The sequence below is a fragment of the Taudactylus pleione genome, unplaced genomic scaffold (assembly GCF_031769625.1).
Source record: "Taudactylus pleione unplaced genomic scaffold, aTauple2 ptg000115l, whole genome shotgun sequence".
Lineage (NCBI taxonomy): Eukaryota > Metazoa > Chordata > Amphibia > Anura > Myobatrachidae > Taudactylus > Taudactylus pleione.
In genome coordinates this window covers 129,893-256,605 of record NW_028284517.1, presented here as the reverse complement: position 1 = coordinate 256,605, position 126,713 = coordinate 129,893, and the positions used below count along the sequence as shown (strand labels likewise).

General features: G+C 46.8%; 1 protein-coding gene and 1 pseudogene across 1 annotated transcript in view; both read left to right on the top strand.

Annotated features, from left to right (window-relative positions):
* The first annotated feature begins 14,320 nt into the window (after positions 1–14,320).
* Positions 14,321–75,567, top strand: LOC148524854 (fatty-acid amide hydrolase 1-like; annotated as a pseudogene).
* A 15,623-nt stretch (positions 75,568–91,190) lies between these two features.
* The window catches only part of LOC148524853 (fatty-acid amide hydrolase 1-like), a 136,295-nt gene continuing 100,772 nt past the window's right edge, over positions 91,191–126,713 (top strand). The window contains exons 1-6 of the mRNA XM_088471588.1: positions 91,191–91,227; positions 91,493–91,545; positions 92,846–92,983; positions 119,540–119,683; positions 122,522–122,655; positions 123,992–124,198. Coding sequence (XP_088327714.1) covers positions 91,191–91,227; positions 91,493–91,545; positions 92,846–92,983; positions 119,540–119,683; positions 122,522–122,655; positions 123,992–124,198 — 713 coding nt within the window. The remainder of the gene's footprint in view (positions 91,228–91,492; positions 91,546–92,845; positions 92,984–119,539; positions 119,684–122,521; positions 122,656–123,991; positions 124,199–126,713) is intronic.

The following is a 126,713-nucleotide window of genomic DNA, read 5'->3' as shown; positions in this document are numbered from 1 at the left end:
TAATGAAAGCTTACAGAAATACACCATGTGGATACCATGTGACAAGTTTTGAAATCAGACAGAAATTTTGGGAATCACATATTTAATATAAGTGAAGATTGACAGCTGATTTGGGTTCATTGCTTAAGGGCTGTGACCAGCCACCAGAGGGGCAGAAGGAAAGAACAATAACTGCTTGGTCACCTCACCTGAGTGATCCTTCCGGCACAGTAAAAGGGACAGGGGCTGATATTAGTCACACAGGTAAGACTGATATCATACAGTCACTATACACAGGTAAGACTGATATCATACAGTCACTATACACAGGTAAGACTGATATCATACAGTCACTATACACAGGTAAGACTGATATCATACAGTCACTATACACAGGTAAGACTGATATCATGCAGTCACTATACACAGGTAATAGAAACAAGTGGAAAGCAGCATTGATAATGAAAATGTACACAATTTAATATACATACAAAATACACTAACGGCACCTAATATTTTGGACATTGACACCTACCCTGCATTGGAATACCAAATTGGATTTGGGACCTTATCCATTGTTTCCAGCACTGACTGTTAAGAGGCAGCATCCCTTGCGTTGGATTTTCGCTGACTGTGATGCCATCGCTAATTTCAGGATCCTCAATCATCTTGGTCTAAGCTGGTAAAACTATCGCTATATCATTGGATTGCTTTTACAAACTTCATCCTACCCTCTCCTTGAATGACGTTTCTTCGGTGTCCATTCCAATTTAATTGCAGCAGTATTTAGTGCGCACAGGGTTCATTTATTTGCATGAGATTCAATATCATGTGTTTTATTTCTCCATGTCACATGTGACCTTTTGATGCTCCATATGTTTCAATTTATCTATGGTTTTATATTGTATTTTATTGCATTCAGTGTATTTTGTATGTATATTAAATTGTGTACATTTTCATTATCAGCACTGCTTTCCACTTGTTTCTATTACTCTATAGGAGGCTGACTACCTCCCTCCAGCAGCTGCTAGGAAAACTGACACATGACAGCGCCCTCTATACTATAATATCTTTATAGACATTTCTCTACTATACACAGGTAAGGCTGATATCATACAGTCACTATATACAGGTAACTGATATCATACAGTCATTATACGCAGGTAACACTGATATCATACAGTCACTATACACAGGTAATACTGATATCATACAGTCACTCTACACAGGTAACACCGATATCATACAGTCACTATACACCGGTAACACTGTTATCATACAGTCACTATACACAGGTAAGACTGATATCAGACAGTCACTATACACAGGTAAGACTGATATCATACAGTCACTATACACAGGTAAGACTGATATCATGCAGTCACTATACACAGGTAAGACTGATATCATACAGTCATTATACACAGGTAAAACTGATATCATACAGTCATTATACACAGGTAACACTGATATCATACAGTCACTATACACAGGTAATACTGATATCATACAGTCACTCTACACAGGTAACACCGATATCATACAGTCACTATACACAGGTAACACTGATATACAGTCACTATACACCGGTAACACTGATATCTTACAGTCATTATACACAGGTGACACTGATATCATACAGTCACTATACACAAGGTAACTGACATCATACAGTTATTATACACAGGTAACCGATATCATACAGCACTATACACAGGTAACACCGATATCATACAGTCACTATACACAAGTAACACTGATATCATACAGTCGTTATACACAGGTAACACTGATATCATACAGTCACTATACACAGGTAACACCGATATCATACAGTCACTATACACTGGTAACACTGATATCATACAGTCACTATACACAGGTAAGACTGATATCAGTCACTATACAAAGGTAACACCGATATCATACAGTCACTATACACCGGTAACACCGATATCATACAGTCATTATACACAGGTGACACTGATATCATACAGTCACTATACACCGGTAAGATTGATATCATACAGTCACTATACACAGGTAACACTGATACCATACAGTCATTATACACAGGTAACCGATATCATCCAGCACTATACACAGGTAACACCGATATCATACAGTCACTATACACAGGTAACACTGATATCATACAGTCATTATACACAGGTAACACTGATATCAGTCACTATACACAGGTAATACTGATATCATACAGTCACACTACACAGGTAACACCGATATCATACAGTCACTATTCACTGGTAACACTGATATCATACAGTCACTATACACAGGTAAGATTGATATCATACAGTCACTATACACAGGTAACACTGATACCATACAGTCATTATACACAGATAACACTGATATCATACAGTCACTATACACAGGTAATATTGATATCATACAGTTACTATACACAGGTAACACCGATATCATACAGTTACTATACACCGGTAACAATGATATCATACAGTCATTATACACAGGTGACACTGATATCATACAGTCACTATACACAGGTAACTGACATCATACAGTTATTTTACACAGATAACCGCTATCATACAGCATTATACACAGGTAACACTGATATCATACAGTCATTATACAAAGGTAACTGATATACAGTCCTTATACACAGGTAACTGATATCATACAGTCATTATGCACAGGTAACTGATATCATAAAGTCATTATGCACAGGTAACACTGATATCATACAGTCACTATACACAGGTAACTGACATCATACAGTTATTATACACAGGTAACCAATATCATACAGCACTATACACAGGTAACACTGATATCATACAGTCACTATACACAGATAACTGATATCATACAGTCATTATACACAGGTAAGACTAATATCATAGTCATTATACACAGGTAACACTGATATCATACAGTAACTATACACAGGTAAGACTGATATAATACAATCATAACACACAGGTAAGACTGCTATCATACAGTCATTATACACAGGTAACACTGATATCATACAGTCACTATACAGAGGTAAGACTGATATCATACAGTCATTATACACAGGTAAGACTGATATCATACAATTGTAAGACTGATATCATACAGCCAATATACACTGATCACTATACACTGTTTATGCTGATTTCATACAACTGATATACACTGATCACTACTATGCACAATTAACACACAAGTCACACTGATATCGCACAATGAAATACCTTCAATATACAGCCTAACTATGTATTTGAGGGACAGAGATGATTTTATAACATTGTATATTCTGCCTGAGCAACTTACTGCAGGGCCCCATTGGTTCATAGTCTGAGAGTTTTCTAATCATAATATGAGTTTTCTAAATATTAACACAAGCTTTAGGGCTTATGTATAAAGTAATTATAAGATATCTTTCCTGCAAGAATGCCTCCATAGACACAAAGCATTATATACCATCTGAAGATTGTGTAAATCAGTGAGTTCAAACTTGGTACATAGGGGTCAGACTGTAATCCTCATTGATTATAAAGGGGACTGCGATCTCCACTGATCCTGCATTAGGCTATTCCAGGCCTCCCATTGAAAATAGTCACACAGGATACACTGACTGCAGTGCAGACAGGAAGAAAGTTTTTTTCCCTGTCACCACCGACAGCCAAGCTTACTGCCCAGCTCACTCATCTCCCGGGCCGCACAAAGCTGAGCACATCGTAACCCCCACACTCCCCCTCTCGGCTGGTCGACCCAAGCCCCGCCCACCACTGCCGGTCGAAGCTCCGCCCCTATGTGCCTTAAGCTCCGCCTCCTGGGCTGTCCTACTGCAAAGCTGTGACTCACCAGACCAATTGCCTAGTTCAGGATGGAAGGCACTGCAGCCCAGCATGTCACTTCAGGTTAACAGGTCAGTGTAAAGTTTGGCCTCTGTGTATTATTTATGTATGTTTTGTGTGGATGTATGTATCTAATCTATATATTTATTTACACATATATATATATATATATATATATATATATCTGTGTGTGTGTGTGTGTTAAATTAGGTGGATACAGGAGGATATATTATACATATATATATTTATAATATGTGTGTGTGTGTATATATATATATACATATACACACACACACACACATATAATATGTGTGTATAGAGAGAGAGAGATATCACACACACAGTGGTAAATAGGGAGGGTACAGGAGCTTGAGGCACACTTATGGCGACTGAAGTGGGTGTGGTATGATATGTCGACATTCATCATGTAGACTGTGATGGAATAGCGACATATCATCCCTGTTGGCCCACTTACATGCTCCTGATGGCTGTGGCAGCTCCAGCGCGGCTTCCGGGTACCAGCATTTATGACCTGACCTCTGCTGCTCCTGCCTTCCGGTGAGTATCCCACTTCTTCCCCTGCAGCCTAACCCTAACCTTCCCCTAGTGCCTAACCAGGGCCAGCTCTTGGGATGTTCGACCAGTGCAGTTGAAAAGTGGTGCTCTCCCCAACATCCCGATTTCAGTGGGACAGCACTGTCCCGCTGTTCCACCCATGGGCCGAAGTGGCCCATGGGTGGTCTGGTTGGGAGGTCGGGTACCCCCACCGATGCACCTGTGCGGCTGTGCTAGACCCCGGAGTCTGAATGGATGCTGTGTGCAAGCGCGCGGATCCATTCAGTGCTGGGAGAGGCCTGGGGGATACCCAGCTAGTGACAAAGTGCTGGGCGTTACACCTGACGTTACACGGGACGTTACACGGGAGGAGTGCCATGCGGGCATGCCCCAAATAATGTCATTTAGGGGGCATGGCCTATAGTAATTAGGGGGCGACTACCACCTGGGCGGCACAGGGGGTGCTAACCCTGGAGCTGGCCCTGTGCCTAACCTCCCTGCACAGCCTAACCCTAATCCCTACCTCTAACCCTCCCTGTAGTGCCTAACAGCCAGCCTCCGCAATCTAACTGTATACTCCCCTAGTGCCTAACCCTCCGTTCAGTGTCTAAAACCTATCCTCCTCCCCCACAGCCTAGCTTCCACTAGTGCAGGGGTGGAGAACCTCAGGCCTCGGGCCATATAAGGCCCGCAGAGTCATTTGGTCTGGCCCTCTGAGCTTTTCTCTGCTAGCCTCATCTGGCTAGCAGGGGGCCTAGAATGGCACCCTGCAGCCAGAATCTATGTAGCAGTGCCGCCTGGAGCTTAGGACACCTCAGACGGTCACACCGCTGCCCTTACAGCTCCCTAGAGAATCCTCAGGATGCTCCTGGAATTACTGTAATCACCGGCGACGTCACATCAAGGGAGCATAGCCTGCATCGGGCCCGTGAATAATGTTATATATATCATAAAGTTCCCCACACCTGCCCCAGGGCCTAACCCCCCCCATACACAAATACAGTCATTTTTTCATTAATTTGCATGACAACATGATGAATGTTAACATTTATGACTGTCGGTTTGTATAAAATACACTAAAATCCATTTAAGCAATCATCGTCTCAGAACTTGTATTCATTCTTTTGTCAAGATTACCAAAAGGACAAATACAAGTTCTGAAACATTGATTACGTAAATGGATCAGTGTGTTTTATACAGGCCGTCCAGAGTGACACACCCATACACACACACACACACACACACACACACACAATCAGCTGGCTCCAGAGCGCAACACACACACACAATCAGCTTACTCCAGACCGCCCTGTGCCGGCACAGCCCCCCAAGTGCATGACGTTATGCTGTCCCATAGAGGGGCCTGGAATTGTAACCCTGCCCGGAGCATCCTGAGGACGCTGCAAAGACTGCAGAGTGTCTGACTGGGCAGCACTGCAGGAGTGATACTGGCACCCTGCTAGCCAGTAACAAGAACCATGGGGTAGCGACAGTGCTGCAAACAGAGTCCTTCGCTCTGTGCAGCATCACCGGTCGCATACCTGTACTTATGGCACTGTATACAGTCAAACCAGGCCCACAACACAGGCCACACCCCCAGTGGCGGAACTCGTGACTGGTGGGCCTATGTGCAGAAATATGTTTTGGGCCCCCCTCTTCTGCCCCACCCCAAGTTCATAGTGCCGTGGGTGACAGAAAAAGGTAGAGGGTGACAGGGAGATGGTGACAGGCAGTGGCTGATAAGGAGAGGGTGACATGGAGAGGATGACAGGGACTGGGTGACAGGAAGAGGGTGATAGGGAGATGATGACAGGCAGTGGCTGATAAGGAGACGGTGACAGGGAGAGGGTGACATGGGCTGGGTGACAGGGAGAGGATGACAGGGACTGGGTGACAGGAAGAGGGTGATAGGGAAAGGGTGACAGGCAGTGTGTGACTGGAACTGGATGACAGGGAGAGGGTGATGGAGAGGATGATGAAGAGGGTGAGAGGCAGTGGGTGACAGGGAGAGGGTGACAGGGAGAGGTGACAGGGAGAGGGTGACAAATATATTACTTATATCATACCTCCCAACATGACCCTCTCCAGGAGGGACACAATGCTCTGGTCCTGGACTTCCCTGGTAATAGGCGGGGCTACAGCGCAGTTCAAATAGGGGAGCCACACCAACTGTCATTTCACACACTGCCATATATCACTGGCTGGGACTCACTGGCAGTTGGGGTGACTCCCTTATTTGAATTTTGGACTGTGCTGCAGCCCCACCTCTGGAGCCTCCACCAATCATAAATTACCAGGGAAGTCCAGGACCAGAGCATTGTGTCCCTCCTGGAGAGGGTCATGTTGGGAGGTATGCTTATATTACTATTTACTTACGTGATCCCAGAACTGGAGCTCATGGATCCTCCTCTCCTCCTTGGATTTTAACATCGGGGACAGTCATGAAATTGTGACATCAGATCCCAGGCACCAGTAGCAAGGACTACCTCAGAGAGGAAGAACCAGGCCAGTCGGGGAAAAGCAGGGTGGGACCGGGAGGAGCAGGTAGGAGAGAGGATATAAGGGGAGGAGAGGGGGGCCCAGCCAACTCCAGCCGGATCACATCCACGACCACAGGCAGCGCATCATTCCATAATGTTACCACTGGGACGGGTTGGCGTCACGTGGTGGTGTATAATCAGTCAATCTGACTCATTATAATGCAGCCAGCAGCAGGACCCTTTATTGCAGTGGGCCCCAGTGGAATGCGCCAGCTGCACCGCCGGTAGTTCCGCCACCTGCACACCCCTATGTAAATCACACCTACACCACACTGGTCATGCCCCCACATCACCAGTCACACTGCTGCAGCGCTGGTCACACCCCCTGCAGCGGCACACAATAGGTCCTTCATAAATGTCAGCTCCAGGCCCATGTGGACATTATTCTGGCACTGGATGTAACCTCCTATATATTGCATCACTTAGTACTCAGATATATCGATAATAAAATACACATATTGTGGCCAGTGCAGAGGTGGATGCAAAATCGGGCGCAATTGCTTCTGCATTTTGAGCACAATAAATGCGTATTTTTTATCTGTATAAAGAGCAGTTGGTGTATCAGCAATCCCGCTAGTGTCACTATTATCACCGCCAAATAGCGCACACATAACAACAATATCGTCCCTTTATCTGTCACCTAGACACAGGGCAAGCAGGTGCTCTCAGGGCTGAACCAATATTCCTCCTACCACCTCACTGAGAACTAGTGACATCAGAGGCACAAAGTGTACGTCAGTAGTTCCTAGTGTACTGAGAGGCAGCATTACCGGTCATTCTACCTGTATAACTACTGATACTTATACAGGTCACTTATTATTGAGGTGCAGTTTCCCTGTAAAGCAGACTACTATGACATCACAGTGTGTGATGTCATTACTGCCATATAACCTCCCCTCCCAGACACAGGCCCCTGATTTGCAATGAGGTGTACACAGAGCAAGATGCTTTGGATCCTATGCTGTGAGTATTCCAACATTTAGCTTGCATGCATGTAACATTATTTTATATTTATTTTATAAATGTAACCAAAGAGAGGCAGGCACATTTCTCGGGTTCCTTTACATAGACGCCACTTATCCCTGGGACATACATGCCACAGTTAGGCTTTTATATATCATATTTGCCAGGGCCGGACTGGGACCAAAAATAGGGCCTGGCATTTAAAGCACACAGGCCCACCTCGTATCAGCATCTGACTCCTGGCATAGACTCCTCCCCTTACTATTCCTGACTCCTCCCACTTCTTAGTCTATGCTCTTACAACTATATATAATATTAGGACATAGAAGTGTACATTATTCTTTGTATTAAAATACACACACTACAGAGCTCATCCTGCAGGGGATTCATACATGTGCTATAGTTAAACATTTGGTATTTGGTTGGTTCTGTTAGGTAACGCTGGCACTACATTGGCATAACTCCCAATTTTTGAAGATGGGGAAGAGGGACACTTGTGAGCACGCACCCAAAAATAGGGCTGTCATTCTCAAGGGCTGCTGCAGGCGACAGGGCGTGCGCCAACAAATCCAAAGACCGACATTGGCCGGGCCAGTCCAGCCCATCTGGGCATTGGTCCTTCTAGCATTTGCCAGAACTTCCAGATGGGCAGTCCAACCCTGATATCTGCCAAGATTGCCCAGCCAGAAAGTGGAGCAAGCTGTGCGTGTGGGGCTCACACTAAAAGGGGGGTGTGTGGTTTCCAATGTTTATTCATGTGTATTTATTAGAAAACGTACATAGCAGTACATGAACATAACACACTATTGCATAGTCATATATACACAGGTAAAGGCTGTAACATGTTGTCTTTGTACTTACAGTCCTTGCATTTCTCCCTGGCATACAGTGCCAATTGGAAGATTATGAATATGATGGAGATATTGTGAGTATCATTTTGTTTATTCATATTTAATAGTATTTAAATATTTTGTGACACGTGCATCAAAATGTCATTGAGTTATGAATCATACTTGCCAACTCTCCCTGATTGTCAGGGAGACTACCTGAAGTAATAGCAGATATCTCCCTGACTCCCTGAAGAGTCCAGCAATCTCCCTGATTGCACCTTACTCCATTAGGAAGCTGTTATATACTTGGGAAAATAAAATTCAGAGACATATACATTCAAATGGGCTCATCAGTGTCATTTCCCTGCATTGAGATGTGTGGCTCGGTCTTCCAGAAATACGAATCCATCCGAATTTCATGAATCCGGGTAAATCCAAGTCACGGTTCTGATCTCCTGAGACGCGGTTCTAATGTTTTCGTGGTTCAGAATTCAGATTTTAAATCCGAATTTTGGGTTTTGGATTGCATAAATTACATGATTTTAGCTGTTTTTATTTATTTTTTAATCTATTTTGTTTTTTAAATTCACATCCAAAACCAAAACCAACACACTTAAGGGTGGTTTTGCAAATCCAAAACCCCAAAAAATACAATGATGAATCCAGCTCCAAAACCAAAACACGGGGGCCAGCAAACATCGCTAATTTTCATATAAGGTTTCTTTCGGCCTCTTATATGGAACCCCTTGTAAAACACAATACAAGAGCAAGCCCTGAAAAGTATCAGTGTGATTTCATTAACAAGTAGATTTTGCGTAGAAACTACTTTAGTCATTAGGGCTCAAATACTATGAATAAATGTTATTATTAATAATAATATTATTATTATTATTATTATTGTATCTGATTTGTAAAGCATTACCCTGGGCAGCAATAGACAGAAAGGAAAACACATGATAACTAAAACAGGGACATAAATGGTAGACAAAAAAAATAAAATGGTTTGGGAGGGCCCTGCTCATGGGTTAGATTACAGTCTAAGGAGAAAATGTCACATTTTAGATGGGAAGAGTGAGACTAACTCAGAAAGAGGATTAAGACCGTTCCAAAATGGGATTACTGGTGGATTTATTATAGGTAGAAATAGAGTAGTATATGTGGGAGTAGGGTAGGTGTGAGGGCATACCAGTGTGAGTAGTATAGGAGGAGTAGGATAGGTGTGAGGGTGTACCAGTGTTAGTATAGGAGGAGTAGGATAGGAGTGAGGGGGTACCAGTGTGAGTAGTATATGTGGGAGTATTGTAGGTGTGAGGGTATACCAACGTGAGTAGTATAGGTGAAGTAGGCTCAGTGTGATCATATACCAGTGTGAATAGTATAAGTGGGAGTAGGGTAGGTGTGAAGGTATACCATGGTGAGTAGTATAGGACGAGTAGGGTAGGTGTGAGGGTGTACCAGTGTGAGTAATATATGTGGGAGTAGGGTAGGTGTGAGGCTGTACCAGTGTGAGTAGTATAGGTGGGAATAGATGTGATGGTGTACCTGTGTGAGTTATATAGTTGGGAGTAGGGTAGGTGTGAGGCTGTACCAGTGAGAGTAGGGTAGGTGTGAGGGCATACCAATGTGAGTAGTATAGGTTATAGTAGATGTGATGGTGTAACAGTAAGAGTAGTATATGTGGGAGTAGGGCAGGTGTGAGGCTGTACCAGTGGGAGTAGGGTAGGTGTGAGGGCATACCAATGTGAGTAGTATAGGTTGGAGTAGATGTGATGGTGTACTAGTGAGAGTAGTATAGCTGGGAGTAGGGTAGGTGTGAGGGCATGCCAATGTGAGTAGTATAGGTGGGAGTAGGGTAGGTGTGAGGGTATACCAGTGTAAGTAGTATAGGTTGGAGTGGGGTAGGTGTGAGGCTAAAATATACACAGTCTGGCTACTGATGACATTGCCACATACTCTTAGCAGTTACCTGTGGACCAATTTTCATAAATATCCCATTGTACATTATATATACAGCAGCAGTTTTTAACTTGACAAAACATTTATCTTTATAGTTGTATCACTGTTTTTTTTTTTTTATCTATATAGTCTCCCCTTACACACCCTGAAGGAGAGGTTAGTGCCCCCAAGGACACCATGGGAGAGGCCAGCAATTCCAAGACCACCACAGAAGAGGCCAGTGCCCCTGAGACTACCACCAATGAGGCCAGTGCCCCTGAGATTGCCTTTGTAGAGTCCAAAGACCCTGACATCACCATGGGTAAGGCCAGTGCCCCCAAGACCACCGGAGAGGACAGTGCCTCTGAGACCACCTCAGGAGAGGCCAGCACCTCTGAAGCTACTATGGATGAGGCCAGTGCCCCTGAAATTGCCACAGTAGAGGCCAGTATCCCTGAGGCTGCCATGGGTGAGGCCAGTGCCCCCATAAACATTAGAGAAGCTAGCACCCTCAAAATGATCACAATTGCTGCTAAAATAATTGAAAAAGCCAGGGTCATTGGAGTGGCCAGAACCCGCAAGACCAAAGGAGAGGCCAGTGCACCTGAGTCAGCCATTGAAGAGCCCAGTGCCCCTGAGATCACATCTGTCAAGTCCAGTGACCCCAACATCACCATGGATGAGGCAAGTGCCCCCAAGACTGCCACCAGAGAGGCCAGTGCCTCTGAGATCACCTCAGGAGAGGCCAGCACCCCTGAGGCCACTATGGGAGAGGCCAATGCCCCTGAGATTGCCACAGTGGAGGCCAGTGTCCCTGAGGCAGCCATGGGTGAGGCCGGTGCCCCCTTAAACATTAGACAAGCTAGCACCCTCAAAATGATCACCATTGCCGCTAAAATAACTGGAAAAGCCAGGGACATTGGAGTGGCCAGGTCCCACGTGACCAACAGAGAGGCCAGTGCCTCAATGCCCCCTGAACAATACCAACCTCCTTCAAGTTATCTGCAGTTTTGGGTGGTGACCTTGTGCATACTTATTCTTGTACAGGCGCTGATATTTTGTGTTGCAATTGTGTCACACTATCATTACAATAACAAGAACCCCAAACAAGACCACAGCCCTGACATTCAGGAGCCATGAAGAGAGACATGTGCCCCCACCACCACCCTGAATGGCATGTGCCCCCACCACCAACAAAGATGCACAACCCCCACACCCCCAGGGTGGCATGCCCCACCACCATCATTGGGCTCCCACTATCAACCAAAGAGCCATGAACCCTGAGGTCCACTTAAACATCGTACTCAGAAATTGGTATTTGGAATTTTCTTTCCCTAGCTGGAGTGGACTGAGATACATGCTTGAAACATTTATGATTCAAATACATGGCTTTAAACTCTCTTAACTGTATGTGTGTTAATTACCCCCTTTGGTTATAATGATTTGGTGTATAAAGATACTACACTTATGGTCCTGATTCATTACGGAACGCAATTGTTATTGCAATAGTGATTACGCACGCAGTCTCACTGTGATAGTATGCTAATCCATTGCGATCACTATGCCTGTGCAGCACTACATAAGGACGCCCACTTTACCTTACACACATCCGTAATCCATAGCAAGATAGTAAAACCATCGGTAACACAGAGTATCATCGCAGCCTCACGCACACTTGCACAAGCTCTGACCTTACTCAGGAATTGATAACCTCATCACACGCTATGAGTTCTCAAACTGCCTAAGGCTTTGCTGTGAATAAGTTATGCACGCCCATGCAACAGCGTTCAAACGCACTAGCACATCTATGTTTCTCTGACCCCCCCGTCACCTCCCCACAAATGGCGCTTCCTGTCAATCCCTCGATTGGTCTGCGCAGTCCCCATAGCAGTGGCTGGTTCACACACTGTGATGCATACGCATATGCAGAATGGAACAATGGGCCGATTGCGTGTGTATTTGCAGTTGCGAATGAATCAGGCCATATGATTGCTATTATGTCTCTGTTGTTTTCCCAATTGGAGTGTTTGCACCCTGATTGCACCTTGGGGAGCTACTACTTAGTTACATGGCTCAGATATTCATTACTTTCTGGCATAGGGACACACAACTTTCACCTCGGAAAGTAAGACACATTTCCTGTGTTTTCATGTTATTACACCTTTTTGTGTTTGTTTCTTATTGTTGAGGGCACCATGTCTCAGTAAGGTTCTACAAGTGGGCTGCCCTAGAATAAATTGGAGAACATTTTCGTGCACACTGAAGGTTAAAGATATTAAAGCTGAATATTGCTGCCCTGAACAAAAACAGTTTCCTATTATCTGCAAAAGAAAAACAGCCTAAACCTGCTTTGGGATATGAGAGCTGACAGCAATGGGCCTAATACAGAGATAGATGTAAATATCTCCGCCTCTGTCTCTTTCTTTCTCTGAGGCTCTGCTAAAGTATGCAAAAGCCACAGGAAGGTGCTTTCAGTTATAAGATTCCCACTGCCGGCTTCTGTATTCCGCTGCTGCGTCTGAGGACGCGGCATCGAATCAACTGCATGACCATTGGACATCTGAGTAACAATCAGGTTATCAGGATGTCAAGTTAAATAACACAGGGCCTGATTCAGTAAGGAATGCAACTGCTAATGAAATTGCTAATACGCACGCAGTTCCACTGCGATAGTATGCTAATTGTGATCGCCATGCCACTGCAGCACTACATAAGGACGCCCACTTTACCTTACACACATCTGAAATGATAGAAAGAGTGCGAAACCATCGGTATAATCAAGTACCATCGCAGCCTCACGCACACTTGCACATGGTCTGACCTTACTCAGAAATTGCTAACTTTATCGCACACTATGAGGCCTCAGGCTGCGTTGGGCGTCTCAGTGGATACTTAAAGCATGCCCCTGCAATGGCGTTCAAACGCCCTGGCGCGCCTGGGTTTCTCCCCCCCCAGTAACCACCCACGAACGGTACTTTCTGTCAATCACTATGCAATGGGTCTGCGTAGTCACTGCGATGGCAGTCCGGATTGCAGTGGCCGGTTCGCGCACGCACACTGTGATGTATTCGTATGCACAGAATGCAACAATTGGCCGATTGCGTGCATATTAGCAACTGCGATCCAAGCTGAATCAGACCCACAGTAGGGTCTTTACAAAGAAGCAAGATATCATGTTACTGGAATCCAGTTCTTACCAAGTAACGCCTATGTCAAGATACAAACTGTTAGCTCAGTCCCTTTGCTGCACATTTTGCCCTGGCCACCAAAAAACATTCTGCAGATGCCAAGTTCTGCACTTTCCTGACCAATTACTGACTTCATAGGGAGAGCGCAGTCCTGATCCACATTACCTAGACACCACAAATAGTGCCAGTGTTGGATTGGATTTCTGCATTATTCTTAAGCGTTCTGTTCCTGTGCACAACTGCTTTCAGGAACTCCTCTGGCTTCTTCAGAACCGGGCAGAACAGCAGGGATAAAATGTAGGGCCAGAATGTATTATTTCCTTACTGCACATCACTTATTTAATGGGCCCTGCTGGTCAGCACTGTTGAAAATGGAGTACACGCTACTGCTCAGACTCCATGATAGTTCCTATGGGGAGGCTTCATTCCCTAACCAAGATGGCTGCTGAACCTAGCACTGTGCATGCACTGTGCCATCTTGTCACTATGTAAGAGCGATGCAGTGGTACACGGCTCGAGTGAGATCTGTGATTTACCTACTCCAGAAGCATTTTCAGAGTGATCCTGCATCACTACCCACATCCTGCATATACTCACTGGCTGGTGAGCTGTGTGACTCCCGCTCAAGCTCCACTGCATCCAACTAGTGTGTATCTGAGTACTGCTGTACCCATCACTTCTTCAATAAACCACTATACTGGCCACAACAAATGTACAGTGCACACTGCCACAGAACACATAGTGAAGACAGCACAGAGGCCCTGATTCAGAGCCGGACGCTCTGACAGAGCGCTCGCTCTGAATCAGGGCCGCCCTTCCTGATTTTAGAGTGGCCTCCTGGCTGCTCGCATAGCTGTGGGTGACCACCCACAGCTATAGCAAGCGGCCAAAAAGATGGTCGCGATGGTCAAGACCATCGGGCTTGTGACGAGACCCTTGTGGTAGCGTCTCATCTGCCGCAAGCCCTGGAGTGCTTTTGGCTCTATCAGAGCCAAAAGCACTCCCACTGACATCACTTGTGATGTCAGTGGGGCCGGCCCCAGATGGTAGGCATTCCCATGGGAACGCCTCCATCTGGCCAGCCACGCCCCTGCATGCCCACCAAAGGGGGCGTGCTGTCACTCACCATCGACAGCATGCCCCCTTTGTAGCGAGACCCATAGCGACGGCTTGCCCGTCGCTATCCGGGTCTCGCGCATGCGCACGACGGAGCCGGGTCCGTTGTGCGCATGCGCACTGGCCCAACATCAACCTGCTTGCGAGCGCTCAGCGCTCGCGAGTGGGCCTGAATTTGACCCAGGGTCCCTGATTCAGAGCTGGACGCTCTGACAGAGAGCTCGCTCTGAATCAGGGCAGGGCTATTTTTTTTTTAGAACGGCCTGGCCGCTCGCATAGCTGTGGGTGACCACCCACAGCTATAGCAAGCGGCCAGGAAGATGGTCGCAATGGTCATGACCATCGCGACCATCGGGCTTGCAACGAGACCCTTGTGTAACAGAGCCGAAATCTCTCCCACTGACATCACTCTTGATGTCAGTGGGGCCGGCCCCAAATGGAGGCGTTCACATGGGAATGCCTCCGTTTGGGCAGCCACTCCCCCAGCCTGCCCACCAAAGGGGGCGTGCTGTCACTCAACATCGACAGCACGCCCCCTTTGGTACAAGACCCGGAGCAACAGATTGCCCGTCGCTATCCGGGTCTCGCACATGCGCACGATGGAGCCGGCTCCATCGTGCACATGCACACAGGCCCACCATCGACCCAGTTGCGAGCGCACACCACTTGCGACCGGATCAGAATCAGGCCCAGAGTGTTTCCAGTGCAGCGTAGTAGCAGCGAAGCATAGAGCTCACAAGCTGTATCATTATGCAATGATTATGCAACATGCATACAGCCATAAATGGGTTTATCAAGCTAAAAGGTGCAGAAAATTTTATGACCTGGAAATAAATGCAATTAAAGTGTGAAAGGTTGTAGACGGTCACAGTAGACAAACATAATTCCAGTGGTGTGCTACCAGAAGTTTTGACCCTCAAGTTTTTAGAGTCTCTAGAGTCCTGGCCCTCCTTCAAATGGGACTGGACTTTAGTCTCCGCCTGGCCTCGCTGAAAGTGCATGTTTCTGCTTTGTCCATTTGGTTCCAGCGCATAATTGCTCCACTGCTGGATGTTCACACCTTCCTTCAGGATGTCCTCCGAATTCAACCTCCCTTCGTTCCTCCGGTGTCAATGTGGGATTTGTAAGTGGTTCTCCAGGCCCTTCAGAGCCCTCCATTTGAACCCCTGGAATCTGTGAAACTCAAGTGGCTCACAGCGAAGACTTTCTTTCTCCTGGCTCTTGTGTCCTCCCATAGGGTGTCAGATTTAGTCGCACTTTCCTGTCACTCCCCATTTCTGATCTTTCATCTGGACAAGGCTGTTCTTCGAACTTGTCCTGACTTCCTTTCCAAGGTTGTTTCTCATTTCCATATGAATGAGGAAATCGTAGTACTGGGCTTCCAATCACCAGACCTCTCGGCAGGTGAGGCCTACTTGAATGTGGTCCGTGCTCTCAGGATCTACGTGGACCGTACAAGTTCTCTTCGGAAAACAGATTCCCTATTTGTCCTCTATGGATTCCACGAGAAGGGCTGGCCAGCTAACAAACAGACTCTGGCCAGATGGCTTCGCGTGACTATCTCACAGGTTTACACACATATGAGCCTTCCTGTGCCGGCTACCATCTCTGCTCCTTCTACTCGCTCCGTGGGACTCTCGTGGGCAGCTCGCTGTGGCGCCTCAGCTGAATAGCTTTGTAAGGTGGCCACGTGGTCTTCTGTCCACACCTTTCTTATGTTTTATGCCTTCGATACCTTTGCCTCTCAGGATGCTTCATTTGGACGCAGGATACTCCTCTCAGTTCAGGAGCATCCCCACCCTTGAATACTGCTATGGGATATCCACTGTGGATCCTTATGGACCCTGAAGAAGAAAATGAGAGTTATGGTAAAACTTACCTTTGTTAACTCTCTTTCTTTGAAGTCCATAGGGTCCACAAGGCACCTGCCCTGATGCCCCTGGCTTCTCTGGGTTGGGTTTCCTGGTCACCAGGTTTTCAGTCTCTTTGATGTGAGAGTGTGATTCTTCTGTGTACCAGTCTTCCTTCTCTCCTCTCCTCCTCCTGCCTTCAGCTTGTTAACAAACTGATTTGCCTCAGGCTCAGGGACGGGGTTTACGGGGGAGGGACCATTGCTTCCTGGCAGTTGAAATCTTAGCTGTTTGGTGTCCGGTCCATATCCACCACCTACACCCCACAGTAGACCCAGGTGCAGATCCAAGCTCAAACGATATACAGTATGTCAGTGGTTCCCAAACTTTTTTGAATCATGGTGCCCTAAAGCAGTTCTGGCCAACCTGTGGCTCTTCAGCTGTTGTAAAACTACAAGTCCTAGCATGCTTTATCAGCTGATCAGTGGGAGGGTATGCTGGGACTTATATTTTCACAATAGCTGGAGAGCCACAGGCCTGCCTAGAGTATCATCAGTTTTTATTATGATATCTTTGTCTTTTACAAAGGATTTTTCTATTATGGAAGATGCAAAAACTTGCACAACCTCCAAATACAGAACTAGCAAACCTGTGACTTCATTCGAATCCAATACAACAAAGGACAAGTATAAAATTGAAGATCAAATCACCTGTGATACCAGCGGAGTAATGTATCTGCTAACATGCCCATGTATGAAACAATCTGTAGGGAAAACAACAAGATCTTTAAAACAAAGGATACATGAGCATCAAAGAAATATACTGAAAGGATTCGATTAACATAGTGTCTCACATCATTTTAAAAAAGCGCACAATAACCCTACTGACCGAGACTATACATTTTTCTCTTCTCCCCACAACTCTTATTCTTGATTGGACAATTTTTTTTTGCCCCATAGGTTCTTACATCTCTTACCTCTATTGAACCATTGACTTGGTCAGACCATGCCCCGATCACTCTTACAATATCTACCAGTCTTCTTTCCCCTACACCTTGCACTTGGCGCTTAAATGAAAGTCTTCTTTCGGATGCTTATTGTAAACTTCAGTTGGACCAGACTCTCACTGACTATTTTGAACTAAATCACACTCCTGAGGTTTCCAGCCCCTGACAAACCCAGTGATCGCAAAATTTGAGCGGGTTATGTAGTGTATGGCTGTGCTACATGCAGAGCACCGCAACAGCCAATCACCGGTGCCATGTCAACCAGTCCCCACCGCGTTGTCTCCTCAGCCAGCAGTTAGCTCCATCCAGCCACACAGACACTGGCTGGCCCACGCCCTCCTCCCGGGATTGCCAGGCCCCTCCCACTGTTTGGGAGGCTCATAAATGCATTCAGTATGATATACCGCTGGCCGCAACGGCAGCCCGACAGAGGAGGAAATCCCGATCGTCCTAAAGGTAAGTATAAACTAATCTAATTCTACCCCCTAACCCTCCTTTATGGTGCCTAACCCTAACCCCCCCCGTGTGCCTAAACCTAACCCCCCCTTCCCCGCCACCTAAACCTAAGTCCCTCGGTGGGGTGCCTAACCCTAACCACCCCCCGGGGGTGCCTAACCCTAATGGTGCGTACACACTGGGCGATTAAAGTGGACGACTGAACGATAACGATATCGTTATCGTTCAGTCGTCCACTTTATCGTCCATTTTTAAGCCCAAAAAGATGAACGATGACGACGACGCGCGTTCCCGCGGGTCGTTCGTCATCATCATTCATCGGGCTGACATGCAGGCCAACCTGACGATCTCGTCAGGTTGCTGCATGTCAGGGAATGGGGGAGAGAGCCCGGCGCTGAACGATATCGTTAATGATATCATTCAGCGGCTGTGCTCAATGTCATAAACGACATTGAGCACAGCCTGCCGGGGACACACTAGACGATATTGCTCAGGGAGCATATCGTCTAGTGTGTATGCACCTTAACCCTCCCTCCCCCTAACCTAACCTCCCAGAGGGGTTGCCTAACCCTAAGTCCCCCCTGGGAGCCCCTAACCTAATCCCCCCCCTTAGCGGCTGTCCACGCCCAGCGCCCGGCATCACTTTGATCGAGATCCCGGGCGCCGGTCTCCCAGCGTCGGTAAAATGACAGGCGTCTAGATTTAGACACCTGTCATTTAATCCTCGCCGGGATTAAGTAGTTGGGAAGCCGGCTGTCGGCATTGCGAACGTATACCCTCTCAAAGGTAATTGAAGGGTAAATTGATTGGTCGTACGCCACAATTGCTCCAGCAAATTAGATTGTTTGAATTGAAACACAAAAAGGGGTATTCAATATGGGAGCGAAAAGTCCGTGCTGGACTTTTCGCTCCACATCGGAGATTTTCCTGTGATAAAGTATCGGGCGCGTGCCCGCTTTATCCCCGTATTCAATATAAAGCCTACGGAAACAGGAACCTGCGAAGTGGGATCTGCGAAAAAATACAACATTTCCTGTAATAAATTGTAGGACCCCCCTAAAGATGTAAAAACATGGGGGATCACTATGGGTACCCCCGTTTTAGCCTGCAAATGAAAGTCGGGGATTTAAATAGCCGCAGCAGGTGTTTTTTTCCCAACATTGAAGAAGTGTTGCAGAAGAGCACTTAGGTTATTTTTTTAATTTTTTTAAGTGGTCCCATCAAATTTGAGGTACATGAAAATGGGTACTAGCATATTTTTATGTCACTAAAGTAAGTTTTAAAAAATTCTGCAATTATGCACCTGCCGCTAATAGCCTATTCTAGAAAACACCTGCCGCATACTTGCAGAATAGCCCTGAACCTATTTCCCTATTGTTAAACACTTTTTTCCTTTTTTTTTCACCCCAATTTTAAATTAATTTTCTGGGGTGTCCCTATTTTTTTTTAAAACTTTTTTTGACACAGTTATTTTTAAAATATCATTCCCAGGGGTGCAGGCTATTTTTTTTAAGCCTGCACCCCTAAACCCCAATTCTGCACTTTTTTTCGCCACATATTCAGTGGTGAAAAGTTATCCCTGTTTTTTTTCAAAGACTTTTCGAACCTGCGAAAAGTCTTTGAAATTGAATACGGTGTAAAACCAAAACCAGCGAAAATGACGTCATTGGTGCGAAAACATCGCAAAAACTGAGTTTTCGCTCCATATTGAATACCCCTAAAAGCCTCTTTGTCAGCTGCAGATCAGAAAGCTTTATCCTTGGCCCGATCTGAATAAATATATATAAATATATAAATAACTGGTAATAATCTGAACTCAATAAACTATTGAATGAAGGAGTGAAAAGAGATTTTTGTTTATGTAAAAATCATTATTTTCAATGGGGCAATAAACCAGGTAAATTATTGGCACGGGCCTTGCGGGCTCAGAGAGCGGTATCTTTTATAGAGGTGGTCAAGGATGGGACTGGTAGAGATTGTAGATTGACCCCCGCTATTGCCTCAACATTTCAATCTTACTATTCGCAGCTGTATAACCTTTCGTCCTTGGGCTCTTCCGCAGAGGTTGGCGCTTTTCAGGAGACTGTATCTAATTATCTCCGGAAGGTTAGTTTCCCCTCTATCTCCGACGGGGATAGAGACTGGTTAGACAGCCCATTTACATTGGAGGAATTGGAAGAAGCTCTAAAAAACACCACTACTGGTAAAAGCCCAGGCCTTGATGGCTATACGGTTTCGTATTATAACATTTTTAAGACCACTCTTTTACCCAAGATGTTGTCAGCTTTTAACTCTGTGGGGCCTATTCATCATAACTAAAGTTTCCCAGGAGGTAATTAGGTTTAGAACTCGCATGGAGTTCTACCTAATAACCGGAGGAATTCATCATTCCTCCACCCTATAACTATCTATTCCGAAAAGCTGTCATTTTTGCGATAGCTTTTCAGGAAATAGACAGTTATCCCTGCCTGCTCTAACTTACCGCAGCTGGAATCAGTGCTGCACATGTGCTGTTACATCTGTAAAACCAGCGCATGCAAAGAACTGCCTACAGATGCGGTAATTTTGTGTCCCCCCCTCGGCTCACCTGCCCCCCCTCCCCCCGCTCACCTCCCCCCCGTTCAGCACTTACCTGCCCGCGCAGCAGCCTCCGGCTCCGTCTGCTATGCTGTCATGTGGTCTCCCAGCAGCACACAGTACTGTTTAGAAAAAAAAAAAAAGTTTTTTTTATTTTTAAACTTTATTGTGCTCTGCTGTGGAGAACACATGACAGCATAGCAGACGGAGCTAGAGGAGAGACCAAAGTGCCGGGAGGACTGAAGTGCGGCGGCATTAGCGCACGCAGGGGGGGTTTCTGTGTACCCAGAAACCCCCCCTGACGAACCCAGTGATCGCAAAATTTGAGCGGGTTATGTAGTGTATGGCTGTGCTACATGCAGAGCGCCGCAACAGCCAATCACCGGTGCCATCTCAACCAGTCCCCACCGCGCTGTCTCCTCAGCCAGCAGGTAGCTCTGTCCAGCCACACAGACACTGGCTGGCCCACGCCCTCCTCCTGGGATTGCCAGGCCCCACCCACTGCCAGGAGCAGTAGCAGCAAGGGACGCACACAGTCTTCCCCCGCTCCCAGACTGGACTCGGAGCGTCATCCTCACGCAGCCACGCAACTTGAGACCCGGAAGTGGAGCACAGCAAGGTGATCACAGGGAGTCTGGCTCACACAATACAATGGCAGTGTCACGGCCAGGGTTTCTTGGCATGATACCTGCCGGGTATTACCTGTGAGGTCGTTATGGCGGGGGGTCTCTGGAAGCGGTGCTGGTGTTTGTCGAGGGGCATTGGCTGCGCGTGGTTCTGTGTGGGCACATTGTCACTAGGCCTGGTGAGGTCTGGCGGTTTTTCCGTTCCGTGGGTATGGGCGCTGCCATCTTGCCTGCGGCCATGTGATTCCGGCTGTTCAATCTGGTAGGTCATGTGCTCATTCCAGCCAGTCACAGCACGGTACTGAGTATTTAGGAAGGTCCAGAGCCTTCCTTCCTTTGCCAGTGCAACGTGTTTCTCAGCTGCGGCTGAGAGAGAGTACCTGTGCCTTACCTGCCTTCCTGTCGGTTACGCGACTAGCCTGAACCTTGCCTGCTCCAAGCTGCTGGACTTACCCTGCACCCTCCATATACCTTCTTACCTGCCTGAGTACCTGAACCTGCTGTTTCCCTGCACCTTGCTTCATTTCACTCCCAGCTGGACTTCACTACCTCTGCCTGCATCAGTTACAGCTCACCATACCTGCATTTAGTTACAGCTCATCATACCTGCATTTAGTTACAGCTCACCATACCTGCATTTAGTTACAGCTCATCATACCTGCATTTAGTTACAGCTCACCATACCTGCATTCTGTTTTCATCTCACCATACTTGTATACTGGACTATTCCTGCCTGTCACTATCTGGACATTTTCTCATTAACCCCCACTACAGTTATCAAGTGCACTTTAGTGCTATACCTGGACTTTTTCATTTGCCATTCCCATGTCTTCTGTCACTTATTAAAAACTCCACTTTTTCATTTAAGTCTACATCTGTGTCTGCTCCTATCACCACCCCGGGTCCACAACAAATTCAGAACCTCACAGGCAGCAGTTGCACCACGCCACCCCCCCCGCGCTTAGAAGATGGTTGAACAGACATAAGGAAGGAAGGTCAGTACACCCGGCTGCACAGCGCTCTTTCACACAGTACTCCTCTCTCACATACACACAGTGTTATATATATATATATATATATATATATATATATTAGTGTGTGTGTGTATATATATATGTGTATACTTATATATTTAAAGTGTGTGTGTGTGTGTATGTGTGTATATATATATATATATATATATAGATATGTATATATAAACCCCCCTCCCCCAAAAAAATCCTGGGCGGTGGAAGCTGTGGCTGGAGCGTGGATTCAGGTAAGTGTATTTTTTTTTCTTTTTTTACGTGTGTATCTGCACTGCATCGGGGGGGGCACTTCTGGGTGCATCACTATTGGGGTTGGGGACTTCTACTGGGGACTACTATTGGAGGGGCTTCTGCATCGGAGGGACCTCTACTGGGGGGGTACTACTACTGGGGGGGGGGCTACTGCTGGGGGCACTGTATCAGGAGGGGGGACCTCTACTGGGGACTACTACTGGGGGGCACTTTATAGGGGGATCACCACTGGGGGCCTGCATAAGGGGGACCACTACTGGGGGTACTGCATAGGGGAGACCACACCTGGGGGCACTGTATAAGGGGCACTGGATAGGGGGGATCACTACTGGGGTCCTACATAAGGGGGACCACTATTGGGGGCACTGCATGGGGGGGACTACTACTGGGGGCACTATATAAAGGGCACTGCATAGGGGTACCACTACTGGGGGCACTGCATTGGGGGGGACTACTACTGTGGGCACTATATAAGGGGCACTGCATAAGGGGGGACCACTACTGGGGGCACTGTATAAGAGAAACTAATGGGGGCTGCACAAGGGGGACCACTACTGGGGTACTGTATAAGGGGCACTACTAGGGGCCTGCATAAGAAGGACCACAACTGGGGACATTGCATACTGGGGGTACTGTATAAGGGGCACTACTGGGGTTAAGTAGTGTTCCCGCTAGGCTGTTTTAGCAGGGCGTGATGCCCTGCCCTCCTTCTGGAGGGCAAAAAGCACCCTGCCCTCCAGAAGGAGGGCAAAAAGCACCCTGCCCTCACAGCTTGCGGATCCCGTCTTTACCCACGGGTTGCAGTGTCTTGCGGGTGGGGAAATGTGCGGTGACCCAGTCACCGCCGGAGAATAGACGCTTGGCGCATGTGGGGCACTATATAAGGGGGCTGCCTGGTGTGTCCGTAAGTGCCGGGCACGCCCCCAAGAGTTATGAAAAGGGGACGCGTCTTATAGACATGCCCCCTTTTCAATGGCCATGCCCCCTTTTCAGGAGCGCGCACCGAAGAGTGAACACTAGTTAAGGTGCATATGGAAAGGCATGTTCAGAGCAACGAGAAATGGGTGTGTGTCATGTTGACACATCCCATTTTTAAGTGACCACATCCATTTTTTTGACGCGCACATAGGGGGGGTCTCCATTTTTAAATTTGCCCTGGGCTCTAAATGCCCTTGTTACGCCACTGCTTGTATGTTGTTCTAATATTAATTATATTTGTGTGAGCATAGACTAAGAAGTGGGAGGGGTCATGAATAGTAAGGGGAGGAGGCTTTGCCTGGAGCCAGATGCTGACGTGAGGTGGGTCTGTGTGCTCTTGAAATTCCAGGGCCTCTCTTTAGTCCCAGTCCGGCCCTGGATCAAGGAAAGCCAAGCCTACCAGGTTGGTATCTACAAATCTAGGCTGAAAAATGGCATGAGTATTTTGCAAGTATACCTATTTGTGATTTTAGTTGAAATAAATACATTTTGAAAGTAAGAGTCAGAGCAGCAGTACAAACGCACAGTGCTTATATCATACCTCCCAACTGTCCCGCATTTAGCGTGACAGTCCCGTTTTTCTGGGACTGTCCCACTGTCCCGCCCGCGGGCCACAGTGTGCCGCGGTGGGGGGGAAGTTGGGGGAAGCATACACGTTGCTCTGCTATGCGTGTGTGCAGAGGCAGAATAGACGCTGTGCGCATGCGCACAGCATCTATTGAGAGTACAGGGGGGAAGCCCGGGGGCTGCCCAGCATCTCAGAGATGCTGGGCACGCCCCATTAGTGATGCAAATGGGGGCCACGCCCCCTTTACGACTAGGCTACACCCCCTTTTTGGGGGCGCGCAGGTCCCGACTCTCTCCCAGCAAATGTTGGGAGGTATGTTATATGGATCCACTGGGGTACGGAAACATTCACAGGTGTATGGCCTGCAGCGTCACAGTGCTTATATGGATACACTGGGGTACAGAAACATTCATTGGGGTACAGTCTGCAGCGTCACAGTGCTTATATAGATACACCGGGGTACGGTCTGCAGCGTCACAGTGCTTATATGGATACACTGGGGGATATGGCCTGCAGCATCACAGTGCTTATATGGATACACTGGGGGATATGGCCTGCAGCGTCACAGTGCTTATATAGATACACCGGGGTACGGTCTTCAGCGTCACTGTGCTTATATACACTGGGGTACGGTCTGCAGCGTCACAGTGCTTATATGGATACACTGGGGGATACGGCCTGCAGCATCACAGTGCTTATATGGATACATTGGGGTACGGCCTGCAGCGTCACAGTGCTTATATGGATACACTGGGGGATACGGCCTGCAGCATCACAGTGCTTATATGGATACATTGGGGAATACGGCCTGCAGCATCACAGTGCTTATATGGATACACTGGGGTACGGCCTGCAGCATCACAGTGCTTATATGGATACACTGGGGTACGGCCTGCAGCGTCACTGTGCTTATATAGATCAGGGTTGCCTACCCTCCCGATTCGGGCGGGAGCCTCCCGATAAACGGGTGCAGCTCCCGGCCCCCCGGAAAGGCAGGCAAGCCTCCCGCATGTCTCCCCCTGTCTCCCCCCCGCCAGTACCTGATAAACCCCCTTCAGCGGGGGGCCGCTGACGCGATTTGCGTCATTTTGGCCCCGCCGCCTGCTTTACAATGCCTGTATTTCGGCATTGTGTAGCGGGGGCGGGGCCAAAACGACGCGATCACGTGGCCACGCACCCTGTCACACCCGGAAACTGTCTTCAGCCCACCCGGCCACGCCCTTTTGCTGGCCACGCCCCCTGTTCTGCCGATCTGGCTGCTCCCTCCCGGAAGGAGCAGCCAGATAGTCGGCAAATATGATATAGATACACCGGGGTACGGTCTGCAGCGTCACAGTGCTTATACGGATACACTGGGGGATGCGGCCTGCAGCATCACAGTGCTTATATAGATACACTGGGAGGGATTTGGGCTGCAGCATAATAGTGCCTATATGTACAGCACAAAAAAATATACTTTTTAACACTTTTTGTTTTTACTTTTTATTTTATTTTTTACTTTTCTTGACTTTGTTTTACAGCCCCTGGATGGACTGCACACCCCCTGGATGGACTGCACAGCACACCTCTGAATGGACAGCGCAGCACATCCCTGGATGGACAGTACAGTGCCAGATTAATGTCCACATGGGCCTGGAGCTGAAATTTATGAAGGGCCTATTGTGTGCCGCTGCAGGGGGTGTGACCAGCGCTGCAGCAGTGTGACTGGTGATGTGGGGGCATGACCAGTGTGGTATAGGTGTGATTTACATAGGGGTATGCAGGTGGCGGAACTACCGGCGGTGCAGCTGGTGCATTCCACTGGGACCCACTGCATTAAAGGGTCCTGCAGCTAGCTGCATTATAATGAGTTAGATTGAATGATTATACACCACCGCGTGACTCCAACCCGTCCCAGTGGTAACATTATGGAATGATGCGCTGCCTGTGGTCTTGGATGTGATCTGGCTGGAGTTGGCTGGGCCCCCTCTCCTCCCCTTATATCCTCTCTCCTACTTGCTCCTCCCGATCCCGCCCTGCTTTTCCCCGACTGGCCTGGCTCTTCCTCTCTGAGGTAGTCCTTGCCACTGGTGCCTGGGATCTGATGTCACAATTTCGTGACTGTCCCCAATGTTAAAAAAACCCAAGGAGGAGAGGAGGATCCACGAGCTGCAGATCTGGGATCACGTAAGTAAATAGTAATATAAGTAATATATTTGTCATCCTCTCCCTGTCACCCAGTGCCTGTCATTTTCTCCGTCACCCACTGCCTGTCACACACTGCCTCTCTCCCTGTCACCCTCTCCCTGTTACACACTGCCTGTCACCCTCTCCTTGTCACCCTCTCCCTGTCACCCACTCCCTCTCCCTGTCACCCAGTCCTTGTCATCCTCTCCCTGTCACACAGTCCATGTCACCCTCTCCCTGTCACCCTCTCCTTATCAGCCACTGCCTGTCACCATCTCCCTGTCACCCTCTACCTTTCCCTGTCACCCACGGCACTAAGAACTTGTGGTGGGGCAGAGGAGGGGGAATTGGTATGAAATACCGCCGTGCCTAACCATAATCCCCCCTCTAAGTGCCCTTCCCCGCTGCCTACACCTAAGTCCCCTGGGGGGGTGCCTAACACTAACCCTCTCTCCCCCCAGCCTAACCCTAACCCTCCCGGGGGGGTGCCTAACCCTAAGTCCCCCCCGGGAGCCCTAAACCTAACCATCCCCCCCCACGGCTGTCCGCTCACGGCGCCCGGCATAACTACGATCGGGATGCCAGGCGCCGGTCTCCCGGCATCAGGGAAATGCTGGGCGTCTACATCTAGACGCCCGGCATTTCACCCTTGCCAGGATATGACATTCGGGAAGCCGGCTTCCGGTATTTCGGTATTTAGGCAGTCGGCTTCCCGATTGCATACCGAGGAGGGGGGCCCAATACATATTTCTGCACATGGGCCCACCAGTCACGAGTTCTGCCACTAGGGGTGTGGCCTGTGTTGTGGGTGTGTTTTGACTGTATACAGTGCCATAACTACAGGTAAGCGACCGGTGATGCTGCACTGCTCTGTTTGCAGCACTGTCGCTACCCCATGGTCCTTGTTACTGGCTAGCAGGGTGCTTGCACCGTGCAGCCAGTATCACTCCTGCAGTGCTGCCCAGTCAGACACTCTGCAGTCTTTGCAGTGTCTTCAGGATGCTCCGGGCGGTGTTGCAATTCCAGGCCCCTCTACAGGACAGCATGACGTCATGCACTTGGGGGGCAGTGCCAGACACAGGGCGGTCTGGAGTAAGCTGATTGCATGTGTGTGTGTGTGTGTGTGTGTGTGTGTGTGTGTATGGGTGTGACATGTATGGATGGCTTGTATAAAACACACTGACCCGTTTATGTAATCAATGTTTCAGAACTTGTATTTGTCCTTTTGGTAATCCTGACAAAGGAATGAATACAAGTTATGAGACGTTGATTACTTAAATGGCTTTTAGTGTGTTATACAAGGAGACAGTAAAGCTGAATGAGAGAATGCCAAGAGTGTGCAAAGCGGTCATCCAAGCAAAAGGGGGCTACTTTGAGGAATCTAAAATATAAAACATATTTTGATTTGTTTAACACTTTTTTTTGTTTACAACATAATTCCATATGTGTACTTTCATAGTTTTGATGTCTTCAGTAGTAATCTACTAAATAATTTAAATAAACAAAAACCATTGAATGAGAAGGTGTCTCCAAACTTTTGACTGGTACTGTATGTATATATATATATATATATATATATATATATATATATATATTATATATATATACTCCTGTATCCACCTAATTTAACACACACATATATATATATATATACACAAAACATACATAAATAATACACAGAGGGCCGGCTAGCGATGGGCGCTCCGTCGCTCCGGGTCTCGCACCAAAAGGGGGCGGCTGTCGAAGTTGATCGACAGCTCGCCCCGTTTTGGAGGCGGGCAGGGGGGGTGGCTGGCCAAACAGAGGCGTTCCCAAGGAACGCCTGCCGTTTGGAGGCGGCCCCACTGACATCACGAGTGATGTCAGTGGTGAGCTTCCGGCTCTATTAAGAGCCAGAAGCTCACTGGGGCTTGCGGGATCGAGACCCTACCGCAAGGGTCTCGTCGCAACACCCGATGGTTGAGACCATCGCGACCATCACCTGGCAGCTCGCAATAGCTGTGGATGATCACCCACAGCTATGCGAGCGGCCAGGAGGCCGCACAAAAATAATAAAAAAAACGCCCTGATTCAGAGCGAGCGCTCTTTCAGAGAGTCCAGCTCTGAATCAGGCCCAGAGGCCAAACCTTACACTGACCTGTTAAACTGAAGTGACATGCTGGGCTGCAGTGCCTTCCATCCTGAACTAGGCGATTGGTCTGGTGCACAGTCACAGGACACAGCTTTGCAGTAGGACAGCCCAGGAGGCGGAGCTTAAGGCACATAGGGGCAGAGCTTTGACTGCCAGTGGTGGGCGGGGCTTAGGTCGACCAGCCGAGAGGGGGTTGTGGGGGTTACGATGGGCTCAGCTTTGTGTGGTCGGGAGGTGAGTGAGCTGGACAGTAAGTTCGGCTGTCGGTGGTGACGGGAAAAAAAACTTTATTCCTGTCTGCACTGCAGTCAGTGTATCCTGTGGGCCTATTTTCAATGGGAGGCCTGGAGCTGTAGCTCCACCCGCCCAATTGTTAATCCGGCCCTGGGACAGTACAGCACACTCAACCAGCCAGCCTTCCCTGCATGGAGACTCGGAACCTGAGCCTGACTTGGATCCTACTTGGAATCATTATGTTTGGGTTGGTCCGGTTCTACACGTGACAGTATCCCACACACGGAATGACAGGGTGGGGCAATAGAACTGAGACTGGTGTACTGTGAGAAGACCAAAAATGAGACAATACAAAAATATCCGCTGTAAATCAACTCAACATAAGTCATGTAAGTCGGTGGGTTAAATATCATTGCGTCAACTGACCCACAACTTCTTGGAGTTAAAGAATTGATGCCCATGGGGCAGCTGGATCATGATGACATCACACTCTAGACCATTTGGGATTTGGTGGCTTTGGATGCTGTGTTTAGAAGAACTGTTTGGTGGAAGTGTCATGGGATCCAGTGAGATTTCAAGCTTTGCGAAGAGTACTTGGTCCCGTTCCACTGCTTTCAGACTGAGTATTGACTTGTCTTTAAGGGCATGAAAGGGGAAGTACCGAGGATACTAATAGCTGTGCTGGTGTTGATCCCTTGTGATCAGTTGGAACTCTCAGAGACACTCAGTTGATTAGGAGGATTTTGCTAGTTAAAGAATATGGACAAAGGTGGGAGGGTCAACACAGCAGAGAGTGAATTTCATCAAAGCACATATGGTTAGAAGGACAGATTCACATATTTGGAATAACAAGGAGAAAATGATTTTAGCCAATGCAACGCACAGAACAGGTCTTTGCAATGTGGTCTCTAAAACAACCACTAGGTGGTGCAACAGGACGGTAATGTAACACTTAGGGGCCTATTCATTAAACATTAAAATTATCTGGAGATAATTAGCTTTAGAACTCTCATGGAGTTCTAGCTAATTATAGGTGGAATTCATCATTCCACCTCTCCATAAGTATCTATTCCGAAAAGCTGTCATTTTTGCGATGACAGCTTTTCGGGAAATAGATACTTTTCCCTGCCTACACTACCTTATCGCATCTGGAAACAGTGCTGCGCATGCGCTGTTACATCTGTAAAACCAGCGCATGCGCAGCACTGCCTACAGATGCGTTAAGTTTCGTACCCCCCCGATCCCGCCCCACCCCTCTCCCCCCTCCGCTCACCTTCCCCCCCCCCCCCCGACTTACCTGTCCGCACAGCAGCCTCCGGCTCCGTCCTGCTGGTCTGTCATGTGGTTTCCCGGCAGACCACATGACAGATTAGAGAAATTTTTTTTTTTTTCTTTTTCTAAACTTTCTTGTGCTCTGCTGGGGAGCACACATGACAGACCAGCCTCCGGAGCCTGAGGACGGAGCAGAGCGTCGGGGGACCTGCACACGCTGATACAGGTAAGTGGATCCTGATATTCGCCACCTCACAGTGGCGAATAGTAACTGCATCAAATTCCGAAAATTGATAATTTTCGGAATTTGATGAATACCACAATTTCCACATCCCCATACTAATGTATGGGGAGTGTGGAAATTAACGCAGGGGAACTTAGCAAGGAGATATCTGTGATATCTCCTGTGTTAAGTCTGTTCATGAATACCAAAATAACGTTATTTAAGGAAAATTTCCTTAAAAACGTTATTTTAGTGTTGATGAATAGGCCCCTAAACCAGAAAAAAATCCTTATGTGGTTAAAAGGTTTAAGGCTTTAAATGTAATGTGATAGTTCTATAATATAAAAAAGGGGTTGGGGGTGGAGTCGAGTCCGCACTCTTAGAGAAAAGAAAAGCAAAACGTAACTTTTAAAGAATTTTTTTTTTTTTATAGAAGTTGATGTGCCTTACATTTTCTGTAATGGTTAAAAACACAAAAGGACAGTAGATGCAAGGAGTTTCTACATGCAACCCTGATCGCTTACATCTCTAAGAAAACATACAGTACATGCATGCAAATGTGACTGAAATCACATATGTAATGGGTAGAAGAGACATAGGACCTCATTCAGAGGCGGTCATAAGCGGCCGCTCAGTCGTACGCCTAACGACCGAGAAACTGAAAAAGGAAGCAATCGCACAGCCGGTCGGTCGCAACCAAAGTGACGCCCATACGTGAACAATACACCTCCTCTGATAGTAGCTAGCGATTGAGTCAGTCGTCGTCAGTCGCTGTATGTTAATTTTCTTCTGATGGTTGCGGCCGCTTGTGTTGTGTTGATGCCCACAAAAATTAACAAAAAACCATATAGAATAAACCATCCTCATGAAATTTATTTATTCTTATTATTTGCTAATGCAAACTCAGCTGAATCAATTACAAGCTAATTAACAGTGTTATTAGCTACAACAAACAATTATTAGTTGCTTGCATTGTGTGGCACAAAATAGAAACATCAATCCTAACATCAATAACATTCGATAGTATCGATTGTACTCTGGGGCTTGTGGGAGCTCCTACCCTACCTTAAGCTGTACGATCAGCCAGGCCTCTAACCTGCTCGCAGAGTGACGTTTTACTACTTCCGGCCTTCTATGTCGGTCGTAGCAGGTAATTTATGTACGCCCCTAAAATGCCCTGAAAACGGTGAGGAACGCCTGCGTTTTCAGACCACCACTCCCGTCAACACCCACAAACGGCCTTTCATGTCAATCAACTCTCGGAAGCCACTTCCTGCTCATAAGCCGTATGATCGACAGCATTTTGGATTGCAAGGTCTCGTACGTACATGCGCACAACTAACCGTACGCATGTGTGGTTTTGAAACATCATATGCGTACGACTGAGTGGCCGCTTACGACCGACTCTGAATGAGGTCCATAGGCCGGGATGTACTAAAGGCGAAAATGCTGAAAAACCCCTGAAAGTGCATTTTTCGCGGGTTTTACTGCATTCCCCAAATGTACTAAGCACCGGAATGCGCCCTAAGAGGTATATTTACTACAGTGCAGGTTTTTAGAAGTGGAGATGTTGCCCATAGAGTGTACTGTCATGGCCGCCCAATAAATGGCACCTCTTCCCGGCAGCTGAGAAGCTGCCATAACCATGTACTAATGGAGAGCTCAGTGTCAGACCATCAGCTGCCGCTTCCGTCTATCTATAGCCTGTCTCCGCTCATTGGTATCGCTGCCCCTCAGCAACTTCTTATGCCAGTGTGACACATACGGTGCCCCCCCCTCACCCACAACTGCCTGTCCCACTTTCCCCTGGCAGCAGCCCTAGCCACGGACCTGTGCAGCAGTCCCTGTGCCCCTCCCTCACCCACAACTCCTTGTCCCACTGCTCCCTGGTGGCAGCTCTAGCCACAGACCTGTGCGGAGGGCCTGAGCATAAACACGGCTGCAGATCTTCCTGACCTGGATGTCAAGAAGGATGCACCAGATAGAGCTGCGAGTAAGAGGGCATGGGAGGCGGGGGCCTGGGGCACCAGCGACTGAATATGGGGGCAGATCTTTGGTAAAGCAATCTTCCCGGCATGTGAAGTAGGCGGCAGTAGACTGGGAATTTTGCGATTTGTAGTCCCACCACAGTTGCAGTCTTACAATATCTTGACTCAAACTCAGTCCGTGGTTTTCCTCTCCAACATTGGTATCAGGAGGACTCTGAGCCTCATACTAATTGCACTATACAGGTCACTATCTTATCTGTCCAGCTGGTTTGGTGTTGTATTGCAGCGTCTTACGCCATGCATGGCGTGAGACGCCCTCACGCAATCGGAGACGTGCAATAGCGTCTCCATTCAATCCTATGGAGACGTACTCCCGCGGACGTGCAAGTGCGTCTCCATAGAACTTAATGGAGATGCGATCCCGGACGTCCCTGTGGTGCGTGGCTGTATATACTATATGATAGATAAATAGATAGATAGATACCATATTTATTTTCCCTTTTTTAGGAGGGGTGGCCAAATTATAACTTGCCTCCGGGCATCTGGGATGAACTTACGCCACTGCTTTAAACCCCTAAGCTGTAGGACAGTTGCACATCATAGCTGTATAGATAGTAGAGGGTTAATCTGTTTCAGTGTGTAGCCAATGATAGCTATTAAGGCGTGGTGTGGGAGGAGCTACAGTTTACTTAGGGCAGCTGCAGATATGAGACGGCCTCTTTTCAGCTTTTTCCCCTCTCTCCCAATTCTTTATTTTAGTTTTTCTTTGCCTATTTTTGATGTTGCTTTTTTTCTTTGACGTTGGGCGGGAAAGAACTGCAGCCGGGAGGTCAGTGGGCTGATTAATAGGTCACTCCCCTTTGATATACCTTTTGGCTGATTGTCGCTGCTGGGGTCAGCAGCCTTGGTTGGCTAACCGTGCGTTGGAAGGTATGGGGCAGTCTCGTGTGACCTATGGACTTTCTGAGTGGGCAATTGGCCCTGCAAGTTTTCCTAGTCATCTGATTTGGTAGTTGCTGACCTCTGATGGCTGCTGTTTCTTTCGGCCATCACCATAGTGAAGTTATTGATTGATTGATAATTAATAAAAAGGCTGACCAGTTTAATATATGCATTAAGTTAATGTACTAGTGTCAGTTGTCGATAGGGCGTTAATCTTTCTTTTTTTACTAAGGGGTCTATTCAGCAATGATTTTTTTTCAGAAAAAATTCAGAAACTATCATTTCCGCATTTTTTATCTAAATCCACTATTCAGCAATGGGATAATGGAGAAGATAACACAATTATCTTCTCCATTAATTCCCATCTCGCAGAGTACCGCACTGTACGGATCAGCCATTGATCTCTACAGTGCTTCAATGCTTTTTTCTATTCAGCAAAACAAAAAGCGTTAAATTGCTTGAAAAATATTTACTTTATATAACGTCATCTCAGAATGGCGTCATACACAGAAAATCCTTACATTTCCCGAAAACTGCAGGGACAGAGGGAAATTTTCCCATGTCCCTGCAGGATCTTTAAACTCCGCCCAGTCTCCATCCCTGCTTTGTGGTGACCGGCAAGGGTAAGAGTCTTCTACAGGGACGAACTGGGGTTGTAGATCAGCCCCGGCAGTTCCCCCTGTGCGCGCACTGTAGGCACGTGAGCACTCGCAAAAGGGGCGTGGTTATGTTTCACAGGGGTTTGAGGGATCATAGACCCGAAAGTCTCTCCATCACAAAGAGCCGCTCTTACCAAGAGAGCGGTCCTTTGTGGTGGTCATCATGCATACTGGGGTTATGAATGCCGGCATGCATGCGAAGGGCGGCAGGATGCATCCCGCCTGCGATGCTTCATGCATCCCACCCAGTGTGTAAATATTGCTCATCTGGTTTTACGCAGGTTTCCTAAAACATAGGAAAAGCTGACATGCCCATTTGTCATTTAGAATGGGAAATAGATATTAAGGAATGATATAACACTGATACCGTACATTTGGTTCTTATACTGTTCCTTTCAGTAAATAGGTTTAGCAAATCTTGTTGTCCTAGAGCAGGGGTTCCCAACCATGATCCTCAAGGCACACTAACAGTCCAGGTTTTAAGGATAGCCATAGTTGTTCACAGGTAACTTAATTAGTACCTTAGTTATTTTGATTTAACCATCTGTGCTTAAGAATGGACTGCAGGAGAAAAGGAAATAGTGGGAGAGACTGCAGGAGTAAAGGAAATAGTGGGAAAGACTGCAGGAGAAAAGGAAATAGTGGGAAAGACTGCAGGAGAAAAGGAAATAGTGGGAGAGATGGAAAGTGAGGGAGACTACAGTGTAGGGGATAAGGGGACCGTGGGAGAGACTGCAGGGGAAAGGGGACAGTGGGAGAGACTGCAGGGGAAAGGGGACAGTGGCAGAGACTGCAGGGCACAATGAACAGTGAGAGATACTACAGGGGTTAAGGGGACAGCCAGAGGGATTGCAGAGAAAGGGGTCCTTGGGAGAGACTCCAGGGGAGAAGGGGACAGTGGGAGAGACTGCAGGGGAGAAGGTGACAGTGGGAGAGACCTCTGTGATGTGCACTGCAGTTACAGTAGGGTCAGCCTTCTTTTGTGTGGTGCCAGTAGAAGCAGGGAGGAAAGAGAAGTGAGGAAGTGAAGAGAACTGGGGGTGGGGCTATTGCAGAGCCAAGGAAGGGAAGCTGTTCTGGTGGGGGAGCTTGAGGGGGGAAACTGTGTTAGTATGCCGGCCCCTTCTCATGCTAGCTGCACTGTGCCACAGCCTGACACTGACAGCCAGGGGGCAGGTCGAGGAACCTTTCCGGCTGTCACTGCTAACATCGGCCCCTCACGCACAATTATAGTAGGTCTGACCTTACTCAGATATTGCAAGTCTCGTCACATACAGTAAGTATTCAAGCTGTGTATGCTGTCGCAATGGCTCATTTATGCACGCCTATGTAAGTGTTCAAACGGGCAGGCACGCCTGCGTTTCTCCGACCACCTCCCCCGTCACCACCCCCAAATGCTGACCTGACATCACTCACTCTAGGATGGCTTTCTGTAGTCTGTGTGATCGCAATGCGAGTGCAATGCAGCTATCGTGTATGCGCAGTACGCAACAATCAGCCATCTGCATATGCTGTTGCAGTTGCGATCCATGCTGAATTAGGCCCTAAATTCAGCATTCTGCAAGTGGTGGTTTGTGTATGGGTGCCAGACAACTATAAAACACATGCTACTCTTCAAATGATGGCACTACCGAGACATGTCATCGAAACCATTTCCTCACAGACCAAGGAAACAATTCACTTAATGCAACACCAACCACCCTCTGTGCAGCCATGTAACATCACATACACCGAACACACTTCAGGGCAGTCTGGTAGAGTGCAGGAAGTCTATTTTCAAGAAGGATTAGAAATAAGACAAAGCTTCAGCTAACTAATTTCCCCTACTGCAGAAGAACTACAAGTCCCAGAAAGCCCTGCCAGTCACCAAATACATGCTTCTGGGGCTCTTTATGGTACCAAAATTTGCATAACCACTAGATGCTTGCTCATCTATATGCATTACAGTCACTCTGCTGCATGTTCAAGGTGAATGATTGACAGCTTTATTGCAAGATGTTATGCAGCAGGTCTCTTTGGAGTATGAGAGCTGAGGAGCCAGGGGTCACTGCATGCAGCCAGTTATTAACTGTACCTTGCGGTCCTGGAGGAGCTGCAGCGGGAGTCCAGGTCTCCAGGATCTCCACCTGGGCTGTTGTTTGTAGAAAAACAGCCTGGCCTCCATCTTCTCTGCTAATTGGCCGGAGTTTGCGGCTCTCACAGTGTCGGTGCAGTGCGGAGTTGGATCGCGTCTGCGTGAGACCTTCTCGGCTCACAGGGCATGTATTGGTTGCTGCTGGCTCCTGTCTCAGCGGAATGGGTATGAAATACTGCTGGCCGCATGGCCAGCGGTTCCATTCCCGTCAGCGGCAGCCCGACAGGTGCAGAGTGCGACGCAGCGGAAGCCCGACAGCGCTGGAAATCCTGATCGTGGATAGGTAAGTATCCACTAACCTAACCTAACCCCCCTAACCCTAACCCTCACCCTCCTTAGGGGTGCCTAACCCTAACTTCCCCCCCAAGTGCCTAACCCTAAGTCCCCCCCGGGAGCCCTAAACCTAAACCTCCCCCCCGCGGCTGTCCGCTCGCGGCGCCCGGCATCACGATCGTGATGCCGGTCTCCCGGCGTTCTGGGAAATGCGAGCGTCTACATCTAGACGCTCGGCATTTCACCCTTGCCGGGATAAGACAGTCGGGAAGCCGGCTGCCGGTATATAGGCAGTCGGCTTCCCGATTGCTTCCCGTCTCAGCTGCTTCCTCATCAAGTGGTGCGGTGACGGGGAGGGTGAGTGAGTAAAGCAGCTGACTCCGGGAAGGAGCTTACGGCCTGCGGCCCTAGTGCCACGCAATTGTACCGGCCCGGGGGGCATCTGGCACCCTGCCCCCCGGCCCAGCCCACCACTGTCCCTGTGTATCCAGAATCACAACTCCCTGCTCCTATTGTTGTCTTTCAGATAACTGAGATTAAAATTTGAGGGTGGCTTGTGGTTACTGTTTATGGCTTTTGTCAGCAAATTACTGTATGGGGTAAATTTTCTAATGGGCAATTTAGCATTTTTGTGCAATTTGGTAGCTAGTTTGAAAATCAGAGATTTATTGAAGTCAAAATCGATGCCAAATCGGCCAAAAATGTAACTATAGAGCAGTTTAGAACATCGGAATGACCATCAAAACTTTACATAGATGATGGAGATTTACTAACGGTCGGTTCTGAATTTGACCGAGAAGCATCCAAATATCGACCAGACAATAGACCTGCTTGAGGCAGGTGAGTTTGGGAGAATCACTGCACAGATCACTATGATCTTAAGCCTAAAAACAATTAAACAGCTTTATATAAACTACTTTTATATGTTATATGTTACATGTGCATCCTAGACTGTCTTTTATACCGGTATTAGAAAAGCTAGTATATACGTTTATCCAGAAAGGTTGGTGCAGCCTGGCACTGCCCATTGGGATGTGTCTGTCCCGGAAAGGACTCTGCTCTTTAGCATGATCCTGCATGCCATGCACACGTGTGCAGGAACACAGGGGTCTGATAAGAAAGTGATAAGGTGCCAGCCAATCAGCTCCCAACTGTCATCTCACAGGCTGTGTTTGAAAAATGACAGTTGGGAGCTGATTGGCTGGTACCTTATCCCTTTCTTATCACTTTTCACTCTGTCTCCTAACACTGCTTAGTAAATAGACATCTCAGTCTGGTGAGATCACCAAATGTGAGACTGAGTTCTGCAACCTGGCAACTGATCTAATTTGCTGCAAAGGCTGCCTGTTACAGACAAGTTACTGATGGGATGCGCCAACTAGTGACTGCCTGACAGGCCTACTCTTATTAATATAATCAGGGTAGATCTGAACAGAGGATGGCGGGCTTCGAGCGGTTGCCATAGGCCACAGGCTGTACGCTTTCCACGGTCTGCGGTTTGTGCACCATTGTTCTGCTTCTATAGTACCGAAATCCTTTTATGAATTATTCACCGAGCCTTTACACTGGTAGATGGTATGCAGTCAAACTTTTGCCTAAGCTATTAGCTTATGTTCTCTTACAAATAGTTGCTGAATACAGCTTGGTCACTATATAGCTCACTTAATCCAATGATTTTAATTATATACCATAGTGCATGTTCACATGCACATCACATGTGATATTTCAGTGGTTTAAAAATTGTTTACAGGGCCTGATGCAGACCCGCTCGCGAGCGCCATGCGCTCGCAAGTGGGTCGATGGTGGGGCACTGCGCACTGCACTCCGGAGCTCGCTACAAACGGGGCGGCTGTCGATGTTGATCGACGGCGTGCCCCGTTTTGTAGGCGGGGAGGGGGGGTGGCCGGACAAACGGAGGCGTTCCTGAGGGAACGCCTGCCATTTGTGGGCGGCCTTACTGACATCACTCGTGATGTCAGTAGTGAGATTCCTGCTCTATTAGAAACGCGCGTTTCGCTTGATGAACTTTTTTAAGTTGGAAACCCACAATAGCAATAGAAATAAATGCTAAACCAGACTATAGCTGTTTTAAATCAGTCAAAGGCGCCGATGACTGGCAGTTTTGACAACCCATTTCTTAGTAAATCAGGCCTAACATTAAGCAGACATACTGTATGCATAAGTAATAAATATTCCATAAGTATTATCAGGAGTTTGTGACAGGAGAGTGCATATATGGAGATTGCAGTTTAGCGCACAGTCTGTGCAGCTTAAGCAGGCAAAGTATTAATTCAACATGGTATAGCAGTTTGTGAGACTGGTCCACATTAATCGGCCCCAGCGACCCGTCTGTATAAACCTCGGCAGTGGGGGGAGGGGGGAAGTGACGAGATTTGCGCTGAATCGTGTCTTCGTGGCCCCGCCCCCTGCTTCACAATGCCATTAATCTCGGCATTGTGAAGAGGGGGCGGGGCCACAATGATGCATCATTTGCTGGGCCACGCCCCCTTTTGCCGCATTACGCCCTCCGTGTGGAAGCCTGACAGCTCCCTCCCGGAAGGTGGGAGCTAAATGTCGGCAACCTTGTGTTATAGTATTGATCAGCAACAATAATGAAATGATACTCACAGTAGATTGAATGGGAAGTTGCCTGCGTCACGGCAGTCAGCATGCTGGTGGTCAGAATCATGCGCCGGAATCCAGACAGCAGTAGGAATCCCGGTTCCAGAATCCTAACAGCTGACATCCCGATGCTGAGTATTAGGGTTAGGGAAAGGGCTAGGTTTAGGGTTAGGTACTAGGGGAGGGTTAAGGTTAGGCTGTGGGAGGGGAGGGTTAGGCTGCGGGAACGGTGGGTTAGGGTACTTAGCTGCACGCAGAGCCGGTCCTAGGCATAGACAAATTAAATAAATACCTAGGGGCATGCATTCCAAGCCTAGGGCCAATTCAGCTTCACAGCAGGAAATGAAGGGACTGGGACAGGTGGACGCACCTCTGCTCTTGCTGTCCTAACGCAATCGGAGGTCTCAGCTCAGCTCTGATTGGGCGGCAGCTCATACAGCTGGCAGCAGCGGGACTGGGGAGCAGAGACAGCGGGCAGTAAAAAAAATTGCCACTGGAGGAGGGCTGCTGGGCATGCCCAGCCACAGCAGCTCCTCCTACAATGGACCTTTGCGGAGTCCAGTAACCTGAGACAAACAGGGGAGTGGGGGCGCCAATGCTCTTGCTGGCACAGGGCACTAAAATGTCTGTGGATGAGGATTGCAATGGGTATGGGGTGATGGATGTTGCTGACTGCTGCTGTGATCTGTGCTGCTGGTTGATAGGTGCTGTGCTTGGAGAGGGGTGCTGGGTCAGAGGCGGAACTAGCGATGGTGCTAGGGGCATCACCCAAAATCTTGCCTAGGGCATCAAACTGGTTAGGGCCGGCTCTGGCTGTACGCGTCGGGAGTCTGTCGGGATGTCGCTGTCTGTATCCTTACCACTGGCATCCTGTACCCAACCCAACAGAACATAAATTGATTGCTTTCTATTGAGTGCTACAGAATACAACTATATTAAGCTAGCTGAGATTTTGTGTGTGTGTGTGTGTGTGTGTGTCCCGGAGCCTAACCCTATCCCCCCGTGGTGCCTAAACCTAACCCTCCCCCCACGGCTAACACGTAACCAGGCCCCTCTATACTTATGTTTGGGGCGCCGGCTGTCGATATTCCGCCGAGATTTAAACAGCAGGCAAGGTAACTACATCTCTGTTCATCCATTCCCCAAAACTCGCCTAATAGGAATGGAATAGTCTCTGAAGGACTGCCCCTCCCCCCCCCTCCCCACCACCTCCAAGTGACTATATGGACCAGACAGGAGGTCCCTTCAATTGCTTTTAGTCTCCATTTTTGGGATCCGTATGATACACTAATACAGTTATAGATACATTTGTTGCATTGGATTCAGCACTGATCTATTGCATGGACACAGCATAAGCCTGCCTAATACCTGTAACTATGCAGACAAGGGAAGCAATGATACATGAGCATTCTTTGCTTCATTAAGGGGCCCATTTATTAATTATTGGGCTTATGACCCAATAATTATAATTTCTTATCTCCGCTATTCGCGCCAATAACAATTAAGTATCATCCAGAAGTATCAATCTTCACAGACAGGGACAGGGGGCTCCGATAGGATCCCGTCCCTGCGATATGTATAAGTAAAGTGATCGCATTAGACTCTGATTAATGTCTTCTCACACAGGCGCTGGAAGTAAATGACAATCTGAACTGCGTGACCTTTTTTATGCCGGACATAGAGGCCCAGCTCAAAGGACTTCTAAAGAAAGAGGAAAAGGGTCCACTGTACGGAATCCCCATCTCTATAAAGGAACATGTCGGTTATCAGGTAACTATTATATTATATATTATGTCACAGGGCATCACTCCTCCCGCTGCTACATCTCCGACCCCATCTCAGAACACACTCCCTCTCACCTTCTCTGCTCTTCCTCTGACTGTCACCTGGGCTTGGTATAAAAGATAGTCAAGAATAAAATAGACAACAGATGTTAGACAGACAATAGGTTGACAGGGACAAAAGGTCAACACAGGTCGACAGGTACAAAATGTCAACAGGGTCAAATGGTTAACACAAAATTAGTAGACATTTATTTTCTAAACCCTATCTGTAACCCTCCTCTTGGTACCTAACTCTCCCTCATGGTGCCTAACCGTAACCGTCGAGGTAAGTGCGTAACCCAAATGGTCCCTTCAACTGCCTATCCCTAACCATCCGGAAAGTGTCTAACCTTAAAAAAAAAAAAAAGTGCCGACCATATTAGTGTCAACATCTTGACCTTGTCAACCTTTATCAATGTCAACCTTTTCTGTGTCGACCTTTTGTCCTTGTCAACCTATTGCCTGTTTAACATTGTCAACCTTTTTCATAGCTATTATTATTATCATTTATTTATATGGTGCCACAAATGTTCCGCAGCGCCTTACCAAGTACATAAACAAATTGTAGACAAGCGACTTACAGAACAATACAATACAGGACCAGGACATGGATAATATATATTGCTACATTAGCGACCATAACACCCAGATAAGCAACAGAGCAGGGCCATAGCTAGGGTAGTGAGGCCGGTGCCATCGCACAGGGCACCACAGGTCAGGGGGCGCTGTTTGGGCTGTCAAATTTCTGTTTATTATCATTCTTCCTCTTATTTCATCCCCAGCATCTCCTGGCCTCTCCTATCTCATCCCTGGCCCTTCCCCATGAAGCCATGGCCCTTTTTTGGGTGCATTATTTGAAAAATGAGGGGGGCGCCAATGCTCTTTTTGGCACAGGGCACCAAACAGTCTAGTTACAGCTCTGCAACAGAGCATAAGCAACCAAGTGTTAGGTGCCCTTGTGGTGAGTAAGAAGTAGATGAAACTAAAGTAGGGAGAAGCACAAGAGGGTAGAGGGCCCTGCTCGTAAGAGCTTACACTCTAAAAGGGAGGAGAAGACAAACAGGGGTGACACAGATGGGGTAGATGGGGAGGAAGGAGCATGTAGCAGGTTAGAATGATATCTATCTATTGACTGGAACCCTGCTTTTGTGCTCCTCCCACTTTGTCACCTCCTCCCCCTCCCATGCTACTGACTATTCTCATCTGCACTGGACTACCACTCATCTGAGTGTCCCGGGGGGAGGGGGGGGTGGGCTGGGGGCATGTAGGCTGTATTGTGGGCTATTCACAAATGAACGTGCAGGTATCGGGCTGGTGTTAATGCGTGCTGATAGTGATGACGACTGCTTTCACCAACAGACGGATAGGGGTGGTTCTGCCAAATTTGAATACAGAAGAAGATTTGCATTTATTTTAGACCACACAATGTGGCAGCAGCTTCGGCAGCCTTGAGGGAAATTCTGAATCAGGATCTTAGTGCCTAAATAATGTAAAAATTGTAAATTATAATTTGGTACACACTCACTACTATACCATCAGATAACCCAATATATAACAATCCAACTTGCAGCAAGTGCCGAAGCAAATCATCATTGCTCCGACGCGGAAACAGCTGATCCAAAAATCTCCTGTCTCTCCGAGTCTTTAGGAGCAGTGAAACTAGTGCGCCTACGTGAACTAGAGTTCACACTCGCGCAAAAAAGCCCCGGCGTCTGGCGGAAGCAGCCAAACAGGGGTTTCGGATCCCTCTTTGCAACCCGGAACTCCTTCCAATATGGAGGAGCGAGGTGTGCGCTGCGAGCGGGAGCAAATATCATCTGAAGATGGCGAATGCTCCCGCAGGCAATCTCCAAAAATATAGTATTTCCGGCGCTCAATGAATTTGTCTCCTCATACTAGTGTATGGGGACAGCGGGCCATTCCCTGAGAGGAGGATAAGCAGGAGATATCTGTGATACTAGTATATAGGGACAGCGGCCATTCCCTGAGAGGAGGATAAGCAGGAGATATCTGTGATACTAGTATATGGGGAAAGCGGTCCATTCCACGAGAGGAAGGAAGGAAGGTAAGTAGGAGATAGATGTGATACTAGTGTATGGGGACAGCGGACCATTCCCCGAGAGGATGGATACTAGTGTATGGGGACAGCGGGCCATTCCCTGAGAGGAGGATAAGCAGGAGACATCTGTGATACTAGTATATGGGGAAAGCGGCCCATTCCATGAGAGGAAGGAAGGAAGGTAAGTAGGAGATAGATGTGATACTAGTGTATGGGGACAGCGGACCATTCCCCGAGAGGATGTGATACTAGTGTATGGGGACAGCGGGCCATTCCCTGAGAGGAGGATAAGCAGGAGATATCTGTGATACTAGTATATGGGGAAAGCGGCCCATTCCACGAGAGGAAGGAAGGAAGGTAAGTAGGAGATAGATGTGATACTAGTGTATGGGGACAGCGGACCATTCCCCGAGAGGATGGATACTAGTGTATGGGGACAGCGGGCCATTCCCCGCGAGGAGGGTAAGCAGGAGATATCTATGATACTAGTATATGGGGACAGAGGGCCATTCTGCGAGAGAAAGGAAGGAAGGTAAGTAGGAGATAGATGTGATACTAGTGTATGGGGACAGCGGGCCATTCCCCAAGAGGAGGGTAAGCAGGAGATATCTGTGATACTAGTATATGGGGACAGTGGGCCATTCCGCGAGAGGAAGGAAGGAAGGTAAGTAGGAGATAGATGTGATACTAGTGTATGGGGACAGCGGGCCATTCCCCGAGAGGAGGGTAAGCAGGACATATCTGTGATGTCTCCTGCATTACCTTTTTGATGGATGGCCTGAAAACGTATTTTCTACAAAAGCAGGTGAAAATTTAAATTTTCACCTGCTTTTGTAAAAATAAGTGATAATGAATAGAACCTTTAATAAAAGGCTCAAACTGACTCACCTGTGAAGCACGGACGCCCTTTTAACAGCACCTTTGTTGGATTTTCAGGGCCATCCTTCCACTTGCGGCCTTGTGCAGTACCTCGATGAGGTGGAGGAAGAGGACAGCGTCCCGGTAAAGGTTTTTAAGAAACAAGGAGCCATTGTGTTTGCCAAGACAAATGTTCCTCAGACTCTTTTATGGTAAATTCAAGAAGTCTCTGCTGTTTTTGCTGGTAGTTCCTATCCACAGGTCTATGTGATGTGGGTGCTCGATGGCAGTGTACCTAGCTGCCTATTCAGTGTTCCACGTGGCTCAGACTCATCCCATGCAAACTGCACAAAATGTGTCCAAATCTACATCAGCCCCAGTATCTCTATAGTTCAAGTTTCCCAACTTCAGTCCTCGGGGACCATCAACAGTGCATGTTTTCCAGATCTTCTAGTCTGTACAACGTACTGTTAGGGAACTCTGAGGACTGAGGATGGGAAACACTGCTGTAGTTCCACATGTGTCTAGCTCAGCTCATCTCCCACTTGAAACTCTGCTTATTGTATCTCGTATCTGCTGCTCTCTCTCTGTAAGCCTGATTCTCGTGATATGTAGCTGACTGCCCATACACAGTCAATATTCTGAATGTGGTCGCATTTGGACCTGAGTGTGACTTATATTCGGGTCCTGTATCTGTACTATTAGTCCTCATCTCCTCGTCCATCCAGTCAGACAAGGTCAGAACTATCCTGTTGGGCTTGAACTCCATTGAGGCACTGATCATACTGATATAGACTTCTTAGTAGTTTGGTTGGGGTTGGATTTTAAACTACTTAAACTCAGTTCATTGCACTTCTATTATCTCACACTCTTCACACATAGATCCCATGGGATTGGAAAGATCATTTATTGTTCCTTGCCCTGGAGTGCAGCTAACAGTCACCCTTACTATGGGGCTCAGTCCACTAAGCAGTGCACAGTCTTATACTGGCTACACACTTAACGATGAGTACCAAGCCGATGTCAAGTAAGGCGGATCCAGGTGGCAGTTCTGACATCGGCAAGTGAGTATGCCGGGAGTGACTTCGGGGGCCATTCGGCAGCATGGCCCCCAGTTGACGATATTGCCTGTCGGACCTGCATGCAGGTCCGATGGGTGACTACGCTGCCGATGCCCAGGAGCCAGCATCGTCAGTGACATAGTGGTTGCACACTGCCCGATATATAGTCCGATCCACAATATCATCTAGTGTGTACCCGGTTAAAGGGGATTTAAACAGGATTTACACATGTCCATCCACTACTGGCAGAGGATCATGGGTAAGGTAATGCATACACAACTCTTTACCAACAGTCTGCATGGAGAACACTGGACTGTAAAATCTACTCTTGTTATATGAAACTCTTATATGCACATAATATATAATTTCCACCCTTTGCTGAATATTCTAATCAGACATCGATTATATACATTTTCTGTATTAGGAATTTATTCCAATGCTATGTACTATTACATAATACTCTCTACCGCTTTCTCCTACTGTAGCTGTGAAACCAGTAACCCAATATATGGACACACACTAAACCCCCATAACAGAGCCAAGGGGGTATAAGGATCTTTCGGTGGGGAGGGGGCATTGATTGGTGGTGGAGGTTCAATTCTTGGTATTGGAAGTGACCTTGCTGGCAGCATTCGCCTCCCGTCCAGTGTTTGTGGAATTGCTGGATTTAAGCCAACTTCAAGCAGACAGAGGTGAGCCCTATTCCTCCTGTATATATTGCTATAATAATTTCCTACTGTCTGTCCCGTCTCCTCAATGCACACGGAGTGTATGCCGATGCTCTGCTGTCAGTACTCTTGGATGCAGAAACAAGAAGACGCAGCTCAGCTGCTATGACTCTCCTGTTCAGGAGCATCAGCCATAATACAGCCTAGACAAGCTCCCAATTAAGGGAACCCTGGAGATCACTCCACAGCTCAGTGGGGAAGAAGGGGTGTGTAGTGTGCTGCTGGGGGGCTATTCAAATTTCCATACCCCCACCTCAAAATTCCCACTTCGAGCACTGATTTTAGTATAACTTAAATGTATTAAAGAGCTTTTGGAGCAGTTTTCATAAAAACTACTCCACGGCCCTTAAATTTGCACTGTTTTAGTAAGCAGATTGCCTTTCCCATACTTGGAAGGGAAAATGTGATCTGTTTCAGATTACTAAAAGAAATTGTGAAAAGATGCAGGGGATGGAGTCCTGCTATAAGAACGCTATTTAGAGATGGTGTTATGCAGGCTTTCCCCCATTTTCCCATCTCCAGCTCAGCCTTCTCTGCCTACTGACAGGAAAAGCAGGGCCCGGAGCAGGCTTCTGTAATCAGCCATGTGTGTCTGATAGACCACAGGCTGATTACATAGAAAAATAATCAGAATAAAATAAATAAATAACACTCACCTGCACCAGGGGCTGGTGATCAGTGAGCACCTTCGGGACTCCTGTCAGCTGATCGCTGGGCTCATGCTCTGTGACCCCAGTCAGCTGCTCCTGTGTGCTGTAAACTGAGATACCGGTACACAGCACAGAGTATTATATGTCTGTTACTTCAGTGAGGGTAATGGGGTACAAGAGAGGTACACTTTTAATGGGAGTCAATGGTGACATTAAAAACGTGTAAGAGAGGGTGCATATTTGTACAATGTGTGTGTTATATCTATGACAGTAATAGGATGTAACAGGTACTGTGTACATGTGTTGCATGTGTGTTATTTCTATGATAGTAATAGGATATAAGAGGTACGCATTTGTTGCATGTCTGTTGCACAGATAGTAATACATTATATTGGGGTTGGACGTTTTTTTTGGTATCTCCTATTGCCCAGACTGCGATGGAGTGTAAGAAGGGTGAACCTTTATTATGTATCTGTTATTTCAGTGTCACTATGCACAGGACCTATGGCGAGAGATGTGGACACTCTGGTACTTTCCATGAGGGCTCTATGGTGTGATGAGTTTTTTCGCCTGGACCCAAATTTGCCACCCCTTCATTTCAATGAGGAGGTAATGAGACACACACACATATATAATAGGTGAGGAGTGTATGGGGATAGGGGAATGGCTCCCTAACTCTGATGTTCCCTTGGGAGGAGTGAGATTTATACCGATTTCCACAGAAAACCATAATAATATCATGTTTACAGCAGAAAACGGGGTATATCTTTTGGGAGCTTAGTACAGAACTTATAATTCACTTAGTGACCAGCACTACGACACACCCTCATCTCGCTGATCTTTGTTCTATAGATTTACTCCTCTACCAAACCTCTCCGAATTGGATATTATGAAGAGGACGGATATTTCCAGGCGAACCCCGGTATGAGACGAGTTCTTCTAGAAACCAAACATCTTCTAGAGGATGCTGGACACAAGGTGAGCGGAGCACGCAGATGGGGCCCTGTCTGGTACATGTCAAGGTTCAGACTGGCCCACAGAGGTACAGAGCAAACCCCTGGTGGGCCCTACTGCCTGGGGGCCAATCTCTCCTCTAGGGATCAGGTTCCAAGCTGTGCACTTGAATTATACATATATTATAATTCACAGGACTATGATGTATTTTCTATAATGCATAGCTGTTCTTAATCTGGTACATTATCATGCATGCACTAGCAGTATTTACTATATATATATATATATATATATATTTATTTTTTTGGGGGGGGGGCAGTTCGACATGGCGCCTCTGCGAAGCAACTTTGTAAAGCTGTCAAGTGGTCCTCTGCCCATACCTTTGTGAAGTTCTATTCCTTTGATACCTTCGCCTCTTCTGTTGGGACTTTTGTGAGAAGAGTTCTCAGCGCAGCTCAGGAGCGTTCCCTCCCTTAGGAGATTAGCTTTGGGACATTCCAGGGTAAAGCCTGTGTCCCCTATGGAGAAAGCAGAAAAGGAGATTTGTGTGGGACTTTGCTCTGCTTCAGGTTCTCCTGTCCGCATCTGCTTTGTTTTTGGACCTGTATGTGACTCGTTCTTCCTTCTCCTCCTTCTTTCTTTAGGCATGTTAACTTAACTGAGTTGCCTGTGGCTGGGAGAGGGTCATGGGGGTGAGGGAGCAGGGGCTCATGGGTAAAGAGTTTTAACTATTTGGTGCCTAGACTCCTACTCACCAACCTATACCAAGCGTAAAGCCTGTGTCCTATGGATTTAAGGGGTGAGCGGATTCGGTTCTACTCGGTTCCGTTCGGATTTAAAAACCGAATCTTATTGGCTATCAGCTGTCACGAGTATTGGATAGCTAATAAGATTCGGTTTTTAAAACCGAACGGAACCGAGTAGAACCGAACCCGCTCACCCCTAGTTTTAACAGGTAAGCACATAAATGTCCTTACTAGAATATTCCGTATTTTGGAATGATTGCATACCATAATGAAATATCTTGGGAATGGGACCCAAATCTAAACAGACTGCATTTATGTTTAATATACACCTTATACACACAGCCTGCATGTAATTTTATATAATATTTTCAATAATTTTGTGGCTCAAACAAAGTTTGTGTACAAATGTAAAATTAATTTATGTTTTATATATACCTTATACACAAAGCCTGAAGGTAATTTTATACAATATTTTTAATAATTTTGTGCCTTAAACATACTTTGTGTACATTGAACCATCAAAAAGTATAGGTTTCAATATCTCAGTCATGCGAAACAAATTCCATATTTCGTAATATTCCGTATTTCAGAATATTTGGATATGGGAAACTCAACCTGTACTACATTATTGCACTTTCTATCCTCACCTATAGACTGTCTCCTGTATTGCATTTACATGCTTCTGAGTGTCCTTTGCTTTGCCAAGTCTCATTTGGTAAAGTTTTCTTAGGAATAATTTTCTGTTTAAACTGGATCATTCATGCAGCTTCTGTAGTGCATCCCACATGCCCTTTGCAGTATTCTCGTGCCAGGTATGGTGACTGGGATGCATGGTGCCTGGTCCTATAACCTTGCTTCTTTGATCAGTCATCAAACAAACATAGAAGGTTTATGAAGCAAAACTGTAGTATGAACAGTGCCGGTTTCTCACCGTACAGACACAGCATAACTAGTAACTAACATTTAGTAGATCTGCACTAGACTGAAAGACCATCTAGTAACATGTTGGTAACAGCACCACCTGCAGTACCTCCAGTGTAACTACTTAAGCAATGTTAAGACTAGAATTGTTGTAGTATTCCAACAACAATTTCCTCTTCACTTCTACATTTACTGCTTACATTACTTATATTTCACCAATTTTAGATTATATAACATTATTAAAATTACATTTTTCTTTTCAGCTCATCTTGTTCAGGCCTCCACGAGTGGGTTATGCATATGAGCTGCTCTGGAAGGCGTTTCTTGGAGACAAAGGGAAAACCGTAGCAGATAAGTTGTAAGTGGCATGTGCTGAGTACAAGTAGTGAAAGATGGATATTAGGGTGAGGAGTAAATACATTTAAACATAGCACCCTGGAAGAATAATCATTTATTTATATAACACCACCAATTTACTCAGCACTGTACAGAGAATATTTGGGTTTCATATCAGTCCCTGCCCTGTTGTAGCTTACAGTCTAAAGGGGGATGTACCAAGCCTTGGAGATACAGTGGTGTTTGAAAGTTTGTGAACCCTTCAGAATTTTCTATATTTCTGCTGAAATTTGGCCTAAAACTACCTCAGATTTTCACACGAGTCCTAAAAGTAGAGAAAGAGAAGCAAATCAAACAAATGAGACAAAAAATAGACGTGCTCATTTGTTTATTGAGGAACATTATCCAATATTACATATCTGTGAGTGCCAACAGTATGTGAACCTTTGCTTTCAGTATCTGGTGTGACCCCCCTTGTGCAGCAATAACTGCTTCTAAATGTTTCCGATACTTGTTGATTAGTCCTGAACATCGGCTTGGAGGAATTTTACCCCATTTATCCGTACAAAACAGCTTCAACTCTGTTATGTTGGTGGGTTTCCTCCCATGAACTGTTCGCTTCAGGTCTTTCCACAACATTTCGATTGGATTAAGGTCAGGATTTTGACTTGATCATTCCAAAACTTAAAATGTATTCTTCTTTAACCATTGTTTGGTGAAATGACGTGTTCTTTGGGTCGTTGTCTTGCTGCATGACCCACGTTCTATTGAGACGCAGCTCATGGACAGATGTCCTGACATTTTCCTTAGAATATTCTGGTATAATTCAGAATACATTGTCTCATCAATGATGACAAGTCATCCTGGGCCAGATGCAGCAAAACAGGCCCAAACCATGATACCACCACCACCACCACCGTTTTTCACAGATGGTATGAGGTTTTTATGCTGGAATGCAGTGTTCTTCTTTCTCCAAACATAATGCTTCTCATTTAAACCAAAAAGCTCTATTTTGGACTCATCTGTCCACAAAACATTGTTCCTATAGTTTTCAGGCTTGTCCAGGTGATCTTTAGCAAATTGCAGATGGGCAGCAATGTTCATTTTGGAGAGCAACGGCTTTTCCAGCCATGCATACCATTGTTGTTCAGTGTCCTCCTGATGGTGGACTCATGAACATTGACATTAGCCCATAGTGAGAAAGGCCTTCAGTTGTTTAGAGGTTACAATGGGTTCCTTTGTGACCTTGCAAACTATTTGAGGCTTTGCTCTTGGCGTGATCTTTTTTGGCCGACCACTCCTGTGGAGGGTAATAATGATCTGGAATTTTCTCTATTTGTACACAATCTGTCTGACTGTTGATTGATGGAGTCCAAAATCTTTAGAGATAGTTTTGTAACATTTTCCAGCATGATGAGCATCAACAACTCTTCTTCTGAGGTCCTCAGAAATCTCCTATGTTCATGGCCTGATACACTTCCACAAACGTGTTGTGATCATCAGATTTTGATAGATCCCTGTTCTTTTAAAAAGACAAGTCCACTCACACCTGATTGCCATCCAATAGATTGAAAATAGCTGACTCTAATTTCACCTTCAAAATACAGTATCTGCTAACAGGGTCGCCATCAAGGGGGACGGCCGGGCCTCGAGTCCCGGTCCCGGACAGTCTGGGTTCCCGCCCGCTCCTCCTACCGCCTGTCCACTACTTCCACCCTGCTAAACTTACGTTCACTGACAGGCTCGGCCGGTGGTCCGCGCCTGCCCGCGCCCAGTACTACAGTATACCCTCTCACTATCTCTCCAAACGCCCGTCGCTGCTGCTATGTATGTGGCTGGCTGTTGGAGGCAGGCAGAGTGGATGCTCCCAGCCTGCTCTGTGCTGCTAACCAATAACACAATCAAGCAGACGGGAGCTTCCTCTCTGCCTGCCTCCCACAGGCAGCCATAAACACCACAGCAGCGGCGGTTGGAGAGGTAGGGAGAGGATATAGTACTGGGCGCAGGTGGCGCCTGTCAGTAAATGTAGATTTAACAGGGAAAAAGTAGTGGGTGGGAAGGCCCCGGGGCCCTCGTTGTGCGGAGGGAGGGAGATTACTCGGGGAAGGGTGAGGCTCTGTATAATGGGGGCTGGGGGGCCCTGCCTATTTGGCCCGTCCCAGGCCCCACGATATCTGAAGGCGGCCCTGTCTGCTAAGCCTAAAGTTTCACATACTTTTGCAACTGTGATATTGGATCATTATCCTCAAAAAAATTTAAAAATTAGCATGTCTAATTTATTTGCCTCATTTGCTTTAGTCGTTATCTAGTTTTAGGACTTGTGTGAAAATCTGAGGTAGCTTTAGGCCAAATTTCAGTAGAAATATAGAAAATTCTGAAGGGTTCACAAACTTCCAAGCACCACTGTAGATAAAGTGGTGTAATTGCCCAATGCAACCAATCAGCATCTAACATTTCAAATGCTGCACTAGATAAATGACAGGAGCTGACCGGTTGCGTTGCATAACTTTATCCCACTCTGCGGCTTGAAACATCTCCCCCTAAATTCCCTAACATACAGACATGGAGACTAGTGTTAATTTTGAAGGAATCCAATTAACCTTTCAGTATGTTTGTGGCGTGTGGGAGAAAACCATGCAAACATGAAGAGAACATGCACACTATACACAGTTAAGCCATGTCCAGGTATTTAAGTATTGTAGTCAGCAATTATCTGAAAAAGTGAAATGCGAACATTAATTCTGGGACCATGTGTTAGGCTGTGTATAAAGTACATTTATGTGGTGTCTGCACTGATTGGCTGGTAACAATCACTGTCAGGGTATGGTACATGAAAATGCTGCTCTGTGTTATATAGGGGTCTATTTACTAAGCCTTGTTAGGAGATAAAGGGCCGTATTCAATTTGAGGCGTTAAGTCCGGATCTGCGGTAATTTACCGCTGATGACGTCATTATCGCCTGTTTTGGTTTTAACCCGTATTCGACTTCAAAGACTTTCCGCCTAGGCAGAAAGTCAATGCAATGTAATAGGCGGTAAAGTATCGCCTATGAATGACAGGCGGTAAAAAGTGCAGAATTAGGGTTTTGGGGTGCAACGTTTCGGGAAACCCCCGTGCAGCCTTCAGTCAGTCCCCCAAAGGTAATCTGTGTAAAAAAAAAACACCAAAAAAACTTAAGGACACCCCAAACATTTACTTTGAAAAAGGGGGCGAAAAAAAAAAAGTTGGGGTCCCCAAGTATGCCCCAAGTGTTTTTTTGATTGCAGGTGTTTGCACCAGGTGGATTTTTCATGATTTAAGTCACTTTAGCATGTTTAAAATATGCTAAACCCCATTTTCAAGTACCCCAAATTTGATGGGCATAGTTGTTTTGCCCTAAAAAAACTTCTAAATGCTCTTCTGCATCACCTTATTCAAAGCCGCATTTATGCACCTGCCGCGGCTATTAGAAACCCCGACTTCCTTCAGGAGTTAAAAATGGGGGTACCCATAGTGATCCCCCATATCTGCACATCTTTAGGGGGTTCCCTAGAATATTTCCCGAAAATTCCCCTTTTGTTTAGCCTGTAAAAAAAACGGGGTAAAAATTTACAAAAAAAATTACATAAGGTCCCCCCCCAAAAGCCAAACCAGCCCCAGGCTTGCCAGCCACTGGTGGTCTCTAAAAATATGGGGAACAAATTGTGTATGGTTCCACCGTATTTTAGAAACCAACCCAAGGCTGCAGGGACCAGTTCTGGTTTAAATATAGGTGGAAAAAATACGTGGGGATCCCCCTATATTTAAGACCAGCACCAGACCCAACCGACTGGGGTGTAATGCCACAGCCAGGAGACCCAATCACCGGGGCTCCAGGTCCAAAGCATTAGCATCCCAAATCGGTCAGAGCAAGCCGGTGATCTCTGGGGAGTCGGGGGCCCCCCAAAGAAGGGTCCCCCCTTCCCGAGCACCACAGGCTTACGCTGAAACCTGGGGCTCTTCCCCATACCCCTGGTTTGGTGGGTATGGAGGTAATGGGGGGCCAAATAATGTAAAACTATTGTGTTCTACAGTGGAACTACAAGTGACAGCATGCCTGCCATTTTGCACTTGTGGAACAACAAGTGCCAGCAGACATGCGGCACCTGTAACTTCACTGTAAAATAAATAGTTAAAAAAAGACAAAACACACACACCGTGACAGTATAACTTTATTACACACACCTACCCATTCACACATACTTACTTATACCAGATGTGTCTGTCCCCTTGTCCAGTAGATTGTCCTCAATGAATGCGTCTGCAAAGAAAAATTCATACTCACCTATATCCTGGCGCCTGTCTCCGCAGTAATCCAGGAATTTAGCAAAACAAAAAAACGAGTTTACACGACCCACGCAACAGCTATCAGTATGTGTGTTGCCACACATACTGATAACTCCCGAATGCCAGCTGACGGATGCCAGCTGACGGAACATGCATGGAGCTGGCACTTCCCGAGAGCCAATCAGCGGCCGCACTGACTGTAGAACGGCCGCTGATTGGCTCCGGCTACTGACAGTTCCCACGTGGCGTAAATCGCCCAAACATGTGTAGAGATGGGGGATCACTATGGGTACCCCGATTTTTAACTCCTGAAGGAAGTCGGGGTTTCAAATAGCCGTGGCAGGTGCATTTTTGCAGAATTTAAAAAAATGCGTTTTGGGACTTAAAAATATGCTAGTACCCATTTTCATGTACCCCAAATTTGATGGGACCATTTTTAAAAACGAAAAGAATTAGCTGTGCTCTTCTGCATCACTTCTTCAACGTCAAAAGAAAAACACCTGCAGCGGCTATTTAAAACCCGATTTTTCTTTTGCAGCCAAAAATGGGGGTACCCATAGTGATCCCCCATGTCTGGACATCTTTTGGGGGGGTCCTAGGATTATTTCCCAAAAATTCCAGTTTTTTTAACGCCGATCCAAGTATCGCCGGGTCCCGTTTTCGCCTACTTTCAAATTGAATACGGGGATACGCGGGCACGCGCACGATACTTTAACGCCTACAAAACAGGCGAAGGCAGCGTTAAGTCCGGGCCGCAGCTCGGATCAAATTGAATACGGGCCAAAGTGAATGGTGATAAGGTACCGTTCACTTTATCTCCTTACAAAGCTTAGTAAATAGAACCCCTTTTCATATTGAAGTGAAAAAGAACAAAAAAAATAAAAAGGGTTTTGTCATATTTATAATTATAATATGACAAAAGTATGGAAAAACCAAGAGAAAACATAAAAATATGAGAGGAAAGTCATAAACACAGCCATGACCAATGATCACATCTTCCTACAATCACTGTGAGGAGCACTGCTACACAAGGGAATAATGGGAAGTTATACACCTTGACAGGATTAATTATCACAGCTTCCTACAGTCACTGTGAGGAGCACTGCTCTACAAGGGAATAAGGGGAAGTCATACACCTTGACAGGATCAATTATCACATCCTCCTACAGTCACTGTGAGGAGCACTGCTCTACAAGGGAATGAGGGGAAGTTGTACACCCAGACAGGACTAATGATCACATCTTCCTACAGTCACTGCGAGGAGCACTGCTATACAAGGGAATAAGGGAAGTTATACACCTTGACAGGATTAATTATCACATCTTCCTACAGTCACTGTGAGGAGCACTGCTACACAAGGGAATAAGGGGAAGTTGTACACCCAGACATGACTAATGATCACATCCACCTACAGTCACTGTGAGGAGCACTGCTACACAAGGGAATAAGGGAAGTTATACACCCAGACATGACTAATGATCATATCCTCCTACAGTCACTGTGAGGAGCACTGCTACACAAGGGAATAAGGGGAAGTTATACACCTTGACAGGATCAATTATCACATCTTCCTACAGTCACTGTGAAGAGCACTGCTATACAAAGGAATGTTGTACACCCAGACAGGACTAATGATCACATCCTCCTACAGTCACTGTGAGGAGCACTGCTATACAAGGGAATGTTGTACACCCAGATATGACTAATGATCACATCCTCTTACAGTCACTGTGAGGAGCACTGCTATACAAGGGAATGTTGTACACCCAGACATGACTAATGATCACATCCTCTTACAGTCACTGTGAGGAGCACTGTTATACAAGGGAATGTTGTACACCCAGACAGGACTAATGATCACATCCTCCTACAGTCACTGTGAGGAGCACTGTGACACAACGGAATAAAGGGAGCCAGAGGCCCATGTGCCCTGCATAGCCTGCACCCATTATAGATACGCCCACCAGTGACCCTCCTACAGTCACTGAGAGGAGCACTGCTACACAAGTGCAAGAAGGGAAAGTCACAAAAAACAGCCATGACAAACAATCTCTAAGGGGAGCATTAGGAGAATGAAGAGAGAGACATACATGGAGACATGGCCATTGGCCTCCACCATCTGTAATCACTGAGAGGAGCTATGTGACCCAAGTGAATGAGGGAAAAGTTATTCAGTACATATAATTATCGGAATCGGTATGAAATACCGCCCCCGCATGGCCGGTGGTTCGATTCCTGGCAGCGGCAGGCCGACACTGGAACAGATCCCGGCAGCGTGAGCCCGACAGCGCTGGAAATCCCGATCGTTGTAAGGTAAGTATAGACTAACCTAACCCCCCTAACCCTAACCCTCCTTAGGGGTGCCTAACCCTAACCTCCCCCCAAGTGCCTAACTCTAATCCCCCCCGTAAGTGCCTAACCATAACCCCCCCTTCCCCGCTGCCTAAACTTAAGTCCCCCGGGGGGGTGCCTAACCCTAAGTCCTCCCCAAGGGTGCCTAACCCTCCCTCCCCCTAGCCTGACCCTAACCCTCCCGGGGGGTGCCTAACCCTAAGTCCCCCCTGGGTGCACTAAACCTAACCCTTCCCCCCCACGGCTGTCCGCTCGTGGCGCCCAGCATCCCTTCGATCGGGATGCCGGTCTCTCGGCATCGGGGAAATGAGCGGCGTATACATCTAGACGCCGCCCATTTCACCCTCGCCGGGATATAACAGTCGGGGAGCCGGCTTAATGTCAGCCGGCTTCCGATTGCATTCCTAATTATCACATAATTTGTCCTGCGTCACAGGAACTTTTTCTGGATTTCCCTAATGTTCTGGATACCAGATTCCATGCTGGACACCTCTAACAATATACAGTATATATAGAAATTAAGTATTTTTTATTTATTTGATGTTTTTTTTTTACCTCAGAGAGAGCCAATAATATTAGAATGTTGCCAGCTGTGGAATGGAATCTCCAATGGATCAGAGCACAGGGATGAGGATAATTCTCTAGTTATATATAGATAACATTGCAGTAAACAGACTGGAGGGCACGTAGGAGAGCGGGAGAGAAACCCTTTATGTTACGATGAGTTGATGTGCATAAGGATCCTTGCTCAGCATCTCTCCCCTAGCAGAGCTCTTAAAGAATATCTTATGACAATCGGCGTAACTATCAACGGGGGGCCTCAACAGTCTGCAGGCACCACGTGGCCACCTGTGATGCTTTCTGGCCTTGCTCCCCTATGCGGCCTATAGTCAGCAGGGACCTAAATGTTCAGCTGTGGGACTGCTGAAGCTCTAGAGTGCTGTGCACATGAGGCAGCACTCTAACGGATCCATAATAATATCCTGGCCAGCGTTTGTGGGGCAGTCTCTGATGCCATGACCTCTGTGATCAGGAAATTCAGGGGGGCTAATAAAGATGGCGGTGGCTGATAACCTGGCATAGTATGTATAGGCAGGGGAAACTAAAAACCTTTGCGTCTGATTCAGAGCCGGACGCTATTTGCGCTCGCTCAGAAAAAGGGGTGGCTATTCAAATGAACCGTTCGCTCTTTGCAGTCTGTTCACGCCTCTATGTCTGAACGAGCGAACAAAACTTGCTGTCGTAATTTTGAAAAAAACGCCCCCTGGCAGCTCGCATTCTACGTCATGTCCGCTATTTAATAGATTAATCGAGTACATCGAACAGCGTCTGAACTGCTCGCTATTCTTGTGGTTGGTTTTTCCTACCACAATCTTGCGAGCAGTTCTGACTATAAAATAACCAAGTGACGTGGTCAATGACGCTGCTGTATTAATTATGCACACCCTTAAAACGCCCGTTTTGACCTTTAAGCACGCCTGCGTTCTGATCTCCACTCCCCGTTTGCAAGCACCTTCCCCTGTTACCACCCACATACGCCTCCTCCTGTCACTCAAAATAGCAGGCATTCGCTATTTAGCGAGCACACGATTTTCGGCCGCACTGACTGGTTCGTGCATGCGTATTGCAATCCGTACGCATGCGCAGATGTGTGAACATCGATCATAACGAACGAGCGGCCGCTTACGAGCGGCTCTGAATGAAGCCCTTTGTCCATACGTTGCCAACTCTCCTGGAATATTCGGAATACTCATGCATTTCAGGGGTAGTGAATAAATGGGGCCACTTTATATAACCACCTTGTATTTTATTCCTATTAGTAAGAACACCTTCATAGACCCCAACCTGGGGGAATGCGCACAACTCTGTAAAATGCCCGATGTGGTGAAGAGGATCCTGGGCTTCATTTTCCGGCCAATAGTAAGTAGATACGAAAAACAAAACAAAAAAATTCTTACTGTAAGTAAATTTGTGAACTTAATTCAATTTAACACGGACAATTTCATTATAAACAAAAATGAAAAAAAACAACATAATTATAAACACTAATTGGTCTATTCAATATGTTAATTATCATTGTCCGAACGGACTTCAATAGTTAACGTTTCTTCTCGACGAGCGCGCCGGAGGAATTCATCAAATCAGCTGTCTTCCCGAACACTTTCATTGCTCCTCTCGGAGCAGGTCACGCATGCACACAAGAGCTCCGACGTCCGAAAGGATCCCTTTTCACGACCCAGGACTCCTTCCCATACGGAAGGAGTGGGTAGCGGCAGCAGTCACCATCTGAAGATGGCGAATGCTCCAGCAATCAAGCTCTGAAAATATTGTATTTATGGTGCTTGATGAATTCTATCCCCATACTAGTATATGGGGACAGCGGGCAATTCCGCCAGAGGAAGGTAAGTAGGAGATATCTGTGATACTAGTATATGGGAACAGTGGGCCATTCCGCCAGAGGAAGGTAAGTAGGAGATATCTGTGATATCTCCTGCTTTACCTCCTTAATAAATGGCCCAATAACTTAATTTTTACAACTTTTGTAAAAATTAAGTGATGATGAATAGGTTCCTTAGAACTCTATTCATCAATCAAATTTCTCCTTAAATAATGCGGAAACGAGCAATTCATTCCAGAGCTTGGCCCTGGTAGCTAACGTCCCGAAAACTGAAAGCAAAGTGGTCACATTAGCGAGTGCATTTAAATACATGCATGCGGTACATCATTCCTTATTGGCAATAATCATTTTCTAATTATTGGGTCTAAAACCTGATAATCAATAAACAGGCCCCATATTGTAGCTATACTTTTATCCCACTAATTAATAAATTATTTTTCTATATGAGAATATATAACATATCTAGCAAAAGCCCATAACCTGAATACTACTGTAAAGAAACAGACTGCTCCTGTCCCCCAACCCCTGTCCCTGTGTTTGGTAAGTGCGCCCAGGTGCCCTAACACTGATTAGTAACTTTCTCACTCTACAGCATAATTCCGAAAATCTATCATTGCTCCGGCAGACACAATGGTTTACACAATGGTTACATAAGTGAATATGTTATGTTTTATTGCTTCACTTAATACTCGCTAAAATCCTAAGTGACACTTTGATAATGCCCTGACATGGGTTTCCTAGCCCCAATAGTAATCCTTAGACCTTGAGTCCATGAGAAGAAATTAGCGGTGTGTAAGCAGTAGGTACATTAAGTTGTGACCAATGGGCATATTAACTTTTTAACCCAAAGTAATGCCCCGTATACACAATACCCACAGTAGTAGTGCCCCTAATACACATAATGCCGACAGTAGTAGTGCCCCTTATGCAGTGCCCGCAGTAGTGGTGGCCCTTATGCAGTGCCCCCAGTAGTGGCAGTGGCCCTTATGCAGTGTCCATAGTGGTAGTGCCCCCAGTAGTAGTGCCCCCATATGCAGTGCCCCATGTAGTAGTGCCCCACGTAGTAGTGCCCGCAGTAGTATTGCCCCCAGTAGAAATGCCTCCCAGTAGTAATGTTCTCTGTAGTAGTACCCCTAATAGTAGTGCCCAAATAATAATGCCCCTAGCTGTAATGCCCCCTGTAGTAGTGCCCCCAATATTAATGCCTACAATAGTTATTCCCCCAATAATAATGCCATCAATAATAATGCCCCCTGTAGTAGTGCCCACAATAGCAATGCTCCCTGTAGTAGTGATACCAATAGTAATGCCCCCAGTAGTAATGCCGCTTACACACAAAAAAACCCCAACACAATACTTACCACAAGAACCGTACCTGAATCCCCGGCCGTCCAACAGGCTGCTCCTCGGAACTATGGGAGAGACCTCATGACATCTCTCCCATAGTGCACACTTCAGGAGCTGGAAGCCGGAGCTCTGGAGTGAGCTCCACCCTCCACCTGCCAGTGTCGTTGTGGGGAAGGAGCTGGGCGCCCGCTGGTAACAGAATATCAGTGGGCGCCCAGCAAATGGAGCCTCCCTGTGGCGCTGGGCTGAGGTGGGCCGGAGGAGGCGTAACTGGTTCCGTCTCCAGATATTTGGCCGCTGTTGGTTAGCTACATAGCCACTGATTATAAGACTTCAGCATTCAGAGCAGATCCTGAACCATCTGTATAGTACATAGAACTCAGTGTTGCAATGCGGCATCTAATAATAGCTTGAAGATAAAATATTTTAAAATTTATAGTGATGCTGATATTTTTTCCCTGTACGTAAATCTTATTTTAAATATTTCCAGTATCCGAGGATTTCCAGGTTTCTAAATTCCAGTGTTGGTGCAAGGTAAGACCCTGTGTGCTCTTCCAGATTATCTCTCATATACAATGTACACTATGTAGACAAAAGTGATTGGACACCTCTGCATTGCAGCTGGTTTAGCATGGGTCCGTGCATGGTCACATTAACTCTGAGAAGTATAAAGATGTTCATTGTGGCAGTTCTACAGAAGCAATGAATGTTTTTATCAGGATGACAATGCCACCTGCCATGTTTCCAGGGTGACGCTGGACTAGTATACAGAAAATGTGGTAACCTGGATGTACTGGCCACCTCTGACTCCAGATCTTAACCCCAGTGAGAACCTCTGGGACGAATTGGAACGATGGGTGCGTTCTAGGCTGACTCGACCTTCTTCAGTGTCACAGTTGGTCAGTGTACGTAAGGCGGAATGGCAAAACATACCCCCTGCTGTTATCCAGTAACTTGTGGACAGACAGTTTGCCAAGAAGGGTGTCTGCAGTAATCACTGCACGTGGTGGACCTGCAAAGTACTGACGTCAATAAAATATTGTTTATCTATGTCCTGTCAGTGTCCAATCACTTTTCTCTACATAGATATATTACCCTGGTGGATTATTCCACATAAATTCCCACCCGCTCACACTCTGTGTCCTGAGGTGGAAGACTGTTATAGGTAACTGACAAGATGGAGGGCTGTGACCATGATGAAAGGAGCTGTCCAGCTCCAAGTAGAGACATAACATAGGGGATATGATAGATAAGTAATAATAGGTGATCAGGACGGCAGCATTCACATAAATAAGAGGGTTTCTAGAACAAGGTGACACTGTGACAGCAACTGTGGAATAGAAGGAGGGAAACCTGAGAGGAAATAGGAAGAACTTTTATACAGAGCATACTTGCCGCCTTTTGCTTTCCCTCCCCAGTAGAAGCCCGGGGAGAAGAAGCCGGTGGGTGGCTGATTGTCAGCATCATTAAGCCCCTCCCCGTGCGGTAAATTGCCACGATTGGTGCAAATTTAAATAGGGGCGGGACCAAATGACTTGATTATTGCAGAATAGCGTCATTAAGCCTCGCCCCCTACACGGGAATCCACGTTTGCTCTAGAAATTCTCCACCATTCTGCCTACTTCACTAGGAATTGGGCAGGAATGCAGGAGAAGTGCCTACTCTACGGGGTGTGCGGGGAGTTACCCGAAAAATCGTGAGCCTCCCACGACTTCCGGGAGAGTAGGCATGTATGATACAGAGGGAGTGATAAATCTACGGATACAGCTATGGAAGAAATAGCAGAGCAGCGGTGGAAGGAGGCCCCCAGCATGATTAAGATTGGGGGCGTGACGTATGACAAGGCCCCCAAATTTACGTGCGACCCTCCCAAATGTTGGGAGGTATGAGGAATTGTCTACTGACCATTGTGGTTGGGGCTCACACAGTAAAAGAATTGGGGAATACATGGTGTAAACATGCGGATATTTTTAAGACCAGTCTAAAATGCATGTAGTCAGGAAGCCGGCAGGCAAAATGCCGACCGCCGGCTTCCCGACTGTCATATCCCGCCGAGGGACTAATGATAGACGTCAAAATTCTGCCGCCTATCATTATCCCTACGTCGGGATCCTGACGCCCGGCACACCGAATGAAGGTAAGCCGGGCGGCGGTTGCGGACAGCCGCAGGGAGGGGGTTATGTTAGGGGCTCCTGGGGGGGATTTAGGATTAGACACCCCCCTGGGAGGGTTAGGGTCAGGCTAGGGGAAGGGTGGTTTAGGGTTAGGCAACCCCGGGGGTAGGTTAGGGTTAGTCACCCCACTGGGAGGGTTAGGTTTAGGGAGCGGGGAGGGGGGGTAGGTTTAGGCACTTACAGGGGGAGAATTAAAAAGCAATGGGAAAAAAGATCTAAGGCGATACAGATAAAATTATATTTAAATCGTGGAGTTCGTTGATATGGAGGTTTTTCCTTTTCTAGAGATGATCCACTCCGTGGAATACAGTATGAAATTTAAACACAAACATAAAAGATCATATGTGAAGTAATGTCAAAACGTAAAACCACAACAAAATGAAATAGTCCTTTTGTGTTTCTGAAGAGGAAAAGGGTGATATCCGTTTTTTTCCAAAAGTTAATGTCAATCAAACAAATCAGGATAGATCCTCACCACCACAAATCATAGAGATGGGCGTACCATAAACTCACTTAATACGTGAATGGAAAATATACATAAAGGTATCTTTCAAAATACTTCACCGTGTGTCAAACGAAAGATTGAAGGATAAGCGTACCCCAACTCACGTAATAAGAAGTTGGGATCAGCATAGAAAGGTATCTTTTCCACAAAAAATGAAAAAACCATAGGTAAAGAAGACTTTTGATGAAAAATATAAAGATCCAAGGAGGATCGAAACGGCGTTGGTGGAGATCCAAGGAGGATCGAAACGGCGTTGGTGGAGAGATTTGTGGGCATTCTATGGATTACAAGAGAGACTTGGACTTATATTTTTGAGGTATATAGTAGATCCATTACGGGTTCAGTCCGGACCTTTTACCTGTAAGAGGAGATACTACTGTTAATACTTCTAATTTTCATCTTTACTTGTTCAAGGATTTTTTATTTTATTTTACATGTTTTTAATATTTGTATTTTTAATAAACCTTTTTTGAAGTGATACCTCATCCTCTATTTTAAATCAAAAGTCTTCTTTACCTATGGTTTTTTAATTTTTTGTGGAAAAGATACCTTTATATGCTGATCCCAACTTCTTATTACGTGAGTTGGGGTACGCTTATCCTTCAATCTTTCATTTGACACACGGTGAAGTATTTTGAAAGATACCTTTATGTATATTTCCCATTCACGTATTAAGTGAGTTTATGGTACGCCCATCTCTAAGATTTGTGGTGGTGAGGATCTATCCTGATCTGTTTGATTGACATTTACTTTTGGAAAAAAACGGATATTACCCTTTTTTTCTTCAGAAACACAAAAGGACTATTTCATTTTGTTGTGGTTTTACGTTTTGATATTACTTCACATATGGTCTTTTATGTTTGTGTTTAAATTTCATATTGTATTCCACGGAGTGGATCATCTCTAGAAAAGGAAAAACCTCCATATCAACGACCTCCACGATTTAAGTATAATTTTATCTGTATCGCCTTAGATCTTTTTTTCCCATTGCTTTTTAATTCTGTATGTTTTACTTGTCTGGGCAGGTATAGGATTGAGATTGAGCTGACAGTTACCGGGCGCCGGAGTTATACCTTTTTTTCAATTTTGTGATAATTATACAGGGGGAGGTTAGGCATTAGGGGGGGTTAGGCACCCATAAAGAAGGCTTAGGGGGGGGAGAGGGTTAGAAATAGTACAAATACTTACTCTTCTAGTGCCCTTTCTATAGTACAAATACTTACCCTCCTAGGGATCTTCTAGTGCCGGTCTTCAGGTATCGGGATTTGAACTCATACCGATTCTGTCTAAAATATACAATAAAAACATAGAGCCTGATTCATTAAGGATCGCTATTGCGATTCCAGCCTCATAATCGCGCGCAGGTCTGCTGTGAAAATATGCTAATGATTGCAGTCACAATGCCTTCACGCTGCCTGCATAGAGACGTCCACTGCCTCCTATTACTGCTAACTCACATCCGTAATACCTTGCAAACCTCCATAAAAATCGGTAATATCGAGTACCATCGGCCACTCATGCAGAATTACAGCAGCCCTGACTCTACTTAGATATTGCTAACCTCATTGCACGCAGTAAGTACTCAAGCTGCTTATGCCATCACACTGGCTAATTTATGCACGCCCATGCAACGGCGTTCAAATGGTCAGGCACGCCAGCATTTTTTTGCTGACCACCTCTCATCACCACCCCCAAACGCTCACTGCCTGTCAGTCACTCCGTGATCGCTCTCCGTGCTCTGGGTGATCGCATTGCGATCACAGTGGTGTCTTTGCACACTGCGATTCATGCGCAGTACGCAACAATCGGCCGTCTATGTACGCTTTAGCAGTTGCGATCCTTAATGAATCGGGCTCACAGAGAGAGCAGACTCGGTGGATCTGTAGGTTTTCTTCCATCAAAGTTTCTGTGATTTTGTGTTTTCTCTGTTATGTTTTGCTGTTATTGTCTGTATTGATCTCTCTCATTCCTCCATCTAGATCTGTGAAGCATCTCTGGGAGGAGCAGATAGCCTTGCAGGTAGTATACATTGCGTATATATTAATAATAATGTCTTCTTCAGGGTCCATAGGGATCCACAGGGATACCATGGGGGGGGTGTGGTTGGAGAGATCCACGCACCAAACAGTTAAAGCTTTAGCTCCCAGGATGCCCCGGTCTTCCTCCACTTATACCTCGCCCCCAGCCACAGGCAGACAGTTTTTCATTTGGTGCCAGCAGGACCGGTCACACCTTTAGACAGGAGGACTGCTTAGGCAGCCCCAAGATTTTTTATGAGGTTTTTTTGTTGTTTATCTGAGCAAGCAGCAAGGCGTCCTAATGGGTGCCTGTACTGCTGCTCCAGCTACCTCCGCCAGCACTGCAACACCGGTGAGTGGTCCGGTGATCACGGTGGGCGCCAGCGGGGCTCTGATTGCAGCTCCACTGGGGACCCAGGACTGCAGCCAGACAGATGAGGAAGAACAGGTAAGGCATGTTGTGCAGTCCTTACCTCCGGCGGTGGAGATCTGCCAGAGGACGCTGCAGTGGGGTGACTGCTTCATCCGCTCCCCCACTAGACCAAAGGGGCAGTTAAAAGCTGGCATCGGGGACCATGAAGAGGTCAGCGGCACCCGGCGGTTGGTGTAGCAGCGGGGAGGTAGGCTCTCCCCCGGCATCCTCTCCCCCAGCCCAGAGCACAATCCCTCACTTTGAGATTTCCCGCTTCTGAGCTGTTCCTCCTCCTCACCCTCTTCCCTATAGGCAGGGCCGGATTAAGGTCTGTGGGGGCCCCAGGGCAACAAACATGTGGGGGCCCCTATTACGTGCCCTTTATGCAGTGCACCCAGTAGTAGTGCCCCCAGGAGTGTTGCCCCTTATGCAGTGCCCCCTATGCAATGCCCCCTGTAGTTATACCCCCAGTAGTAGTGTTCCCAATAGTAATGCCCCCTGTATAAATACCCCCAGTAGTAATACCCCTGTAGTTGTGCCCCCAGTAGTCATGCCCCCTGTGTGTGCCCAATAGTAATGCCCTCAGTAGTAATACCCCTGTAGTTGTGCCCCCTGTGGTAGTAGCACCAGTAGTAATGCCCCCCCCAAGTACTGTCCCATGTAGTAATGTCCCCCCCGAGTAATGTCCCCTGTAGTAATGTCCCCCTCGAGTAATGCCCCCAGTAGAAATGCCCCCCGAGTAATGCACTCAGTAGCAATGTCCCCCCCGAGTAATGTCCCCTGTAGTAATGCCCCCAGTAGTCCCCCCCGAGTAATGTCCCCCACAGCAGTGGAAAAGCCGCTTGCGCTAAAAAGAGAAAAAAATAAAATCTTACTTACCTTAAGCCCCGCTCCCGCTGCCTTCTGATCCGCTCGGCTGGCGCTGCTCCTCTGCACTATGGGAGAGACGCATGACGTCTCTCCCATAGTTCACTGCCTGAGCCGGAAGCCGGAGCTCACGAGTGAGCTCTAGTCACCGGCTCTGGCTGCCGCTGCGGGGAGGGAGCCGGGCGCCCGCTGGTTACAATCTAAGCGGGCGTCTGGTGTCTCCGTGCGGCACTGTGGTTAGGTGTCCAGAGGAGGCGGAACTGGTTCCGTCTCCTCTGGTTCACTTTAACCCCGATGGCTGGGTGTGGGGGCCCAGGGATGATCGCCCCTGTCGCCCCCCCTTTAATCCGGCCCTGCCTATAGGAGACACTCAGCAGCCATTAATTCTGAAGCTACAGGTCTCAGGAGATTTGGGTCCAGTCTTCCTGTATAACTCTGCCAGCCCTTTGAGGCTTGAGTAGTTGATTTAGTGCCCATTATAAGTAGATTTATTTATGTGCATTATACTGTCTTAAAATGTTCCGTCAGTTATATCTATCCCTGCTGCTCTTATTTAAACCCTCAACTACCAGGCGTGTAGGGGTTCATTATTACTTCACATTTACTTGTATTTGTGAAAGGTGTCACTCTGCATTACTAGTCATACACTGATTATGTGCTGCTAGCTGGTTATTACTATGTCTTCTAAGGGTAAAAGGGAGCCTGAGGCCCCTGTGCTGGTTACTTGCAGATCCTATTCAGCGGGCTTGTCCCCTTAGGATTTCATGCAGAATGGTCTGTGTGTTATTTGTTATGTACCACCTCCTCAGTCCACCGTACCAGCCCCTGTCCAGGAGCCACCTTTGGTGTCCTCCTTATCATAGGTTATGACGCAGCTAGTGGACCTCTTATCAGCCCTCATGCTGCCTTCCACCATGGGGTACCCACAGCTATCACAGCCTACTATGTCAGTAACCCCTATGCATCCTCCTTGGATGGATGTTTATGTCCACTCAGTGCAGAATATGGCTCAATCGTCTGCCGCCTATCAGCAAAAGGCGGACAGACAGCCACTAAAACACTTAGGCGGACTGTATCATCCTCTCAGTCCACCCCGCTTTCGGATTCTAATGCATCATCTGTGGAGGCAAATGATGCACAGGGTTCTCTCTCCAGGTCTCCCTCGGGCAAGGAGAACCGTCATTCAACAGTGGATGTCCCTCCTTTAGTGAGGGCGGTTATATCGATCCTGAATGTAGAGGATGATGAGCCGGCCCCTAAGCCAAAAACCCAGATGTTTAAACGTCAAAAGGTGGTTAAGGCTGAATTCCCTCTATCAGAACAGCAAACTGAGCTCATGGGGGAAGCTTGGGGTACTCCTGGCAACGGTTCCAGGTCCCAAAAAGACTAGTGTCTTTTTACCCTCTCCCTAATAGTGAGTGTGCTAAGTCAGAAATCCCTCCTACTGTTGATTCGCATGTGGCACGCTTTGTCAGAAGTTCTACTCTGCTTTTACTTGTCTCAAGTCAGTCTGCTTGCTTTCTGGCGCTATCAGCAGGCCAGCTACAGTATGGCCGTGGCCTGTGTGGCTAAGGCTATCGAAGGATGGGCAGAGGCACTGGAAGAGAGCCTGCCATAAGACCCTACCAGGGTAAAACTGACCTACATCTCCCATATTTAGGAAGAAGCTGTCCCTAAGCCTAGGCTGTCCTCTTCTCTGTTCTTTAGCCCTCATGGTAAGGCAAGTGAGCAGTCCTTTCCCAGGCAGTCTAGTTCTCACAAGACTACTAAGCCGCGATCCAAGCAGTCTTGGTTGGCCAGACGTCCAGGTTCCAAGTTTGACGACAAACTCTCCGTCTGATCTTGGCATTAAGCAACAACAGATGCTTGGGTCCGAGAAGTGATCTCTCAGGAGTACGCCCTCACCTTCCTCAGGTGTCCTCCCCAGCTATTTTTTTTGCACATGTCCCCCATCAGACCCTATCAAGGCCCTGGCCCTCCAGGAAGCTATTCACTCCCTGCTGCGTTCATGTGTGAAAATACCGGTTCCTTTGGCTCAACGATGAACTAGGTTTTTATTCCACTCTCTTTTTGATTCAGAAGCCGAATGCGTCTCACCAGCCTATTCTAAATCTCCATCCCCTCAACAGATTTATCCGAGTACCCAAGTTCCACATGGAAAATGTGTGATAAATTGTCCTGGCATTGGAGCCTGGGGATTTCATGGTTTCTCTGGACATTCAGGATGCATATCTGCATGTACCTATTACTCCAACCCACCAGCAGTTCCTACAGTTTGATGTTCTGCAGCAACATTACCAGTTTCGGGTGCTGCCCTTTGGTCTGACAACAGCCCCTCAGTTATTTACCATAATAATGGAAGTTATGGTGGCCCACCTCAGGTGCCATGGAATCAGAATCCTGCCATACCTAGATGACCACTTAATCTTGGCACATTCACCAGTTGTGTTACAACGACATCTCCAGCTGACCGTTGACTGCCTGCAAACACACGGCTGGCTCATCAATTGGATAAAGTCCTACCTATCTCCGACATAGCGGATTATACATCTTTGGGCACTCCTGGATTCTCGAATACAGAGGATTGTTCTGCCAGCGGACAAACTTTTTATACTACACTTGCGCAACTTGCTCTACAATCAGGGGGTATCCATTTACTTAGCAATGCAGGTCCTGGGGTCTATGGTATCTCCTTTGATATGGTAGAATACGCCCAGTTCCAGGCCCCTTCAACAACTGATTCTCTCCCGGTGGAACGGGCAGTATCATCTGATCTGCTCCCAGATGATCCTCATCTCTCCGGAGGTTCGGTTTTCCCTCTCATGGTGGCTACAGACGTCCAATCCGGACAAGAGTCGCCCCTTCTAGATTCCAAATTGGGGACTTCTCACTACAGATGCCAGCCTTCGCGGATGGGATGTGGTAATCGGATATCATACCTTTCAGGGATGGTGGACAACCGAGGAAAGTCGCCTGCCCATAAACATTCTGGAGGGGCAAACAGTGTACAGAGGGCTCTCTCTGGCACAAGATCTGCTTCGGGACAGGCCGGTCTAAATTCAGCATAAAACCTGACTGTGGTAGCCTACCTCAACCATCAGGAAAGCACGCGAAGTCGGGCAGCCATGCGGGAAGAAGCACACATTCTGGTCTGGGCCGAATGTCATCTCCCGGCAATCTCAACAGTGTTCATCCCCAGAGTGCTCAACTGGGAAGCGGACTGCCATCAGGACATACACGCCAGAGAGTGGGCTCTAAATCTGGATGGCTTTCAACTCCTGGTGGACAATGGGGCCTGCCAGACATAGACCTGATGGCTTCACGTCACAACCACAAGGTCCTCAGGTATGGGTCCAGGACCAGAGATCCCTCAGCTGCCTTCGTGGACGCTCTGGCAGTGAGGTGGGACTTAAATCTTGCATACCTCTTTCCTCCAATCTCTCTCCTCCTGAGAGTTCTCCGAAAGTTCAAGCAAGAAGTCGGGATGGTGATACTAATAGCCCCAGCCTTGCCCAGGCGACATTGGTTCATCGACCTACGAAGTCTCTCCATAGACAATCCATTCCCACTGCCTCTATGGCAGGATCTACTAGCAGAGTCCTTGCCTGTACCCATACCTACCTCATCTGTCTTTCACGGCATGACTCTTGAGAGACCCCTTTAAGAGCCCAGGGGGACCATATACTTTTTAGGGTCTCCCGGGGGCTTGCCTTTCTCCAGGCTGGGTTAGACCTCGACCTCCATCTGGCCTTCCTTAGAGTTCAAGTTTTTGCTCTGTCAATCTGGTTCCAGTGAAGGATCACTCCCCTGTCTAATGTTAGAACATTCTTTCAAGGTGCTCTCCGCCTTCAACCTCCTTTTTGTCCATCCGGTGGCTCCGTGGGATTTGTCCTTGGTTCTCCGGGCTGTACAGGCTCCTCCGTTTGAACCTCTGGACTCAGTAGACCTCAAATGGCTGACAGTGAAGACGCTCTTTCTCTTTGCTATCTCCTCTGTGAGCAGGGTATATAATTTGACAACGCTCTCCTGTCACTCCCCATTCTTGATCTTTCATCCAGACAGAGCTGTCTTCTGTACCAGGGCTGGTAACCTCCCTAAAGTGGTATCCCGATTCCATTTGAATTAATAGATTGTGGTTCAGGCCTTCCAGTCCTCGGATATTTCTGCAGGTGAAGCCTCCTTGGATGTGGTTCGTGCTTTTCGGATCTATGTGGATCGTACTATTTCCTTTAGGAAATCAGATTCTGTATTGTATGGCAAATTTGTATTGTATGGCCTTCATAAGCGAGGCTGGCCAGCTAACAAACAGACTCTGGCTCGATGGCTCCGAATGACACTCTCTAAGGCCTACATGCAAGCTAATCTTCCTGTTCCAAACAGGGTTACAGCACATTCTACTCGGTATGTGGGACCCTCGTGGGCGGTTCGATGTGGCGCTTCTGCTGAACAATTGTGCAAGGCAGCCACGTGGTCTTCCGTCCACACCTTTCTCAGGTTCTACACCTTCTCCTTTCTGCTCAAGAGCGTCCCTGGCCTTAGGGGAAACTGCTATGGGACATCCCCATGATATCCCTGTGGATCACCTATGGACCCTGAAGAAGAAATTGAGTTATGGTAGACTTATCTTTGTTAACTCTATTTCTTCAAATATACAAATAGTTGATACCAGCGCTATATATAGTTGTTGTATATAAAAACTCAGATACGGATGTGTAGTCAATTAATATCACATTTAATACATTACAATATAATAAAATTTGTTATATGGAAAATAATAAAATGCACAAAATAAGTGCTGTATTAAAAATAGTTGTAGTCATATGTAATCGCTATTAGGGGAGGCTGGTTAATCCATATTCGATAAAGACACTAGCTGTGGGACAATTGTTGGTTCTGTGTAATTAGGTACAGCAAATATTTACCAGGTGGCGTATCCTTAATCTCAGTCCAAAGAAATTATCATGTGTCCAAATCCTTTTGGTATTATCACAGAGTATAGACTGGATGGGATCCACTTGTAGCTGTTATCCTGTGGAGTTGATGCAAATGTCCCAAAAGCAGGAAAATGTGTCAAAGTGTCCAAGATGAATGGATATAGATGGTGGAGAGGCTTAACGCGTTTCGTTGGTAAATCGATATCCAGCTTCTTCAGAAGTATACCTATTTCTTCAAAGTCCTTAGGATCCACAGGACGCCCACAAGGGTTCATTAGGGCCTTACAGAGTACGCAAACAGAAACAGTATGAACAAAACAAGAAAAAAATAATTACAGTACAGAACATTTGGTGCCATTGTTGGGCATGGGGAAGAGATGATTGTATAAGTGAGAAAAGGAGAAGCACATGAGGGAAGAGGGTCCTGCTCGTTAGAGCTTACAATCTAAAGGGGAGTGGGAGACAGATGGGGGTGACACAGAGGGGAGAGACAGTGAGTAAGGAGCATGGAAGGTAGGTTAGGATAAGAGCTGGAAAGCTTTGATAAAGGAGTGGGTCTTGAGAGCCTGTTTTAAACTTTGTAGAGATGTGGAGTCTGATAGGGAAAGGGAGAGCAAGAGAGTTCCAGTGGTAGGGAGCAGCACGGGCAAAATCTTGCAGGAGGGAGTGGGATGAAGTAATTAGTTGGTGAGCATTAATTTGTGGAGCGAAGTGGATGGGCGGGAGGGGATACAGTCAATATCCCGGCAATTAGAATACCGGCGCCGTAATCCAGACACCTGTCAGAATCCTGTTAGGAGGAGAGTTAGGGGTTAGGGATAGACACTAGGGGGAGGTTTAGGGTGCAGGGAGAGAGAGGTTAGGTTTAGGCACTAGGAGGGATGTTAAGTTTAGGCATAGGGGAGGGAGGGTTAGGGGAAGCGTTAGGATACCGACTGACAGGTGTCGGTATCCTAACCCTGTCGGGAGGACCACCGGCATCCCGTACCCAACCCGGGCAGGAGTGTGCACGGAGATAAGGTCAGAGATGTAAATAGGAGAGGATTGGATATATATCTGGTAAACATGGTATATGTGGCAAGTGTGTTCATATTTAATTAATATATGTAATTCTAATTTCAAATAATTTCTCAGTAATGTCTCTTTAATGACACTGTTAAATTTTATTCACATATTAAATACCTATAATTCATGTACCCCAGTCTGTTCTCGGAGGTCTGTCTGTGATTGTCAGCTCTTATGATAAGTCTTTTCTTTTAGGAATACCAGACAGAATTCCTCACTGAGTGGAGAAAGCTGAATCTAGATGTGGTCCTATGTCCCATGTTGGGCCCGGCCTTCAACATCGGTTATCCGGGGAGACTTTACAGTATTTCTATAAGTCACAGTGTTTCGTCACTAATTTATATATATTATTATACAGGGTGTAACTGGAGATTTATGGGCCCCACAGCAACATTTATTACGAGCCCTTTTGTACATTTTGTCCGCTGGAAATGGTGTGGCTTAGGTTTAATAGAAAACCATTCTCAGCTGTCGGGTCCTTGTAGCTGCACCCCCTCTCACTACAGTAGGACCACCTTAGGTCCTCCGATGGGGTCCTGCAGTGTATAATGACAGTGGCACATGCAACACTCACTAATTATTAGCAGCCAATACAGCAACATGAGATATAGAATGTGCATAATGTAATGATAATGATATAACTGGTGTACTTCATGTAAGATATAAGAAGTTCTTATTGCAGAATAAAAGGGAGATCTCAGCATGTGCGCTATGGTACATAAGGATATATTTATTTCAGTACAGAGAAAAAATATATATTCAATGTTCATGACAAAAGAATTATCAGACTCAATTGTCTAACTTACTTCCATATGGCCAGTATACCCATAGAGCTTTGTATGCCACCAATCTAATGTGCCCCATATGGCCAGTATACCCATAGAGCTTTGTATGCCACCAATCTAATGTGCCCCATATGGCCAGTATACCCATAGAGCTTTGTATGTCACCAACCTAATGTGCCTCTTATGGCCAGTATACCCATAGAGCTTTGTATGCCACCAACCTAATGTGCCCCATATGGCCAGTATACCCATAGAGCTTTGTATGCCAACAACCTAATGTGCCCCTTATGGCCAGTATACCCATAGAGCTTTGTATGCCAACAACCTAATGTGCCCCTTATGGCCAGTATACCCATAGAGCTTTGTATTCCATCAACCTAATGTGCCCTGTGTGGCCACTATACCGATATAGATCTTTGTATGCCACCAACCTAATGTGCCCCGTATGGCCAGTATACCCATTGAGCTTTGTATACCACCAACCTAATGTGCCCCTTATGGCCAGTATACCCATAGAGCTTTGTATTCACCAACATAATGTGCCCTGTATAGCCACTATACCGATATAGATCTTTGTATGTTACCAACCTAATGTGCCTCTAATGGCCAGTATACCCATAGAGCTTTGTATTCCAGCAACCTAATGTGCCCTGTATGGCCACTATACCGATATATATCTTTGTATGCCACCAACCTAATGTGTCCCGTATAGCCAGTATACCCATAGAGCTTTGTATGCCACCAACCTAATGTGCCTCTAATGGCCAGTATACCCATAGAGCATTGTATTCCATCAATCTAATGTGCCCCGTATGGTCAGTATACCCATAGGCAACCAGCCAAATATGCCCCATATAGTCATACTCACAGAGCTTCATATACCAGAAGTATATGGCAGTGGTTCCCAAACTCTGCCATTACAGTCCAGGTTTTAAAGAATATCCATACTTGAGCACAGATGACTTAATTAGTACCTCAGTCAATTCGATTTAACCATCTGGATTTCGGTATGGCTATCCATAAAACCTGGACTGTAAATGTCGGAGTTTGTGAAACTTTGGTATATGGAATAGTTTTAAGCACCATAATTATGGGGATCAAATCCAAGACACAAATACAGTATACCACAAGCCACAGACACTGATCAAAGATCCATTCTCATTTATGATTTATACTACAAAACGTTACGTATAGAAGCACACATCAAAATACACTGAGCAGGGCTGTAACTAAGGTAGTGTGGCTTGTGCCATGGCACAGGGCACCACAGGTCAGAGGGCACTGTTTGGGCCTGTCAAATTTCTGTTTATTATCATTCTTGCTTGTAGCTTCCTCTTATTTCATCCCCAGCATCTCCTGGCCTCTTCTATCACTTCCCTGGCCCTTCCCCATGAAGCCATGGCCCTTTATTGGGTTCATTATGTCCCTATTTGAAAAATGTGGGGGCGCCAATGCTCTTTCTGGTACAGGGCACCAAAAAGTCTAGTTACGGCTCTTGCACTGAGTGATTGGTCTGTAATGAGCAGGTGTTTGGGGACAGTACATATACAGAGCATTGGTCTTATACAAAGAAGTGCTCAGTAATACTGTAACCTCATTTTGTACACAATGGCAATTAGTGTGCAACAGTGACAAAATAAGACGTATGATGTGAAGCTCACAGGGGATACAGTTAATATCCTAGCAAAGGGGATGCCGGTGCTTAAAATACCAGTGCCGGCATGCCGACACCGGTCAAGGTCCTGGCGCTGGAATCCCGACCACCGGCATTCTGAAGGTGAGTAGCGGGGTTAGGGGGAGGGTTAGGGGTTAAGGTTAGGCACTTGCGGGAGGATTAGGGTTAGGCACATGATGTCACAAAAGTCTTCCTAAATGATTTATTATTAGTATTAACATGTATGTAAATAGCACCAGCATAGTCCACAGCGCTGTTCAATTATGAAGCAATACAGCTATAAGTTTGGGTTTGGGTATTAGACAAAGCGATAAGAGGGCGCCACTTAGAAGCTTACATAAGTCACCAATCTCTCTTATGTCTCTCAGCTCACATTGCCTGCACAATGCTGTACAATGTATTAAATTATCCGGCTGGAGTCGTTCCTGTTGGTTCCGTCACTGCGGAGGACGAGAAAGAGCTAAAAAATTACAAAGGTTACTGTAATGATCCCTGGGACAAACTGTATAAGAAGGTAATTATTATAGTGGTTTTTAAGATATAGGTGAGGTTTATTTGTGCTATCTCTCATAGGTCTCTATTTATTATCATTATTTTCACACCCTTTTCACATTATTTTAGTTTCACCCAAAGTTACTAAAGGGCAATTGGAGTAGAATTAGTAAAATTCCCTGTGATATTTCCTGAATTCGCAATACGAATTCAGTCGGTAATATCACACTACAATCTGCATTCAAAATGCGGATTGTATTAAATAAAGCCCATAATATTATTGTTATAAAGTGTCAAATCTCCAGGATTGTGTTTATTTATATATATGAGTACAAAGGGCCTGATTCAGAGCCGCTCGTAAGCGGCAGTACGCTCGTTCCGAGCGATGTTCGCCCATCTGCGCATGCGTACGGTTTTTAATACGCATGCGCGAACCAGTCAGTGCGGCCGAAAATCGTTTGTTCGCTATATAGCGAAGGCCTGCTATTTTGATTGACAGAATGAGGCGTATGTGGGTGGTAACAGGGGAAGGTGCTTGAAAACGGGGAGTGGAGATCAGAACGCAGGCGTGCTTAAAGGTCAAAGCGGGCGTTTTATGGGTGTGCATAATTTAAACTGCAGCGTCATTGACCACGTCACTGGGTTATTTTATAGCCAGAACTGCTCGCAAAATTGTGGTAGGAAAAACCAACCACAAGAATAGCGAGCAGTTCATACGCTGTTCGATGTACTCGATTAATCTAATAAATAGCGGACATGACGTATGATGCGAGCGGCCAGGGGGCGTATTTTTCAAATAAACGTACGCATGTTTTGTTCGCTCGTTCAGACATGGAGGCGTCAACAGACAGCAAGGAGCGAACGGTTCATTTGAATAGCCATCCCCTTTTTCTGAATGAGCGAGCGCTAATTGCGTCCGGCTCTGAATCAGGCCCAAAGCCTGGACAGGTGTCTAAACATTGCTGGGGCTCAGTGGTTATGTGCCATGTCTCTCTTCCTCCCCCTACTGTTTACTCTGTGTAACTGCTTCTCTATCACTATCTCTGCAGGCTGTGGAAGGAGGGGTGGGTCTACCGCTGTCTGTTCAGTGTGTGGCGCTTACCCACCAGGATGAGCTCTGCCTGCGTCTCATGAAAGAAGTCGAGACCCTTAGCGGCCATCACCAAAAGAGGCGATAAGCCCCTGCCTGGCTCTTGGGCAACTCATTAGAGATGACTATAATAAACTAGGGATGTGCAGGCTCGGATAGGTTCGAGTTTGCACGTGGAGTTCGGATTTTTCCCTCCAAAAAAACGGAACTCAGAAAGAGGCAAAACATCATCTTACATGGACGAACATCATCATTCCTGGACTTTTGTCCAAACTCGAACCTATCCGAGCCTGCACATCCCTACTATAAACATATATTATTAGTTGTTATTTCATTAGAGAAACCTATATCGCTACTCTTTATTACTCTGTTATCTGTAGAGGGTTACTAGTCGTTGACTGATCCTCTTCAGGGACAGCAGCAAGTGACAGCCATAGGTAGACTGAGCAATGAGGATTCTTATAGCAAAGCAGTTATTTTCATCTGTATCGTGTGTAATATAACTATGAATGTTCAGCTATAATAAACATATTTACGTTTGTTAAACACATATTCACTCCATTGTATTTGAAATCTTTCTGACATTGCAACGTTCTTTGTGTGGAAATATTCCAGCACAGAGTCTGTATTTGGATCCTGGATGCTGGAAACAATCAGATTCTTGTTTACTCTCTGTAGAATATACTAACATAATAATACTAATAATACTAATAATAATAATAATAATAAATAATAACGGAAGCTTACAGAAATACACCATGTGGATACCATGTGACAAGTTTTGAAATCAGACAGAAATTTTGGGAATCACATATTTAATATAAGTGAAGATTGACAGCTGATTTGGGTTCATTGCTTAAGGGCTGTGACCAGCCACCAGAGGGGCAGAAGGAAAGAACAATAACTGCTTGGTCACCTCACCTGAGTGATCCTTCCGGCACAGTAAAAGGGACAGGGGCTGATATTAGTCACACAGGTAAGACTGATATCATACAGTCACTATACACAGGTAAGACTGATATCATACAGTCACTATACACAGGTAAGACTGATATCATACAGTCACTATACACAGGTAAGACTGATATCATACAGTCACTATACACAGGTAAGACTGATATCATACAGTCACTATACACAGGTAAGACTGATATCATGCAGTCACTATACACAGGTAATAGAAACAAGTGGAAAGCAGCATTGATAATGAAAATGTACACAATTTAATATACATACAAAATACACTAACGGCACCTAATATTTTGGACATTGACACCTACCCTGCATTGGAATACCAAATTGGATTTGGGACCTTATCCATTGTTTCCAGCACTGACTGTTAAGAGGCAGCATCCCTTGCGTTGGATTTTCGCTGACTGTGATGCCATCGCTAATTTCAGGTTCCTCAATCATCTTGGTCTAAGCTGGTAAAACTATCGCTATATCATTGGATTGCTTTTACAAACTTCATCCTACCCTCTCCTTGAATGACGTTTCATCGGTGTCCATTCCAATTTAATTGCAGCAGTATTTAGTGCCCACAGGGTTCATTTATTTGCATGAGATTCAATATCATGTGTTTTATTTCTCCATGTCACATGTGACCTTTTGATGCTCCATATGTTTCAATTTATCTGTGGTTTTTATATTGTATTTTATTGCATTCAGTGTATTTTGTATGTATATTAAATTGTGTACATTTTCATTATCAGCACTGCTTTCCACTTGTTTCTATTACTCTATAGGAGGCTGACTACCTCCCTCCAGCAGCTGCTAGGAAAACTGACACATGACAGCGCCCTCTATACTATAATATCTTTATAGACATTTCTCTACTATACACAGGTAAGGCTGATATCATACAGTCACTATATACAGGTAACACTGATATCATACAGTCATTATACGCAGGTAATACTGATATCATACAGTCACTCTACACAGGTAACACCGATATCATACAGTCACTATACACCGGTAACACTGATATCATACAGTCACTATACACAGGTAAGACTGATATCATACAGTCACTATACACCGGTAACACTGATATCATACAGTCATTATACACAGGTGACACTGATATCATACAGTCACTATACACAGGTAACTGACATCATACAGTTATTATACACAGGTAACCGATATCATACAGCACTATACACAGGTAACACCGATATCATACAGTCACTATACACAGGTAACACTGATATCATACAGTCATTATACACAGGTAACACTGATATCATACAGTCACTATACACAGGTAACACCGATATCATACAGTCACTATACACTGGTAACACTGATATCATACAGTCACTATACACAGGTAAGACTGATATCATACAGTCACTATACACAGGTAACACTGATACCATACAGTCATTATACACAGATAACACTGATATCATACAGTCACTATACACAGGTAATATTGATATCATACAGTCACTATACAAAGGGAACACCGATATCATACAGTCACTATACACCGGTAACACCGATATCATACAGTCATTATACACAGGTGACACTGATATCATACAGTCACTATACACAGGTAACTGACATCATACAGTTATTATACGCAGGTAACCGATATCATACAGCACTATACACAGGTAACACCGATATCATACAGTCACTATACACAGGTAACACCGATATCATACAGTCACTATACACAGGTAACACTGATATCATACAGTCATTATACACAGGTAACACTGATATCAGTCACTATACACAGGTAATACTGATATCATACAGTCATTATACAAAGGTAACTGATATACAGTCCTTATACACAGGTAACTGATATCATACAGTCATTATGCACAGGTAACTGATATCATAAAGTCATTATGCACAGGTAACACTGATATCATACAGTCACTATACACAGGTAACTGACATCATACAGTTATTATACACAGGTAACCGATATCATACAGCACTATACACAGGTAACACTGATATCATACAGTCACTATACACAGATAACTGATATCATACAGTCATTATACACAGGTAAGACTAATATCATAGTCATTATACACAGGTAACACTGATATCATACAGTAACTATACACAGGTAAGACTGATATAATACAATCATAACACACAGGTAAGACTGCTATCATACAGTCATTATACACAGGTAACACTGATATCATACAGTCACTATACAGAGGTAAGACTGATATCATACAGTCATTATACACAGGTAAGACTGATATCATACAATTGTAAGACTGATATCATACAGCCAATATACACTGATCACTATACACTGTTTATGCTGATTTCATACAACTGATATACACTGATCACTACTATGCACAATTAACACACAAGTCACACTGATATCGCACAATGAAATACCTTCAATGTAGAGCCTAACTATGTATTTGAGGGACAGAGATGATTTTATAACATTGTATATTCTGTCTGAGCAACTTACTGTAGGGCCCCATTGGTTCATAGTCTGACAGTTTTCTAATCATAATATGAGTTTTCTAAATATTAACACAAGCTTTAGGGCTTATGTATAAAGTAATTATAAGATATCTTAACTGCAAGAATGCCTCCATAGACACAAAGCATTATATACCATCTGAAGATTGTGTAAATCGGTGAGTTCAAACTTGGTACATAGGGGTCAGACTGTAATCCTCATTGATTATAAAGGGGACTGCGATCTCCACTGATCCTGCATTAGGCTATTCCAGGCCTCCCATTGAAAATAGTCACACAGGATACACTGACTGCAGTGCAGACAGGAAGAAAGTTTTTTTCCCTGTCACCACCGACAGCCTTACTGCCCAGCTCACTCATCTCCCGGGCCGCACAATGCTGAGCACATCGTAACCCCCACACCCCCCCTCTCGGCTGGTCGACCCAAGCCCCGCCCACCACTGCCGGTCGAAGCTCCGCCCCTATGTGCCTTAAGCTCCGCCTCCTGGGCTGTCCTACTGCAAAGCTGTGACTCACCAGACCAATTGCCTAGTTCAGGATGGAAGGCACTGCAGCCCAGCATGTCACTTCAGGTTAACAGGTCAGTGTAAAGTTTGGCCTCTGTGTATTATTTATGTATGTTTTGTGTGGATGTATGTATCTAATCTATATATTTATTTACACATATATATATATATATATATATCTGTGTGTGTGTGTTAAATTAGGTGGATACAGGAGGATATATTATACATATATATATTTATAATGTGTGTGTGTGTATATATATATATATATATATATATATATATATATATATATATACACACACACACACATATAATATGTGTGTGTGTGTGTGTGTGTGTATAGAGAGAGAGAGAGATATATCACACATACAGTGGTAAATAGGGAGGGTACAGGAGCTTGAGGCACACTTATGGCGACTGAAGTGGGTGTGGTATGATATATCGACATTCATCATGTAGACTGTGATGGAATAGCGACATATCATCCCTGTTGGCCCACTTACATGGTGGCAGCTCCAGCCCGGCTTCAGGGTACCAGCATTTATGACCTGACCTCTGCTGCTCCTGCCTTCCGGTGAGTATTCCCACTTCTTCCCCTGCAGCCTAACCCTAACCTTCCCCTAGTGCCTAACCAGGGCCAGCTCTTGGGATGTTCGACCAGTGCAGTCGAAAAGTGGTGCTCTCCCCAACATCCCGATTTCAGCGGGACAGCACTGTCCCGCTGTTCCACCCATGGGCCGAAGTGGCCCATGGGTGGTCTGGTTGGGAGGTCGGGTACCCCCACCGATGCACCTGTGCGGCTGTGCTGGACCCCGGAGTCTGAATGGATGCTGTGTGCAAACGCGCGGATCCATTCAGTGCTGGGAGAGGCCTGGGGGATACCCAGCTAGTGACAAAGTGCTGGGCGTTACACCTGACGTTACACAGGACGTTACACGGGAGGAGTGCCATGCGGGCATGCCCCAAATGTCATTTAGGGGGCATGGCCTATAGTAATTAGGGGGCGACTACCACCTGGGCGGCACAGGGGGTGCTAACCCTGGAGCTGGCCCTGTGCCTAACCTCCCTGCACAGCCTAACCCTAATCCCTACCTCTAACCCTCCCTGTAGTGCCTAGCAGCCACCCTCCGCAATCTAACTGTATACTCCCCTAGTGCCTAACTCTCCGTGCAGTGTCTAAAACCTATCCTCCTCCCCCACAGCCTAGCTTCCACTAGTGCAGGGCTGGAGAACCTCAGGCCTCGGGCCATATAAGGCCCGCAGAGTCATTTGGTCTGGCGCTCTGAGCTTTTCTCTGCTAGCCTCATCTGGCTAGCAGGGGGCCTAGAATGGCACCCTGCAGCCAGAATCTATGTAGCAGTGCCACCAGGAGCTTAGGACGCCTCAGACGGTCACTCCGCTGCCCTTACAGCTCCCTAGAGAATCCTCAGGATGCTCCTGGAATTACTGTAATCACCGGCGGCGTCACATCAAGGGAGCGTAGCCTGCACCGGGCCCGTGAATAATGTTATATATATCATAAAGTTCCCCACACCTGCCCTAGGGCCTAACCCCCCCCCCCCCATACACAAATACACAGTCATTTTTTCATTAATTTGCATGACAACATGATGAATGTTAACATTATGACTGTCGGTTTGTATAAAATACACTAAAATCCATTTAAGTAATCATCGTCTCAGAACTTGTATTCATTCTTTTGTCAAGATTACCAAAAGGACAAATACAAGTTCTGAAAAATTGATTACGTAAATGGATCAGTGTGTTTTATACAGGCCGTCCAGAGTGTCACACCCATACACACACACACACACACACACACACACACACACAATCAGCTGGCTCCAGAGCGCAACACACACACACAATCAGCTTACTCCAGGCCGCCCTGTGCCGGCACTGCCCCCCAAGTGCATGACGTTATGCTGTCCCGTAGAGGGGCCTGGAATTGTAACCCTGCCCGGAGCATCCTGAGGACGCTGCAAAGACTGCAGAGTGTCTGACTGGGCAGCACTGCAGGAGTGATACTGGCTGCATGGTGCAAGCACCCTACTAGCCAGTAACAAGGACCATGGGGTAGCGACAGTGCTGCAAACAGAGTCCTTCGCTCTGTGCAGCATCACCGGTCGCATACCTGTACTTATGGCACTGTATACAGTCAAACCAGGCCCACAACACAGGCCACACCCCTAGTGGCGGAACTCGTGACTGGTGGGCCTATGTGCAGAAATATGTTTTGGGCCCCCCTCCTCTGCCCCACCCCAAGTTCATAGTGCCGTGGGTGACAGAGAAAGGTAGAGGGTGACAGGGAGATGATGACAGGCAGTGGCTGATAAGGAGAGGGTGACAGGGAGAGGGTGACATGGACTGGGTGACAGGGAGAGGATGACAGGGACTGGGTGATAGGGACTGGGTGACAGGAAGAGGGTGATAGGGAAAGGGTGACAGGCAGTGTGTGACTGGAACTGGATGACAGGGAGAGGGTGACGGAGAGGATGATGAAGAGGGTGAGAGGCAGTGGGTGACAGGGAGAGGTGACAGGGAGAGGGTGACAAATATATTACTTATATCATACCTCCCAACATGACCCTCTCCAGGAGGGACACAATGCTCTGGTCCTGGACTTCCCTGGTAATAGGCGGGGCTACAGCGCAGTTCAAATAGGGGAGCCACACCAACTGTCATTTCACACACTGCCATATATCACTGGCTGGGACTCACTGGCAGTTGGGGTGACTCCCTTATTTGAATTTTGGACTGTGCTGCAGCCCCACCTCTGGAGCCTCCACCAATCATAAATTACCAGGGAAGTCCAGGACCAGAGCATTGTGTCCCTCCTGGAGAGGGTCATGTTGGGAGGTATGCTTATATTACTATTTACTTACGTGATCCCAGAACTGGAGCTCGTGGATCCTCCTCTCCTCCTTGGATTTTAACAATGGGGACAGTCATGAAATTGTGACCAGATCCCAGGCACCAGTGGCAAGGACTACCTCAGAGAGGAAGAGCCAGGCCAGTCGGGGAAAAGCAGGGCGGGACCGGGAGGAGCAGGTAGGAGAGAGGATATAAGGGGAGGAGAGGGGGGCCCAGCCGACTCCAGCCGGATCACATCCACGACCACAGGCAGCGCATCATTCCATAATGTTACCACTGGGACGGGTTGGCATCACGTGGTGGTGTATAATCAGTCAATCTGACTCATTATAATGCAGCCAGCAGCAGGACCCTTTATTGCAGTGGGCCCCAGTGGAATGCACCAGCTGCACCGCCGGTAGTTCCGCCACCTGCACACCCCTATGTAAATCACACCTACACCACACTGGTCATGACCCCACATCACCAGTCACACTGCTGCAGCGCTGGTCACACCCCCTGCAGCGGCACACAATAGGTCCTTCATAAATTTCAGCTCCAGGCCCATGTGGACATTATTCTGGCACTGGATGTAACCTCCTATATATTGCATCACTTAGTACTCAGATATATCGATAATAAAATACACATATTGTGGCCAGTGCAGAGGTGGATGCAAAATCGGGCGCAATTGCTTCTGCATTTTGAGCACAATAAATGCGTATTTTTTATCTGTATAAAGAGCAGTTGGTGTATCAGCAATCCCGCTAGTGTCACTATTATCACCGCCAAATAGCGCACACATAACAACAATATCTTCCCTTTATCTGTCACCTAGACACAGGGCAAGCAGGTGCTCTGAGGGCTGAACCAATATTCCTCCTACCACCTGAGAACTAGTGACATCAGAGGCACAAAGTGTACGTCAGTAGTTCCTAGTGTACTGAGAGGCAGCATTACCGGTCATTCTACCTGTATAACTACTGATACTTATACAGGTCACTTATTATTGAGGTGCAGTTTCCCTGTAAAGCAGACTACTATGACATCACAGTGTGTGATGTCATTACTGCCATATAACCTCCCCTCCCAGACACAGGCCCCTGATTTGCAATGAGGTGTACACAGAGCAAGATGCTTTGGATCCTATGCTGTGAGTATTCCAACATTTAGCTTGCATGCATGTAACATTATTTTATATTTATTTTATAAATGTAACCAAAGAGAGGCAGGCACATTTCTCGGGTTCCTTTACATAGACGCCACTTATCCCTGGGACATACATGCCACAGTTAGGCTTTTATATATCATATTTGCCAGGGCCGGACTGGGACCAAAAATAGGCCCTGGCATTTAAAGCACACAGGCCCACCTCGTATCAGCATCTGACTCCTGGCATAGACTCCTCCCCTTACTATTCCTGACTCCTCCCACTTCTTAGTCTATGCTCTTACAACTATATATAATATTAGGACATAGAAGTGTACATTATTCTCTGTATTAAAATACACACACTACAGAGCTCATCCTGCAGGGGATTCATAAATGTGCTATAGTTAAACATTTGGTATTTGGTTGGTTCTGTTAGGTAACGCTGGCACTACATTGGCATAACTCCCAATTTTTGAAGATGGGGAAGAGGGACACTTGTGAGCACGCACCCAAAAATAGGGCTGTCATTCTCAAGGGCTGCTGCAGGCGGCAGGGCGTGCGCAAACAAATCCAAAGACCGACATTGGCCAGGCCGGTCCAGCCCATCTGGGCATTGGTCCTTCTAGCATTTGCCAGAACTTCCAGATGGGCAGTCCAACCCTGATATTTGCCAAGATTGCCCAGCCAGAAAGTGGAGCAAGCTGTGCGTGTGGGGCTCACACTAAAGGGGGGGGGGGGGTTTCCAATGTTTATTCATGTGTATTTATTAGAATACGTACATAGCAGCACATGAACATAACACACTATTGCATAGTCATATATACACAGGTAAAGGCTGTAACATGTTGTCTTTGTACTTACAGTCCTTGCATTTCTCCCTGGCATACAGTGCCAATTGGAAGATTATGAATATGATGGAGATATTGTGAGTATCATTTTGTTTATTCATATTTAATAGTATTTAAATGTTTTGTGACACGTGCATCAAAATGCCATTGAGTTATGAATCATACTTGCCAACTCTCCCTGATTGTCAGGGAGACTCCCTGAAGTAATAGCAGATATCTCCCTGACTCCCTGAAGAGTCCAGCAATCTCCCTGATTGCACCTTACCCCATTAGGAAGCTGTTATATACTTGGGAAAATAAAATTCAGAGACATATACATTCAAATGGGCTCATCAGTGTCATTTCCCTGCATTGAGATGTGTGGCTCGGTCTTCCAGAAATTCGAATCCATCCGAATTTCATGAATCTGGGTAAATCCAAGTCACGGTTCTGATGTTTTCGTGGTTCAGAATTCAGATTTTAAATCCGAATTTTGGGTTTTGGATTGCATAAATTACATGATTTTAGCTGTTTTTATTTATTTTTTAATCTATTTTGTTTTTTAAATTCACATCCAAAACCAAAACCAACACACTTAAGGGTGGTTTTGCAAATCCAAAACCCCCAAAAATACAATGATGAATCCAGCTCCAAAACCAAAACACGGGGGCCAGCAAACATCGCTAATTTTCATATAAGGTTTCTTTCGGCCTCTTATATGGAACCCCTTGTAAAACACAATACAAGAGCAAGCCCTGAAAAGTATCAGTGTGATTTCATTAACAAGTAGATTTTGCGTAGAAACTACTTTAGTCATTAGGGCTCAAATACTATGAATAAATGTTATTATTAATAATAATATTATTATTATTATTATTGTATCTGATTTGTAAAGCATTACCCTGGGCAGCAATAGACAGAAAGGAAAACACATGATAACTAAAACAGGGACATAAATGGTAGACAAAAAAAATAAAATGGTTTGGGAGGGCCCTGCTCATGGGTTAGATTACAGTCTAAGGAGAAAATGTCACATTTTAGATGGGAAGAGTGAGACTGACTCAGAAAGAGGATTAAGACAGTTCCAAAAATGGGATTACTGGTGGATTTATTATAGGTAGAAATAGAGTAGATTATGTGGGAGTAGGGTAGGTGTGAGGGCATACCAGTGTGAGTAGTATAGGAGGAGTAGGGTAGGAGTGAGGGGGTACCAGTGTGACTAGTATATGTGGGAGTAGGGTAGGTGTGAGGGTATACCAGCGTGAGTAGTATAGGTGAAGTAGGCTCGGTGTGATCATATACCAGTGTGAATAGTATAGGTGGGAGTAGGGTAGGTGTGAAGGTATACCATGGTGAGTAGTATAGGACGAGTAGGGTAGGTGTGAGGGTGTACCAGTGTGAGTAATATATGTAGGAGTAGGGTAGGTGTGAGGCTGTACCAGTGTGAGTAGTATAGGTGGGAATAGATGTGATGGTGTACCTGTGTGAGTTATATAGTTGGGAGTAGGGTAGGTGTGAGGCTGTACCAGTGAGAGTAGGGTAGGTGTGAGGGCATACCAATGTGAGTAGTATAGGTTGTAGTAGATGTGATGGTGTACCAGTAAGAGTAGTATATGTGGGAGTAGGGCAGGTGTGAGGCTGTACCAGTGGGAGTAGGGTAGGTGTGAGGGCATACCAATGTGAGTAGTATAGGTTGGAGTAGATGTGATGGTGTACTAGTGAGAGTAGTATAGCTGGGAGTAGGGTAGGTGTGAGGGCATGCCAATGTGAGTAGTATAGGTGGGAGTAGGGTAGGTGTGAGGGTATACCAGTGTAAGTAGTATAGGTTGGAGTGGGGTAGGTGTGAGGCTAAAATATACACAGTCTGGCTACTGATGACATTGCCACATACTCTTAGCAGTTACCTGTGGACCAATTTTCATAAATATCCCATTGTACGTTATATATACAGCAGCAGTTTTTAACTTGACAAAACATTTATCTTTATAGTTGTATCACTGTTTTATATTTTTATCTTTTATCTATATAGTCTCCCCTTACACACCCTGAAGGAGAGGTTAGTGCCCCCAAGGACACCATGGGAGAGGCCAGCAATTCCAAGACCACCACAGAAGAGGCCAGTGCCCCTGAGACTACCACCAATGAGGCCAGTGCCCCTGAGATTGCCTTTGTAGAGTCCAAAGACCCTGACATCACCATGGGTAAGGCCAGTGCCCCCAAGACCACCGGAGAGGACAGTGCCTCTGAGACCACCTCAGGAGAGGCCAGCGCCTCTGAGGCTACTATGGATGAGGCCAGTGCCCCTGAAATTGCCACAGTACAGGCCAGTATCCCTGAGGCTGCCATGGGTGAGGCCAGTGCCCCCATAAACATTAGAGAAGCTAGCACCCTCAAAATGATCACAATTGCTGCTAAAATAATTGAAAAAGCCAGGGTCATTGGAGTGGCCAGAACCCGCAAGACCATAGGAGAGGCCAGTGCACCTGAGTCAGCCATTGAAGAGCCCAGTGCCCCTGACATCACATCTGTCAAGTCCAGTGACCCCGACATCATCATGGATGAGGCAAGTGCCCCCAAGACTGCCACCAGAGAGGCCAGTGCCTCTGAGATCACCTCAGGAGAGGCCAGCACCCCTGAGGCCACTATGGGAGAGGCCAGTGCCCCTGAGATTGCCACAGTGGAGGCCAGTGTCCCTGAGGCAGCCATGGGTGAGGCCAGTGCCCCCTTAAACATTAGACAAGCTAGCACCCTCAAAATGATCACCATTGCCGCTAAAATAACTGGAAAAGCCAGGGACATTGGAGTGGCCAGGTCCCACGTGACCAACGGAGAGGCCAGTGCCTCAATGCCCCCTGAACAATACCAACCTCCTTCAAGTTATCTGCAGTTTTGGGTGGTGATCTTGTGCATACTTATTCTTGTACAGGCGCTGATATTTTGTGTTGCAATTGTGTCACACTATCTTTACAATAACAAGAACCCCAAACAAGACCACAGCCCTGACATTCAGGAGCCATGAAGAGAGACATGTGCCCCCACCATCACCCTGAATGGCATGTGCCCCCACCACCAACAAAGATGCACAATCCCCACACCCCCAGGGTGGCATGCCCCACCACCATCATTGGGCTCCCACTATCAACCAAAGAGCCATGAACCCTGAGGTCCACTTAAACATGTACTCAGAAATTGGTGTTTGGAATTTTCTTTCCCTAGCTGGAGTGGACTGAGATAAATGCTTGAAACATTTATGATTCAAATACATGGCTTTAAACTCTCTTAATTATATGTGTGTTAATTACCCCCTTTGGTTATAATGATTTGGTGTATAAAGATACTACACTTATGGTCCTGATTCATTACGGAACGCAATTGTTATTGCAATAGTGATTACGCACGCAGTCTCACTGCGATAGTATGCTAATCCATTGCGATCACTATGCCGTTGCAGCGCTACATAAGGACGCCCACTTTACCTTACACACATCTGTAATCCATAGCAAGATAGTAAAACCATCGGTAACACAGAGTATCATCGCAGCCTCACGCACACTTGCACAAGCTCTGACCTTACTCAGGAATTGATAACCTCATCACACGCTATGAGTTCTCAAACTGCCTAAGGCTTTGCTGTGAATAAGTTATGCACGCCCATGCAATAGCGTTCAAACGCACTAGCACATCTGTGTTTCTCTGACCCCCCCCATCACCTCCCCACAAATGGCGCTTCCTGTCAATCCCTCGATTGGTCTGCGCAGTCCCCATAGCAGTGGCTGGTTCACACACTGTGATGCATATGCATATGCAGAATGGAACAATGGGCCGATTGCATGTGTATTTGCAGTTGCGAATGAATCAGGCCATATGATTGCTATTATGTCTCTGTTGTTTTCCCAATTGGAGTGTTTGCACCCTGATTGCACCTTGGGGAGCTACTACTTAGTTACATGGCTCAGATATTCATTACTTTCTGGCATAGGGACACACAACTTTCACCTCGGAAAGTAGGACACATTTCCTGTATTTTCATGTTATTACACCTTTTTGTGTTTGTTTGTTATTGCGGACGTCACCATGTCTCAGTAAGGTTCTACAAGTGGGCCGCCCTAGAATAAATTGGAGAACATTTTCGTGCACACTGAAGGTTAAAGATATTAAAGCTGAAAGCAGCTGCCCTGAACAAAAACAGTTTCCTATTATCTGCAAAAAGAAAAACAGCCTAAACCTGCTTTGGGATATGAGAGCTGACAGCAATGGGCCTAATACAGAGATAGATGTAAATATCTCCGCCTCTGTCTCTTTCTTTCTCCGAGGCTCTGCTAAAGTATGCAAAAGCCACAGGAAGGTGCTTTCAGTTATAAGATTCCCACTGCCGGCTTCTGTACTCCGCTGCTGCGTCTGAGGACGCGGCATCGAATCAACTGCATGACCATTGGACATCTGAGTAACAATAAGGTTATCAGGATGTCAAGTTAAATAACACAGGGCCTGATTCAGTAAGGAATGCAACTGCTAATGAAATTGCTAATACGCACGCAGTTCCACTGCGATAGTATGCTAATTGTGATCGCCATGCCACTGCAGCACTACATAAGGACGCCCACTTTACCTTACACACATCTGAAATGATAGAAAGAGTGCGAAACCATCGGTATAATCAAGTACCATCGCAGCCTCACGCACACTTGCACATGGTCTGACCTTACTCAGAAATTGCTAACTTTATCGCACACTATGAGGCCTCAGGCTGCGTAGGGCGTCTCAGTGGATACTTAAAACATGCCCCTGCAATGGCATTCAAACGCCCTGGCGCGCCTGGGTTTCTCCCCCCCCCGTAACCACCCACAAACGGTACTTTCTGTCAATTACTATGCAATGGGTCTGCGTAGTCACTGCGATGGCAGTCCGGATTGCAGTGGCCGGTTCGCGCACGCACACTGTGATGCATTCGTATGCACAGAATGCAACAATTGGCCGATTGCGTGCATATTAGCAACTGCGATCCAAGCTGAATCAGGCCCACAGTAGGGTCTTTACAAAGAAGCAAGATATCATGTTACTGGAATCCAGTTCATACCAAGTAATGCCTATGTCAAGATACAAACTGTTAGCTCAGTCCCTTTGCTGCACATTTTGCCCATGCCACCAAAAAACATCCTGCAGATGCCAAGTTCTGCACTTTCCTGACCAATTACTGACTCCATAGGGAGAGCGCAGTCCTGATCCACATTACCTAGACACCACAAATAGTGCCAGTGTTGGATTAGATTTCTGCATTATGCTTAAGCATTCTGTTCCTGTGCACAACTGCTTTCAGGAACTCCTCTGGCTTCTTCAGAAACGGGCAGAACAGCAGGGATAAAATGTAGGGCCAGAATGTATTATTTCCTTACTGCACATCACTTATTTAATGGGCCCTGCTGGTCAGCACTGTTGAAAATGGAGTACACGCTACTGCTCAGACTCCATGATAGTTCCTATGGGGAGGCTTCATTCCCTAACCAAGATGGCTGCTGAACCTAGCACTGTGCATGCACTGTGCCATCTTGTCACTATGTAAGAGCGACGCAGTGGTACACGGCTCCAGTGAGATCTGTGATTTACCTACTCCAGAAGCATTTCCAGAGTGATCCTGCATCACTATCCACATCCTGCATATACTCACTGGCTGGTGAGCTGTGTGACTCCCGCTCAAGATCCACTGCATCCAACCAGTGTGTATCTGAGTACTGGTGTATCCATCACTTCTTCAATAAACCACTATACTAGCCACAGCAAATGTACAGTGCACACTGCCATAGAACACATAGTGAAGACAGCACAGAGACCCTGATTCAGAGCCGGACACTCTGACAGAGCGCTCGCTCTGAATCAGGGCCGTCCTTCCTGATTTTAGAGTGGCCTCCTGGCTGCTCGCATAGCTGTGGGTGACCCTTATGGTAGGGTCTCGTCTTCCGCAAGCCCTGGAGTGCTTTTGGCTCTATCAGAGCCGAAAGCACTCCCACTGACATCACTTGTGATGTCAGTGGGGCCGGCCCCAGACAGTAGGCATTCCCATGGCAACGCCTCCGTCTGCCCAGCATGCCCCCGGCAAGGGGGCGTGCTGTCACTCACCATCGACAGCACACCCCCTTTGTAGCGAGACCCATAGCGACGGCTTGCCTGTTGCTATCCGGGTCTCGCGCATGCGCACGACGGAGCCGGGTCCGACGTGCGCATGCGCACTAGCCCAACATCAACCCGCTTGCGAGCGCTCAGTGCTCACGAGTGGGTCTGAATTAGGCCCAGAGGCCCTGATTCAGAGCCGGACGCTCTGACAGAGCGCTCGCTCTGAATCAGGGCAGGGCTATTTTTTTTTTAGCTGTGGGTGACCACCCACAGCTGTAGCAAGCGGCCACAAAGATGGTCGCGATAGTCACGACCATCGCGACCATCGCGCTTGCGATGAGACCCTTGTGGTAGGGTCTCGTTGCCGCAAGCCCCAGAGAGATTTCGGCTCTAACAGAGCCGAAATCTCTCCCACTGACATCACTCTTGATGTCAGTGGGGCCGGCCCCAAACGGAGGTGTTCACATGGGAACGCCGCCGTTTGGGCAGCCACTCCCCCGGCCCGCCCACCAAAGGGGGCGTGCTGTCACTCAACATCGACAGCATGCCCCCTTTGGTAAAAGACCCGGAGTGACGGATTGCCCATCGCTATCCGTGTCTCGCGCATGCGCACGACGGAGCCGGCTCCATCGTGCACATGCACACTGGCCTACCATCGACCCAGTTGCGAGCGCACAGCACTTGCGACCGGGTCAGAATCAGGCCCAGAGTGTTTCCAGTGCAGCATAGTAGCAGCGAAGCATAGAGCACACAAGCTGTATCATTATGTCTGTAAGAACATGCATACAGCCATAAATGGGTTTATCAAGCTAAAAGGTGCAGAAAATTTTATGACCTGGAAATAAATGCAATTAAAGTGTGAAAGGTTGTAGAAGGTCACAGTAGACAAACATACTTCCAGTGGTGTGCTACCAGAAGTTTTGACCCTCAAGTTTTTAGAGTCTCTAGAGTCCTGGCCCTCCTTCAAGCAGGACTGGACCTTGGTCTCCGCCTGGCCTCGCTGAAAGTACATGTTTCTGCTCTGTCCATTTGGTTCCAGCGCATAATTGCTCCACTGCTGGATGTTCACACCTTCCTTCAGGATGTCCTCCGAATTCAACCTCCTTTCGTTCCTCCGGTGTCAATGTGGGATTTGTAAGTGGTTCTCCAGGCCCTTCAGAGCCCTCCATTTGAACCCCTGGAATCTGTGAAACTCAAGTGGCTCACAGCGAAGACTTTCTCCTGGCTCTTGCGTCCTCCCATAGGGTGTCAGATTTAGGGGCACTTTCCTGTCACTCCCCATTTCTGATCTTTCATCAGGACAAGGCTGTTCTTCGAACTTGTCCTGACTTCCTTTCCAAGGTTGTTTCTCATTTCCATATGAATGAGGAAATCGTAGTCCTGGGCTTCCAATCACCAGACCTCTCGGCAGGTGAGGCCTCGTTGAATGTGGTCCGTGCTCTCAGGATCTACGTGGACTGTACAAGTTCTCTTCGGAAAACAGATTCCCTATTTGTCCTCTATGGATTCCACAAGAAGGGCTAGCCAGCTAACAAACAGACTCTGGCCAGATGGCTTCGCATGACTATCTCACAGGCTTACACACAGATGAGCCTTCCTGTGCCGGCTACCATCTCTGCTCATTCCACTCGCTCCGTGGGCAGCTCGCTGTGGCACCTCAGCTGAATAGCTTTGTAAGGTGGCCACGTGTTCTTCTGTCCACACCTTTCTTATGTTTTATGCCTTCGATACCTTTGCCTCTCAGGATGCTTCATTTGGACGCAGGATACTCCTCTCAGTTCAGGAGCATCCCCACCCTTGAATACTGCTATGGGACATCCACTGTGGATCCTTATGGACCCTGAAGAAGAAAATGAGAGTTATGGTAAAACTTACCTTTGTTAACTCTCTTTCTTTGAAGTCCATAGGGTCCACAGGGCACCCGCACTGATGCCCCTGGCTTCTCTGGGTTGGGTTTCCTGGTCACCAGGTTTCCAGTCTCTTTGATGTAAGAGTGTGATTCTTCTGTGTACCAGTCTTCCTTCTCTCCTCTCCTCCTCCTGCCTTCGGCTTGTTAACAAACTGATTTGCCTCAGACTCAGGGACGGGGTTTACGGGGGAGGAACCATTGCTTCCTGGCAGTTGAAGTCTTAGCTGTTTGGTGTCCGGTCCATATCCACCACCTACACCCCACAGTAGACCCAGGTGCAGATCCAAGCCCAAACGATATACAGTTTGTCAGTGGTTCCCAAACTTTTTTGAATCATGGTGCCCTAAAGCAGTTCTGGCCAACCTGTGGCTCTTCAGCTGTTGTGAAACTACAAGTCCTAGCATGCTTTATCAGCTGATCAGTGGTAGGGTATGCTGGCACTTATATTTTCACAATAGCTGGAGAGTCACAGGCCTGCCTAGAGTATCATCAGTTTTTATTATGATATCTTTGTCTTTTACAAAGGATTTTTCTATTGTGGAAGATGCAAAAACTTGCACAACCTCCAAATACAGAACTAGCAAACCTGTGACTTCATTCGAATCCAATACAACAAAGGACAAGTATAAAATTGAAGATCAAATCACCTGTGATACCAGCGGAGTAATGTATCTGCTAACATGCCCATGTATGAAACAATTTGTAGGTAAAACAACAAGATCTTAAAACAAAGGATACATGAGCATCAAAAAAATATACTGCAAGAATTCGATGAACATAGTGTCTCACATCATTTTAAAAAAGCGCACAATAACCCTACTGACCGAGACTATACATTTTTCATTTTTGGACAATTTTTTTTTTCCCCATAGGTTCTTACATCTCTTACAACATACCTCTATTGAACCATTGACTTGGTCTGACCATGCCCCGGTCACTCTTACAATCTCTACCAGTCTTCTTTCCCCTAAACCTTGCACTTGGCGCTTAAATGAAAGTCTTCTTTCGGATGCTTATTGTAGACTTCAGTTGGACCAGACTCTCACTGACTATTTTGAACTAAATCACACTCCTGAGGTTTCCAGCCTCACTGTTTGGGAGGCTCACAAGTGCATTCAGTATGATATACCGTTGGCCGCAACGGCAGCCCGACAGAGGAGGAAATCCCGATCGTCATAAAGGTAAGTATAAACTAATCTAATTCTACCCCCTAACCCTCCTTTAGGGTGCCTAACCCTAACCCCCCTCTGCCTAACCCTAATCCCCTAAGTGCCTAAACCTAACTCCCCCTTCCCCGCCACCTAAACCTAAGTCCCACGGGGGGTGCCTAACCCTAACCACCCCCCGGGGGTGCAGAACCCTAACCCTCCCCCTAGCCCAACCCTAACCTCCCGGAGGGGGTGCCTAACCCTAAGTACCCCCTGGGAGCCCCTAACTTACCCCCCCTCCCCCCGAGCGGCTGTCCACACCCAGCGCCCGGCATCACTTTGATCAGGATCCCGGGCGCCGGTCTCCCAGCGTCGGTAAAATGACAGGCGTCTAGATTTGGACACCTGTCATTTAATCCTCGCCGGGATTAAGTAGTTGGGAAGCCGGCTGTCGGCATTGCAAAGGCTGGCTTCCTGAACGTATACCCTCTCAAATGTGTATTGAAGGGTAAATTGATTGGTCGTAAGCCACAATTGCTCCAGCAAATTAGATTGTTTGAATTGAAACACAAAAAGGGGTATTCAATATGGGAGCGAAAAGTCGGTGCTGGACTTTTCGCTCCACATCGGAGATTTTCCTGGGATAAAGTATCGGGCACGCGCCCGCTTTATCCCCGTATTCAATATAAAACCTACGAAAACGGGAACCTGCGAAGTGGGATCTGCGAAAAAATATGAAATTTACCTGGAATAAATTGTAGGACCCCCCTAAAGCTGTAAAAACATGGGGGATCACTATGGGTACCCCCGTTTTAGCCTGCAAATGAAAGTCGGCGATTTAAATAGCCGCAGCAGGTGTTTTTTTCCCGACATTGAAGAAGTGTTGCAGAAGAGCACTTAGGTTATTTTTTTCATTTGTTTAAGTGGTCTCATCAAATTTGGGGTACATGAAAATGGGTACTAGCATATTTTTATGTCCCTAAAGTAAGTTTTAAAAAATTCTGCAATTATGCACCTGCCGCTAATAGCCTATTGTAGAAAACACCTGCCGCATACTTGCAGAATAGCCCTGAACCTATTTCCCTATTGTTATACAATTTTTTCCTTTTTTTTTTTTCACCCCAATTTTTAAATTAATTTTTTGGGGTATCCCTATTTTTTTAAAAAAACTTTTTTTTACAGTTATTTTTAAAATGTCAATCCCAGGGGTCCAGGCTAATTTTTTTAAGCCTGCACCCCTAAACCCCAATTCTGCACTTTTTTTCGCCACCTATTCAATGGTGAAAAGTTATCCCCGTTTTTATTCAAAGACTTTTCGAACCTGCGAAAAGTCTTTGAAATTGAATACGGTGTAAAACCAAAACCAGCAAAAATGACATCATCGGTGCGAAAACATCGCAAAAACTGAGTTTTCGCTCCATATTGAATACCCCTAAAAGCCTTTTTGACAGCTGCAGATCAGAAAGCTTTATCCTTGGCCCGATCTGAATAAATATATATAAATATATAAATACCTGGTAATAATCTGAACTCAATAAACTAAAATCATTATTTTCAATGGGGCAATAAACCAGGTAAATTGTTGGCACGGGCCTTGCGGGCTCAGAGAGCGGTATCTTTTATAGAGGTGGTCAAGGATGGGACTGGTAGAGATTGTAGATTGACCCCCACTATTGCCTCAGCATTTCAATCTTACTATTCGCAGCTGTATAACCTTTCGTCCTTGGGCTCTTCCGCAGAGGTTGGCGCTTTTCAGGAGACTGTATCTAATTATCTCCGGAAGGTTAGTTTCCCCTCTGTCTCCGACGGGGATAGAGACTGGTTAGACAGCCCATTCACATTGGAGGAATTGGAAGAAGCTCTAAAAAACACCACTACTGGTAAAAGCCCAGGCCTTGATGGCTATACGGTTTCGTATTATAACATTTTTAAGACCACTCTTTTACCCAAGATGTTGTCGGCTTTTAACTCTGTGGGGCCTATTCATCATAACTAAAGTTTCCCAGGAGGTAATTAGGTTTAGAACTCGCATGGAGTTCTACCTAATTACCGGAGGAATTCATAATTCCTCCTCCCTATAACTATCTATTCCGAAAAGCTGTCATTTTTGCGATGACAGCTTTTCGGGAAATAGACAGTTATCCCTGCCTGCTCTAACTTACCGCAGCTGGAAGCAGTGCTGCACATGCGCTGTTACATCTGTAAAACCAGCGCATGCGCAGCACTGCCTACAGATGCGGTTAGTTTGTGTCCCCCCCTCCGCTCACCTCCCCCCCGTTCAGCACTTACCTGCCCGCGCAGCAGCCTCCGGCTCCATCTGCTATGCTGTCATGTGGTCTCCCAGCAGCACACAGTACTGTTTAGAAAAAAAAAAAAAAGATTTTTTTATTTGTAAACTTTATTGTGCTCTGCTGTGGAGAACACATGACAGCATAGCAGACGGAGCTAGAGGAGAGACCAGAGCGCCGTAGGGAGATGCCGGGGGACCTGCACACGCTGACACAGGTAAGTGTTACCTGCTTTTCGCCACCTCACAGTGGCGAATAGTAACTCCATCAAATTCCGAAAATACATAATTTATCTCCTGTGCTAAGTATCTTCATGAATACTAAAATAACGTTATTTAAGGAAAATGTCTTTTAAAAACTTTATTTTAGTGTTGATGAATAGGCCCCTGTATCTGATAAGATAGTTTTTTTATCCCAGTCTCTTGAAGCCCATGTTGCGGTTATCCATAAGGACGGTAAGGACCCAGCCCTGTGCTCCAGCCAGGGCCGTAACTAGGGGGGGGCTGAGGGGTCATGTGCACCGGGCGCCATCCTCCAGCGGCACCGGCCACATACTTCTCTGTGCCGGAGGTCTGCAGATAGAGACCTCCGGCAGTGGTGCGCGCAGGACAGTGGTCACTGAAAATCGGCGGAAGATCCCGCCCTCCCTCCTCCTCACGGAAGTTAGGGTAAGAGCTCAGGGGGGGGGAGGAGGGAGCGGAGAGGGACGGCAGTGCTGCACAGGGCGCACTGCCGTCTAGCTACGACGCTGGCTCCAGCTATAGGCCTATCTCCCTACTGAATACAGATATTAAACTATTTGCCAAGCTTATTGCGAACAGACTGAAGATTCTTCTTCCTGCTTTAGTTCTTTCAGACCAGGTTGGTTTTGTCCCGGGCCGGGAGGCACGAGACAACACTACCAAGGTAACTGACTTGATGCATCTTGCTGTAACGGAAAAGTCCCCAGCTCTTCTGTTATCCACTGATGCAGAGAAGGCCTTCGACAGAATACATTGGCATTTCATGAGGGGTTTATTGGCACACATGGAGTTTGGTCCTGCCTCCTTGCATAGGATCCTGGCTTTATATTCCACACCTATGGCACGTATTAAGATAAATGGTGCCCTTTCTAACCCACTGTGGATTTTTAATGGCACTAGACAGGGATACCCCCTATCCCCCATTATTTTTGTTTTGTGTATGGAGGCATCGGCTAGGACTATTAGATTAAACCTTGGCATGTCTGGGTTGTTTGTAGATGGGCGTGAATATAAGCTGGCCTTGTTTGACAACGACCTTCTGGCCGTCTTTACCAACCCCTCTGTTTCTGTACCTAACTTAGTTTACTAAGCACCGGGACTTTGGTGCTCTCTCTAATTTCAAAATAAACTACTCTAAATCTATAGCAGTTAACCTTTCACTCCCCCCACAGTGGCGGAAGGTTTAAAGGCCTCTTTTCCCTTCTCCTGGCATCCCCCAAAGCTTAAATACTTGGGGATTTGGTTGAACCGTGACCTGTCCAGGTTGTATTCAGCTGCGTCCAGATCATTGCATGATGATGTCATGACGCGGCGGCCGGGTTTGAGGATGGCTGCTGCACACACTCATGAGCTCCGCCTTCTGGCTCTTGCAGTGGGTAATGGGAAAGATGACGTCTCTCCCACAATGCAGAGCACGCCAGCCCGGGAGGACTGATGTGCGGCGGCATTAGCGCATGCAGGGGGGTTTCTGTGTACCCAGAAACCCCTCCTGACGAACCCAGTGATCGCAAAATTTGAGCGGGTTATGTAGTGTATGGCTGTGCTACATGCAGAGCACCGCAACAGCCAATCACCGGTGAGATCTCAACCAGTCCCCACCGCTGTCTCCTCAGCCAGCAGGTAGCACCATCCAGCCACACAGACACTGGCTGGCCCACTCCCTCCTCCCGTGATTGCCAGGCCACACCCACTGCCAGGAGCAGCAGCAGCGAGGGACGCACACAGTCTTCCCCCGTTCCTAGACTGGACTCGGAGCGACATCCTCACGCAGCCACGCAACTTGAGACCCGGAAGTGGAGCACAACAAGGTGATCACAGGGAGTCTGGCTCACACAATACAATGGCAGTGTCACGGCCAGGGTTTCTTGGCATGGTACCCGCCGGGTATTACCTGTGAGGTTGTTATGGCGGGGGGTCTCTGGAAGCGGTGCTGGTGTTTGGCGAGGGGCATTGGCTGCGCGTGGTTCTGTGCAGGCACATTGTTACTAGGCCTGGTGAGGTCTGGCGGTGTTTCCGTTCCGTGGGCATGGGCGCCGCCATCTTGCCTGCGGCCATGTGATTCCAGCTGTCCAATCTGGTAGGTCTTGTGCTCATTCCAGCCAGTCACAGCACGGCACTGAATATTTAGGAAGGTCCAGAGCCTTCCTTCCTTTGCCAGTGCAACATGTTTCTCAGCTGCGGCTGAGAGAGAGTACCTGTGCCTTATCTGCCTGCCTGTCGGTTACGCTACTAGCCTGAACCTTGCCTGCTCCAACCTGCTGGACTTACCTTGCACCCTCCATATACCTTCTTACCTGCCTGAGTACCTGAACCTACTGTTTCCCTGCACCTTGCTTCATTTCACTCCCAGCTGGACTTCACTACCTCTGCCTGCATCAGTTACAGCTCACCATACCTGCATTTAGTTACAGCTCATCATACCTGCATTTAGTTACAGCTCATCACCATGTCAGCTGATAGTTATTTTCAGCCTGTTGCACTATGGGGTAATGAATTCCTTTGTACATCCATGGAGGGAAGTTATAGTTTGACATGGGATTTATTACTATCTTTAATACCTTTGGTATATCCTCTTTTTAAGAAATTTATTCATTTTGGGTTTATATGAATGATTCACAATAGGAATATTCTACAGCTTGTTTAGGTCAGAATCTTCATATGTATTCAACTAGAATTAGTATATAGTTAGAGGTACTAATGGAATTGATTATATTTCACTTCCATTAGATCCACTCTGTTTGATGTTTTTTTTATCTAACAAGTGTATTACTGAGCTGTAAAAAAATTTTCCAGGTTGGAAGGTTCTAAATATAGCTAGGATTACAAGGGTCCATATGTAAATAAAGCGGTTACCAATGAGACCCGGGATCTAGAATGGGTACAAGTGTTATTTCCCACCTATAAGATATGATACCTCATTGTCACTGATGGAGGGACGTACTGTGGACCGCGGCGTTAATCACGCTGGGCTCCACGGGTTATACACTTCCTAGTGCGGAATAACATATTATTGGATCGTATACCGCTGTGGAGGAGGAGTCCCAGTGGAACGCAACGTTGTACGGCGTTGCGTTCCACAGGCCGCTCGCTTCCCAGCGGGCTGATCCTTATGATCTACATCTTTTAGCTCTGTCATCTGTTAGCTGTCAGAGGATCAAAACGAGGTTTGGGACGCAGGGATACTTAATGCCGCGCCCCTCCCCATGGCTATTTCTCCCTGCCAAAAAACATGTGGTTTATATACACCAATGGGAGATAAGCATATAATCCTCTATAGGACGGAAGATATGTCCATACAATTAGAATATAAGTAAGTGGGTTAATATCCTTATTATATTATATAAGAGATCGGTTTGCCTCCATTTGTGTTTTATATAAAACTTAATTTTGTATTAAGGATAAAATATGTCAATGTTTTGTAGATTTTAAGGGTATGAGTGATGCAATTACACTCAGCGGAAATTAATCAATTCTAATGGGAGGCACTATTTAAGAGGCACATTTGAGAGACCACAGACACCTTGAAAAAGCTGCCAGAGCGGCAGTGAAACGCGTTGGTGTTACACCAGGATTCAGGCATCATCTGCACCTGCATTTGCACTTCATTTGGAAACCTATTATCGTTGGGACTCAGTCCTTATTTGAAGAATTCATGATCTTCAGCCTGGTACCAGGAACTGTGGACATTGAACTGTGACTTTGAGCATTTTTCTTCTCAGACCACCGCTACTACGAATTATTGGACCACCCTTCAGAGACTTACAGAGGTAATATTTGTCCATGTAGGAGGGTCCATGCGGTGAGGACAAATTATGTGCTCAGTCACTTATTGGATTTCCTTTTTCAGCTGATTGTTCCACCCAGATCCAAATACGGAACCCATTCCAGTGCTAAACATTTGGTGCGGTATATTTTGTATTACCTGATATAGGTGTATATTGAGGATATCAAGTCTACATTCATTTTTTGACATGCATGTCTATTTTTTATCTTAAATAGTGCCTTTTTATATTATTTTTATTTTTAATTTTCTCTATATATTTTTTACTACTTGCAAGTAATATTTATAGGTTGAATGCTATTTAGTGTTATTTTATGTGATTTAATGTGCTTTTGGTATTAACCAATAAATGATTCAAAGATTTAGCGCTGCTTTTTATATTTAATTTTCTGCATTTAGTTACAGCTCATTATACCTGCATTCTGTTTTCATCTCACCATACTTGTATACTGGACTATTCCTGCCTGTCACTATCTGGACATTTTCTCATTAACCCCCACTACAGTAACCAAGTGCACTTTAGTGCTATACCTGGACTTTTTCATTTGCCATTCCCATGTCTTCTAAGTCACTTATTAAAAACTTCACTTTTTCATTTAAGTCTGCTTCTGTGTCTGCTCCTATCACCACCCCGGGTCCACAACAAATTCAGAACCTCACAGCCATGTTTATACATATATATTTAATGTGTGTGTGTGTATGTATGTGTGTAAATCCTGCATTTGATCCCTGGGCGGCGGAAGCTGTGGCTGGAGCGTGGATTCAGGTAAGTGTATTTTTTTATTTTTTTTTACGTTTGTATCTGCACTGCATCGGGGGGGGGGGGGGGTGGGCACTTCTGGGGGCATCACTATTGGGGTTGGGGATTCTACTGGGGACTACTATTGGAGGGGCTACTGCTGGGGGCACTGAATCGGGGGACCTCTACTGGGGGGGTACTACTACTGGGGGGGAACTACTGCTGGGGGCACTGCATCAGGCGGGGGGACCTCTACTGGGGACTACTACTGGGGGGCACTGAATAGGGGGATCACCACTGGGGGCCTGCATACGGGGGACCACTACTGGAGGTACTGCATAGGGGAGACCACACCTGGGGGCACTGTATAAGGGGCACTGAATAGGGGGGATCACTACTGGGGGCCTGCATAAGGGGGACCACTATTGGGGGCACTGCATGGGGGGGACTACTACTGGGGGCACTATATAAAGGGCACTGCATAGGGGGTACCACTACTGGGGGCACTACATTGGGGGGGACTACTACTGGGGGCACTATATAAGGGGCACTGCATAAGGGGGACCACTACTGGAGGCACTGTATAAGGGAAACTAATGAGGGGCTGCATTTGTGGGACCACTCCTGGGGGCATTGCATGCTGGGGGTACAGTATAAGGGGAACTAATGGGGGCTGCATAAGGGGGACCACTACTGGTGGTACTGTATAAGGGGCACTACTAGGGGCCTGCATAAGAAGGACCACAACTGGGGACATTGCATACTGGGGGTACTGTATAAGGGGCACTACTGGGGTTAAGTAGTGTTCCCACTAGGCTGTTTTAGCAGGGCGTGATGCCCTGCCCTCGTTCTGGAGGGCAAAAAGCACCCTGCCCTCACAGCCTGTGGATCCCGTCTTCACCCGCGAGTCGCAGTGTCTCGCGGGTGGGGAAATGTGCGGTGACCCAGTCACCGCCGGAGAATAGACGCTTGGTGCTTGTGGGGCACTATATAAGGGGGCTGTCTGGCGTGTCCGTAAGTGCCGGGCACGCCCCCAAGAGTGATGAAAAGGGGACGCGTCTTATAAACATGCCCCCTTTTCAATGGCCACGCCCCCTTTTCGGGCGCGCACACCCAAGGTGCGCGCAGAGAAGTGCCCTCTCTAGCTCCAGCGCCCTGCCTGCCACTGGAGCTAGAGTGAACACTAGTTAAGGTGCATATGGAAAGGAATGTTCAGAGCGACAAGAAAGGGGTGTGTGTCATGTTGACACGCCCTATTTTTAAGTGACCACATCCATTTTTTTGACGCGCACATAGGGGGGTCTCCATTTTTAAATTTGCCCTGGGCTCTAAATACCCTTGTTACGCCACTGCTTGTATATTGTTCTAAGATTAATTATATTTGTTTGAGCATATACTAAGAAGTGAGAGGGGTCATGAATAGTAAGGGGAGGAGGCTTTGCCTGGAGCCAGATGCTGACGCGAGGTGGGTCTGTCTGCTCTTGAAATGCCAGGGCCTCTCTTTAGTCCCAGTCCGGCCCTGGATCAAGGAAAGCCAAGCCTACCAGGTTGGTATCTACAAATCTAGGCTGAAAAATGGCATAAGAGTATTTTGCAAGTATACCTATTTGTGATTTTAATTGAAATAAATACATTTTGAAAGTAAGAGTCAGAGCAGCAGTACAAACGCACAGTGCTTATATCATACCTACCAACTGTCCCGCATTTAGCGGGACAGTCCCGTTTTTCTGGAACTGTCCCACTGTCCCGCCCGCGGGCCGCAGGGTGCCGCGGTGGGGGGGAAGTTGGGGGAAGCATACACGCTGCTCTGCTATGCGTGTATGCAATAGACCTCTGAATGGACAGCGCAGCACATCCCTAGATGGACAGTACAGTGCCAGATTAATGTCCACATGGGCCTGGAGCTGAAATTTATGAAGGGCCTATTGTGTGCCGCTGCAGGGGGTGTGACCAGCGCTGCAGCAGTGTTACTGGTGATGTGGGGTCATGACCAGTGTGGTATAGGTGTGATTTACATAGGGGTGTGCAGGTGGCGGAACTACCGGCAGTGTAGCTGGTGCATTCCACTGGGGCCCACTGCAATAAAGGGTCCTGCAGCTGGCTGCATTATAATGAGTCAGATTGACTGATTATACACCACCACGTGACTCCAACCCGTCCCAGTGGTAACATTATGGAATGATGCGCTACCTATGGTCGTGGATATGATCCGGCCGGAGTTGGCTGGGCCCCCCTCTCCTCCCCTTATATCCTCTCTCCTACTTGCTCCTCCCGGTCCCGCCCTGCTTTTCCCCAACTGGCCTGGCTCTTCCTCTCTGAGGTAGTCCTTGCTACTGGTGCCTGGGATCTGATGTCACAATTTCGTGACTGTCCCTGTTGTTAAAAAAATCCAAGGAGGAGAGGAGGATCCACGAGCTGCAGATCTGGGATCACGTAAGTAAATAGTAATATAAGTAATATATTTGTCATCCACTGCCTGTCACCCTCTCCCTGTCACCCAGTGCCTGTCACACACTGCCTGTCACCTCTGCCTGTCACACACTGCCTCTCTCCCTGTCACCCTCTTCCTGTTACACACTGCCTGTCACCCTCTCCTTGTCACCCTCACCCTGTCACCCACTCCCTCTCCCTGTCACCCAGTCCATGTCACCCTCTCCTTATCAGCCACTGCCTGTCACTATCTCCCTGTCACCCTCTACCTTTCCCTGTCACCCACGGCACTATGAACTTGGGGTGGGGCAAGGAGGGGGGAATTGGTATGAAAAAATACCGCCGTGCCTAACCCTAATCCCCCCTCTAAGTGCCTATCCCTAACCACCCCCTTCCCCGCTGCCTACACCTAAGTCCCCCGGGGGGTGCCTAACCCTAACCCTCCCTCCCCCTAGCCTAACCCTAACCCTCCCGGGGGGTGCCTAACCCTAACTCCCCGGGAGCCCTAAATCTAAGTCCCCTCTCCCCCCCCCCGCGGCTGTCCGCTCGCAGCGCCCGGCATCTCTACGATCGGGATGCCGGGCGCCGGTCTCCCGGCGTCGGGGAAATGCCGGGCGTCTACATCTAGACGCCCGGCATTTCACCCTTGCCAGGATATGACAGTCGGGAAGCCGGCTGCCGGTATTTAGGCAGTCGGCTTCCCGATTGCATACCGAGGAGGGGGGCCCAAAACATATTTCTGCACATGGGCCCACCAGTCACGAGTTCCGCCACTAGGGGTGAAGCCTGTGTTGTGGGTGTGTTTTGACTGTATACAGTGCCATAACTACAGGTATGCGACTGGTGATGCTGCACTGCTCTGTTTGCAGCACTGTCGCTACCCCATGGCCCTTGTTACTGGCTAGCAGGGTGCTTGCACCATGCAGCCAGTATCACTCCTGCAGTGCTGCCCAGTCAGACACTCTGCAGTCTTTGCAGCGTCCTCAGGATGCTCCGGGCAGTGTTGCAATTCCAGGCCCCTCTACGGGACAGCATGACGTCATGCACTTGGGGGGCAGTGCCAGACACAGGGCGGTCTGGAGTAAGCTGATTGCGTGTGTGTGTGTGTGTATGGGTGTGTGTGTATGGGTGTGTGTGTATGGGTGTGACACTCTGGATGGCCTGTATAAAACACACTGACCCGTTTATGTAATCAATGTTTCAGAACTTGTATTTGTCCTTTTGGTAATCCTAACAAAGGAATGAATACAAGTTCTGAGACGTTGATTACTTAACTGGATTTTAGTGTGTTTTATACAAGCAGACAGTAAAGCTGACTGAGAGAATGCCACGAGTGTGCAAAGCGGTCATCCAAGCAAAAGGGGGCTACTTTGAGGAATCTAAAATATAAAACATATTTTGATTTGTTGAACACTTTTTTTTGTTTACAACATAATTCCATATGTGTACTTTCATAGTTTTGATGTCTTTAGTAGTAATCTACTAAATAATTTAAATAAACAAAAACCATTGAATGAGAAGGTGTCTCCAAACTTTTGACTGGTACTGTATGTGTATATGTATATATATATATATATATATATATATATATATATATATGTGTATATACAGTCAGGTCCATAAATATTGGGACATTGACAGAATTTTCATATTTTGGCCTCTATTCACCACCACAATGGCTTTGAAATGAAACACACAAGATGTGCTTTAACTGCAGACTTTCAGATTTAATTTGAGGGTAATTACATCCAAATCAGGTGAACGGTGTAGGAATTGCAACGGTTTCTATATGTGCCTCCCACTTTTTAAGGGGCCAAAAGTAATGGGACAAACTAAACAATCCTAAATATAACTTTCACTTTTTAATACTTTGTTGCAAATCCTTTGCAGGCAATTACAGCCTGAAGTCTGGAACGCATAGACATCACCAGATGCTGGGTTTCATCCCTGGTGATGCTCTGCCAGGCCTCTACTGCAAATGTCTTCAGTTCCTGCTTGTTCTTGGGGCATTTTCCCTTCAGTTATGTCTTCATCAAGTGAAATGCATGCTCAATCGGATTCAGGTCATGGGATTGACTTGGCCATTGCATAACATTTCACTTTTTAGCCTTAAAAAACTCTTTGGTTGCTTTTGCAGTATGCTTTGGGTCATTGTCCATCTGCACTGTGAAGCGCCGTCCAATGAGTTCTGAAGCATTTGACTGAATATGAGCATATAATATTGCCCGAAACACTTCAGAATTCATTCTGCTGCTTTTGTCAGCAGTCACATCATCAATAAATACAAGGGAACCAGTTCCACTGGCAGTCATACATGCCCATGCCATGACACTACCACCACCATGCTTCACTGATGAGGTGGTATGTTTTGGATTATGAGCAGTTCCTTTCCTTCTCTTCTCTTCGCATCACTCTGGTACAAGTTGATCTTTGTCTCATCTGTCAATAGGATGTTGTTCCAGAACTGTAATGGCTTTTTTAGATGTTGTTGGCATACTCTAATCTTGTCTTCCTATTTTTGTGGCTCACCAATGGTTTGCATCTTGTGGTGAACCCTCTATATTCACTCTTGTGAAGTCTTCTCTTGATTGCTGACTTTGACACATATACATCTACCTCCTGGAGAGTGTTCTTGATTTGGCCAACTGTTGTGAAGGGTTTTTTCTTCACAAGGGAAATAATTCTTTTGTCATCCACCACAGTTGTTTTTCGTGGTCTTCAGGGTCTTTTGGTGTTGCTGAGCTCTCCGGTGCGTTCTTTCTTTTTAAGAATGTTCCAGACAGTTGATTTGGCCACACCTAATGTTTTTGCAATCTCTCTGATGGGTTTGTTTTCATTTTTCAGCCTAATGATGGCTTGCTTCACTGATAGTGACAGCTCTTTGGATCTCATATTGAGAGTTGACAGCAACTGATTCCAAATGCAAATGTCACACCTAGAATCAACTCCAGACCTTTTACCTGCTTAATTGATAATGAAATAACAAGGGAATAGCCCACACCTGTCCATGAAATAGCTTTTGAGTTGATAGTCCCATTACCTTTGGCCCCTTAAAAAGTGGGAGGCACATATAGAAACTGTTGTAATTCCTACAACGTTCACCCGATTTGGATGTAATTACCCTCAAATTAAATCTGAAAGTCTGCAGTTAAAGCACATCTTGTTTGTTTCATTTCAAAACCATTGTAGTGGTGAATAGAGGCCAAAATCTAAAAATTCTGTCAATGTCCCAATATTTATGCACCTTACTGTATATATATATATATATATATATATATATATAGTGTTCAGTCTAGCTCCGGCGGCAGGCAGGGCGCCGGAGCAAGAGAGGGCAACCCCGAAAAGGGGGCGTGGTCATGAAAAGGGGGCGTGTCTATAAAATGCGTCCCCTTTTCGTCATACTTGGAGGCGTGCCCGGCGCTTTCCGGACATGCCGGGCAGCCCCCAAGCGCTGCAGAAAGGGAGAATATATGTCGGGCGCATGCGCCCGGCGTCTATTCTCCGGCGGTGACCGGGACACCACATGTTTCTCCACCCGTGGGACACTGCGTCCCGCGGGTGAGAACGGCACCCGCAGGCTGTGAGGGCAGGGCGCTTTTTGCCCTCCAGAAGGAGGGCAGGGCGCCACGCCCCGCTAAAAGAGCCTAGCGGGAACGCTATATATATATATATATATATATATATATATGCTCCTGTACCCACCTAATTTAACACACACACACATATATATGTATGTATATATATATATATATATATTATATATATATATATATATATATATATACACACACACAAAACATACATAAATAATACACAGAGGGCCTGATTCAGACCCGCTCGCAAGCGCTATGCGCTCACAAGCGGGGTTGATGTTTGGCCACTGCGCATGTGTGAGACCCGGCTAGCGACGGGCGCTCCGTCGCGACGGGTCTCGCACCAAAAGGGGGCAGCTGTCTATGTTGATCGACAGCTCGCCCCATTTTGGAGACGGGCAGGGGGGCGGTTGGCCAAATGGAGGCGTTCCCAAGGAACGCCTGCCATTTGGAGGCGGCCCCACTGACATCACGAGTGATGTCAGTGGTGAGCTTCCGGCTCTATTAAAAGCCAGAAGCTCACTGGGGCTTGCGGGATCGAGCCCCTACCACAAGGGTCTCGTCGCAACCCCCGATGGTTGAGACCATCGTGACCATCACCTGACCACTCGCAATAGCTGTGGATGGTCACCCACAGCCATGCGAGCGGCCAGGAGGCCGCACAAAAATTATTAAAAAACGCCCTGATTCAGAGCGAGCGCTCTTTCAGAGAGTCCGGCTCTGAATCAGGCCCAGAGGCCAAACCTTACACTGACCTTAAGCTTGAGCTTAAGGCACATAGAGGCAGAGCTTCGACTGCCAGTGGTGGGTGGGGCTTAGGTCGACCAGCCGAGAGGGGGTTGTGGAGGTTACGATGGGCTCAGCTTTGTGTGGCCGGGAGGTGAGTGAGCTGGGCAGTAAGTTCGGCTGTCGGTGGTGACAGGAAAAAAATCTTTTTTCCTGTCTGCACTGCAGTCAGTGTATCCTGTGGGCCTATTTTCAATGGGAGGTCTGGAGCTGTAGCTCCACCCGCCCAATTGTTAATCCGGCCCTGGGACAGTACAGCACACTCAACCAGCCAGCCCTCTCTGCATGGAGACTCGGAACCTGAGCCTGACTTGGATCCTACTTGGAATCATTATGTTTGGGTTGGTCCGGTTCTACACGTGACAGTATCCCACACACAGAATGACAGGGTGGGGCAATGGAACTGGGACTGGTGTACTGTGAGAAGACCAAAAATGAGACAATACAAAAATATCCTCTGTAAATCAACTCAACATAAGTCATGACAGTCGGTGGGTTAAATATCATTGCATCAACTGACCCACGATTTCTTGGAGTTAAAGAATTGATGCCCATGGGGCAGCTGGATCATGATGACATCACACTCTAGACCATTTGGGATTTGGTGGCTTTGGATGCTGTGTTTAGAAGAACTGTTTGGTGGAAGTGTCATGGGATCCAGTGAGATTTCAAGCTTTGCGAAGAGTACTTGGTCCCGTTCCACTGCTTTCAGACTGAGTATTGACTTGTCTTTAAGGGCATGAAAGGGGAAGTACCGAGGATACTAATAGCTGTGCTGGTGTTGATCCCTTGTGATCAGTTGGAACTCTCAGAGACACTCAGTTGATTAGGAGGATTTTGCTAGTTAAAGAATATGGACAAAGGTGGAAGGGTCAACACAGCAGAGAGTGAATTTCATCAAAGCACATATGGTTAGAAGGACAGATTCACATATTTGGAATAACAAGAGAAAATGATTTTAGCCAATGCAACGCACAGAACAGGTCTTTGCAATGTGGTCTCTAAAACGACCACTAGGTGGTGCAACAGGACGGTAATGTAACACTTAACCAGAAAAAAAAGCCTTATGTGGTTAAAAGGTTTAAGGCTTTAAATGTAATGTGATAGTTCTATAATATTAAAAAAAGGGGTTGGGTGTGGAGTCGAGTCCGCATTCTTAGAGAAAAGAAAAGCAAAACGTAACTTTTAAAGAATTTTTTTTTATAGAAGTTGATGTGCCTTACATTTTCTGTAATGGTTAAAAACACAAAAGGACAGTAGATGCAAGGAGTTTCTACATGCAACCCTGATCGCTTACATCTCTAAGAAAACATACAGTACATGCATGCAAATGTGACTGAAATCACATATGTCATGGGTAGAAGAGACATAGGACCTCATTCAGAGGCGGTCATAAGCGGCCGCTCAGTCGTACGCCTAACGACCGAGAAACTGAAAAAGGAAGCAATCGCACAGCCGGTCGGTCGCAACCAAAGTGACGCCCATACGTGAACAATACACCTCCTCTGATAGTAGCTAGCGATCGAGTCAGTCGTTGTGACGCCCACAAAAATTAACAAAAACCATATAGAATAAACCATCCCCATGAAATGTATTTATTCTTATTATTTGCTAATGCAAACTCAGCTGAATCAATTACGAGCCAATTAACAGTGTTATTAGCTACAACAAACGATTATTAGCTGCTTGCATTGTGTGGCACAAAATAGATACATCAATCCTAACAGGTTATTGGGCAATTTCACTGTTGCTAGGACTCTGCATACAAATACTTTCTTTCTCAACATGAACTGTGTCTGTCTCCGCCTACCAGGTCTGCCAGATCTCAGAAGAGAACTGTCCCACAACATCCTGTGCTGAGGCCACTCCCCCTACTGTGCTAAATGGTTGACAGGCATGCCTGTTTTTAATCTCTGCTGCTGATTGGACTAAAACACACAAGCAGCAATGTATACAGCCTATTATTTTACCTCCGCTGCGCTTCTGACACAGTGTCCAGGACACATGCTGTGCAGCATCACCCGGCCTCCCCCTCCTTCCCCGCTGCCGCGATCGAGGCCCGCTAAGCCCCGCCTCCTCGCTGAAAGGGACGTGGCCTCGGAGCAGTCGGGCCCACCGGGGAATTACCTGGCTCCCCGCTGGGCCAGTCCAAGCCTGGGCATGGGAGGCGGGGGCCTGGGGCACCAGCGACTGAATATGGGGGCAGATCTTTGGTAAAGCAATCTTCCCGGAATGTGAAGTAGGCGGCAGTAGACTGGGAATTTTGTGATTTGTAGTCCCACCACAGTGGCGGTCTTACAATATCTTGACTCAAACTCAGTCCGTGGTTTTCCCCTCCATCAGTGGTATCAGGTGGCTTTCACCTCCATCAGGAGGACTCTGAGCCTCATACTAATTGCACTATACAGGTCACTATCTTATCTGTCCAGCTGGTTTGGTGTTCGTATTGCAGCATCTTACGCCATGCATGGCGGGAGACACCCTCACGCAATCCGGGACGTGCAATAGCATCCCCATTCAATCCTATGGAGACGTACTCCCGCGGACGTGCAAGTGCGTCTCCATAGAACTTAATGGACACGCGATCCCGGATGTGCCATAGCGTACTGTGGTGCGTGGCTGTATATACTATATGATAGATAGATAGATAAATAGATAGATACCATATTTATTTTCCCTTTTTTAGGAGGGGTGGCCAAATTGTAACTTGGCTCCGGGCGTCTGGGATGAACTTACGCCACTGTTTGAAACCCCTAAGCTGTAGGACAGTGGTACATCATAGCTGTATAGATAGTAGAGAGTTAATCTTTCTCAGTGTGTAGCCAATGGTAGAGTTATTAAGGCGTGGTGTGGGAGGAGCTACAGTTTACTTAGGGCAGCTGCAGATATGAGACGACCTCTTTTCAGCTTTTTCCCCTCTCTCCCAATTCTTTATTTTAATTTTTCTTTGCCTATTTTTGATGTCGCTTTTTTTCTTTGGCGTTGGGCGGGAAAGAACTGCAGCCGGGAGGTCAGTGGGCTGATTAATAGGTCACTCCCCTTTGATATACCTTTTGGCTGATTGTCGCTGTTGGGGTCAGCAGCCTTGGTTGGCTAACCGTGCGTTGGAAGGTATAGGGGAGTCTCATGTGACCTATGGACTTTCTGAGTGGGCAAGTGGCCCTGCAAGTTTTTCTAGTCATCTGATTTGGTAGTTGCTGACCTCTGATGGCTGCTGTTTCTTTCGGCCATCACCATAGTTAAGTTATTGATTGATTGATAATTAATAAAAAGGCTGACCAGTTTAATATATGCATTTAAGTTAATGTACTAGTGTCAATTGTCAATAGGGCATTAATCTTTCTTTTTTTACTAAGGGGTCTATTCAGCAATGATTTTTTTTCAGAAAAAATTCAGAAACTATCATTTCCGCATTTTTTATCTAAATCCACTATTCAGCAATGGGATAATGGAGAAGATAACACAATTATCTTCTCCATTAATTCCCATCTCGCAGAGTACCGCACTGTAGGGATCAGCCAATGATCTCTACAGTGCTTCAATGCTTTTTGCTATTCAGCAAAACAAAAAGCGTTAAATTGCTTGAAAAATATTTACTTTATATAACGTCATCTCAGAATGGCGTCATACAAAGAAAATCCTTACATTTCCCGAAAACTGCAGGGACAGAGGGAAATTTTCCCATAAGTCCCTGCAGGATCTTTAAACTCCGCCCAGTCTCCATGCCTGCTTTGTGGTGACCGGCGAGGGTAAGAGTCTTCTACAGGGACGAACTGGGGTTGTAGATCAGCCCCGGCAGTTCCCCCTGTGCGCACACTGTAGGCACGTGAGCGCTCGCAAAAGGGGCGTGGTTATGTTTCACAGGGGTGTGAGGGATCATAGACCCGAAAGTCTCTCCATCACAAAGAGCCGCTCTTACCAAGAGAGCGGTCCTTTGTGGTGGTCATCATGCATACCGGGGTTATGAATGCCGGCATGCATGCGAAGGGCGGCAGGATGCATTCCGCCTGCGATGCTTCATTCATCCCGCCCAGTGTGTGAATATTGCTCATCTGGTTTTACGCAGGTTTCCTAAAACATAGGAAAAGCTGACATGCCCATTTGTCATTTAGAATGGGAAATAGATATTAAGGAATGATATAACACTGATACCGTACATTTGGTTCTTATACTGTTCCTTTCAGTAAATAGGTTTAGCAAATCTTGTTGTCCTAGAGCAGGGGTTCCCAACCATGATACTCAAGGCACACTAACAGTCCAGGTTTTAAGGATAGCCATAGTTGTTCACAGGTAACTTAATTAGTACCTTAGTTATTTTGATTTAACCATCTGTGCTTAAGAATGGATATCAGTAAAACCATGACTGTAATACCCCTTTTCCACCTAAATTCCGGGTCTGACCCGGAGTTGGAACAAAGTTCCTATCCGGATCAGACCCGGAATTTTGCCGGCGCCGACTCGGGATATTCCCGAGTCTGCGCCGCTCACACTGCAGACGTCATCTCCAAGCGCCACTGAAGCCGGACCAATCGGCCGGCTAGCAGCGCACGCCAGATCAACGTGACCCGGAGTGCGCTGTTCTCATAGCAGGGTTTCACGGGCTAGGCCCGTGTTAAACCCTGCTAGTAACCTGAGTTGGATTGCCGGGTCACTCGACCCGGCGATCCAACTCTCTCCCCTTTTACACCAGGGAGCTGCCCGGGTTAACCCTTCAAAAACCCGTGTTTTAGCTCCGGTGTAAAAGGGGTATTAGTGTGCCTTGATGACCAAAGTTAGGAATCACTGTCCTAGAGTGTATAAGGAAAATTATTTTGTGTGATGAGGGAATGAGACCATACACTGCTGGTAACTTCCTGAGCCTTGTGCCTTATTCTACAGTGTGAGGTTCTCTCAAGAATTCCAATGCAATTTCAGTGCCTTGAGTGTGTAATGTGGAATAGCTGCAGCTGATTGGCTGGAATAGTAACCTGCAGCCTGGAGAGCCACCTCATATGCACCATCACTCAGCTTCCTGGTCTCATCCTCCTCCTCTGTGACATCATAATTGGGGGGGTCAAAGGGTGCAATAGTGCCTTGCTATGATACTGAGGGCCCGATTGAGACCCGTTCACTAGGCTGTGTTCGCACATAGCCTGCCGATGTTTGCAATGTGCGCATGTGTATGCATTGCAATGTGTGAACCAGTCCATGCGATCGCAAAGCAATCGCCCCTTGTATACAGATGCCTCGCTAGCTTGAGTGACAGGACGAGCCGTTTGTGGGTGGTGACAGGGGTTGGTCGATGGAAATGGGGGAGTGGTGGTGTGAACGCAGGCGTGTCTGAGCGTCTTAACGCCATTTCAGAGGCGTGCATAATTAAGACGCAGTGTCATAGTACATGTCACATGGCTGAATTACACACGGAAGCACTCGCAGTGTTGGCGGTTGGGTATGGTCTGCCACAAGTGCTGCGTATGGGTCCGATGTTACTCGATGTTACCAATTGTTGCATACACTTCCTGGAGAGTCAGGCTGGTGGGCATCTAAATACACACCGCGATCGCACACCAAGACATAGTGGGCGTGCTAATGCCTTGGTGTGTGATCGCGGGATTTGCATACTTTGGCTTAGAGATGAGCGGTTTGGATTCTGTGGAATCCGAACCACTCCGAACATTGGGGATCCGAGTCCACCCGAACGATGTTCGGGTGTTCCCCGCCTGACTCGGATCCCCGTTCGAGGCCGAGCCGCAGCTCCCTGATGTCAGATTCTCGCGAGAGAATCTGACGTTAGGGCTCCTCTAGTGCAAGGGCTGGCTGGCAACTTTTAGCCTGGGGGGCAAACACAAGTAAGTGGCCCTGGCTTTTCTACCAGCACATTGTGGAGCTTGGCCCCAACAGGGTTACGCCATCTCCAGATGGCGTTACCCAATAGTAGCCTATGGGCTAGTATTTTGAAAATTCTTCCGGAGAGGGGTGCTCCGAATTCTTCTCTGTTGGCCCCTGAGAGCAGTGTACACCGAGGACCCGAACCAGAAAGCAGTGTGACAGCTGTGATAGCGTAGCTCTTCCCCAGGGCAGGCTCTTATCGGAGCCCGTCTCCTGGCAAGAGGATTTTAGTAAATTTGCATCAAATTATTAATTTACACATTGCAAATTTGGGCGTAAAATATTTATCACATCCACATTTAAATTGCAGATTGTGATAAATAAGCCCGTTAGTAACAGACAGTTGTGATTACCTGTCATCCTTAGGTTCAGTTTTATGGCGCAAATGCAATTGGTCCTCTGTCCAGCCACCTGATTGCAGCCACCAGCCATGCGGTAATAGGGCAGAGGCAAACATGCTGGGAGGGGACATAGGCACAGATGGGGAGGGGGAAGAGGTGCAGATGGAAAGGGGGAAGAGGTGCAGATGGGGAGGGAGTATGGGCATACCTTATATGGAGAGGGGGATGAAGCTCAAACTTTTCAGACAGTAAAAAAGACTGCCGTGGAAAAGTGACAGTGGAGGAGACTGCAGGAGAAAAGGAAATAGTGGGAGAGACTGCAGGAGAAAAGGAAATAGTGGGAGAGACTGCAGGAGAAAAGGAAATAGTGGGAGAGACTGCAGCAGAAAAGGAAATAGTGGGAGAGACTGCAGGAGAAAAGGAAATAGTGGGAGAGATGGAAAGTGAATGAGACTACAGTGTAGGGGATAAGGGGACCGTGGGAGAGACTGCAGGGGAAAGGGGACAGTGGGAGAGACTGCAGGGGAAAGGGGTCAGTGGGAGAGACTGCAGGGCACAATGGATAGTGAGAGATACTACAGGGGTTAAGGGGACAGCCAGAGGGATTGCAGAGAAAGGGGTCCTTGGGAGAGACTCCAGGGGAGAAGGGGACAGTGGGAGAGACTGCAGGGGAGAAGGTGACAGTGGGAGAGACCTCTGTGGTGTGCACTGCAGTTACAGTAGGGTCAGCCTTCTTTTGTGTGGTGCCAGTAGAAGCAGGGAGGAAAGAGAAGTGAGGAAGTGAAGAGAACTGGGGGTGGGGCTATTGCAGAGCCAAGGAAGGGAAGCTGTTCTGGTGGGGGAGCTTGAGGGGGGAAACTGTGTTAGTATGCCGGGACCCTTCTCATGCTAGCTGCACTGTGCCACAGCCTGACACTGACAGCCAGGAGGCAGGTCGAGGAACCTTCCCGGCTGTCACTGCTAACATCGGCCCCTCACGCACAATTATAGTAGGTCTGACCTTACTCAGGTATTGCAAGTCTTGTCACATACAGTAAGTATTCAAGCTGCGTATGCTGTCGCAATGGCTCATTTATGCACGCCTATGTAAGTGTTCAAACGGGCAGGCACGCCTGCGTTTTTCTGACCACCTCCCCCGTCACCACCCCCAAATGCTGACCTGACATCACTCACTCTAGGATGGCTTTCTGTAGTCTGTGTGATCGCAATGCGAGTGCAATGCTGCTATCGTGTATGCGCAGTACGCAACAATCAGCCATCTGCATATGCTGTTGCAGTTGCGATCCATGCTGAATTAGGCCCTAAATTCAGCATTCTGCCAGAGGTGGTTTGTGTATGGGTGCCAGACAACTATAAAACACATGCTACTCTTCAAATGATGGCACTACCGAGACATGTCATCGAAACCATTTCCTCACAGACCAAGGAAACAATTCACTTAATGCAACACCAATCACTCTCTGTGCAGCCATTTAACATCAGATACACCAAACACACTTCAGGGCAGTCTGGTAGAGTGCAGGAAGTCTATTTTCAAGAAGGATTAGAAATAAGACAAAGCTTCAGCTAACTACATTTCCCATACTGCGGGAGAACTACAAGTCCCAGAAAGCCCTGCCAGTCACCAAATACATGCTTCTGGGGCTCTTTATGGTACCAAAATTTGCATAACCACTAGATGCTTGCTCATCTGTATGCATTACAGTCAATCTGCTGCATGTTCAAGGTGAATGATTGACAGCTTTATTGCAAGATCTTATGCAGCAGGTCTCTTTGGAGTATGAGAGCTGAGGAGCCAGGGGTCACTGCATGCAGCCAGTTATTAACTGTACCTTGCGGTCCAGGAGGAGATGCAGCGGGAGTCCAGGTCTCCAGGATCTCAACCTGGGCTGTTGTTTGTAGAAAAACAGCCCGGCCTCCATCTTCTCTGCTAATTGGCCGGGGTTTGCGGCTCTCATAGTGTCGGTGCAGTGCGGAGATGGATCGCGTCTGGGTGAGACCTTCTCGGCTCACAGGGCATGTATTGGTTGCTGCTGGCTCCTGTCTCAGCTGCTTCCTCATCAGGTGGTGCGGTGACGGGGAGGGTGAGTGAGTGAAGCAGCTGACTCCGGGAAGGAGCTTACGGCCAGCGGCCCTAGTGCCACACAATATGTACCGGCCCGGGGGGCAGCTGGCACCCTGCCCCCCGGCCCAGCCCACCACTGTCTCTGTGTATCCACAATCACAACTCCCTGCTCCATTTGTTTGACGGTTATTTCTCTATTGTTCTGAAATTCTTTAAGTGCTTCTACTGTACCTTTGTTTTGGTGAGATTGGGAGTTCTTCTTTGTTTTTTTAGTGTGTAATGATTCAAGGTGGTACATACTATCAAAGTCTATCAGAGGTGTTTATATTGTTGTCTTTCAGATAACTGAGATTAAAGTTTGAGGGTGGCTTGTGGTTACTGTTTATGGCTTTTGTCAGCAAATTACTGTGTGGGGTAAATTTTCTAAAGGGCAATTTAGCATTTTTGTGCAATTTGGTAGCTAGTTTGAAAATCAGAGATTTATTGAAGTCAAAATCGATGCCAAATCGGCCAAAAATTTAACTATAGAGCAGTTTAGAACATCGGAATGACCATCAAAACTTTACATAGATGATGGAGATTTACTAACGGTCGGTTCTGAATTTGACCGAGAAGCATCCAAATATCGACCAGACAATAGACCTGCTTGAGGCAGGTGAGTTTGGGAGAATCACTGCACAGATCACTATGAACTTAAGCCTAAAAACAATTAAACAGCTTTATATAAACTACTTTTATATGTTATGTTACATGTGCGTCCTAGACTGTCTTTTATACCGGTATTAGAAAAGCTAATATATACGTTTGTCCAGAAAGGTTGGTGCAGCCTGGCACTGTCCATCGGGATGTGTCTGTCCCGGGTTGTACTCTGCTCTTTACCATGATCCTGCATGCCATGCACACGTGTGCAGGAACAGAGCCTTAGGGGTCTATTTACTAAGCAGTGTTAGTAGACAGAGTGAAAAGTGATAAGAAAGGGATAAGGTACCAGCCAATCAGCTCCCAACTGTCATCTCACAGGCTGTGTTTGAAAAATGACAGTTGGGAGCTGATTGGCTGGTACCTTATCCCTTTCTTATCACTTTTCACTCTGTCTCCTAACACTGCTTAGTAAATAGACCCCTCAGTCTGGTGAGATCGCCAAATGTGAGACTGAGTTCTGCAACCTGGCAACTGATCTAATTTGCTGCAAAGACTGCCTGTTACAGACAAATTACTGATGGGATGCGCCCAACTAGTGACTGCCTGACAGACCTACTCATTAATATAATCAGGGTAGATCTGAACAGAGGATGGCGGGCTTCCAGTGGTGGCCATAGGCCACAGGCTGTACGCTTTCCATGGTCTGTGGTTTGTGCACCAATGTTCTACTTCTATAGTACCGAAATCCTTTTATGAATTATTCACCGAGCCTTTACACTGGTAGATGGTATGCAGTCAAACTTTTGCCTATAAAGGAGCATCATCTCAGCAAGTTAAGTATAATTGTATTCTATAGCACTTAATGCAAAGCTATTAGCTTATGTTCTCTTACAAATAGTTGCTGTGCGCTCGCAAGTGGGTCGATGGTGGGGCACTGCGCACTGCATTCTGGGGCTCGCTACAAACGGGGCGGCTGTCGATGTTGATCGACGGCGCGCCCCGTTTTGTAGGCGGGGAGGGGGGGTGGCCAGACAAACGGAGGCGTTCCTGAGGGAACGCCTGCCATTTGTGGGCGGCCCTACTGACATCACTCGTGATGTCAGTAGTGAGATTCCTGCTCTATTAGAAACGCGCGTTTCGCTTGATGAACATTTTTAAGTTGGAAACCCACAATAGCAATAGAAATAAATGCTAAACCAGACTATAGCTGTTTTAAATCAGTCAAAGGCGCCGATGACTGGTAGTTTTGACAACCCATTTCTTTGTAAATCAGGCCTAACATTAAGCAGACATACTGTATGCTTAAGTAATAAATATTCCATAAGTATTATCAGGAGTTTGTGACAGGAGAGTGCATATATGGAGATTGCAGTTTAGCGCACAGTCTGTGCAGCTTAAGCAGGCAAAGTATTAATTCAACATGGTATAGCAGTTTGTGAGACTGGTCCACATTAATCGGCCCCAGCGACCCGTCTGTATAAACCTCGGCAGCGGTGGGAGGGGGAAGTGACGAGATTCGCGCTGAATCGTGTCTTCGTGGCCCCGCCCCCTGCTTCACAATGCCATTAATCTCAGCATTGTGAAGAGGGGGCGGGGCCACAATGATGCATCATTTGCTGGACCACGCCCCCTTTTACCGCATTACGCCCTCCGTGTGGAAGCCTGACAGCTCCCTCCCGGAAGGAGGGAGCTAAATGTCGGCAACCCTGTGTTATAGTATTGATCAGCAACAATAATGAAATGATACTCACAGTAGATTGAATGGGAAGTTGCCTGCGTCACGGCAGTCGGCATGCTGGCGGTCAGAATCCTGGCGCCGGAATCCAGACAGCAGTAGGAATCCCGGTTCCAGAATCCTAACCGCTGACATCCCGATGCTGAGTATTAGGGTTAGGGAAAGGGCTAGGTTTAGGTTTAGGTACTAGGGGAGGGTTAAGGTTAGGCTGTGGGAGGGGAGGGTTAGGCTGCGGGAACGGTGGGTTAGGGTACTTAGCTGCACGCAGAGCATAGACATAGGCATAGACAAATTAAATAAATACCTAGGGGCATGCATTCCAAGCCTAGGGCCAATTCAGCTTCACAGCAGGAAATGAAGGGATTGGGACAGGTGGACGCACCTCTGCTCTTGCTGTCCTAACGCGATCGGAGCTCTCAGCTCAGCTGATTGGGCGGCAGCTCATACAGCTGGCAGTTGCGGGACTGGGGAGCAGAGACAGCGGGCAGTAAAAAAAATTGCCACTGGAGGAGGGCTGCTGGGCATGCCCAGCCACAGCATCTCCTCCTACAATGGACCTTTGCGGAGTCCAGTAACCTGAGACAAACAAGGGAGTGGGGGCGCCAATGCTCTTGCTGGCACAGGGCACTAAAATGTCTGTGGATGAGGATTGCAATGGGTATGGGGTGATGGATGTTGCTGACTGCTGCTGTGATCTGTGCTGCTGGTTGATAGGTGCTGTGCTTGGAGAGGGGTGCTGGGTCAGAGGCGGAACTAGCGATGGTGCTAGGGGCATCACCCAAAATCTTGCCTAGGGCATCAAACTGGTTAGGGCCGGCTCTGGCTGCACGTGTCAGGAGTCTGTCGGGATGCCGCTGTCTGTATCCTACAACTATATTAAGCTAGCTGAGATTTTGTGTGTGTGTGTGTGTCCCAGAGCATAACCCTATCCCCCCGTGGTGCCTAAACCTAACCCTCCCCCCACGGCTAACACCTAACCAGGCCCCTCTATACTTATGTTTGGGGCGCCGGCTGTCGATATTCCGCCGAGATTTAAACAGCAGGCAAGGTAACTACATCTCTGTTCATCCATTCCCCAGAACTCACCTAATAGGAATGGAATAGTCTCTGAAGGACTGCCCCTCCCCCCCCCCCTCCCCACCACCTCCAAGTGACTATATGGACCAGAGAGGAGGTCCCTTCAATTGCTTTTAGTCTCCATTTTTGGGATCCGTATGATGCACTAATACAGTTATAGATACATTTGTTGCATTGGATTCAGCACTGATCTATTGCATGGACACAGCATAAGCCTGCCTAATACCTGTAACTATGCAGACAAGGGAAGGAATGATACATGAGCATTCTTTGCTTCATTAAGGGGCCCATTTATTCATTATTGGGCTTATGACCCAATAATTATAATTTCTTATCTCCGTTATTCGCGCCAATAAGAATGAAGTACCATCCAGAAGTATCAATCTTCACAGACAGGGACTGGGGGCTCCGATAGGATCCCGTCCCTGTGATATGTATAAGTAAAGTGATCGCATTAGACTCTGATTAATATCTTCTCACACAGGCGCTGGAAGTAAATGACAATCTGAACTGCGTGACCCTATTTATGCCGGACATAGAGGCCCAGCTCAAAGGACTTCTAGAGAAAGAGGAAAAGGGTCCACTGTACGGAATCCCCATCTCTATAAAGGAACATGTCGGTTATCAGGTAACTATTATATTATATATTATGTCACAGGGCATCACTCCTCCCGCTGCTACATCTCCGACCCCATCTCAGAACACACTCCCTCTCACCTTCTCTGCTCTTCCTCTGACTGCCACCTGGGCTTGGTATAAAAGATAGTCAAGAATAAGATAGACAACAGATGTTAGACAGACAATAGGTTGACAGGGAGAAAAGGTCAACACAGGTCGACAGGTTCAAAATGTCAACAGGGTCAAATGGTTAACACAAAAATAGTAGACATTTATTTTCTAAACCCTATCCGCAACCCTCCTCTTGGTACCTAACTCTCCCTCATGGTGCCTAACCATAACCGTCGAGGTAAGTGCGTAACCCGAACGGTCCCTTCAAGTGCCTATCCCTAACCATCCGGAAAGTGTCTAACCTTAAAATAAAAAAAGTGCCGACCATATTAGTGTCAACATCTTGACCTTGTCAACCTTTATCAATGTCAACCTTTTCTGTGTCGACCTTTTGTCCTTGTCAACCTATTGCCTGTCTAACATTGTCAACCTTTTTCATAGCTATTATTATTATTATTATCATTTATTTATATGGTGCCAAAAATGTTCCGCAGCGCCTTACCAAGTACATAAACAAATTGTAGACAAGCGACTTACAGAACAATACAATACAGGACCAGGACATGGATAATATATATATTGCTACATTAGCGACCATAACACCCAGATAAGCAACAGAGCAGGGCCGTAGCTAGGGTAGTGTGGCCGGTGCCATCGCACAAGCACCACAGGTCAGGGGGCGCTGTTTGGGCCTGTCAAATTTCTGTTTATTATCATTCTTCCTCTTATTTCATCCCCAGCATCTCCTGGCCTCTCCTATCTCATCCCTGGCCCTTCCCCATGAAGCCATGGCCCTTTTTTGGGTGCATTATTTGAAAAATGAGGGGGGCGCCAATGCTCTTTTTGGCACAGGGCACCAAAAAGTCTAGTTACAGCTCAGCAACAGAGCATAAGTAACCAAGTGTTAGGTGCCCTTGTGGTGAGTAAGAAGTAGATGAAACTAAAGTAAGGAGAAGAGGGTAGAGGGCCCTGCTCGTTAGAGCTTACACTCTAAAAGGGAGAAGACAAACAGGGGTGACACAGATGGGGTAGACGGGGAGGAAGGAGCATGTAGCAGGTTAGAATGATATCTATCTATTGACTGGAACCCTGCTTTTGTGCTCCTCCCACTTTGTCACCTCCTCCCCCTCCCATGCTACTGACTATTCTCATCTGCACTGCACTACCACTCATCTGAGTGTCCCAGGGGGAGGAGGGGGCTGGGGGCATGTAGGCTGTATTGTGGGCTATTCACAAATGAACGTGCAGGTATCGGGCTGGTGTTAATGCGTGTTGATAGTGATGACGACTGCTGTCACCAACAGACGGATAGGGGTGGTTTGGTTTGAATACAGGAGAATATTTGCATTTATTTTAGACCACGCAATGTGACAGCGGCTTAGTGCTTAAATAATGTAAAAATTGTAAATTATAATTTGGTACACACTCACTACTATACCATCAGATAACCCAATATATAACAATCCAACTTGCAGCAAGTGCCGAAGCAAATCATCATTGCTCCGATGAGGAGACAGCTGATCCAAAAATCTCCTGTCTCTCCGAGTCTTTAGGAGCAGTGAAACTAGTGCGCCTACGTGAACTAGAGTTCACACTTGCGCACAAAAGCCCTGGCGTCTGGCGGAAGCAGCCAAACAGGGGTTTCGGATCCCTCTTTGCAACCCGGAACTCCTTCCAATATGGAGGAGCGAGGTGTGCGCTGCGAGCAGGAGCAAATATCATCTGAAGATGGTGAATGCTCCCGCAGGCAAGCTCCAAAAATATAGTATTTCCGGCGCTCAATGAATTTGTCTCCTCATACTAGTGTATGGGGACAGCGGGCCATTCCCTGAGAGGAAGGTAAGTAGGAGATTTCTGTGATACTAGTGTATGGGGACAGCGGGCCATTCCCTGAGAGGAAGGTAAGCAGGAGATATCTGTGATACTAGTATATAGGGACAGCGGGCCATTCCCTGAGAGGAGGATAAGCAGGAGATATCTGTGATACTAGTATATGGGGAAAGCGGCCCATTCCATGAGAGGAAGGAAGGAAGGTAAGTAGGAGATAGATGTGATACTAGTGTATGAGGACAGCGGACCATTCCCCGGGAGGATGTGATACTAGTGTATGGGGACAGCGGGCCATTCCCCGCGAGGAGGGTAAGCAGGAGATATCTGTGATACTAGTATATGGGGACAGAGGGCCATTCTGCGAGAGGAAGGAAGGAAGGTAAGTAGGAGATAGATGTGATACTAGTGTATGGGGACAGAGGGCCATTCCCCAAGAGGAGGGTAAGCAGGAGATATCTGTGATTCTAATATATGGGGACAGTGGGCCATTCCGCGAGAGGAAGGAAGGTAAGTAGCAGATAGATGTGATACTAGTGTATGGGGACAGCGGGCCATTCCCCGAGAGGAGGGTAAGCAGGACATATCTGTGATACTAATATATGGGGACAGTGGGCCATTCCGCGAGAGGAAGGAAGGTAAGTAGCAGATAGATGTGATACTAGTGTATGGGGACAGCGGGCCATTCCCCGAGAGGAGGGTAAGCAGGACATATCTGTGATGTCTCCTGCATTACCTTTTTGATGGATGGCCTGAAAACTTATTTTCTACAAAAGCAGGTGAAAATGTCAATTTTCACCTGCTTTTGTAGAAATAAGTGATAATGAATAGAACCTTTAATAAAAGGCTCAAACTGATTCACCTGTGAATCACGGACGCCCTTTTAACAGCACCTTTGTTGGATTTTCAGGGCCATCCTTCCACTTGCGGCCTTGTGCAGTACCTCGATGATGTGGAGGAAGAGGACAGCGTCCTGGTAAAGGTTTTTAAGAAACAAGGAGCCATTGTGTTTGCCAAGACAAATGTTCCTCAGACTCTTTTATGGTAAATTCAAGAAGTTTCTGCTGGTAGTTCCTATCCCCAGGTCTATGTGATCTGGGTGCTCGATGGCAGTGTACCTAGCTGCCTATTCAGTGTTCCACGTGGCTCAGACTCATCCCATGCAAACTGCACAAAATGTGTCCAAATCTACATCAGCCCCAGTATCTTTATAGTTCAAGTTTCCCAACTTCAGTCTTCGGGGACCATCAACAGTGCATGTTTTCCAGATCTTCTAGTCTGTACAACGTACTGTTAGGGAACTCTGAGGACTGAGGATGGGAAACACTGCTGTAGTTCCACATGTGTCTAGCTCAGCTCATCTCCCACTTGAAACTCTGCTTATTGTATCTCGTATCTGCTGCTCTCTCTCTGTAAGCCTGATTCTCGTGATATGTAGCTGACTGCCCATACACAGTCAATATTCTGAATGTGGTCGCATTTGGACCTGAGTGTGACTTATATTCGGGTCCTGTATCTGTACTATTAGTCCTCATCTCCTCGTCCATCCAGTCAGACAAGGTCAGAACTATCCTGTTGGGCTTGAACTCCATTGAGGCACTGATCATACTGATATAGACTTCTTAGTAGTTTGGTTGGGGTTGGATTTTAAACTACTTAAACTCAATTCATTGCACTTCTATTATCTCACACTCTTCACACATAGATCCCATGGGATTGGAAAGATCATTTATTGTTTCTTGCCCTGGAGTGCAGCTAACAGTCACCCTTACTATGGGGCACAGTCCACTAAGCAGTGCACAGTCTTATGCTGGCTACACACTTAACGATGAGTACCCAGCCGATGTCAAGTAAGGCGGATCCAGGTGGCAGTTCTGACATCGGCAAGTGAGTATGCCGGGAGTGACTTCGGGGGCCATTCAGCAGCATGGCCCCCAGTTGACGATATTGCCTGTTGGACCTGCATGCAGGTCCGATGGGTGACTACGCTGCCGATGCCCAGGAGCCAGCATCGTCAGTGACATAGTGGATGCACACTGCCCGATGTGGACGATATATAGTCCGATCCACAATATCATCTAGTGTATACCCGGTTAAAGGGGATTTGAACAGGATTTACACATGTCCATCCACTACTGGCAGAGGATCATGGGTAAGGTAATGCATACACAACTCTTTACCAACAGTCTGCACATGGAGAACACTGGACTGTAAAATCTACTCTTGTTATGTGAAACTCTTATATGTACATAATATATAATTTCCATCCTTTGCTGAATATTCTAATCACACATCCATTATCTACATTTTCTGTATTAGGAATTTATTCCAATGCTATGTACTATTACATAATACTCTCTACCGCTTTCTCCTACTGTAGCTGTGAAACCAGTAACCCAATATACGGACACACACTAAACCCCCATAACAGAGCCAAGGGGGTATCAGGATCTTCCGGTGGGGAGGGGGCATTGATTGGTGGTGGAGGTTCAATTCTTGGTATTGGAAGTGACCTTGCTGGCAGCATTCGCCTCCCGTCCAGTGTTTGTGGAATTGCTGGATTTAAGCCAACTTCAAGCAGACAGAGGTGAGCCCTATTCCTCCTGTATATATTGTTATAATAATTTCCTACGGTCTGTCCCGTCTCCACAATGCACACGGAGTGTATGCCGATGTGTGAGCCCTAACCACTCCCATTGCTAGGGTGAAGGAACAGACCTAGCAAAGGAGGACTAGACGCCGGGAACAGGGTACCTAGTATCAGAGGAGCAGCGTGGAACCATGACGCCCAGAGAAAGTGCATGTCGTAGCGCCCCCTCCCTGTACTCAACTGTGCCAGTGGGGTATGGCCAGCCTGCGGGGGAATACTGAAGTGAATATAAAAACAGCAAACAGTGGCAGTATCACATTGGGTGTTGAGGTCCCATTGGGGGAATAGAATGCTTCGGTAATGCACTGTCTGACATTAAGGGGTAGCTGCTTTGGCACTGCTTTATTTATGTATAGCACCTAGAATCTAGCTTTTATCTCATTTGCATCATTGTTATTAGTCAATAGAGGAGATAGTATTATATATTCTGATCACCTATGGGAAGCTCCATTCTCAGCTATGCTCCTACTTCACAAATATACATTGCACCTATATTAATGTGAGTACAACTAACCATGTTCTGTCTACCACTATTATTCCAGGTCTCCTAATACAGTGGGCTCTATTTACTACAATCCGCATATTGAATGCGGATTGTAGTGTGATATTACCGAGTGAATTCGCATTGCGAATTCAGGCAATATCACAGGGATTTACTATAAATCCCTTGCAGGGACAGAGCTTGCGATAAAGCTCTGTCCCTGCGGATCCCATCCGCACTCTAGTCGCGGTATTTTCGGAAAAAATACCGCGACTAAGAGCCCGCGCATGCGCCGACCGACCACCGCTACTACCCCCCCACCGACGCTAAGCCCCGCCCCCCGGCGCTAAGCCCCGTCCCCCGCGATCGTGGACCCCCACGACCCCCCCCCCCCCGCGACCCCCCCTCCCTTCATTACACTTACCTGCATCCTCCTGGCCTCCGGTGGTCTTCTCCGGGCGTCCGGATCAGGTGATCTCCCATACTGCACTGGGGCCCGATCACCTGATGACCGGGCCCCAGTGCACTGTGGGAGACCAGCTGACCGGAGAGGAGCCATCACCGGAGGCCCGATCACCGGTCCCTGGATTCAGGTAAGTAAAAAAAAAAATGTTTAATATTTTTTTTTCTTTTTTTTACAGCAATCAGCTTGCTGTCTATTTAGACCACATAGCTGAATACTGGTACCGGCTCCCGCCTCTACTCTCCCTGTTAGAGCAGAGTGGGAGCCCGGTAACCGGGGGAGACCCTGGATAACGCCACCTCCAGGTGGCGTTATTATCACAGGGCTTCCCCCGGTATTTTTTTACAATTTATTTTTAGTAACTTTCACACAGATCACATTTCCCATTACAATTATGGGAAATGCGATCTGCTTTACTAAAAATAAGTGATACTGGGGGTTGGAGTAGAATTTTACTAATTCTACTCCAATTGCCCTGTAATAAATTCAGGTGAAACTAAAATAATGTGAAAAGGGTGTGAAAACACCCTTTTTCACTTTATTTTAGTAAAAATAATGTTAATAAATAGAGCCCAGTATCTTTTAAAAGATCTTTTAAATAACATTTTGTGGTCATGCCTAGGAACACCTCATTACTTTACATAGCAAAGCAGTGAGTTTTTTTTAAAACTCATACCTGCCAATAAGAAAAGGAGAGGGGTGGTGACAGAAGCCAATAAGAACGGAGAGGGGAGGGGCAAAGAGCCGATCCCATGGTAGATAGGGGAGGGAATTAAAGAGGTGAGAAGTGAATGTAATTAATCTGACAGTAAAGGAGAGGTGACAGAAGATGATCACCGAGGAGGGGGGGCCGGAGGGGAGACAATCTGGGCAGCTTGAGGGAGCATAAAATGTAGAAACGGATCTCCAATCTGTAACTTATTTAGGATATAGAGCAAAGAAACCGAGATAAAACTAACAGGCGGCCGTCATACTGTGCAGCGCCCCAAGAATTCCCGGGAAACCTGAATGGCGCCCTCTGTCCATTTTGGCGCCCAGAGCTCATGCTCCACTGGAACCACCCTCGCTATTCCCCTGCCTAGTATCAGAGGGAGGCGGGTGAGAACAGTACGAGCAGCTGCAACACTGCTGGGGCAGGGTGGAGCAAAGCTGGGGAGGTGATAGCATATGCCGGGGCCAATATACTTGTTAATATAATAAATATATATCACTAAATTAAAAAGAAAGATAGGGGGCGCTCCATAGTGCATAAATGTTTTAATTGCATAAAAACATTAAAAGGACCCTCAGTTACAGGTGTACTGGTACCAAGTATAGGACAGTGTAGGCTGGTTATCACATGATTCAATGCAAAATTTCCATCGGCAATACTGCTCACCACCCACTCAGGAATGAACTCGAGTCCACCATCCATGCCGGGCCTGTCTGGGAGTGTCGTTGCATGGGGTTAAGTGCAAAGACGCTGAACCGCTCGCAGGGGCGTATCTACAATGGGTGCAGGGTGTGCG